Source organism: Uloborus diversus, chromosome 6 (assembly GCF_026930045.1).
Source record: "Uloborus diversus isolate 005 chromosome 6, Udiv.v.3.1, whole genome shotgun sequence".
NCBI lineage: Eukaryota > Metazoa > Arthropoda > Arachnida > Araneae > Uloboridae > Uloborus > Uloborus diversus.
The window spans coordinates 12,636,782-12,780,960 of NC_072736.1; the positions used below are offsets into that span (position 1 = coordinate 12,636,782).

Sequence of the window (144,179 nt, forward strand, 5' to 3'; positions counted from 1 at the left end):
CGCACCCTACTTCCCTATGTGAACCTCAGTCAGGTCATAATTTAAGCTCTCATTCATTTGTGTGTGCCCAAACTGATGCACATAATGAAATATCTATTAAAACCTTTTTACGTGAGCAACTTAATGATCCGTACATTAAAGAAGCTGTTTCCTTTTTGCTAAAGCCTAATCTGCATCATGCTCACAAGCTTAAGGATTTTTTCATTTGTCCAACTACAAACCTATTAATGCACGTTCGCAACAAAACTTGTTTACCTACTATTGTTGTTCCCGACACATTGAAAGCTAAAGTTTTGCAGATTTGTCACATTTCTCACACCGGAATAAAGAAAACGTATGAGGTAGTTGTTAGTAAATATTTTTGGTTAGGAATGTATCGGGATGTGTCGAATTTTGTTTTATCATGTGATTTTTGTATTCGACTGAAGCCCTATTCCATTAAACCCGCCCCATTGCAAAATATTTGGATTCCGAGGAGACCTGGTGAGTTCTGTTCAATCGACCTGGTAGGTCCAATTCGCCAATATGGATATATTTTGACGGTTACTGATCATTTTTCTCGTCACGTTGTCCTTTATCCTTGTAAAAATATTACTGCCAACACAATAGTTAAGCACATGTTGAATTACATTTCTCTATATGGTAGAATGTCGTATCTTCTGTCAGATTTAGGCCGTCAGTTTGACAGTGATGTATTTCACTCTCTGAACAAGGCCTTAGGTGTTACAATTCAGCATTCTTCTCGTGCTCATCCCCAGTCCAATTCGATTTCTGAGAGAATTAATAGTCAAATCAAGTCTAGTTTACTGTCTTTACTCGAGCAGAATGTGTCTTTAGAAGTTGCTGTTATGGTTCACATGTCTATATATAATGGGACAACTCATTCATCTACTGGTTTCACTCCTAACATGTTGCACTTGGGAAGGGAACTATCCTTGTTTTTTGAAACTTTTGATAATGACGTGCAACCTCGATTTCTTAACACCTCACATTATATACAAAATGTTATGCAGGATCTTCGCCTAATCTATGAGGAGGCGTACTCTTCTTTACAACTCAAACAGATCAATCAAAACAATAGGCAATTGCCTGCTTCTCACAGTCGAAATTTTAAACAAAATGATATTGTATACATGAAGTCGGCTGACACTTTTAAACCTAGATTTGATGGTCCCTATACTGTAGTAAGCAAAGTAGGGGATGTAAATTGTAAAATTAAACTCTTAGGCGATGACTCAGCGCAACCTTTTGTAATTCATGTCAATCGTTTACGTTTAGCCCCGCCTCGCAAAAGCAATTTAATGTCTGTTAACACAGATAACAATGTGTCCCACCAACCTCTGCATGCCAGTCAACAAACCCGTTACTTTCTCCGTAGTCGTAAGTAATTTAGTCATAGGGCGTGCCACTTGCTGTTATGTACGGGCAGTCGTGCTGGTCGTGATTGTAATTCCGGAATCCGTATCATTTTGCTTGTGACTCTCTCTATGTCTTTTATGATAGTAATTTTTTTCTCCCCTATGTTTGTTTTCATTGAGGGGCACAGTGATGAGAATTTATTGTTAATACACGGCAAGTCGATCTCATTTTTTATATTTTTGGAAATGTATTTTTATGTGTTTTTTTTATTTTTACGTATGACAGGAAGCTGTCATATTTTTGCTGTTGGTACCAACATATGTATGTCAACATGTGCATAACAATTTTTCCTCCACAAGATAATGTCAATCTCTCGATTATATCCTAATATCTACAACCGGTTTTCCTTATTATGTCTTACTCTTCATGCTTATGAATTTGTCCGTCTCAATCTTAGTGTGTCTTCAACATTCAATTTTTTTTCAAATACAAATTTAGTACTCAGTGTGCTCCTGGTAATTTGGTGCACTACGCTGTTGAACTCTTTAACAATATGAACTGTTTACAAAAAAAAAAAAAATTTCTACTTGAAATTTTTACTTATGTTACCCTAATGTGTAACACTTGACGTAGATAGTCAAGATAATGATTCTAATGTTTTTTTTGCATTAATGTGTTTCTGTATAATTTAATGCATATTGTGAATGGTCATATTTGAGGGTTATTGCATTTTTTTGTATTCATACCTTCTACATGTGTTGGGTAGTTGTGAACTTTTTTTGAATGTTTATATTTTTAACTCTTGGTATGCTATGTGTTGTTCACGTAATTACAACTGTGTGTATTTTTTTGTCCTTTTGGTTGGTCGTGTTTGGCAAATTGTTTTGTGAGCAGGGTGCAATCATGACATGCAAAAAGAAAATGCAGCAGTTCATTTTCTTTGACTTACCCATTTTCTACCTTGACGATAGTATAAAACTGTATCCCATGTTTTTTTTTGGATGTTACAACTCTTTATGCATTTGAATATATATGATGTATGAATTTGTTGTGTAAAGTTTTGGTAAATTACAGCTGGACTTAAAATTTTCTTTTTTTTCTCTTTTTTTTTCTTTTGCTTTGCCAGTGTATGTGATAATGCATATCACATTTTTTACCCATTTACATTTTTCCCATGTTTTCGGTCATTTTAATCGTTTTCTTCCCCCATTTTGTTGTTTTTTTATTTTCTTGTGCATTCCACGTTTTCCCCGCGTTCCCCCGTTAAATTTCGCACACTTTATGATATCAAATATGTGACTTATTCACTTTTCCCATCGTTTAGCTTTTTGTCAATTTTTCAAGCGTTGATCCATTTTTTGCATCTTCTTGTCGGCCATTAAAATGGCGTAGCGTCCCCTTCCCTTCGTTGTTTGGGCGCCAAGCGCACTCATTGGTTCCCGCGCATCACCGCGTACCCGGATCTGATCGCTCATTTGCCGATTCATTTTTCCACCCCATTTCACTCTACTTGCTGCTCTCTGTCCGCTCGGTCGCATTTTCTGCGGCTCCGGTTTTTGTTCTACGATGGCCATAATGATGCATCGGTGCACGGCGTCTGGGGACGGCCGTTGCTCGCCGCGAAATTGTTAAGACCTCAACATGAGGTGAACGTTTTATTTTTTCATATATGTTTACAATATAATAATCAAGACCGTTACTTCGTCGCAGCCGATGATGAGAGCGTAGGTGATCCATCACCTGTCTGAATGATGGCGTCCGATGGCGGCACGCAGAGTGCACCTGAATCGTCCCCTTAAGTAACTACTTTTTCGATGATCTACATACCATGAGGTGACGGCATGGATCCGCAATTACCTTGAAAGTATCCTGATTCCTTTTTAAGCGTGTGACGAGCTCAACATTGTCACCATGGAGATTACAGCCAGCGCCATTTTTTTGTCTCAACGTACATTGGCCTTCAACGGAAATCGTCAACAATAAGTCATCCCTGAATTACACCCCACCATAATGAACTGTCCGTCCTCCGTACATTACAATTAAATACTTCACCACCCTCCGCGTGAACTCTACGTTTTTTTTTTTGACCGTTAACGAACTTTGCAACCCCTCCCAGCTCACCCTTTTCTTTTTGAACTCTTAAGTCTGGATTCCTCGCATTTGTTTTTTTACTATGTGTGAAATGTTCTGGTGATCACCATGCCTAGTGCCTGTCTTCATGTCTGCTTGGAAGTAACGTAGAATAAAGAATGTGTGGTAATTAATCTTGTGTTTTCTATCGTCAACAAACACCACCCCCGGGTAAGTCTCTTTTAAATTTTCGTTCTTGGGCATTCAAGGCAGTCGTTGGTCTGAGGTTATGTGCGGCAGCGATGCTTCCACTTCCACGGCCTAAAATCGTTATCTTTTTGGTTTTCGTGTAATTTGACAAAATTAATCGCGCGCATCACGACAGATAGTAGTCTCCACACACTGAGTTATGTACCTGTAACTTAATAATTAAAATGACAGCAGGCCAAAGTTCAAGGTCAAATGTAAAATTTTTACTCATTTCAAAGGGTCATAACTTGTTTAGGGGATAAAAACACAAAGTGAAATATGGTAAAAACTAATCATTGGAGTCACACTAATGAGAAAATATAGCTGTAATTGTGTGTTTGTTTACAAATTACAGCCCCTCAAAATAAAAAAGAGAAAAATGAAATTTTTGACCCCTGTAAACCAAAAGGGGATGAAATTAAAAATAAAATTTTTCAGCCAATTGAATATTCCATTCTAGTACTATGTGATAGACATCGGTAAGCGATATTTTACCGCGTTCTCATTCCTAATGTAATGTAATATTCCGATTCCGAGTCATAACTGACTACAACTGTATTATGTCGAGGGATCTGCATACTAAGTGCCTTGCCTCCATTATTTTTTATACCGATAGATGGCAGCACCACCACCGGATCCAACAGTTAATGAGAATTTTGAACTAATCCAGGAGCTAATAGCTACCTGAAATTAGCACCCCCAGAGGTATCGTTTCACTTGGAGGACATTGAGACCACGAGCATATTTAACGTCGCCCAGTCCCCTTTAATGACGACGATGGGTCTTCGACCATCGAGGTTCGAACTCAGGACCCTCCGGCCCCAAATCCGACACTCTACCGATCGGGCTGCCATGGCCCTGTAATGTAATATAAAATTTACTTTATTCAAATTAGATTAACTTCTCAACTCTTTCGACACGTGTAAAGTTTCAGTTTTAGGTTGGCATCCTTTGATGCCCAATCATATGCAAATGAGGCAAGTATAAATAGTGAACGATTCCAATCGTTCTCTCTCTTTCGTGTTCGTCAGCCTCTTGTGTGTTAGGTCTGGTAGGTGTTGGGGAGTTGTGACCTCCACTAATGGCCAGGGTTTATTCTTATAAACTTATTTTGTTAGTTTATTTATTTTAGTTTCTATGGACCAATAAATTTTTGGTAAGATTTTTAAACAAGTTTCCAATGTTCATTTCTTCACATTAACATTTGATTCTGCATCTTCCACTGTGTGGTATTATCTCTGCTTGTATAAGCAAGTAATATTGTTGATTGACTTACGGAATTTAGCCTTTCGGCTTTTCGTTTAAACATCGTAAGTTATCACTATGCATATTATGTGTATTGTTTTGTGTATTTGGTTTTTAAAAAAGATACAGCTGTTCGAAATTGTGTTATTTATCCAATTAACTCATTTTGAAAGAGAGCACTAAATCATTGAATTAGTTAATTGCGGCGTGTTTTTTATCTATAAATGTGCTCTAAAGTATTGCAAGACTACTTTAATTTTAAAAACATTTTTCGCTTAAAAAATATTCAAATCATTTTTCAATTAAAATATTTAATTAAAATGAAAATTACTGACCATTTTTTAGCTTTATTTATACAAAACAATGGAACATTTTTTTTACAACACGTAGCATAGGGTCGAGCACCTCGAAGCGATTTTTTGAAAATTCAATTTTTTTCTTTTTCTATTCCAATTTTAAGAACATTTTATCGAGAAAATTATCGCAACATGTACGATAAAATTACTATAACGTGGACAAGTAAATTACCATAACATAGATGAGCAACTACCATACGCGACTATGGGTGAGCAAATCAACATGGCATATTGGCGAGAAATTCATCATCCATTATGTGTAAATATACTGACGAACCAAATGACCTTTTGATTTTCTACTACGGGCAAAGTCATGCGGGTACCGCTAGTATAAAATAAAAAGGAATTTTATATTACTTTGTTATATTAATGATGTATAAACGCCATAAAAATATAGTACACAACTTTTTATTGTTAATAATATTAAATAAAAAATATTACTATGATTAATTATTTTTATATTGATATTGTCGTAGTTGAAAAAATAAATATCAAAAATATCATGATATTTTCAAAATAAATATCAGATATATATCAGCGAACCCTGCTGGTCTCAGTTAAAAAGTAAACAAAAAACTTCAACAGATCGAACTCAAGTGCTGTAACATATAATACACCCTAAGTGCATACCCAGGTGCATACCCCAAGTACATACCCTGTTCTGCTGACCTACCCTCTAGCTGGATCCACACTTGGTTCCATATTTCTACCTATATTCTTGGAAAATATTTTTGATGCAAAGGTGGTTCTCACCCAGGTATAATTTACTAAATGACAAAAAAAAAAGCCATTCTTTTTACAGTTTATTATACAGTTCAGGAATAAATTCTTTCAAAAATATAGCTACTATTGGAGGAAATTTAGATTCTTTAAAAGTTAAAGTCAATAACAGTTTTAGTTCTGTGTTGTCAGACACTTCAGAACACAGAATCTGAAAATCAAAAAGCATTTGCCTTCGAGTCTCCATTTTGCTTTTTGATAATTCTACCGATATTAAGTGATGCAATTCTAAAAAGTCAACAGCTTCGTGCTTGTACTTTTGAAGCCACAGATCACGCCCTTGCCAGGTATTATAGTAACTTTTGCAATGCAATTTCATGATAGGTTTTGAAATGACATTGTTGACCAAAACTTCCTCATTTTCAGTGTTAAAGCTGCTACAGTTAAATAAAAGTCCATGCTCCAATATTTTCAGTAAAATATCTTTAGCTTGTAATTTGTATGGTAGTTCTATTTTGTGAACTAAGTTTTTCTTCCAGTCATCATACACTTTATTCTCAGCTTTTGGCAAGTGGAACAAAGAGCAGAGACCCCACATTTTCGCTTGAGGTATCCATAATGATTGATCTTGATAAGCACTGCATGTGTTAATGAGAGAACTTAGAAATCTCTTGCAGTTCTTATAGTTGGCACTAGAAGTGGTATTGAAGCTGGGCCGGAACGGATCCAAGACACAGACTGAGCCAAACTGTAATGAAAGAGGAATTCTCTTAGCAAGAATTTTACAAATCCAGTAAAAGCTCTACTTTCCAGAGTGCAGAAAAGGAATATAGTGAACTTTCCAGAGATGCAATAAATTCGAGTATATTCCAAAATATTGAGTGCAATAAGGCTACGAGAAATTAAAAAGAAAAATTTAATGTTGTTCCAAAATTGAAGCAATAATTTTAAAAAATTTGCAATAGCTAAATAAAGTGTTTTCATATAAAAGTACGAAATTCTAATTTTTACTGAAACTTGTTCATTATATTTTATTTTTACTCAAAAAGATTTTTATTTTCCCCCACTTTTTAAAATGGCACAATTTTACAAGTAAAAACAAAAATGTCTGATTTGAAATTAATGAATTGCAAAAAAGTTTAAGATGAAAAGTTTCTGAACCAAACGTATGAGATTTATACAGCATTCAATAGCTCAACAAACGTCTTGCTTTATATAATGTTATCCTTCTTCCATTGTTCAATTCTTTCTTTTTGAAGAGATAAACCAGATTAAAACCAGAACTATTTGTCTCATTTAGAGAATTTGTCTCCCCCCCCCCTTAATTTTCATTTTCATTTTCATTTTTTTTTTTTTTTTTTTTTTTTTTTGAGAGAGAGAGAGAGAAAGAAGGGGGAGGGGGGGACAAAAGAAGGAATACAATCAGTAGAAATTCCTGCTCAATGAACCCTCCAGTAACTTGAATGCCGAATAGATGTGTGATATCAAAAATTACCAGGATCCATTCATTATAAATGTAGTTCAATTACGAGCTTTTTGTATATGCTTTCAAAAAATCATGATTTTCAATTGTTTTAAAAAAAAATATTTTTAAAGAAGGAAAAGGAAATTGACTTACCTCAAACTCGTCGTTCACATGATGACTATTCAAAAAGTCGCTCTTTGGTATTGAAGTACTTTTTAGGGGCAGAATCACTCTTGAAAAGTCGAAATTTAGGTAGTAAAAGAAGAATTCCTTTAGCAAGCATTCTACAAGTAAATCATTTGTGCTCTGTTATCAACTACTTTTACATTTAAAAAAAAAATTTTTACAATAGTTACAAGAGAGTTTACAATATTAAACATACAGAGTGTTAGCAAGGTCTTTCACTGATAAAGAAAATTTATTTTAAAGAAACAATTAGGATATATACAAAGCTCTTTTTGATTTTGATCTTAAGTTTTTTTTCCCCATTAGTACAATCTCAGCTAAAGGTAGCGTAAACATTGAAAACCAAAAAAAGGGCATCTAAGAAAAAAAAAGTTGGCAAAGCAAGAGACAGCTCTTCCTCAGCCCAAACAACCAAGCAATCTCCACTCTGCTAAGACTCACATAACATCAGCAGTTCAAAGATAGAACTGTGAGAGGCTCATTGGGAGAGCCTCCCCTCGATCAATCTACTTTTGCGGTTGGCGTGGCAGCTTTCAGGATGAAGACAGGGCATGATTATCTTGCCCCCCCCCCCCCCCCCACTGTATTGGTGTACTGACATCAACAGAGTGCCGCCAATGTGGCCATGGAAATATGAATGTGGAACAGCTGAAGGCTTGCTCTGCTCTGGACCAAAGTAAAAAATTCCTGCACAACCTTTTCAGAGAGGCCCATTTATACCGGCCAGCATGTCACCTACTGGCTCAACAGCCAAGGGTGGAAGTTGGCTAGGAAGAAGTTTTATAAGGAACTAGAGGACCCAACGGACGTTGTTCTGTTCAAACTTTGTAAATTGAAAAGGTAAAAAATTTCAATAAATTATCAAGTGTTTGATTCGTTCTGTTAAAAAAAATAAGTAAAAAAAAATATTTTAAGCAGCTATGGTGTCAGAATGCGTATATTTATTACAATTTGATTTATCTAATGCCCACTCAGCAGTTGTTTTATTAACTATTTTTTTTCCCCGTTTTTAATGGTTTGCTCCTTCAGCCATACTCAAAGGATAAAAAACATCCTCAGATATTAAGTGTAAAAAACTAACTACCCATCCAGAAAAAACGGGAAATCCCGCTGCAGCATCCCCCATATGAAAAATAATATAACAATCGAAAGGATATCGTTTAAAAAATGATAAAGGTAAAAACCTCTCTGAATAAGCGAAAATCACTCATCCCTCCCCCTTCCCACTCGATGTAAAATAAACACATTCTTCAACTAAAATGACTAAAAACTCCTTAAAAACAATTATTTGCAATTTGAATCGCAAAATAAACAAAAAATACAATAAATTACATTAACAGTAGCTTTAAAATATAAACAAATGATCACGCAACTCTATTGTTTATAGCCAAAGTCGCCAAGCCATCACGTTACTGTAATCCAGCCGATCAGTGAGCGAAGCCAACTCCGACCGATTAGCGGTCCGACCTTTTGAACGAAAACTTTTTAAACTTCATATATTGTCTAATTTATTCTTTCTACCAAAGATAAAGATCTTTCACTGCACTGATCTTTTGTGTACAGAACTACCCTGTTGTAATATATCTGGATGAAAATAAAATTTGTTTCGTCTTTAAATTCCATCATCTTTTCCTTTAATAATGTACTGATTGGTTAGATAATCCTTAAAGTATTCTCGACATTGGTGCCCAAACTCAGATGGATTTCATCCGAGAAACAAATGTTGCTACATATGGTACTTTCTGATCATTTGGTTAGGAAAATCTAAAGCACCGATCCGGTCACATGGCTCAACTACGACGACAGAATACACATCTTGCATGAACCTTGCAGTTGCAGTACTTTAATTTAAAATATATCACAGGAGTTAAAATCATTGCTTTCAAGAAATGAAGGCTTCTCTCCCTCTACGTTTTATCTATTCTCAATTGACATATCTCAGTAGGAAATTTCATTACAAAAAGCAAAGCTGGCTTTCTTATTGACCTTTGGCAATGGGTTAAATATTTATTTCAGTTCTCACTCAACAATAGGTTAAAATAAATATTAATCATTTGGGAGATATAATCATCCAATCTTTAAATTAATTAATTAATTAACAAAAATGTTTCCCGATTCTATCCCTTGCGCTTCGAAACCATGCTTGCCACAACTTAGTTACACACAAAAAATTTGATCAAAATCGGTCCAGCCGTTTAAAAGCCTTATGGTGACAAACGTCCGCACAGAAGATTTTTATGTATTAAGATTTTCAGTGAAACAATTGAATACAAGATAACAAATAATGAATTTTCAAGTGAGACATTCATCTTCATTAATTCATCATTCATTGTTAAGGTTTTGTTTGGTTAGTTTTAATGTTCGTACTTGATCTGGATATGAATTTAGAACTGGATTCAAGCTTTTGATTTTTTTAACTACTACATGTAAGAAGCCTGGGGGGGGGGGGGTGGAAATCCGGACCAGATAATCATAACGTCCATTCTCGATAATTTAATCTCAACAAAATTAACTTTATAATTGCTATTATTTATTTTTGCTTTTTGGCAACAGTTAAAAAGTGGAATCGGGAGCTGAATTATAGTCTGACTAGCAGTATACGCTCCAGTTGGTTTAAGAAATCGAGTCATAGCATCATGAAAACCACTATTTTACTAGATAAACAATAAAACTTTTTGAAAAATTTTAATCTACAAATTATTTCTATAAGTGTGGTTTGCACTAAAAAGTAAAATAAAATAAGTACATTATTTCACTTAAAAATTACAATTAACCTTAATATTTTTATATTTAAGTTAATTCTAAAGTAGCCAATTAAATTGAAGTTAAAAATTGAAAGATTAACTGCAATTTTTGAGTGAAATCATAGTTATTTTATTTCATACTTTTAGTGCATACCAAGCATATAGAAATACGTCTTTACATTTAAAAAACATTTTTATGCTCTTTGTGTTTTATAATTTATTTTTGATTTTTTACTTTTCTCTCGATTACATTGTCAAAAGGAAAATCCCTTAAAGTAGCAAGTAGCAGATAAAGCTGAATGGCCGAAGAATTAAGATATTTGAAGGCGCAAAAATGTCATTTCTATTAAATTTAGTATTTCCGCTAGCAGAGTGTCTACTGTACTGTTATAAGAAATCAGAAAGCCGCAATGAAAGTATTGAAACTTATAGAAAACATGAAACCAAACAATACAGTAGATATTTTAGAAACTATGTATGTGCTCAGTAAATATTTAACATTAATTTATTTTTTAATTAGTAACTTTCATTTAATCTGATTCTCATATAAATTAGACACTAAATTTCAGAAAGAAAAATTAGCTTTGATTTTAATGCTTTAAGAGCAATTAATGATAAACTGAGATATCTTCTATGTATCCAAATTTCTAAAAATCGATTTTTCCCCCCAACAATTTGCTACTTTGATGTATGAATGTCCAACTGTGGTCTTTGAAAAAGGACAAGGACTTTATATCTGATTTAGGTGCAAAGTCAGATTTTGTTTACTTTAATTATAAAAATTAAAATTATAACAATAATAATAAAACATTGAATCAGCCAAAGAAATGAATACCATAACAAGAAGAAATTCTTTTAGTAAAAAGATGTTTCTTACCTAAATTTTGGCTGTTTTTTGAGGGTGGTATTTTCTTTACTTCTCTGAAGAGAAGATCATCGTCATTTACATTTCCACGATGGAGATATTCTGAAAGATGAAATAATTAAATTTTCACTAAAGAATAAGAGGAAATAAACTATTAAAAAACATTACAATGTATCTACATTTGGTAAATGATAAATGCAGTAAGTAATTTATTATGGTTCTAATGTAGTGAGTGCCAACAATAGATTGTTTATTGAATTTAATGTAGACCATCAAATATTGTTTTACAGTGTGCTTTTCATCTAGCTGTAGTAAAGAAAGCACATTTTAAAACTTTTTTTACATAGATTCAATATAATGTAGGATGATATAGTACAGATTATTTTAAATACAGAGCAAGCCTAGGCTCTAAATACCTACTGACTGTTATATATCTGTGCGTGGGGATGGTAAAAAGAAAATGAAAAATAAAGTAACAAAACCAAAATGATAACAAAAAAAAAACTAGTTGAAAAAATGTTAGAGAACTTGCTTGTTTTTGGCCTTTTTTGTTTTAAGAAATCCTGTTTTCTAGCACCTTATTAGATTAGGTTTTTTATCAGTTTGGTTTTGTTACTTAACTTTTTATTTTTAGTCATTAAAAATTATAATCATTTAGAAAAAAAAACTAAACTGAAGCAGTGTTCTTGAATCTGAAAGGAATTAAGAAAAACAGGGGATAACATGCATAATGTTACAAATCCTGTAAATAGTAATTATTGTAGTAACGTAACCTGTAAATAGTTTCCCGTAATGAATATACAACCCCTTAACATATGGCTAAAGTATACAACCCCCTATTCTTTTTTTTCTTATTTCATTCACTGATTTTATCAATGGAAGTGTAGTTGTAGAACGTTGTAGCATTTTCTGGAATATTTGAGAGATTTCTTTTCGGTGTATTTAAGCCGTTAGCGATGGATAAACAGTTTAGTTTCGATTGAGGATTTCGAACTGAGAGTGTGTATTTGCTCTGTTTATAGCGAGGCATTTCGCTGTGTTGTTTTCGTATTTGGAAGTAAATACGTGTGTAAACGTTGAGTTTACGGTGTTGTGTGATAATTGCTTAATTGCTGATGAATAATTTAGCAGTTGTTGACGCTCTTTCCTGTACATAGTGTAAATGAATTTCCTGTGTTTTTATCAAGAACTGTGTTTTCATTTCAAGAAAGTGGAAGTCGCACCGAATCCGTTACAATAAATATTTCATCCAAATATTTTCATTGAAGGGATGGATTACGCACTATGGCAGTGCTCATGCTGGTTAGTACTTGTCTACAAGAATATCATTTCTCTAAGAATAGCTACGTGAATGTTAAACATTACCTGAATCGTCAATTGTTGTCAGAGGAGGCAGAATCGGGGGATCCCTTGTTTGGAGAAAATGAACAACAAGAAGAGAAAATGCATAGCTGTTGAACATGTCAATGTCTCCAACAAATCCACCATATTTGCCCCAGTAACGAACAAGCTTGGCAAGAGGTGCAAATCGTTCATCATAATGGCACAGAAGTCTTAAGACTTTTGTGTTACGCAAAGAAAACCTGGAATAAATATACGTTTAAAATTTTACAATAAAAACTTAATGGATATTACATATGCAAAGTTTAATGATATCACTTTAATAAATATTTTCAAACTAAGAAATTTGACTTAAATTTAAAACTACAGATTAAAGATGTGATTGTATACAGATGATAGCCTAGTCTTTTCTAGAAGACTTTTGACATCAGGTCGATAAGGAATAACTCCAATGCCTTGAAAAATTGGTCATTGACGGAGTTAATCACTCATAGAAGTTTCACCATTTTTAGTACATACCAGTGTTGGTGTACCAAACTTTTCTTACCGGAACAGAAGACCAGAAAAATTTGATTGATGTGTGTTGAGGGGGGGGGGATTTTTTAGAAAAAGGATTAACACCGATTTCATGTAACATTAATCTTGCACTGAGACTGACTTGTCCATTTTAAAGCAATGTTATGGTTTAATGAGAATTTTGAAAATGTCCATTTCAGCAAGGCGAACTGAATCAACTTAGACTGCTTTGGGGAGAAATTGGAATTTGAAATAATCTTCCGCGACAGCATTTCGCCTCAGGGAAAAGTAAAGGAGCACCGTACCGGTGCTCTTTGGCCTTGCTAAACACTAGTGCAAGGAAATTCTGCTGCAGGAAGGGAAAGGGCAGTATCTACAAATTATTCATTATTTTACATTTTTGTAATCTAATGTTCTTTAGTTTTATTGTAATCGCAAAAAATTTAGCTTCGTGAATCCCCCCCCCCCCCCCCCAACTTTTGGTTCTGTTCATATAAAACTCATGGAACTTTCAGAATGCAAAATCAACAATACCTAAATTTTACCATAAATAATTCCTTTTGCAGTATTTGGTTCATGTTAAATAAAGCATGAGAAAAGTGTCAAATTCTAACATATCCTTATCATTGTTAGTACGCAAAAACGCATTTCTTCAAATATATCTCAAAAACTCATTTGTGTAGACACTGGCCTCTACCTTCTCACGGCAGAATTGTTCTTCTGGTGTGGTATTTTTTGGTCATAAAGCACTTACATGTATGCATTTTAACACACCAGAATTAACAACACAAATTAAACTAATAGCACAGAAATAAGTTGAACATTAATGTTTCAAATGACTGAATGAAAAGGTCATGCTTCTTACAATAAGGCAAATGTTTACTAAAAACCATGCTCAAACATTAACAATATATTATTTCATTCACCAAAAATAATGAAAGTAATTGCAGAAATCTGTCCCTCATAATTTCAACTTTTTTGTTCCTTCTTTCCAATCTACATTTTAAATGATGAAGTTTGTAAAGGTAACAAATACTCAGGGTTGCCACTCCTTTCTGGGAAAAAAATTTCCCGTGTTTTTCCTGAATGAATATGCAGCATTATAAATGAGCGAACATTGATATTTAAAAAAGAACGTTGATATACTGATAGTTTCATCACAGAGGGAAAAAAGAGTAAATAAAGAGATTAAAATAAAGAAGAATTTGTTATAACTGAAACAATAGCTTGGCAATTAAACTTATTTCATGCTCTTTAAATTAAATTAGCAAAATTCAATAACCATCTTTACTAATAATAAAGCTGAAAGTCTCTCTGTCTGGATGTCAGGAGGATGTCTGGATCTCTGTGACGCGCATAGCACTTAGACTGTTCGGCCGATTTTCATGAAATTTGGCACAAAGTTATTTTGTAGCATGGGGGTGTGCACCTTGAAGCGATTTTCCGAAAAACTCGATGTGGTTCTTTTTCTATTCCAATTTTAAGAACAAAACTATCAAAAGATGGACGAATAAATTATGAAATTATCATAACGTGGAACTGTAACATGGGCACAAGCCAATTGGCGAGAAAATTCACCATACATTATTTGTAAATATACAGCCGAACCAAAAGACCTTTTGATTTTCCTATTACGGGCAAAGCCGTGCGTCAAATAAAACAATAAATAATATTTGCTTTCACACACATGATAGACATTTTAATATTTCCTTCCTTCCTTCCTCAGTGGTACGACAGCCTTGGGTGGGCCCTGGCCTTCTCTACAATTTTCTTCTACACCTCTCTTTTTGTTCATGCCTTGCCAATTTTTCACTTTTATGGTAGAAAAATCCTTATCAAGGCAATCAAGTCATCTGAGGTTAGGTCGACCCCTTGTTCTAACTCCTTTAGGTATAGCCAAAAAATTTTGTTTTTTGATTGTTCTTTATTCAATCTATAACAAAGCCTGCCCAGTTGAATCTTTGAATTTTTATGAATTTCACCACATCAAGTTCTTTAAAAGCATGTGATACAGTTTTAAATTAGAGCGCCGGTGCCAAATACCATCAACCTCCTTTCCTCCAAACATCACCCTTAAAATCTGGCATTCAAAGACACCAAGGGCATTTTCATTGTTTTTTGTCAATGTTCAGGTTTCTGAGGAGTATGTGAGTACAGGTCTGATAAAAGATTTATAGATTAAAAGTTTAGTTTTCCTTTTGAGTACATTTGATTTTAAGTACTTTTTCAACCCGTAGAAGCATCTAATGGCAGCATCAATTCTCCTTTATATTTCAGAAGTAATATTGTTGTATTTTAATATTTACTTACAAAAAAAAGTAAAATCACCAATTTGTATTTTATTTATAACTTTTTAAAAAATTATTATTATTTGGTAGCTTATATATTTGGGCATTGAATTTTGCAACTTTAATCAAAAATTTTTATTAAATTCCTTGCATTTTCCAGATTTTTAAAGAATTTTTCAAAATTCCCAGGATTTTCCCTGTTTTTCTCTTGATTTTTGAATTTCTTGTATTTCCCTGTTTTTTCAGGTTTCCCTGTGGCGTTGCAACACTGAGCTAAATATTTGTTGATAAGAGGAAAATTATTATTAAAAAAATCTTATACATTAGCTATTAGAAATAACTATTACAAACAGTAATTGTTCATAAATGATGTCACTTTTTTTCAATATTTTTGTCTCCCCTCCTTTTCTTAAGGTGTCACACATCACCTTAATGCCCCCCTTATAACTTACAATTTCATGCCCCCCCCCCCAAAGGGTGACATTATTTGTACACAGCCTGTAAAGATGGAAACTACAAATGACTTTGAAAACAGCATTTGCAAAAGCAAAATCTCAAAAAGAAATTTATAAATACTTCAAATCTAAAAAAAAAAATTAATTACTTACTCATTTTCACAAGAAAAATCACAGAACACATCATATTTAGAGTGATAAAATCTAAGTATTGGACAACGAGCTTTTATAAGTAGTATGGGTTCCCTAATATCGGGGCAATGCCTACGAAGAATTCTTCTCACAAAGCGAAGGAGATATTGAGGGGTCATACGAGCCACAGTTTCATCTGACACTTCTCCGTTGATGACAGAGTCTAAGGTTGGTACTTCTTTTAACATCACATGTGGCTGAAAACGAAAATTAAAACGCTTTAGTAATTTGTTTTATGAAAAACATAAAATTATAATTTCATCTAACTAGTGGCTATAGAATTGGTTCCCAAAAGTATGAGCTGATGTAGTGCATAATCAAAATCCTTAAAGACCCTTTTAAAAAGTTTTTTTTTAAAGACAAAGCTATTTTTGATAGGATAGGTTTAACATCTAACAAAGGAGATGGAATCAATTAAAGAGAAAACATATTTAAAAAAGAAAAACAAGAAAAATGTAGCTGAGGTTTTCTTTTCTTTTTTTACTTCCTTTTACAAAAAAGGAAGTATTGTATTCGCGAAAAAAATTTCACCCAAAAATCGACCTTAATTTCCATGTTGCTCATCCCCAAATGAATGTTGAGTTTTTTTCTCAACCCGACCACACGTGGATATGTGCCTAGGAACGTACAGACACTCGAAATATCCATTTTGACATTCCCGAGTTAATTGTATCAAGTTTTATCGTGATGTCTGTATGTACGTACGTATGTGTGTATGTATGTCGCATAACTCAAGAACGGAATGTCCTAGAAAGTTGAAATTTGGTATTTAGACTCCTAGTGGGGTCTAGTTGTGCACCTCCCTTTTTGGTTGCATTCGAATGCTCCAAAGGGGGTCTTTTGCCCCTTTTGGGGGGAAAACCTTTGTAAATATGGATGTAAACTCAAATGGTGTTATAATTTGGCGAACACTTGGCAAAATATCGCCAGTCTTTTGATCGCCAAGTTTTGTCGCCAACTTGGCGACAAATTTGGCGATTTCTTTTTTTATTTTTTAAATCTGGTTTCAATTTGGCCACTGATGGTGATATTTAGGGAGTAAACTATTGAATCACATTAAAACTGCCAATAATGAGAAAATGACATTAAATTGGAGTAAAAGGAAGTCATGTGATGCACACATCAGCTCGTTTTCTTTTTCAACCTTTGATTGCACACTCTGAATGCCAGGCAGGTAGCTGGTGTAAATATAGACGGCAGCACATCTCCCCTTCTACACCTTGTCACTGCTGGGTCCAACCCTCCATTTCACCTCTCCCCCAAGTAAATAAATACTTAAATATATCTTTAAGACTGTAATTGAACATTGAAAAGGAAACCTTGTTGTAGAAGTTTAATACCTCACATTGAAAATAAACTTTTTGTGTTGGTTCAAGATGCATATGCATTTTCTGCATACATATGCATTTGACGCATCCTCCACATAAATGTCAAAATATTTGCCAACTACATCAGTATCAGGGTTTATACTCAATTTAAAAAAAAAAATAAATACAAGTTTTCCTAGAGCATTCACAATATTATATAAATGCTAGAGAATATTTGACTACTGACTGTCGAATTTAACCGTTTAACCGCCGAACTATTGACGGATGATCAAATTTGAGTAATTTTTTGAAATTATGTCTATTTATGTCTAGTAAATACAGAAATAAAATAAAATTTCCAGAAAAAATTTTTTTACTATGATTTTCAGTGTGTTCCATTTTTGGAACATTGGCGTTTTGCATGAAGTTTTTTTTTTTCAGAGAATTTTTTTAAACTAAGAGGTTTTGAATGCGGTTTTTATCTTAGCATACTTTATTACGGAAAAAATAATATTAGAAATTGCATTTGTGTACATATCCAATACAGAAAATCCAATACAGAAATATCTAATGCCCATCATATGAAAGGAAGCGTTGCTGGTGAAGTCGTTTGTCGCAATGGAAACATTTCTTAGCCGTATTTTTTTTGCACACCGCGCAACGTCCTTGGGATGCAGATACAATATAATGTCCGTCAGACATTCTTGACCGTTTATGTAAATGACAACGAGGCCCTGGAGGACTTTCCACTCGTACTTTTCTTCTTAGGAGGCGAGTTGTTATTTCTCTTCGGAACTCTAAATGCTTCATCTTGACTTCGTGTAAAGCACAATGAAGTAACCAACTAGCTACAACTGAAATATTCAGCGCATTACTAAAAAGATTCCACCACCATTTTTTACTCCTCAAATGAGGTCTGTAGCTCCCTAAAAGTTTATCCAAGACGTCCACACCCCCCATTTCTTCATTGTATCTCTTGATAAGATGAGGTTGTGGCACATCTATCTTGCATTTCTGCGCATTTGAGTAACATTTTACAGATGCAAGTGGCTCATGTGTATAACAATTAGATGCTACTGTAACCACTGCATTATCTTTCCAGCTGCACATGTACACTGATCCATCAGATCGATAGTCAAAATTTCCGCGATCTTCTTTAGAAAGGGCTTTTTTGGATTTCCGTGGACAATGGCCAGTTCGGTTTTCACGAATTGTTCCTGTTGCTCGTACACTTTTTTTTTTTTATAGCTGAGAAATTAAGCCATATGATGTAAAAAAGTTATCAAAGTATACTTCATGCTTAGACATGTCAGTCAAAACTGATAATAGATCATTTACAACTCTGGATCCTAATTGCACATCAGGGGATTCTTCTTTTTTGCCTGAATAAATCTCCATGGAATATGGGTATCCACTTGAACAGCACAGCATCCAAATTTTGAAGCCGAATCTTATTGGTTTTCATCTAATAAACATTTTACATGAATGCCGACCGTAGTAGGGAACCATAGATTCATCTATGCTTAATTTTTCATGAAATACACCAAATTGTTGAGGGTTTTTACACAATTCTTCGTAAATAAGGAAAACTTTTCTTAGTTTGTCATTTTGTTTTAATTCATGGTTGTCCATCAAATGAAAGTTGTTTTTTATTTTTCGAAAACGATTTTGAGGCATAATTGTTAGTACAATTGGCACAGATGTATCTTCTGCACTGCTCCAATACATATCTTCAGAAGGAACAGAATGGTACCCACTCAATAGCAACAAACCAAAAAATTGTAGGATTTCATCTCTGTCAACATCTATTCTTCCTCAGTGATATTGCCTAGTTCATCAGGGGGTAATTGGCATATATCTACATCTGACAAATCCGAATCTGACAATGTCTCTAAATAAGCCACAGCTTGTTCTACAGTAAGAAATCTTGTAGACATTTTTTAACATTTATGAACAGTTGGTATACGTCAAACAGAATTTCCTTTCGCCCGAAAACAAAGCTAGCGAATTATTGAACTGCATTTAAAATATGAAGAATAAAACTCTCACTAATATTATTTTTTATTATTACGTGACAATGCAGCTGTCCGAGCAGGTGTGGATTCGGAGCCATATAGTCCGTCAAACAGAAGACTGTTATTATTTTCTTTGCTAACGAAACGTCATATCCTTTCAAAATATAAACTTACTTGGTTTTGCCAACATCTACATCAGAGTACATTCAAAATGAGAAAAAAAAAGAAACATATATTACGAAAAATAAAATTTCCCCTTGGAAGTCGAACGACTTACTTCTTGGAAATTTGACTCCCTAAAAGCGCCAATGTTCCAAAATTGGAACATGCTATTTTGAAGGGGTACACCTTTCGGAAATATCATTGTACATTTCTACAAGCATTTTAAAATCATATATTGAAGTATTTTTCACAACTATAATAAATATCATCACATTTTCTGGAAAAACCAATTTTTGGTAAATTTTATAAGAAAAAGTTGCAAAAAGCTAAAAAAACACTCATCTTTGAAAAATCGCAATAAATAATTGAAAACATATAAACAATCAAGCAGGAAATCAAAAAATACTTTGAAATAAGACTAAACTGTGTTAAAAAAAACTTGTTTATTTTAACGTTATTTCTTGGGAAAATTTTCACTTAAATATGATGTTCCATTTTTGGAACATTGGCGGGTAAACGGTTAACAAAATTAGACCTCATGAAATTTAAAGCTTGAAGACATATGCTGCTGAGCCAACAAGTTGCCAAACATGGGGTTGTGTTGTAATTGTGCTGACGAATGAGATTGAGTAAGAAGAGTTACAATTAATGTATCAAGAAGACCATTAGAGTTTTTACAAAATATATTCATGCAATAGAAAAAAAAATATATTCATGAATTTTGATTGTGATACGAAAGAACCAAGTTATTTAGGTTATTAGCAGTCTTTTCACATTTTTTGTAAAAGCAGAGTTTCCCTCTGAACTTTAAGGAAATTTTCAAATTCCCCGAGTATTCAAAATTTTCCGAGTTGTGCAATGTTGATGATATGTGAGGCATAACCTTGGTCCTTGCCCACATAATATCTTTACTAATAATAAAGCTGAAAGTCTCTCTGTCTGTCAGGATCTCTCTCTGTGCGGATCTCTGTCTGTCTGTCAGGATCTCTGACGCGCATAGCACCTAGACCGTTCGGCCCGATTTTCATGAAATTTTTCACAAAGTTAGTTTGTAGCATGGGGGTGTGCACCTCAAAGCGATTTTTCAAAAATTCGATGTTGTTCTTTTTCTATTCCAATTTTAAGAACAAAATTATCATAAGATGGATGAGTAAATTATGAAATTATCATAACGTGGAACCGTAACATGGGTACAAGCCAATTGGCGAGAAAATTCACCATACATTATTTGTAAATATACAGGCAAACCAAAAGACCTTTTAATTTTTCTATTACGAGCAAAGCCGTGCGGGTGCCACTAGTAAGAGAATAAAACTTCAAAATTGAATGACAAAACCTGATAAGGAAAAATACTTTTATTAGCCTCTTCAGCACCAAAATGTATATGGTACATCATGCCTTTGTTAGTTTCAATATTGAAAATATTTCAGTACTTTGAGCTCACAATAAGTTGATTTGGAGTCTGGTGTAAAATTACAGACATAAAATTGCACATGTGTCGATAAGAGAAAAACTGGTTTCAAAGCTTGAGTGATTTTTTTTTTATTTCACATATTTCCTGCACAGCTGGTATTAGTAAAATATAGATGCTGAAACGTTTTCTTAGTCTTTGTTCTTTAATGTATATTTGGATTGAAAAATACCCTATGATAATGTTTTTTCTTTTTGGACAAAAGTAAGTAACATAGGCAATTTGTGATCTAAAACAACAAAAATCATAACATATACAGTAAAACCCCTCCTAATGGACACCCTCCAAATGCAGACAAAAAATTTTTGTCCCATTAGTGTCTCCATTAGAGGGTTTTTACTGTACATAAAAACAAAGCATTATAAAAAAAATCATGAGATACAGCACAGACAAAAATCTTGCCGAGACGCAAATTTAAAGTTATATTACAATGAAATTATTTAAATAATCATAAGAATTTTTTTAAAAAATCGCAGAATATTTCATTATGTTTAAAGAGGGCCATATGGAGGGGTTGGGTTTTTAGGGTTCGAACCCCTTCCATAATTTTTAAATATAATTACATAAAAAGCCATTCATTATACTTTTTAGGAAAAAAAATATGATTATTAATATTAATATTTCTTTTTTCACATTTCATCTGAAAAATGAAATTCGCGTTATTGAAAGATAGTAAACTAGGCGCTGTATTTGCAGAGCTAATTTTTACTGCAGTTATTGCGAACGCCACTTCTTGCAGAACAATGCAGCATTTCCTTTCTGATTTTAAAAACAAGTATAGATTTCTCAATAAATCTTTTTGGGAATCTCCTCCTGAAATAAAAGTCTGGTTATGGCCTTAAGTTTAAACATTATTATTTTTATTATTATCGTTATTTTGGATCAAAAGAATCTTTATAAAAAGGTAATCAAATTGTACTATATTTCTTTAGCTACTTTATTGTATACTTTAAAAATGCATAAATTTTTAAAATGTTAAGTTAACATTAAGATTTTGATTTTTGAAAATGTTGGGAAAAGAGCACATTGACTTTAATGTAATACGTTGTACATGCGTTAGCAGATTAAGTTCAAATAACATGTTTCTTAATATGATCAATAAAAATCACTATTTTCAGATTGCTTAAATGCAGTAGGAAATTTAAATGAAATAGCTTTAGAAAATGACTCAACAACAGACGTCACTTTATATCAATACAAATAATTATTAACAAAAAAATAAAATCTCGTACATGACAGAAGAAAAGTTGGTTCTCCCAAAATTCGTTCTTTGGTATTTTTTAAGAGCAACAGCTAGAACTGCTAAATAAAAAACTTTTATAAAATAAAACTATGCACAAATGAATGCAATTCTTATAGTATTAAATACAGGCACGGATCCAGGGGAGAGGTAATGATCCCCTGGCGATAATACGCGACCAAATATTGCTTAAAGCTTCATTTTGGAGACATATTTTAAAACGTTTACCTCAGAACCTCTATTTGAGCCCCAAATTTGCATATTAACTAAATTTGTATATTAATATTACTTAAAGCTTCATTTTGGAGACATATTTTAAAACGTTTACCTCAGAACCTCTATTTGAGCCCCAAATTTGCATATTAACTAAATTTGCATATGAATATTGCTTAAAGCTTCATTTTGGAGACACATTTTTAAAAGTTTACCTCAGAACCTCTATTTGAGCCCCATATTTGCATATTGACTCTCCGGTTTTTCTCGTAAGGACTCTCTTACTGGATCTGCCCTTGATTACACATGAAAACTGTTAAGAAGTTGCTTAATATAAGACTACAATTTCTATGCCTTCTGACTGACTAAGTTTTATTGGGTTACTTTAGCCTGTACATTTCCTTACTTCATCATTGAAGATTGTCTGAATTGAGACATCCACATCACATCCCTTGAATCCCAAGCCATTGACACTGGAGCCGAACTGATTAAGTTTGAACTGAGGAAAGTACAGCTGAAACGTGTCTGAAAGTGATTGACAAAACTTCTTCCTGTTTTCAATGTCTTCCTGCGTTATACTTAGTAACGAACAAAATGTCTCGATCTGAGAAGACACCTGAAAGTTTTAAAATAATGAAATAAGTTACAAAATTAAGACTTCAATTAAATATACTAGCTGATGAAGGATTTGTAAATACTGCAGGATTATACAAAACAATTTGCACATCTAGTACAACACTGAAAAATCTGCAAAAACTACTTTTCGAGAAAAATCGATTTAAATGTAATGCGTAGTAGCTAAAATTCTTACAGTAACACACATAGGCATCTCAAAAATAAGGTTAAAAAAAATTTTCTCATTTGTGGCTGTCTTGCATTTTAATAGAACTAATAAAAATGCGCCAGGACATGTATGTAACTCAAAATCGACAATTTCTGACTTGTGGCGGTATTGTATTAGGTGTGCAAATTATGTCTTTCAAAAGTTGAGTAAAATATGCCTAAGGACAACTTGCTTCCTACCCTGGCTATAATTAGCATGTTTTATGATTACTTACATGTGGGCTCCCATGGGAGGTCATGGAAGGCTACTGTGACCTCCCAAAAATATCCTTATTCACCAAATTTTATCTGATGATTTGGCAAATTTGGTACTGTAATATTGCATTTTTTTAAATGATGCCAAATGTGTATTCTCCTTAGATGCAGGCATGTGCACATACTTGTATTTTATCATTCGATAATTTGGAATTTCATTTTGCAAATTGAGAATTGCACCCCCCCCCCCCTTTTCATAAGTTATTTTTTAATTTGCAATATTTCAATTTTGTTTCCAAATCTGCTGAACTGTCAGACAAAATTTGAGGGATAAGAGGTGCCCCTGCTTGTCGCCTCAAAAACTAGTTTTTGACGTTAAAAAGGCATCTAGGAAAATATATTATACAAGCAATATACTGGCATCCAGAGACTGCAGTTTCATCTTTATTATGTACTCTGTAAAGGATGTTGGTCTATATCAAATTGTATATGTTAAGTGGTGCATTGTGATGTTAAGTTCTGGCATATTTGAAATGAAAAAAAAAAACTCATGAAAATCATGAGAGGATAAAATTACTTCTGAACTAGAATGCCTTGTGAAGAAGCCATGCAAGATTGAAACAATAAGAAAATATCAATGATATTACCATAGGCGTCGGAACGGGGGGAGCAGAGGGAGCTTGAGCTCCCCCTAAAATATTTCAGACCGGCTTAGCTCCCCCGGAAAATTCTTGCACTGCTGCTTTTTGCCGTACATTGTTTAACTCAAACCTGATTTCAAAAATGTGATCTGCCTTTTTTGGGAATTTCGGAATTTCTACCCAATACAAAAGCAGTGAGTAGACGGAGTGGTCAGTGCACTTGAATTCACCTTCACCTTTTTTTTCACTGTTTAAACACTCTTGATTGCCGAAACGCGGGAAAGTGGACTCTACTCCGCGGCCTGCGAAAATCAGTACGAGTCAGAGGCGTAGCATAACCAAACATTTTTTTTTTGGGAGGGGGGGGGGGGGCACCAGAGCCATCACCAAGAAGGGTTTTGCTATCCCCCCCCCCCTCCCCGCCCAGTTTTCCAGAAATGGCGTCACCAATTTCATATTAATAATGAAAAAAAAAAGGCAGAAAGGAAACCTTTACGATTTTAAGAACATGTAATAGAAATGATAAGTGAACAAATTGAATAAAAGTGTCGAAAAGAGTTTTCTCTGCAAAATTTGAAAGCAAATGCAATCTCTGAATATTATTTAGGAACATCCAAGCAAGGTTATGCATTATGATTTACCTCTGAGGAGCGCTGAAACGAACGTTTCGAACATTTTTTAACGAAAAGAAAGTATTCAGTGTTTAGTACAAATCTATGACAAGCGTCAGTCAAGTAAAAAATGCATACGTAAATAAACATAACTTCATAATGGCTCCCGGCATTTTTAAATTTCTTTTTTTTCTTTTTCTTTTCTTTTTTATTGTAAAAATATCATCATGAAAATAGTGATTAAGTAGAGAAAAATATATGTGCCACAAAAATACAGTTTAATTAGAGAAAAAGTTGAAACAGAGTAAGGCGAGATTTAAAAAATGTCATGACTAGTCACACCACTGCTAGTGTGCTAGTTCTAAGTGTTTAAATACAAATGAATTAAACGAAAATTTTATCGCGATGTTCTGGAACATGACATCTAAAACAAAAGAAAGTGTAAAAACTGTCTGAACTACCAAAAAATTCAAAATGTTTTTTTTTTTTTAATTGACGGGGGCCGCAAACGCTTGTATTTCAAACAAATAAAAATATAAGGCTAGAAATTGAAAATTTCATTATGGAAAAACCAAACCACTCAAATAATTTTGGAAATGAATAGCACCTGAGAGCGAAGACACATTGGCTTGGTTGGATAAAGCAGCGTGCTAATGAGGGAAAGGGTGGGAGTTCAAATCTGGGTCGAAGAATATCGTTTTAATGGGTTTTTGTTTTTCAGCAGAATTTTAATCCAAGTTTCCACTAATATGCAAAATTCTAAGCTGTATATCTGTTGTTGTTAAAATCATGAAACAAAACATTGATTTTAAGAGGGTAAATCGAAGTTTGACTTTGCAAAAGGATAAATTTCAATTTATTTTGCTGCTTTACTACGCATTGCTTTGGTCTATAGTATCTCGAGGTTGCATTGAAATCAGAAAATTCTTCCTTTGAACTCGAATGCTTCGCGTGGGTCAACTAGTCATCTAAAATTGGGTATCAGGAATTTCACTATCGGAAAATTGCTGAAGACGGATCTCGAACCTCTCCTCCCAATAACATAGCCAACTATCATCTAAAACTGCGTTTTGACAATTAACTTCGAAAATTTTATAAATGAGCTTCAGCCCCTCCATTTCCGCCAATATAATTTAAAATAATCTTAAATTTCGTTTAAGGTCTTACCTTTCAAATAATTACTGGGGTAAAGCACCCAAAAACTCACCCCTAACATCATTAAAAGTGAAATAAAATTGTTTTTGGAGCTCCAATTTGGAAAAATTTCCAGTCTTCATAACAATAACAAAGATGGCACACAGCTGCGTTTCTTAGATTGTTCATTTTCGACAAATTTCTGGGAGGGGGGCCCCGGATTTCTCCTCTAATTAACATCTCCGAATAATGTCTAAAACTGCGTTTTCAAAACAATAATTTTGAAAAATTTCCAGGAAGAACCCTAAAATACCAACCTCCTTAACGTAATTAGAGAAAAAATATAAAATTTTTCAAGTTTCAATTTCGAAAAATGCTGAGGAAAACACTCCCAGGCCACTTTTCTACCCTAGCATTAACAGAGATCATCTAGAATACATTTTTAAGACCACACAAATTAGAAAAAACATCCTATTTTTGATTTTTGGGCTAATTTCTTTATAATTCTGGAACAAAAGATTAAGTGTCTAGCAAGCTGGGGGTGATGAGTCAGTTTGGCATTTAAATATGAATAGCATGGGTGCTCCATCAGACATAACTAAAAAAGATTGCTAAGGTTGTTTGTACTTGTTCAAATAATTTCAACTTTCCAAAAACTTCTCATTTTAAGTTATCTGACCCCTCAGATTATACTTTACGAAGTTACAATCATTCTTGTTTTTTTGCTTTCTAAATTATGGTTTTTTCGTCACTTACAGATATATTTTCATGACAAAATTGTTACTTTTCATCTACTATTGCAGAAAAAAACCCCAACAATATTATTATATTAATATTTTATAGTTTCTAACAAAGACTTTTACAAAAACTTATCTGAACAATATAATATATAACGAAAACTTCATTTTAACACATTTCCAACGTTCTGTTTCTCCGCCCTCCTGTTTCACCTATTCGCCTTTTTCTAGTTCTCAGAAAATAAGAAATTCTTCTAAATGCTACACTGTCCCTTTCCTCCAAAATTATTACAGAGCACCTCAAATTTTATTTTCAAGGCTCCGATTCCCTGAAAATTACTGGAAGAGAGTCCCTGGATAACTTGCCATCCAACAACATGGGAGATTATGTAATGTTCCGTTTTTGGGACTTCAAGTAAAAAAAAATTGCTGGGCCCCTAACGCCAACAAATATGATCCACAGTCGCGTGTTTTAGCAATTACAATTTCGAAAAAATTAACGAGAAGGAACCTCTGAACTTTTTCTGATAACACCATTGAAAAACGCTCTCTAGTAGGTAAGTTTAAAAGTTTCCACAGTAGAGCCCTAGTGCAGTCTTTTCCTCTGACATCATTGAAGGTTGTCTACAATTACGTTTAAGACTTCAAAATCGAAATATTGGGCGGGAGATGTAAATCGATTCGAAAAATCGATCGAGGACAATCCTTCGAGTCATATTTTCACTAAAGTCAACAAATATGGTATACAATAGCGTTTTTAAGACATTAATTTCGAAAAATTTTCAGGGAAGGTATTCAAAACTTTTCTCCCCTTAACATTACCAAAGATCGCCTAAAAATTCGTTTTTAGAACAAGAATTCTGAAAATTTTCCGGGGGAGGATCCCCGAAACTCCTCTATTTCTACGTGCTCATCATCGAGTACTGACTGACCTTATTTCAAAACCAGAAGTTTTATCACCTCATTCTCTCCACAAACAATTGATACAAGATAAAAAAGAGATGGAAGCTTCGAAGCTAATTTCATATGTAGAAAAAAAAATTAAAGTCCCCCCCCCCTCACCAATTATTTTAAGGGGCCACTGCTTCTGCCCCTTACAAACCAGACACTTCTCATAATGTGTCCCAGCTCCCCCTACTTCTACAAAGTTCCTACGCCTCTGGATATTACAAATGATTTACCAATCTATGTTAATATAGACATAAAAAGTCCTAATTATCTATAGATTCAGAAGGTGTGCACGCCAGTGACGCTAATATTTAAAAGGATACATATTATCACATCATAACAGAATGAAGTACTTAAAGCCTGAAAAGTTCACGCAAATATTATTTAACCATGCCTGGTTCCTTGGCCGACATTTGCTTGCAATTACTAAGTGTGATTCATGATAAAAACAAATTATTTGCGAACGATCCCTCACGTTTCATCACCTGACCAAGAACTGTTGAAATTCTGCTCATTAGATCGCTGATAACTTTCTGAATTTTTAAGATATTGATCTGGATTTTTTTTGCGAGTTGCAGAATATAGTTGGGTTTTACATTATAAAAATTATAAATTGCTATCTTTTGTGCATGCACAGTGAAAAATTAAATGCTTTAAATATCCATATTTTATCAAATTTTCAACATTTTAATTTAAAATGCTAGTATTATACTTCTTTTGCATGCTGTCAATTTTTCTGAAAATTTGGTAAGCTTTGATGGAAAACTTTTGGTGTTATGAGCCAAAAAGCTTCAAATAAAATTCGTAGTTTTAAAAGAAATGCTCAAATCTTCGTGAATATTGGGTGATACTTTCTCGAAAATATGTAAAATAATTGTACTTAATAAGTTAACTATGTTATGAAATTTACAGCTTATCTCAGCTATTCGGGATGAATGATCATCTAAAAGCTGTTTTGTTTTCCTCATTTTGTTACTGTTCATCGAAACCAGGGCCAGCTCTAGTAGTTCTGCCACGCTAGACGATATTGACAAGTGCCTCCTTCCCCTCCAATTGAATCTATATAAATAAAACAAAGAAAATATATCTATATGTGGGTATATGTTCCCTATACAAATCCACAGGCAACAAAATCCACAAAAAGGCAGTAAAATCACCGGGGAAAAATTTAAAAGCATTATTAAGCCTAATGGAACTCTATTTTCATATAGGAAAATTATCCTTTGTGCAATCTGGTTGTACAGTTTCAGGAAAGGTAAATCTTGTGCAACTAATTTATTACATTTCTATGACAAAGTTACCATGGCTTTGGACAATAAGAACCCTGTAGATGTTGTTTACATTGATTTTCAAAAAGCTTTCGATAAGGTACCGCTTGTTGCTCTACTTAGCAAATTAGCTGATATAGGAATAGGAGGGAAAACTTTCATTTGGGTAAAAAACTGGCTGACCGGAAGGAAACAAAGAGTAGATGTAAGGGGAAATTATTCTAATTGGAGTGAGGTCTTAAGCGGGGTTCCTCAAGGATCAGTGTTAGGGCCTCTTTTGTTCATTGTCTTTATGAACGATATTCACAAAAATATTTCTGGGAATATGAATTGTTTTGCTGATGATGTCAAAGTTATGGGGACTGTAGAAAATGAAGAACAAGCAAATCAGCTGCAAGAGAATCTAGATCATATTACGAAATGGGCTGATAAATGGGGTATGGCTGTTAATGTTGGGAAATGTCAAGTGCTACATTTAGGGCATGGAAATAAGTGTACAAGTTATTATTTGCAAGGTTCAGTCATTAATCAGGCAGACAAAGTTACTGACCTGGGGGTCTTAATAAGTCAGGATTTAAAGTTTAGCCAACAGTGCAGCATTGCTAGCAACAAAGCCAATAAGATGCTTGGGTTTATCAATAGATCTATTTCAAACAAATCTAAAGAAGTTCTTCTGCCCTTATATAGAAGTTTGGTAAGGCCTCATTTGGAGTATGCTGTTCAGTTTTGGTCTCCTTATCTTAAGAAAGACATTAATGCATTGGAAAGGGTTCAAAGGCGGGCTACAAGGCTTATAAGTGGACTTTCCCACTTAGATTATGATTCCAGGCTTAGAAGGTTAAAAATGTACAGTCTTGAGCAAAGAAGAGACCGAGGGGACATGATTCAGCTGTTTAAATTTATTAAAACAAAAGATGTTAAGGGGCTAAAGTTTAGCACTGAAAACAGGACAAGGGGTCATTGTTTTCAGCTAATTAAATCTCAGGCTAACATGGATATTTGGAAACATTATTATTTTAGCAGGGTAGTGGAACCTTGGAACAGCTTACCGGAAGAGGTGGTAATGAGCAAAGGAGTAGACAGTTTTAAGAGGGCCATTGATCTTTACTGGGGATTGCAAATTGACTAGGACCAGTCTAGCTGGGCCCAGAGGCTGTTGCTGGTCGTCACTTTTGTATTTGTATTTGTATTTGTATCTCATTTTAAATTAGCATGAATAAAACCACTCAGAAGGTTTTCATTTTTTTCTTGACAATGACTAGATAAAATTTTGTTATGTTTTGAGTTAAAAATTTCCCATTTTGGCTATTATTTGGTGAATTATCTTCTTCCTTTTTTTATTTTTTATCTTTTTAAAGATTTTAGTTGTGTTAATAGAGTGTTTCATTAATTTATTCAGGAATTTTTGATTTGATGTTTTCTTTTTTCTTGAAAATGATTGTTTGGACAGGAAATTTTAGTTTTTTTTTCTCTCTAATCAAAGCCTGATTGTTGAACATGCGTCACTTGACTTAACTTTTATTTTTGAAGTATACCGTGCAAAGCTGGGGAATGCAGCTAGCAATAATATATAAAATAATAATATATGAGTAAAATAAAAATAATAGTAAAGTGCTTAATATTAAAGTGAGTTTCTAGTTAAATTCCAAACTGGGTTTTGCATATCCAAGCACTGGTACACACTTAATTATTTTTTTTAACATAAAAGTAGTGCATGATTTGGCACTGAAACAGATTTAATATTTTCCAAAGACTTTGAAATCACTCAATTTGCTCCCTCTAAAATTAAATTGAATTTCTTGAAAAATTATAAACTATGTTTTGCATGTCCAAGCACTGGTACACACTCTAGATTATTATACAGTAGAAGACCGTTATAATGCACACCTTGGGACCACAGCTTTTGCGTTATACAGGATTTTGCGTAATATAGATCATTTTACAAATTTTGAAACTAACATTCAAATATACCTATATATTAGCACTTCAGAATGAGTTTTATCTGCAATGAATATTAAAGCACCAATACGACAATTAATTATTCCCAAATAAATATGTTTCACAATCAAAAGAAAGTGCATTATCCTGCACTTCTGCTAGCTTCATGGTTTGCATAACAGCTGCATTTTCAAGAGCCATCTGGTATTTTCTGTTTATTATGATTACTAATTCTAAATTTAAAAGCTTTAAATTAAGATCGAGAGATGAAAAATTTTCCACATTTAATTTGCCTAACAATTTTTTATTTTGCAAAGCAAAACAGAGGGATTTTTTTAGCCTCAAAACCTATTTTTTACTTCTGAAAAGTTGTGTGGTTTATAGAGAATTGCGTTATATAGGTTGGCGTTATAACGGTCTTCTACTGTAATTATTTCTTTTTTAGCATTGAAGCAGTGAATCTTGTTGTGCTGAAGCAGTGAATCTTTGACATTGAAACAGATATTCATACTTTTAAAAAAAATTTCAATTTTGAAATTTGCCGCCCCCGGCGGCCTACCCCAGGAGCCAGGCCTGCTAAAAACACGAGGCTGATACAACTTCTATTAGAAAATGACAGCTGGATTACACCTTTTATGTGACAAAAGTTACAAAGCAATTGATTTTTTATTTCCAGAGAAATCCATAAAAATGTGACTTTTTGAAAGTGTCCCAATACTTTTGGTCATATGGTGTACTTAAGGAAATGAAAGTTTTTAATACTTACTGAAGAACATTTCTCTAATTCATTTATTAAGACATTATGAGGCACTGCACTCTTCCCATCTTCACAGCTCACTGTTTCTTTAAGAACGCTTCTGTCGGGTTTTTCTCCAGTCACGGCTATTGTTTTCCATCCTTTGGTGGTATGAACAGCTTGCATCCATGGACGGTTTGTAAAAGACAGAGCATGCTGAATGTAAAAAGAAAAAAAAAACAGCTTTGGTTTTATGTTAAAGTATCCAGTAAAACACTTTCTTTACAAAAATATTTGCCAAAAAAACTCCATTTGTAATGAACATTTCATACTTTACAAAGATAAAATTTTTCTATGTGCTTTTAATTTGCAGTGCTTTTCCCAGATCGAAATAGAGGCTGTGTGCTTCCAGGTAGAAGTACAATTTCAAAAGGATTTTATAGTAGAAAAAGGTGCTTTTATTTTAGCGCCAAGGCATTGCTGTTTTCGAAGGTTAGAATTTAGGATGTGAAAGTCAGGTATCATTGCCACCTACCTGTTTCTTTTAGTTGCCAAAATACCCTGCTAATGCGTAAGTTAAAAGTAATTCAATTTGTTGAAACAAAGATTTAAACTGCGGTATTGTTGAAAAGTTTCTTTCCGATTGAGGAAAAATATGTTTATATATATATATATATATATATATATATATATATATTGTATATTCCTGCGTATTATCCATGGATTATCTATTTAAAAAGTGTAAAGTTATGCACGAACAGAAAATAAGTACATTATATGTTTTACCTGTAAACATGGTAAACATCGCACAAGAAATATATGTTCATGATACGTCACAGAAGGCCGTAGGAAGAGTTGACGGAAAGACGTTTTTAGTAATTTCGACATTTTAATAGGTTATTTTATATGCGATTCAACACAGATGAATATCATCCGCTTTTGAAAACAGAAAAAGCAGGCACTTCATTTTGTAAATAAACATAACGATGGGAGCAGCCATATTAAAAAATAAGTTGAATTGTTTGCTTGCTGCTTTGAGCCGATGTTCCCGTATGAAATCTGAAAATGAAAAGACTATATAATTCCAAAAAATTAAGGTTTAGATCTTTAAACTCTCACCCTAGTATCACGACAGAATACCGCTTAAAAACTTCATTTTTTAGGACTTCAATTTTGAAATGTTTTTTGGGAAGAGTCCCAGAGCCTCCTTCCTCTTAATCAAAGTCTGTTGGTAACTGTGTTTTGGAACTTCAGTTTCGAAAAATTGGGATGAGTGTGATCGATTTCACTATTTTCAAATAAAAAAAAAGCGATCGAAGACAGCGCCGAAGAGTCCCTTCCCTTACTCTAACGTCAACACATATCGCCTATAAAATCGCGTTTTAAGACTTCAGTTTCTTAAAATTTGCAAGACAGCGGCGAAATAACTGCTTTCAATCATCGCCTTCTCCCCTAGCAGCTCCAACCAGGGGTGGCAGGTGGAAGAAGATTAATAAAAAACGTTAAAAAATTCCGCCAGGCATCGAATTACTTTTTTTTTTTTTTTGATGAATGAACAAGACACGGTTTTTTTTTTTTTTTTTTTTCAAATGCTCTGACTTTACGGCAGTTGATGCAATTGTTGATTTTTTTTTCACTAGCAAATAAAACAAATGCTTAAAATTCCTTAATCTCTTTATAGTAAACTAGTGGTACCCGCACGGCTTTGCCCGTAGTAAAAAATTAAAAGATCACTTAGTTCGCCTGTATATTTACAAATAATGGATGATGAATTTCTCGCCAATTTGCTATGCTTGCCCATCTTACGGTTCTACGATATGATAATTTCGTAATTTACTTTTCCACGTTCTGATAATTTTGCTCAGGAATATGTTCTTAAAATTGGAATAGAAAAAGAACAAATCGAATTTTCGAAAAATCGCTTGGAGGTGCACACCCCCATGCTACAAACTAACTTTGTGTCAAATTTCATGAAAATCGGCCGAACGGTCTAGGCGCGTCACAGACATCCAGACAGAGAGACCTTCAGCTTTATTATTAGTAAAAGATAAAGATAAAGAAAGAAGATATCTCACCAATTGGCTTGTGCCCATGTTACGGTTCCACGTTATGATAATTTCGTATCTCGCCAACTGGCTTGTGCCCATGTTACGGTTCCACGTTATGATAATTTCATAATTTATTCGTCTGTCTTATGATAATTTTGTTCTTAAAATTGGAATAGAAAAAGAACCACGTCGAATTTTCGGAAAATCACTTCGAGGTGCACACCCCCATGCTACAAACTAACGATGTGCCAAATTTAATGAAAATAGGCCGAACGGTCTAGACGCTATGCGCGTCACAGAGATCGTGACAGATTGGCGATTCCAGCGGTCCAAGACGCCCTCTTCTGGCGTCTCGATTAACCAAAATAGCCCTTTAACCGCTGTTCCTCTGAATAGCAATCGCATGTTAATCGAAGTCATTTGTTTTCGTATTTCTTAATCTCAAAAAAAGATTTTGGCGAAATTAACGAATTGTTTGTGTCTTAGATGGAATAAAGTTTCAATTAAAATAGCTCGGTTGTGGATTTTACGCTTGGTGATTTGTCTAGAGCCGTCTGTATAATGTGCTTGTTTACATTTGCACAGTGTTAAGTGATGGACATTTACTTCGCTAGTTATGCCTCATTTATGTGAAATGTCATCTTTGTTTCGGTCGCTATTATTGTGAAACATATTCCTGAATATAATGTTTAGTTTTGCTAATCGATATGTTGTGAAATAGCTTTTGTTATTGTGATCTTGAGTTTCATATGTTTTGGAGTGAAGATGATGCATTTTGAGCTTGAGAATTTTATTCAAGTGATTTGTTCCTGTCAACTCTATATGAATGATATGGATTTATACTTCGTTTTAACTAGTTGGATCGTTGCACAGTCAGAAGTGTTTTATAAATTTGTTCTGCCTTGCAAACGATCTTACTGGCATGTTGACATTTTAAATGCTGAATTTCCATGAGAGAATGAAGCTACAATTACTGAAAATTCGTATACATAACTTCAAAACAGTTTCAGAAGAAAAATATTTCAATGAATGTTTCAGCAGAAAAGTATTACCTTTCGAAAGGTAAACACATCTGATAAAGGCTTGTGTTGTAAATTAAATCTGATTAAAGTGCTTCGCTGCAAATATTGATGTTGTAAAGGCCTATTCAAGAATAAAGCTCCTTAAGAATTTGCTACAAGAAAATTTTAATTAGTGTGTGACATAAACCCAAAATTACATTGTTCTGAAATCTGTAAGAAATGAGTAAAATATTAAAAATTCTGAAGTTATAAATAGACTCCTCAGCCCCATCTTTTGATGAATATCCATCTTTTTTTGTTGTTTTCCTCTACCTTGATCTTTTAATTTTAATACTCTAAACTTGACGAATTTTGTTCGGAATTAAAGTGTTTGGCCCTGTTTCTCGACAACCTCTCTATACTGAAATTTAAATTTTCTTGGCATTTACAGCATTAATTCAGTGTTGTCCATTTTACAAAAACCTCTATCTCAAATTTAGTTTGCTGTTTTTTGAATTCAATCCCCAGCAATCTTTATCAACGGTAAAACTTAGTGACAGAAAACATTTCCACCTGGTATTAAAAATCATATAATTCTCCAAGTTTTGTGAAACATGTAGCTCAAGGAAAACTATATGTACAAAGATCGTGTTTTCCATCAATTTCATCCACTCGGAGACTGGGGGAAAGAGGGCATTTTTGAGGAGTGAAAATGAATCTAGAGTCTTACTTTCGAGTCCACCGGTAACAGTTTTTTTTTTTTTTTTTTTGTTCTATTTCTTCAAATGTTTAAATTGCTTTGATTATTGAAAAAGTAAAAAATATCGACATTTTTGAATGAAAATCATTGAAAGATAATTTTTATCCTTGAATGATGCATGAACTTGCTGTCGATACTATCTCTTAAATTTAAAACGTGTAATCAAAGCATCATACTATAGAATATTGAATGATATCAATAAAAAAGAATGTCAACCCTTCGACTTGCTTATTTTCATAACTTTTATCAAAACTCTCTCGAATTTTCTTCTGTCCCGTGGAATCTCAATATGTAATGGTTGTTAATTATAATAAATTTAGCATTTTTTGTTGAAAATGCTAAATGTTGTAAATGTTTAAGAGTTATTTTTAAAATGTTCAACTCGATCTCCCTACCTTAATTATTAAATGCTGTTAAAAGTAATGTTTTTGGATGCAGCACAAATTCATTAGGTTTTTATTTATTGCTTGTAAAAATCAATCATTTTTTCATTGCCAGGCACAATATGCTGTCCAGCAACAGTACCAGGCTTTAAGAAACACTCGTTCAGTGACAGTAAAAAGCATACCATTACATGATTAATGATTTACTTTAAAGTGCACATGTCGGAAATGCATAGCATTAGTTGGTTATTAAATTTACATTGATTCTATAACTCGGCATACATTATATCCTTTAAAATTATGATAGTTGTTGCAAATACTAAGGCATTTTCCTTATCTTGGCTCTCAACATAAATGCTGGATTGGATTCATGGCGATAGCGATTGAAGAAAAATAGTCAAAACTTCATTCTTATATTAAATAGAAAAAATTTTGTTCCATGAAGTATCTAATCAATTACTCGACAAAATGATTCAGTTAAAAGCAGCTGTTAGTATCTAGTAATCATATTGCTGTTGGAAGAGATGAATTGAATACCAAATATTCGATAAAAATTTGAACAGAATATCTAATGTCGAGTTATTTTTTTAAAATCTGTATGTTATTTTTTTTAATACCAATTTAAAATAGTTTATCTATTTTGTGTCTAATGTGAAATTTCAATCTAGTTCCATTTAAAATCCTAATAGCATAATCATTAATAAAAAATAAATAAAGAAAATCATTCCAAAAGCAAATTAATATAGCTCCTGATTAAGGAACTAAGTTAGGTTCATCAAAATTCTGCTAAGAAAGTATTTTCTTTCCAGTACATGGATTCATCTGATAATCATGATCTAACTAGGTCAGTGGTCGGAAGTAGCGGCGCTACTCTGTCATAGCTACAGTCGGACACCGATTTAACGAAATCATCGGGATTGAAACTTTTATACGTTAAATTGGGGTTATTCGTAATATCTGGGTGATAAAAAAATTTAAAAAATAATACACTCAATCTGTCACAAAGTTACTAGAGCCAAACTCAATTTTCTTTTGAAATTGAAAAAAAAAATCAATTCATCAAAATTTAAATTTTTAAATCTATTCTGATTCAAATACTTTTATTATTTTATAACTAGTGGTACCGCAGGCTTTGCCCGTAATAGAAAAATTAAAAGGTCTTTTGGTTCGCCAGTGTATTTACAATGTTATCAATATGTGGTGAATTTTCTCGCCAGTTGGCTTGTGCCCATGTTACGGTTCTACGTTATGATAACTTCGTAATTTACTCATCCATCTTATGATAGTTGTGTTCATAAAATTGGAATAGAAAAAGAACCACGTCGAATTTACGAAAAATCGCTTCGAGGTGCACAAACCCATACTACAACCTAACTTTATGCCGAATTTCATGAAAATCGACCAAACGGTCTAGGCGCTATGCTCGTTACAGAGAGATTTTAAGATTTATTATTAGTCAAGAAGACAGGCAGCGGCTCTTCCTACCCGCCTACTTCCTCTAGATATGTCTGTGGGCATTAACTGAAACATAAAACGAGAAATATGAATACAGTCAACTCTAGACAACTTGAAGTCCTAGCAACCAGCTAAAACCTTTGAGTTATGGGAAGTTCCCATAGCCTTGTCAAGGGTTTGAGGCCTATTGTAAACTTCAAGATGAAGGAATATTAGACTTATGAGGTTTCAAGTTATCTCAAGTTAACTGTAAAATTTTCTTTTCTCTATAAAATCTTCTTTTCCCGAAAAATAAAATTATATTGACATTTACACTTTACAAACCTGACTCCCCCCCCCCCAGTTTTAGCTTTGATATTTTAATATTTCTTCTTGGAAAAAATAAAACTGGTTTTTGCCAACCGTAGTTCAAACTGAAATAAGTTAGTGAATGTATGAGAAATACTTTATTTGAGTTACATTTTATGTACACTTAAAAAGTGACAGCACAGCATTTAAACATAATAAAATTGTAGCAGATATATCAATATGTAGATCAACTCACTATCAGTGCCACTCGGTAAACTAAAAAAATAGATTACCTCTATTAAGAACAAGGCTTGCAAACTTGTTAAACGGTGATTCTTCTAGAAGAAAGCTTGTTTTGACAATGATTGATTTGATTAGCCAGGATTAATTTCATTTTTAATCACTTTTTAAGTAGATTTACCCACAGAAAAATTCCAACAATTGTGACATGGACTGTACTAAGAATTATATTTTCACAGGTTTCAAAAAATGGGATGTTTTGTTTCCAGTTTTCAGGTTCTTCCAGCCAATAAATCCTAAATCAAATTCTCTCTGAAGCAATAGCAAAGAACATTTTCTAATTTCTACTCCAATTTTATCCATAGCACTGTGATGCTGAAATAATTGATTAGCAAGTTACCAATATGACAGATAATTTTGTTTATTAAATCTGCCAATATTGATAAACCAGCTAGTTTTGAAAGGAACAAGCGTGATACTTGAATTAAATCTTCTGCAAAAATGACAAGAACAGGGTCAACGAAATGCTTTTTGTCCACATAGTTCTGCATTTGCTTGCCAATGCACCAGGGTCCTTTAACTTGAATACAATAACTATAAACTTTCTTGTTGTTACATCACTCTCCGAGGGTTCCCTCTTTCTATCACTGAAGTGATTTCCCGATGTATGGGGCCCACGGATCTTGTTGTTACAGTGGCCGCAGCTTATATGAATCAACTTTCTTCTAAACAGCTTCAATAAAGCTGAATTTTGTTATTTTTGACAATTTGATATTATCAATGAAGTTTATTCAATTAACCGGTATACACTGTATTAGCCTTACTTTAGTCATCTTTTGAATCACAGAAAAAAACCACAACATGAAAATTTTACTATGATTAAAATATAAAGTATGTAATAATAAATATACTCTTTTGAGCTCATTTGCAACTTATAGATATCAAAAGTCTCCAACTAAGAGTACTTTTAAACCCTACAAATCTATGTACACTGAAATCTCCCTACCACAAACTTCAAGGAGCCTCACATTTTGTACATTGCACCGGGAATTTTGTTGCAATGGAATTTAAGCAATGCATTGAAACTCAGACCAGGAATCAAATTTTTTTTTACGTTGAAACGAATATTTCATTGAAAGTTCGTCACAACGGGATTTCATTCCCTGTATTCTTTTCAATCAAACCACTTGAGACTTTTGTAAAAAGTTTTCAATACATCACAAACTGAATACAAGGATGTAGCAAAGGAGTAGAGAACATACCCCTCCCCAAAACTCAGAAATTCCCCCTTTTTTTGACTAAAAACAAACCATCTATCTTTCTGTGTTTGTTTATCCAACTAAACATGCATATATGTATGGAAGTTTTTTAGAATTCAATTTTTATATCTCAAGACCATTTTTAAAACATTATTATTTCTCATAAGATATTTGGACATTGGATAATTTTTAACGTTCGATATATAAGGGGAGAGAAAATTTATCTATCATGTGTAGTATTTTCAAAGTTTTTGTTTTTACCTATGCATTATCAAATGCTAAAATTAGTCTGAGACTGTTAGATGTTTCCACTTTAGTTTTACATTACAAATACCACTCATTGAGTATAAACAAAGCCACTATCGCAATGTGTACTTCTGATAAAATTTTTAAAGAAAGTGCATGGAAATGAAGAGAAATTAACTTGAAATAAGTAAAAATGAGCAGTGAACAAAAGCGTATTGCAGTATCATTTGATTTTCAAAACATTCCGCTGTAACGAATCTCTTCTGCCAGAAAATGTTTAAAATAATAAAAGCACAGGGGGTACAATTATCTTTTTGCAATTACGAGATAAAAAACACTCGAAACATATAATGCGGAGTCAAACGCTATGTCAGTAACATTATAAATTCACACCGATAACGTAAACATAACAAGGAAGCTATGTTAGTACTACTTGACATTGACAGTTGTACAGATATTATACTACAACACTGGACGAAACTAAACATAATACCCCCCTAACACTGAAATATATAAAAATACTGCACAAATAAGAGATTATTATGTAAAAATAAATGCGAAATAGGCTAGAGCTCGCAACAAATGGGAAAATCAACAAAACTTGCTTGTAAAATGCGATTACGGCCACGGTTAGTTACAGGTTTCGGTCCGACATTGATCATCCGGGCAACGCCCACTTTTTCTCGTTGGAATCGCCAATAGAGATCCCGACAGAGAGACTTTCTGCATTATTATTAGTCAAGATAACGAAGATAAAGATTATTTATTCGGCTTATTTTAGACACAAATTATTCACGCTCAATTCATCAGCAATGAAATTACGGTTCCATGTTATGATAATTTCGTATCTCACCAATTGGCTTGTGCCCATGTTACGGTTCCACATTATGATAATCGTATCTCGCCAATTGGCTTGTACCCATGTTACAGTTCCACATTATGATAATTTCGTAATTTACTCGTCCCTCTTATGATAATTTTGTTCTTAAAATTGGAATAGAGAAAGAACCACATCGAGTTTTCGAAAAATCGCTTCAAGGTGCACACCCCCATGCTACAAACCAACTTTGTGCCAAATTTCATGAGAATCGGCTGAACGGTCTAGGCGCTATGCGCGTCACAGAGATCCAGACATCCTCTCCCGACAGAGAGACTTTCAGCTTTATTATTAGTAAAGATAAAGATAAAAGTAAGGTTTCAAAGAAATTCTGGAAGGAAGTCTATGGCGGACCTGCACCTAGGAAACCCCGTAGCACCTACAGCCTTGAAATTTTGTGCAAAATTACTTCGAGCCCTGGGGGTGTGCACCTGGGGTTTTATTTTTTTAAATTCAAATTAGTTTTTTTGTAATTAACTTTTTAAGCTCAAATTTCGCGTAAATTGGATATTATTGCCTATTAAAGGGGTGAAAAATTACTTGCACATATTAATATTATACATCATTGGAAAAGGTAGAATTTTCTGCATTCTACGCAATTTGTTTCAATGCTTTAACTTAAATACGGTGGGAGTCATTTGCGTTTTTAGCTCTAAATTTTTTAGGCTTAGCTAAAATTTAGCCACTACTTTCTTCATTAAATCTATCAGTAAAAAGCGAAGGAATTGTCCCACAGTTTTCTTTTTGACACCACTGGAAAGAGTGGCTTTTTTTTACTCTAGATCTAACTCGACTTATGGTCGAAAAATCAAGTTTCTATCTCCAAAGGAAAAAAAAGTTACAAGCCAATGAAAAATAAAGTTCAAATAATATCATCTCCACTAAAATTATTGATGTTTTATTTGGCGTTGCCACAACTACGTCTTTTCGATTCGCATGTTTCTTCTTTCTTATTCACAAACTTTAAGGTTTCGATTTTAGCGGAAAATCTTAGGCTCAACTAAATTCAAGCCCCCAGCTAAAGAGCAAAATATATTACTAGAGACCACGAACATGAAAACGACTTTTCAAACGTACAAAACTGCAGTTTTGCAATGCTCAGGAGCCCCTTAGCTCTTACGGTTCTTCAAGTTGGTACAAGATATTTTGAAACCCGAGGGAGGGGTACTTTTTGATCCAAAGCTCATAATGCATTTTTAATCTGTTTCTTTCTAATTGACGATTTAAACCTTTGCGAATCAAATAAGATTGTGAAGCAATCTTCAGGGGTTGATAGGCATTAACGAGCAGGGGGCAGAGCCCCCTAGTAGCTTAAAAAACAGTTAGTTACCTAATATTCTTTTTTTCTGCTTCTTCTTTTTCTTATATGACATCAATTTTACATCACGTGGTCGGATATAACGTGCTTTTTTGAACTGGGCTGCATGCTTTAAATTCGTTTTAAATTAATATTCAAGTAGAAGTTAACAGGGTAACTCATAATAGATGACTCTATTTTTCTCCGCTCCAAAAAACATTTTAAAATTAGACTTTGGTGTAAGCATTTCAAACAATACAAGTACCAAGTTGCAGTGCTTGTTCTTCTGTGGCAGAAACCGGCTCCAGAGTTCTCTTTGTGGGGCAATAAACACCTTATGCTCCAGGCGGAAACCATCCCAAAAATGCATATGAAAAGGCTTTTTAATTTTAAATAAAGCTGTATTTTTTAATATATATATATATATATATATATATATATATAAACCATTTTTTTAAAGAAACCATGCACCCTTGGGTTGCTGGTCCACCACCCTTTTAGGGGCTGGCAACTGCGCAATATTAATATGTGCCCAGTCCGTCCTTGCTCATACTAATCCAGGGTGGCGACAGGAACTGTGGAAAAAAGTTCCCTGACTTTTCCCTGATTTTCCTGATTAAGTTCATCAAATTTCCCTGATTTACGTTGCCAATGATAATGGTTTTCTTTCTCTGCTCTACTTGAAATCCATTGTATGTTTGTATAAAATGTAGTACTTTAAATGTTTTAAGTTGTGTAAAGTTGTTGAACTAAAGATATATTTTAAAAAGATGCTACTTTTTTAATAAAATAGTTTAAAAAATACATAAAAAGTAATTTTTTTTGGGGGGGGGGGGGGAACTACAAAACAGTATATTAAATTTTTCTACAATGGAAAGATTATAGAAAATTAAAAAAAAAAAAAAATACTTTACTTCCAGAAACCATTTAGCATAAGAATTTTAAGAAACTATTAAAATTACTCTTAAAAACATATGTGTATTTATGATAGAACTAAAAAGTAATTGAAATTATTTTGAACTAAGTTTTCAAACAGTATAATAATTGTTGCACGAATTACAAGTAATAGTGAAAGAATAGAAGTAATGTAGTTATTCTTATGTAACTAATTGACATATTTATGCAAAACAGATGAAACCTTTTGACATCCATTCATAGGGAGCTTTTCTCTAGTCAAGAACATAGGTTTTAATGAATGAATACAGCATTTTAACAATAAAAAAATAAAGATATTTACTTAAGTACACAAGTTAACTCTATTTCAAATGATTTCAGTATGTAACGAAAAAAATCTTAGATTGCTTTTGTAACAAACAACTTTGAAATGCAAGGGAAAAAAAGTAATTAGTTAATTTCAAAATATATAAAAGAAGAATACAACTTGGTTATAACATTAAAGAATCACTTAAGTCTGAAGAAAAGAAAACCTTTATAATCTGCAACAAATAGTATAGCGGCATTATATCAACAAATAGTATAACGGCAAAAAACAAAGTTTTTTTTATTGAAAGTTCAACTATAGCAATTAAATTAAAAACGCGAAGAAGTAATAACATTTAAGCTTTTATAGTATTAATTCAAAAACCAAAGATTTCTTCCTGAAATCGTGATTACAGTACGCTAATTACTTCGAGACAATGGAATAAAGGCAAAGGAGCTAAGGCCTTAATGAAGGCTTCCTCTTTGCCTGTATGATTGTTTATTTTACGTAGCATTGAAAGCGTAAAAGGAAATTTCAAGCAAGGTAAAATGAACAACCTAACAGACACAGAAGCAATCTTAGGAAGTTCATCCTGTGGTCAATAAGTAAGATTCAATACTTTGACGTTGAGGAAAAAAGTCGCACAAATATGCGGCAGTGTATAATCGCACTTCATTAATTTCACTTTTTTTTTTGAACAGATAATTGGCGGAAAATGCATAGGGAATTAGACTACTTATTTTTGTAAAGTAAAAAAATTTTTTTTCTTCATAAAATCAATTTTCCCTGATTTTTTGTTATTTTTTCAAAGTTCCCTGATATTTCCCTGACTTTTCCCTGATTAATAAAGTTCCCTGACTTTTCCCTGATCTCCCTGATTTCCCTGATCTGTCGCCACCCTGTAATCATTATCATCCTACTCATCCAAGTGTAACAATATGAGATACGAAAATATTTTGCAACATAATTGGCTTGGGGAAACGGACTCTGAGTAGTATATATTGCAAAATTACGACGATCTGCTATGATACAAGTATGTTCTAGTTAAATTTTTAAAGGAAACTTTTGGCATTTATCGGCACGAATACAATATTAGATTACTCAGTGCAAATAATAATATGTAATATTCCTGTGTAGAAATAAACAGTAACATTGACAAAGGGAAGATAGTAAATAGATCAAAGTAATAATTAGAAATGGAAAACAATATGAAATGATTGTAAACAGTAAACAGCAAACTGTTCGTTGGCAAATTCTGTTCCACATTATAGACTTGGATGCTTGGAGAGTTCGATTTGCGAGAGTGTATCGAAAATGCTCACTCATCGAGGACAATTTTCAGAGAATTTTGTTTGCAAGACTTACGACCTAATCCGTGCGTAAAATTTTGCTCAAATCGAAGAGGTCTTTGGCCAATCACAATAATGATGATGAAATGCAACAAACTGATAAAAGTGAAAGGCTGTGATGAAAAAAAAATAACGATCAACAATTGAGTTTTGAGTTTCATTCATAAAAACACATTTCTGGTGAAATACGGACCCTACTAGCAAAATTTCTTGCATCAACCTTGACATCTTGATGTAATGTTAATATGTAGTTGACAGCAATAAAATAATATAACTTATCAGTTGAAAAAAATATTTGATGCACGTCAAACTGGAAGTTTTAATGCAACTGATCCTTTTCTAAAAACCTTTTAATATTTTTAAAAACGAAATGAAATCTTACGTAAGAATAGGAGGGAGGGGTTTGAAAAATCTTACAAACCCTTACATGGGAGTAGGGTAGGGTCCGAAATTACAACAATCATCCTAATGAATGGCCCCTTATTACAATCCGGCCAGGGTAGTTGAATACCATCCGATCCTCTTCTATAACATTTACTTTATTTTGTGAATACTGTAAAAGCACTTACGTTCTCGAGACTTAAGTTTTCGCATGCCCGTCGCAATTGGGAAAATTTAAGCCTTGGGAAACATTTTTTGCTTTCAGTCTTTTCATATTAAATTCACGAAATTTTCAATGTACGAAATCACTGTTATCTTCATTTTGGAGGAACAAAAAATGCTTTTACAGTATTTGAACAAAAATTTCTTTGTAACAGGGTTGGCTTTCTGCCGGTAGAAACTGGTTTTTGCCCTGTCAGTGACAGAAACTGGTTATACCCGGAAAAAACTAAAAAGTATCTTTATAATTCATGTAATTACTAAAGGATATTTGTTTAAGTAAACTACAAAATGTACTTCAATTTCATCATTTCAAGAATTAAAACCCATTGCCATTGCCTTTAATTTTGTTCAGAAAGATGACTGTTTAATTGCAGATGCTCGTATCATTTGGATTAATACAACAAAGGAGGAGAATCTTAAGGGCGCTTAGGAAAAAGAATTAACATACAGATTTAAGCTGGCAGTTACTGATTGTCATTTGCTAGCTTATATGCTTCATCTGAAATGCTTGGGATTGAAATTATCATGCGGTCATGGAGAAAATGCCAGAATTTTACTTTGCCAATATTAACCTGCATATAATACTACATGACCCAAAATCACAGCTTTGAAAAACAAATTGACCCCATTCCACAAAACCTTTTTTCCAGTCAAGTGTTTAAAGTTACTAGATCACATGGTGGACCAGTCTAAAAAAATATATACAATGGATGAAAGTTTCCTGAATCTTGCTTGTTCCTTGATGGCAGTGCCGTCTAGTTCTTCTGCTGCAAGAGTATCTTAAATCTCTGCTCTATGCATATTAAATTAAGAAACCATTTATATTTTCAAACCACCTTTTCTTAGAGACAGCTGCAGAGTACAAATAATGTAATATTTGATTTTGAATGCTATTGCAATTAAATTGTGCTTTGGTTAACATTTCATTATTTTCTCATGCTAAGTTTCTGTTGTGAATCAATGATTACTTTTATGCAATTTTCTGAGTTTTGGCCATGCCGGTTTTAACCGGTTTCTAAAAGTGGTTTTAGCCACCTCGGCAGAAGCTTAAAATGGTATTTCATCTAAATAGTTGTCTGATTGATGCAATTTTGTGTTTTGAAAAATGCCCCCCTTTTTTTTTTTTTGTACATGCATGTTGAGTAAAAATAGATGAAAACAAAGTGATAAACATAGTCCTAGAAATTTATTTCAAACTTTCAGAGAAAATATATGTGATTAGAAAAAAAACGGCTACACAATAATATGATATAAGGATTGCTAAACGACAGCCATAGTAAAAACGACACAAGGTATATAAAACAGTTAGTATAAATATATCAGGGAAATGGAATGTTTATGAAATACAATGTAATGCACTTGGGATTTAAATTGTGTTCATTAGTGTAAAAGTAAAAGTAAAAATAAATCTAGAAAAAAATAGCTGCTTAAAAAACTCATAATCTGAATCACTTTAAAATTAAGTGCATACAACAACTGATTTGACATTTATCAGTCATGAAAATACCCAAAACAATATTTATCACATCCTTTTTTAAAAAGCTGAAACAACAGAAAAATGGCCAAGCAAAAGTAAAAATGTCTAAAATACAGAAATAAAAACTAAAAATATTTTTAAAATATCAATATATCTTTAAATGAAATAAAATCCTTTACCACCACCTACAAAGAAAAATAATGCATATGAGATTCTCAAAACCTAAAATAATCATTAAAATATAACAAAGGATTCACTCCTACCATTAAACGTAACAAATATTTTAAATAAATATAATTTGTTGCACCTCAAGCAAATACTTGAGTTATAAACTCAACCAATAATGCAATACAAAGCTTGATTTTAACTGCGAGCACCAATACATTATTTAAAATGACCGCAGCATCAATTCACCAGGTTTTTTACATTTCAAGAATCAATAATACAAAACAATGCAGAGCTTAAGACAATTTAAAAGCATACAACTTAATCCTGTGAGGACGATTTTTTGTTTGCAATTTAGCAAGCATCACTATTAACAAGCGCAGATCCAGAAGGGGTACCATACCCCTCCCACCCTCTAGTCAATAAGTAATGAAATTTAGCCTAAAGCAGCATTTTCGGGATGCATATTTCAAAAAATTCATCTCAGATCCGCTATTTATGTCTGAAAATTGCACTTTAAGTCCCCCCCCCCCCCCTTTTAGCCAATCCGCCTTCAAAAGCAAAAACAGGATCCACCCTTAATTACTCATCTGAATGCATACCAACAGTCAGCAGCCCATCCCATAGAATTCCAATTGGAAAATGAGTGCCCGTCTTTTGTCCACTGCATAAGACTTAGCGCTCTTAACTAATGTTGACGACAAATTTTCCCCAATTACACAATTAGGAGGATACTCATGCATCTGTGTCCTGGTCCATTTTGGACCAGATCCATTTTCTTGGGCCAGGTCCATTTTCTCAATAATCTTTTGACATTTTTACAATGCAATAAAAATAAAAGTGAATTTGGAGATAATTCATTTTTTTTCTCAACTGAATAGTGTAAGAAATTAACCCTAACAATTCCCCCTAGCAAATTACAATAAATTTATAATAACATTATCCTTTGGCACACCATGATGTATAGATGTCTTTCATTTCATGTTCCATCATAGGCTTAAACAGTTTCAAATGTCAGTTGTAGCAGGTGTGGATCCAGAAGGGGTTGGGGGGGGGGGGGTCACGATCTCCCTGTAAGTGATCCAAGATAGCATGAAGCAGAAATTTTGGGACTTATGTTTTTAAAAAGACCACAAGGGGACTTAGGGGGAAAGATCACCGCCAAAGATCACAAGAGTCATTTTTGACAATAAATAGGGGGGTATTTATTGTCAAAAATGACCCTTGTGCATTTTCAAAACTAAAAGCTGGATCCGTCCTTGCACTGTAGATACATGCCTCCGAGATCCTATCATATTTCAAGGGGTTAAATTGAAAGCTGAAATACAATACATGAGACATTCAGATTATTTTAAACCATTTTAAGTTGTTACCGACACATGGTTAGATGAAATGAGTAGATAAATGCTTTCCAGAAAACAAAGGTAAGTAATTGACAATACAAGACAAATATGACAAACTATATTATGAACTGTGAATTTACATTGAGCATTTTTCATTTTTTAATAGTCTCTGTCAACATGACGTATCTCAGATTAAACTCTCACACACATACATAAGGTGACCATTTATTGTTTTCCCTCAAAGTGAAACAGTTAACAAAATTAGGCAACTGCTGGTCAGGCCCATCATTTCAATTTTTTCCAGAAGGGATCAAAGGGTATATACTTAATGCATCTTACACTGAAAAAATAAATGAATAAATAAAATTACGCCAACATATATGGATTTACTTATTTTTCAAAGCGGGGGGGGGGGGGGGGGGGGGGTCAATTGCCACCTCCTGATCCCTCTAAATAACGAGCCTGCTGCTAGTACATTTAAAAAAGAAATTGCATATTTTTTACTTAATGCTTATTAAAAAAATTAACACTTAAATAATCAGAGTTGATGTAGCATTGCATTTTTAATGCATAAAATTGCCTGAGCACATTTGGTGAAAATTTTAATCAAGAATGAAATCTATGGCAGGATTTTATATTATTTACTCTTGTAATCAACATTACTTCAAGAATTATAATTTGCAAATGTGTTTTTCCACTAGAAACCAAAATTATTCATAAGTGCAAACTCCTTTTATGCTGGTGCATTGAGGTCTGGAAGATATAAAACAATCAATAAATATGCAAAAGTTTGCATGATTTACATTGGTAAGAAAATGCTAACACAATGCCACCCAGCGACTTTTGTCTAAAACATTCTGCCTCCCTTTCTGTCACTTAAAAAATATTGCAGCGTTCGAAAACTTGATGGGACAACAAGCAGGCTGCCTGAAAAGGCATTATCTTGTTCAAAATTAAACGTATGGTCACCTTATACATACATAAAGATTCAACAACTGTCATAAAATCAGAGCTTTTAGTTCAAAACTAATTTTTTTTTATCACACATTGTTATAAAATATGTTGAAGTATGAACAATCTTGCTGGACCTCAATAAACCCAAGATATAGGCACCCACTGTGGTTGTGTAGTCAATGCATCAATCGCAGCTTTCAGTTCTTCAAAGGTTTTATTAAAATTTGCATTTAGAAGAACTAAATCAAAGTATCTTTCATATGCACGCTGCAGCCTGGCACTTTCTTCAACTGTGGTTTGAAGATCTTCTTCCTGTTGCAATTAATGTGACAATGTAGTGTTATGTCAAAAATTCGTAAGAGAGAATATTGTTCAAAACTAGATAAAAATCCAAAAAGTTAGAGCAATAGCCTAATAAGAACTGTGACAATTAGATAAATATTCCTAAAACAGAAGTGGTCCACATTAAGAAAAAGAAAAAAGAAGTACAGTAGACCCTCGTTTTACTCGGCTTCGATTATATGACACATTTATTTTATTTTACGAGGATGAGTTTCAGTTTTACGCAGATATAGCAATGCAAACATAAAATTTTCCCCTCTTTCAAAATCCAAACTCCTAAAGATTGCAGATTACACGCAATAAAAAGCATTTTGGTGTGCTATTAATCGAGCTTGGGAAAATGGGGACATTTTATGTGATTGGTTCCAGAGTTCTTTCCAGAAGTTAAGTTATTAAACTCACACAGTTCAGAACTCACTGGAAGAAGAGCTTTTAGGAGTGACAAAGGAGGTCGAAACCAATGAGGATACCGACGTCTGTGACACACAACAAAAATTTCTCACATTGAAAATCTTGAGCCATTCCTAGACAATAGAAATGATCTTTCCGATTTGTTAGTGAAGGAAGATTCTATCACGGAAATGATGCAAGTGATCATGGATGTGTTAATGTTCTGCAAAGAATTACAGAGAAAAATTCTTAATGACTGCCAAAAGACTATCATAGCCAGCTCCTCTTTATATAAAGAACCCAATATTAATTTGTTTTCTTTATGCATGTTGTGCATAAAAGTCAATATAAGTACACATTAAACTTATTATACAATTAGTCATCAATAGAATGAAATATCTTATTATCTACGGAACCAAACCCATCTTTTAACGCTAGTATTAGGTCTCAATTAAGCGGCATTTCCATTAAACGTAACCCCCACGTAAAATGAGGGTCTACTCTACTTTAACAATGAATTTCAACAATTGAATTTCATACTAACATTCTAAACCGAAATATTAGGAAATTATAAAATATCCACTATGTAACACACTTTCAAAGCACAAATTGAATTAAATGGACAGTTCATTCGTTTTGATTAAAAAATAATCCGGGTCAAAATATGAACTTTTATGAAATTCAAAGGCTTTATCCTTTTTTATTTGCAGATTTTTCAAAGGTAATCAGAAAGTAAATATTTTCAGACATATTACATGTTAGTTGTTTCATAACATGAAACAAAAAGAGGAAATTCATACAAAACAGAAAACTGGAAATATTTAAAAGTGCATACAAAATTACAACAGTTTCCGTCTTAAATCTGTTTTGCATTTTTTGTACAGAAAAACAAATCTACAATAGAATCTCAACTGTTTTTGAAACAAAGAACTTTTAGTTGGGGGGACTAACACTGCTGAACAAAACGCTAATTGTTTCCTATAATTATAATATATCTTCTAATTTCTTCAATATATATTTATCAAACCTAATACTGGATATTATATAGAAATATTAGTAAAATATATTGATGAGATTTTTAGGAAACATTGCTTTTGCACGTAGTTGGAGAAAAAATAGAATTTTTACTGGGTTATCAGGTTGAATCAAAGATTTGAATTTAACACATTGTGGCAGATTATCCTCTGAATAATTTTTAAACCTACTAAAATAATACAAACATTCTAAATTTTTGTACCATATCTAACTTTTTTTTTTGAGAGGTATTGATTTTTCCCTGTAAAGAAAAATACTTTAAATGCCGTTTTTAGGCATTTGTTTGCCTTTGTGCATTTGTTGCTTCCACACAGATGAATAAAAATTTTAATTAAATGAAAATATTAAAACACATTAATATACATTTTGAAGACAACTTTTAAAGCTCTGAAAGCAAAAAATTTCAAATCTTGATAAGGATTTAAAAAAGAAGAAACAATAATTAAAAAAAAAAAAAAACTCTGCTCATTTCATCACACAGATGCTGGAAATGGAAGAGGAAGCAGAAAGAAAAACTCAAAATGGGATATCTGATAGTTACAAATAGTGGGAAAAAAGAAAATTTAAAAATCGAGATTAAAAGAGACTAAAAGCAATGTGTTTTGAGGTCATCTCCAGATCGCATAAGTTTTGTACTTCAGGTTTTCTGTCTCAAAATTATTTGTTGCAAAGTCTTTCAAGATCAATTCAGCAATAAGAAAGAATTAGCAACTTCACACCAAAAAAAAAAAATAATAATAATAATAATAATTTGAACTTTGACATCTTAAATTCAAATTATGTTTTTTTGCAATCGCAAGTGTGTGTGTGTAAGTAGGCATGTGTGTTTGTGTGTGTGGGGGGTATGTGTGTTTGTGTGGGGGGGGGGGTATATGTATGTAGGTGTATGTGTGTGTATGTGTTTGTGTCTGAATGTATGCATGCGCGTGTGTATGTGTTTGTGTCTGTATGTATGCTCGTGTGTATGTGTTTGTGTGTGTATGTGTAAGTGTAGGCAAGTAAGTGACGCAACCTACAGCTTTTCACTAGAGGAGCGGCATCGTGAGGCGCCCGGCCAACGGTGGTGCTGCAGAGAGAGGTGGGGAGGGGGGGGGGGGAAATAAAATCAAAGGAACATCAAAACAGTCAAGTGAGAACAATAAGCAATCGTGATTGCTAAAAAAAATAAAATAAATAATAATAACAGTAATAATAAATAAATAAAATAAAATAATAATATAAACAATAAAAAAAGAAATCCATCCACAAACACAAATCACAGGGGAAAACGAGAAAAATAGCAAAAATTGGAAAAGGACAAACTATGGAAAATTGAAGATCACGAAAGAATCTCGGGTCTGAGAAAAATACTTCTTTTTACATAGTAAGATTTTTGTGTTATTTTTAAAGATCATTGCATATATTTTTGTCATACCTCATATAATGAAGCCAAACTTTCCATGGTCCTTGCACGTCTTGATCCATGTCTGCCCAGAGCACGGTCAAACTGTAAAGAATTAAAGAAAATAAGGCATTAAGTACATAAATAAATTTTTTGCATAGTATATTAATAAACTACTCATTAAGAAAATAATAGTAGATGATTTGCAAATTATACAGCAGGGATCACGCTAAGGATTTCGAATTGTTCGCCAGTAGATTAGCCAAATTTTTAAAGTGTTAGCCAAATTTCAAGTCTTAGTCAAGGACTAACTTTTACTCATTTTAATGTATTTTTGTCTGCAGAAATATTTAATCAGAAAGTGAAGTATAACTTAATTTTTGCCAATTTTTTGAGGATAAGGGCAGGGGTATATCCAGGAATATTTGTCCGTTTTTAGGAATTTGATGAGAAAAAAATGGAAATTAAGTAGTTTTTCAAAAATCATATGTAATTTTTCAAAGGAAATAATTTTTCAAAGGGAAAAATGGCTAAAAACAACTTCAAGCGATATTTACCATTCTTTAATAAATTTGAGAGTAGAAATAAAAGCTTTTAAGGAAGTCAAGACTGCATTCCTATCTTACTGCGATGTTTCAGTAAAAGTAATAAACAAAAAGTAATAAACAAAAAACATACGTTTTTTTCACAAAGCAAAATTTTGACTTTCGCGAGGGATCTTTCGCATAAGTCTAGATTCGACAGTATAAAAAAAGGATTACATGGCATTTTATATACTATTGTTTAAAACAATAATTCTTACAGAGGATTTAAATACATTTTATCTAAAATTGGGAACTTACAGTAAGATTTCTGCTGCTATAATTATAACTTCTTCCAGAATCAAACTGCATGTGCCTTAGTTGATCCATTGGAGGGGCAGCAATGAAAACAACGTAGGGCATAAACTCGGATGTCTTTAGGTATTTTAGAACCTGTACAAGAAATTTTAAACAGTTTTGGTTACACACACACACACACAAAAAAAAAAAATTGCAATAAAAAGAAGAAGAAACTAAAAAATATTTATGAGAATTTGGGATTAATTATATTTAACATCAAAGCTTAATACAAATTTCACAAAATTATCCGTTTTTATAACTTTTGTTGGACATTCTTTTCAAAATTAAATTTTCACTTTTGTGCAAAACTTTTATATTATTCAGATGACCCCAATTAAGTTTAACATCAAAATCTCTTCAAGTTCTTTTGCTTTGAAGTTTCTGAAGGCACAAGTTTTTCCCTTTGAAGGAAAAAAATCAGCGATAAAAGTTTGAGTGTTTTCAAAATTAGCTTTATTCAAGCTTTGAACCTATATTCAAATTCATTTTTACAATTCTTTTTCTGTATACAATTATTCTTAAAGTGCTTATTTTCAGTAAGTAAGACTGGATTGCTTTCAACAATTTAAGATTTTTCATAGAGTTTAAAATAAGATTAAAAAAAATATTAAGCACCAAATTTCAGGAACGGTAGAACTCAATTATACCTGGACTCCCTATACTGCATAGTTTTTTATGCCCAGTGCTATAGTTAGGGTAAATGCTGTAAATCAAAACAAAAGTGTTCATTGTAAAAATACTTCAAATGTAATGTAAATTGGTTTCAAACCATCTTTTCTTTTTGGGAACCCCCCAACTCAAAGGAGAGTTCTCCAAAACTTTTTTCTTCCAATTACAGCACTGGTTTGATCACAGAGGTCATCATGTCTTTTGATATTTAAAAATATAGAAAAGTCCTATTTTCTTTCACTTGCCAAGTCTCAGTAGTCACACACATCTAATATTTTTAATGTTCGGTATCTACATTGCCACATATAATCCAGAAATATTTTATTATTGCACTGGATGAGAGTGTGAGACAAAGAAAACAAAGATTTTTCATTTACGAATCCTACTAAGAGTATTAAATTTTGCTTTTTCAACACAGTCACCAAAATGCACAAACAAACATAAAGCTGCAAAATTTCTGGAAATTTTAAGGCAGTAGAAAAAAGTTTTTTCTGAATTTTTTTTTAAAAATTGAAAAAAAAAAGGAAAAGTGAGCCAGAAGTAATTTAATTGTTCCAACGTAGAAATACTCTCACTTATACGCAACCAAAGGGGACAACAAATTTTTCGCACACAAGTGAGATTCTCGCATAAGCAAAAAACCCCAAAATAAGCTTAAAAGCGAAAAGTTAACATTGGTAAACCAATCAATGTAACTTCAATTTATGTACAGTAGAACATCGATTATCCGAGTTAATTGGGACCGCTAGTGCCTCGGATGTCGGAAATCTCGGTGAATAGAAACTTTGTATAAAAACTTGTCAGGAGATCGCAAATTAATAAAAATGTATGAATTAAAAATACAATAGAATATTTTAAAAAGATGAACACATAAAAAGTAATGTTTTACAGTTAAAAAACTCTAAAATGGAAAATAATTTTTAGTAAGTTTTAATTTTTTTTTTAAATACTACAAAGTTAAACATTAAATTATGCATTTAAAAAACACAAATTTTCAGAAATTATTTTTATTTTCAAATTGAAATTTCATCATTTTATTAAATGTACAATATATTTTTTTAAAAATAGACTTCATTATCGGCTTGGTTAACAGAAACCTCGTTTAATCGAAGCTCGGTTAATCGAGGTTCTACTGTACTGTAATTTAAAAAGAATGTAGAAATTCCAGGTTATACGTTTCGTCCCTTTTAATACCATACAGACATAAGCGAAGTTCCAAAAGCAATAAAGCATGTTCCGCGATCAGCACTGTAGTCTACGAGAATGCACAGACCCTCGTGGGCTTCGTCATTGCTTACAGCTTGGCCATGACTTTTTATTAATCGATTCCTGATTCCTGTATCCCGTTTTCCCATCCTCGATGTCAATCATCCACGAGACTAATCCCACCCCAATCGAAAATTGCTGCGAAAATGAATGTGTTCTTGAAAGAATTTGAAACAATGAGTGAAGGGCTTTTGAATGCATTAAAAGAGACAAAAAAAGAAGGGTACATTCTTATGATAAGCTAAGAGTGAATCGGCGATTTTCCTAAAACTTGGCAGAATTTTATCTTGCATAAGGGTCATTCTCCAGAAAATATAACTTTCGAACACAAATATTTTTCAATTTCGAAACCTTTTGTTTTCTTTCTTTTTCATTCTTACATGAAAATGATACCTACTAGAAGTAACCATAAACAATGGCCCAGCTAAGTTCCAATTATTTACTCATAAATTAAAAAGAAAAAGAAATTTTTACTTTTAATATTTAAAAATCGAGGCCAATTAATAACATAGTAGTAATTTTGTTAATTGTGCAAACAATCAGCTGTTTTTATGATTAGTGGGAATATAATATTAAGCTCTCTTAATTAAAGCACGGCTTAGTAGTTTCAAATGAATGTTAAAAAACAGTTGTGGATATACCGGCAATTTATAATTTTGGTAGAATGCCTCCTAGTATTGATGTATTTTCCCTCCATCATTTTTTTTTTTAACCTGAGAAATAATGACATTGATAAGGTCTGTCATGGAGGTGAGATTCACTTCTTTTTTTTTTTTTAATCTTAATTTACATCCCTGAAATTCAAGTTCACGGAGGTGAGAAGTCAGAATAACCATACTAAGTTTTTAAAGCAAAATCTATCTTTTAGTTTTCCGACAAATATCTCACAACTTCAACTATGGCTGAAAATAAACAAGGGGCTTCCCTTGTATTATGGAAAATAAAATGTAATGTCATTACTGCCACGTGTTAATGAGGAATGGCATTTCGTGTTTAGGTAACAGAGGTGAGAATTTATTGTATGACATGATTTCTTGTCCTACTAAAAAGAACTAAAACACAATATTAAAAAATTAAGTATACTTAAACAATTAGTATTTGAGACACTTGTGAAAGGAATAATAAATAAGTACATACTTTTAATTAAACGAGTTATTAAGGAACATAAACAGTCACACAGAGGTGAGAATTCGCATATGAACCAAAAAGTATACTAAAATAAAAATTATTATTAAAAAACTGTTGGCAGGTTTCAATAGATATATTTTTGATGAAATTAAAAATCATTATTAAATAAATTGTTCCTTAAAATTTTTACATAAAAGGCATGTGACAGAAAAGTTACTTTTTGAAGAATGACCCATAATTTCATCTTACATGAAACAGAATTCAATTCAGAATTTAATACAAAAAAAAAAAAAATCAAATACAGTTGATGCTCAATTTTACGAATTCCTTGGGACTACGGAAAACATTCGAAAGGTGCATTTTAGGTTTCACTTATAAATGAATAAGAGTTAACATTGGTATTCCTATATTGCTGGGGGGCCCACGAGAAAAACACACATAAGTGAAAAACGCATATAAAAGAGGTCGGGCATAAGTGAGAAATCACTGTAAACTCCTTTGGACTGCAGAAAGTGTCCCCCACCCCACCTCCCCAAGTTCAGTTTTTCTTCCGACCATTTCCATCTTTAACAATAAGATAAATGTAAAACACAAATTGAATTTGATCCTCTGAGTGACTTTTCACTATACAGTAGGAGCCAAAGGTGTGGTACCATTCGGAAATATTTTCATTTTGTATGCTAACAGAAAATATTACATTTTACAAAATGCAAACTCTTACATGAAACAGAATTCAATTCAGAATTTAATACAAAAAAAAAAAAAAATCAAATACAGTTGATGCTCAATTTTACGAATTCCTTGGGACTAGGGAAAACATTCGTAAAAACGAGTTTGTAAAATCGAAGCTCATCAAAAACTATATACAGTACAACCTTGATATCTCAAATCTCTCGGGACAGGAAAAAAATTCGAGATATCGAGTTTTTGAGTTATCAAGGTTTTGAAAAAATTACACTAGAAATTCTCACAATTACATACACGTACGCTATATGCATTTATATATGTAATATGAGACCACTTTGAATTACGATCAATAAAGTAGTCTTCAATATTTTACTAGATTTGAAATTTTATAATTGTCGAAAGTGCACAGGAAGAGATTTTGAAATGAACAACAACTTCAACTTGGTTTTTCACCTAAAAATTTAAAAATCCTTATCTTCAACTAGTAGCTCCCCACATTCAAAAAAGTTTTCAGTAGCCATTTTGTAGGAGTTAAAAAAGCAGACTGATGAAAATGAGGAACGCAATTTCCGTTTTCACTTGAAATCTGACTGGCGAAAAATCAACCCCCTTTCCTCAAAGTGGACAACATGTTCGAGAGAATTGCACAAAGATTCTAAACTCTGGGGAAAACACAGCACCCCTTTCATACCAACACTTCCCTATTATCTTGCTTCAATCCCCTAATCAAAGTTTCCAAGAAGAGAGATGAAAACTGGTCCCTGGAACTGGTTTTACTATAAAAATTGTCTAAGAAAAACAACAACTGAAACTTGCTTTCGTGCAAAAATTTCGACATATCAAGGGTTTCGAAAAATAAATTTGGAGATAACTATGGGAAATACATTGGGGTTTTTATAGAAAATGCAGGGGAAATTTTTTTTTCCGTGACATTAAGGGTTTCGAGATAAGGAGGTTCTAGATATCAAGGTTCGACTGTACTACGTATGGTACAAAACTTTCCATGGAAAGTTTTATCAATACTGATAGTTGCTTAATTTTTTTTTGTACTAAATTTAAAAAAACTTTCCAAACACAGACATCTAGAAATTCAGATTATATGATCGTATCTAATTTATTTCTTTATAAAAGTAAAAGCAAGATGGAAGAAAATGAAAATACATTTTAAATGAAAAGGATTATCTTCTTCCCTGAGATTTCTTGTTCCTGATTTGGAATTGTTTTGATAGTGCTACTTTCATCTTTTGTTGAGTGCATGAAAAAAGAGATCTTTACCATTTCCAGTTATCAACAAAGGATGAAAAATTACATTGCTTAGAAGGAAGATTTTTTTTGTGGCTAACAAATAGTAAAATCGAGAGTATTCGTAAATTAGAGGCTTGTAAAATCTTTGCAATTCAAAGAAAGTTATGCAGCAATAATAGTAATTTGATTGCATAAGAAAGTCTTTCTTCTACGAAACAAAGAACAACTATGAATTGCTTCAACTGTAAACATGATGTTAGCCATGCTGGCGGTCATTAACATTTTTTCAGTTTGGACGACAAAAACAATAATGAGATGCTACAGAGCCCTTAATTTCTGTGTTTGTTTTTAAGATTAAAGTACTTATAACTCTGTATTTTGCATTGCAAACACTTGAATTTTGTTTTTCGTATTGGTTTCGATATTAAATCCTCTTCAAAATGATATTGATGAGATTCATGGGTGCCCGTATGCAAAATTCTAAGGGGAGGGGGTTCAGATATTTTCACCATGGTTTTGTAGATTATTTTTCCCATGGAAACCGATTTCAGTACATATTAGAGTTATTAAAATTTGATATTTTTAATAACTTTCTGGAGAAGAAATGTTTATACATTTTTACAAAGAAAAAAGTACAAAATGCAGGGAAGTTCTAATTTCTAGGGGGGGGGGGGCTTGAGCCTCCACTTCTCTCCTATATGGGCACCCATGTAGAGATTCCTTTTTAAGAAGTACAGTAGAATACCTTTATAACGCTGACCTATATAACCTATATAACGCAATTCTCTTTAAACCACACAACTTTTCAGAAGTAAACAATAGCTTTTGTAGTTTAAAAAATCCCTCTGTTTTTCTTTGCAAACATAAAAATTGTTAGGCAAATTGAATTCTGAGACAGTTTTTCATCTTTCCCTATGAATTCAAAGCTTTTAAATGAAAATTAGAACTCAAAGTAAACAGAATATACCAAATGGCTCTTACCAATGCAGGTGTTATGCAAACCATGAAGCTTGCAGAAGTGCAGAATAATTCACTTTCTTTTGATTGTGAAACATATTTACTTGTGGATGGCTAATTGCAATATTAGAGCTTTAATACACATTGCAGACAAAACTCATTCTGAAGTGCTAAAATATAGATATATGCTGAATATTAGCTTCAAAATTTGTGAAATCATCTATATAACGCAAAAACCTGTATAACGCAAAAGCTCTGGTCTCAAGTTTGGCGTTATAATGGCCTTCTACTGTATAACAATTTCTATAAACACAGAAAATAAAGACAAAAATTTTCCAAAAGTGTCCACAATTTTAGCTACCACGGTAAGAACATTAAAAAAGTGATAGAAAATAGCAAGTACTTGTGGGTTGCAGTCTAGTATGCACATTTTCCCAGAACGGATTATAGCTCTAACAGATTCCAGTTTAGTGCCATACAGATGTCCATTAAGCTCCCCGAATTCAAGGTATTTATTTTCGGCAATATCCACCTCCATAGCTTCACGAGTTACAAAACAATAGTGCTTTCCATCCTCTTCATTTTCTCTAATTGGTCTTGAAGTATCTAGAGTAGAAAGGAAATGCATCAATTCATTGCTAAATTATTTTAAAACATGGAAAATAAAAACTTAAATCTATTTATTTTCAAAAACTTAGTTAATAGGAAGAAGTTATACATCTAAATATATAAAACTGAAAGGTGACTGAATGACTGACATAGTGATCTATCAACACACAGCCCAAACCACTGGACGGATCGTGCTGAAATTTGGCATGCAAGTAGATGTTATGACGTAGTCATCCGCTAAGAAAGGATTTTGATAAATTCTACCCCCAAGGGGATAAAATAGGGGATGAAAGTTTGTATGAAACTTTGTCAATTTTAAACCGATCGGGAGGAGACTTTGCATGCATATTCTTTGTTGAGTCATAATAATCCGTTAATTAGGGTTTAAGGTTATTTGCCCTACCTCCAAGTGATCCAAGAGAAAGTCCATGTTTCGGTAATTTTCCAATTACCGAAACACAAATGCAAAAACAGAGTCAAAGGGCAAATTGAAAATCAGCGTGAAAGCCTTGCTTGAATTAGTTACTCCAGTTTTATTTATTCGCGAATTGAAAATGGCAACAGATAAAATTTTAACTCATTAAAACTTTTCAGGTATATTTAGGATTGCGTTTGCTTTGCTTTGGTTGAGTAGTTTTGTTTGTAGACTCTGCTTTGTATTTGGCATTTGTTTTGTTTTGGTTTGGTTTAAGTATAGGTTTTGACCGTTCGACTTTTTTAAAATAGCTAAAGGAAATCTGAGAGTTGATGGAGAAGTTGAAGAATGTACTGTCGTCCCTATTGTTGGTGACGGTGCATGTTTGTTTCGTGCTCTCTCTTAATGTATGGAACACAAGATAGAGCAATAGAGGTGCGTTCAGAAATTGTCAGATATGTGGTTAATGACTGGAGCAAGTTTTCAATTATGACCCACAACAGGAATTGTGATAACTACTTAACACCTGACGAATATTTGCTGATATGATGAAAAATGCTACTTACGCTATATATTACTTCATTATATACAAAGAAGTTTTGTAAGCCTAATTTTTTACACACGCTAAACAAAAGTAAAGTCGCAAAAACTACACCTAATTAATAATAACACTTCTTATTGCGAGCGAAGCCGCGGGAAAAAGCCAGTCTTATTATATGTTCTAACATCAAACTTTATCATTAAGGGGGGGGGGGGACTACTTAAAAAGCAAACTATTTTTTAAAGTTAGGCAGTGTGCTACCTTATCTTGATTTCAAATACAGTGTGACACAAATTTTAAGATCTTAAAATCTGCAACATTTTTCTTTATACATAAAAAAAGAATTTTGAAAAAATAAAATTAAATATTCAAAACCTTTAACATTAGTCTACTACTTTTAGAAAACACAGTACTTGCAGCCTATATTTATGTTTTTTTGATGACAACTATAACGCATAGTATTAGCAAATAGTTGCAATTAGGCAGCAACCTTTTAGCATCCGTTTTTGGCTTATGATATTTTTTTTTAAAAAATTCACTTTAGTTTTTAATATAAAGCACATTGAGCAAAAATACAAAGCTATTTTTCAGTATTTAATTCAGGATTCAATACAAAAGAACAAATTTCAAATACAGTTGATGCTTGATTTTTGGTACTCTTTGAGACCACTAAAAACGATCAATTTATTGTATTGATGAATAATGCAAAGAAATAGTTGAAGTTAGATTCATAAATCTGAAGATTACTTTTAAGAAACAAAAATGACTTACGAGCTACAGGAGTACCAAATCTGGATGGATCATCCCGTATGAGCTTATTCTTCATTATTTGGCAACCAACGCCTTGGGCTCCAAGCAGTACTAAAGTTTTTCTTTCCCATTCACACGGCGGCATTTTGGCACATTCTTCATACAGAAGCAACTCAGCTTTGTCGAACTCTTAAAGGAAAAGTTATTTATTCATAAATAATATAAGTAACAGCAACAAAGCAAAGTATATGTATGAAGAAAAAAAAATAGCTCAGTGTCTCATATAATCAAATTGTTTTTATATAAATTTTTCTTTTATATATAAAACTAGATTTATTTCCAAAGAGGAGAATTGTTCCGCATAATCAAACATCTCAAACTCTATTTGATTGAATACTGGGTGAAAAACTTGATTTGTAGGATAGGTAAATGAAATATAATTGTTTATCATTAAAACAATATCAAGCCTGCTTATTTCTGAAAGCTACGAAACTAGACTTTAAATAATATGTTAGACATTTTTGCCTTTCTAGGACAGGCAGTGATGGTTGAACTATCAGCTGAAATGATTTTTAGACATTTTTCAATCTGTTGAAAAACATACTAACATGATGAATGTCCATTTATATCTTTTTGATACTAATCAAAGTCAATTAAATAACAAGCTTAAAGTAAACAAAATAACCTCAGATTGAGTTGGCAAAACTTTAGGGAAAAGATTGAGGTCACAGAACAAAGAAAGCACAAAAAGTTTTAAGTTTTACACTTCAATATGTGAGACAGCTTATAAAACAGCAAGAACTTTTGAGATGGGAAAATAAAAATTTCTGGCCATGAAATTATCAATCAATGCAACATGTAATAAACATTTGTAGTAAATAAGAGACCAACACTGTTTACTTGCAGTTAATGTCTGCTCAAATATAAACTTCAAACAATTGACTATTTTAAGCTTTCAAATCAAAACAAGTTAAATATAATAGTTACAGTATATTCTTCTCTTTTTTTTACATGTTAAATTGAAATCTATTATCTTTCCTTTTTGTTATTCTGACCAAAAACTACTACAGTAAAATAGGGAAGTCAAAATTAAACTTTACTTTACAATTTACATACTGACTTTGTTCAAATGTTTACAAACATTTATCTAAAGTTCTGGTAAATTAATGGTATTTTCAGCCACTTTTACTTATTACAAATAATACTCAACATATCAAACCATAGGAAATAACTAGAAAAGCAATAATTACCTGCATTAGCTCTGCTCTGATACATTGTCTTACGTTTCTTTTTAGTGATTTTTGTCCCACACATCGCTACAAAAAAGGCAGATAGTATAATTATCAAACTACATATAACACTAAATTCTGTTATATTTTCTGTAAACAAAAAAACTACCAATGAGCTCCAAAGTATTTCACTTTTGATATTGTCACGAAAAAAAGTTTTTGTCTCATTCGTATGCTTTATTTACCTGATTTTATAAATTAATGTATTGTCGACATTCAGGCAAAAGTCATAAAGTTCAAAATACCAGCCTTGAGACACAGCCAATTTGATATTTTGACTTACAGTAGAGTCTTGAAAATCTGAGGTAATTGGGGCTCTCGCCACCACGGATTACTAAAAACTCGGATTATCCGGAAAATTCTTCCAGATTAAAATTTTACAGTTTCAACAGACACAAAGTGGAGTACTTTTTACTTCCTTGTACAAAGAAAAGGAAGTATTGTCAACACAAAAAATTCCTCACTGAAATATAAACATATAAATTTTGCTTTTAATTATCTCTAAACAAATTTCAACTTTTTTTTTCATGACATCTGTACATATTTAAGTGTGCAAACTTAAAGGCAACCAACAATGCATTTTGACAGTGGCCGAATCCATTTTGATAAGCTACGTCATAATCTCTATATCTAGATGCTTGCGAGTGTATACATGCATTTCGCATAAAACACAAAAACAGTAAGAAGTTTTAAATTTCATTTTGCGACTCAGGTGGCAGCGGCATGATCCTTCTTTTTTTGTCTGCGATCGATGCCAAAAGGCATGATTTCAGGTTCTTTGTTTCCAATCAATGTTAGCTTTACGTATCAAGTTTTTATCAACAGGGTTTTTATCTTAATTCATATTTTGAAGTCGAAGAATATTTCGTGCCCGTGCCACTTATAGAGTGTTGTTGACAACAACCTCTCAGTGTATTTTTATTGTTTACTGTATGTAATTAAATAAGTTTAACAACAGCAAAAGATTTTTATTTTCAGTTTTTAATAAAAATCATTTTCTGGGGACTAAAAAATTTAACTGAGAATGTGAAGTAAGCACTTCGAATTAAGTAAAACCTCGAACTTTTGACATTCCACTGTATTATGAAAAGTTGTTAAAACTACCCTAAACTCCTACAGTAGGTTTGCTGATGTAACTTTAAAACTGTACAGTTGCTAAAAATAAATAAAATACATAACTATTTGGCTAAACATTTTTATTTGCAGAAAACACTATTTCACTCACTAAAGAGTTTTAAAGCCACAGTAAATCTTATTTAATCTTTTGGCAAAAAAATTTTCAATTCCAAAAAAACTTTAATAGGCTTTTTTTGAAAAGGTGTGTACGCATTTTAGTTAAATAAAATTGATCCTTTCCTATCAGAGGAGGGGGGGTGGGGCATCCATTTTTTTTTTAATTCAACGGACTTCCTTCAAATTTTTAGTACAGGCATCACTGTGCAGGTACTGCTAGTTAAAAAATACAACAATATATATTTTTACATGTGGAAGGAATACATAAATTAAATAAAACTTTCATTCATTCAGAATATCACTGTTCATCAACAGTATTTTCTGGAATTTTTTCCCTGTTTACAGTTTCATACTTTCACACAGCATTTCTCTTTTAAGCTAAAAGCACAACCTAATTTTCACCTGACACAATGTAAACTGACAAATCAGATACTTTAGTCGTACTCACTACTTTTAGTAGCATGATCATACTGTGGGCGAACAAAAGCCCGACGACGCTCTTCAAGCTCTTGAGAAGGAATTAATCCAGCGTGGCCGTCAGTTTCAAGTCGTCGAGCCTGAAATATAACAGAATTAAGAACAAAACTCTACATTTTCCCAAGAAAAATAGAAATAATTATCAGAAATATAAAAAAGATAAAAATTGCAGGAAATAAGTATCTATGAAAATATTAAGGATATTTTTTTTCACTAACTGTTTTAGTTTTTGAAATGTAATGGCGTGGCTGCAATTGATAGACCCCTTCTAACAAGTTGTTTGGAGACAAAATTATGACTCAGAAAGTTGTAAAAAGCGTAATGAAGGGATGGGAATTTGTTTTAGTAAAGAACAAAAAAGAAAAAAAAAGTTCAAAATTTTGCCACCAGAGGACATTTTTAATCAAAATGTCTAAAGATACAACAAAATAAAAAAAAAATTAAAAAACCACTAAATTAAAAACACCTCATCATAAGACTACAGTTTGAAACATTCTATGATAAGACACACTAAACATAAAAAGTTAAGATAATTGATGATTTCTATGTACATGTGCGTGACATTGTATAGATGGTTTGAAAAAAAAAATGCTTGTGGAGCAGATTACATATGAGAAATATGCAGAATTTTTCTTTTACGTATTGAACTTCTCAAATAACATTAATTTATAAGAACAGAAGCATGTTATCAAAATAGTAATGGTTTTAAAAATTGAAGTGTTACTTTTAAAAAAAGATGTAAACTAAAGAGTAGTGTGTAGTTTTATAAATGTGTATTAATCTAAAAATCAAACATATCCTTCCAACAGATTTACCATAATGTAAAATTACCTGCCACCAGTTAGGGTCATCTTGATTCAAAATTTGTAATATATCTCCTTGTTTAAATGCAAGGCCAATTTCTTTACATGGTAGTAATGAGTCTTTTGATGGATCATATGCATATAGTGCTTTCACGTATGTCTAAAACAAAGAAAAACTTAGATAACACAAATCAGAAAAAAAAAATATCACAGCCGTCACCCTTTAACCCGGGAAAACTCGCATCGGGCCTCTCAGGCCCGGTCATAACAAAAGTATGCTGCCAAAAATCACCTCTTCAACGTAAATGAATGAGGTTCACAGTAGCTACGTTCGAGGTGACCTACATACTGACCACATGCTTTTCAGGAATGTACTGTACATTCCCCGTTTTCCCCAGAAAAATCCGCTTCGGGCCTCAGAGGCCCGGAGCGAGCGCTCACGCTTTTCATTCCAGATTGTGAATGTAAAGGAATAGGTTGTGAAATGCATCGCTATTTAAGCTACAAAGATGAAATGAAGAGGTTGCAGACCTTGTTGGTTGAGGTCTAAACTGATGAGAACTTCCTTAATGAAGATAATGAAGAAGTTGACACAGAACAGCAAAGCGATCGTCAGTAATGCTTAGAAGATTTAGATTCATGTATCATAAAACTTTCTTTAACCTTACTTTTTAAAACATATTTTAGAGGCTGTTTATCTATTTATAATTCAGTGTTGAAAACACTTTTTTTTTCTATTTTGCAAACTTAATTTACTGAAATAACCACTCCGGGCCTACGGAGCCCCCCCCCCCCCCCCCGCAAGCGTTCGTGTGACGAAAAGTACCGCGAGTTCTTCCGGGTTAAAAATATAAATCAAGATTAAAACTTAGTAACACTACAGCAGAATTATCAAAAATCCAAACACATTCCCAGGAAGTTTTGATAAATTTTTCTTTACGTTTATTAGGCAAAGAAAGTTAATTTTTGTTGAATTTTTCTTCAAGAAAAGTAATTACACATTGTACTATTATGTGCTGTATTTTATGTAATATACCATATTTTATAACCACTTTATTTGATTATATAGCATATTATTTTCTTAAAAGGTATTTTATTTGTTTTTTCGAAAATCCAAGCCTTTAAGGTCTCAATTAGTTTGGATTTTTGCTGTTCTAATGTATAGAAGAAATATCATAAAAATATGTACCACTTATTTTCGTGTTTGAAAAAAAATTAAAGCGAAACACTACAAATAGTTTTATAACAAAAATATTAATTATAGATACTAAACAGTAAATTACCACCCTTAAGCCAGGGCTACATGCAATATACGGACAGCCCGGCTATCACATACAGAGACTGCAGCTTCGTCCTTGTTATGGACTTACCAGCAGGCCCGGATCTGTGTACCAGCAGATCCTGCAGTGCAGGGGGCCAGCATCCTTAACAGGCTCGACAGTCCAAGAAATTTTTAAAAGATTGAAGGAAAGAAAAAAAAACAGCACTGAGAGTTACTAAAGTTGCACAGCAGTGTACATTTGCAACTTTACCCAGACCACGAGGACCCCCTTACAGATTTTGTGGCAGGGGGCCCAAATTTTATAGATCTGGGCCTGCTCACCAGTCTGGAATAGCAAATAATCCATCTGGAGGCAGAAGTCACCTCATTGAAGCCAAGAGTGATATCTGCTTCCAATTCCTTTATTCACTTTCCAGACTGATGAGCTCACAGCAAGCGTGAAACTGCAGTCTCTGGATTAAAAAATCAGGCTGTTGATACATTGCTTGTAGTACTTATGGGCTTGCAGCTGCTTTGCAATTGCAATATGCGATGTTCTTCTGATATCTTGCTAAATGTGGCACAAATCCAGATGTTCCCAAACAAGATTTGTATACTTTTAAGAAATTTACTTTTTTTGGCCAATTTTTGTAAAAACTGGAATACGTACCAATTTTGCTTTAACCACACATTTTTTTAAAAAAATGTGTAGTTAAAGCAAAAATTGTGTAGCTGAAAAGTTTGCTGCCTTAGGCAGCTGCAAACTCTGCCTATTGAGAAATTTGGCCCTGTTTACACCCTCAGTTGTTTAGGTATAATAATGTACAGTATATAAGTACAAATATATATACAGTGGATGCCAGTTATTTGAATCAGTGGTTAATTGAATCAGCCGCTATAATGAATCAAATCGTCAACAACAGAACAAAATCCAGCTTTATTGAATTAGCCATTTTATTGAATCAGCCACTTTATGGAATCAAAACTGTTTGGAACAAACCTGATTCATATAAGCAGCGGCCACTGTACATGACAAATCTTTGAGTGATAAGGGGAAAATTAAGGTTACTTCTGGATTCAGTACTAAAAAATACTAAAGAACCATAAACTTGTGAAACATTAAAAAGCATTATGTAATCCAAGTTTTGCAAGTTAAAGAAGTCATACCTGGGCTGGAGGAATAGTATCTGAATTTGAAGGGCGAATTTTAAATGTCACACTTCCCGATGATTTTGAAAGCTGCTGCTGCAACTCTGCAGGAGAATCCAATTCAACCCCATTTATTTCAAGTATTGTATCACCGACATTCAGCAAGCCTAGGATAATTCAATTTGAAAAAAATTTCAAGCTCTTCAACAGAAAATATTGACAAGAAACACAAATTTAAAAAACTCACAATATGTTACATGTTACACTAGTTTAATGTGACCAGACGTCCCGCTTTTTGTCTTACTGTCCCGCTTTGTCAAAAAAATCCCGCTTTTTTTTGTTTAAATTCCATCACACAAGAAATATAACATACAATCTAGATTTTTTAAACGCTTTTTTGATTTTTTGCTGTTAGTAAATGTAAGAACGCCATGTAAAATGTTATTCTTTAATGTTTAATACACTGAACTACCTCCACCATGATTTGGATTGAAGAGGAGGAGCTGTTAAGCGTCAGGTGTTGGCTGCGAATGGGGGAAAATAAATTCTTTTCATTTACTGTGATTGTAACTGTTACACGTTGTATGATTATCATAATTTTACAAGATGGGTAAATGTAAATGCGTTTTGAATGACAACTTGAAAAATAAATTTCCATTTCTCAAAAAGGGCGACAAAGAAGGTGAAATCTTTTGTGAAAAATGTCAAGAGCATTCATTCAGTATATCCCACGGAGGACTGTCGGATATAACAAAACATATTAATACAAAAAAACACAAGGATGCCAAGTTTTCTGCCGTCTCTTCCAGCAAAGTTAGTAATTTTTTCATGTCAGCTAATCCTTCTACAACCGATCTTGAAGTCGCGGCTGCTGAAGGCAACATTATCATGCTGAAGGCTTCTTTACATCAATACTATTAAATTATTTTCAACTTGAGTTCTTCATTGGTACATTTGAGCTATTTCTTGGCATTTTTCTGTTACGTAAAATATTAAGCCTGTGGAAAAAAAAACTACTCTACCCCCGCCCCCCCATTATGTGTCCTGATTTTTAGCTTGAAAAATTTGGTCACATTACACAAGTTTCAATGAAGCTTTTTCAGATTTTTGCTATTCTGAATGAAGTATGTAAACATACCTTGACGGTCAATTATGCCACCAGCAAGAATCCTGGCTATAACAAGATGACCATCATCATTCTGAACAGTTATACCCTACAAAAAATTTTAAAAACCTTAATGAAGATTTTAAGATCTGCAGCAAAAATGAAATTTTAAGATTCAACAGTTTAGTACAGAACAATAACAGGAAACTAAAAATCAATGAAAATAAAACCTTTTCTGGTTTCAAGTGCAAAAAGTTTACAAGAAGCTTTTGAAAATCAAAAATTAATATATTCACATAGAATGCTGATGTTTTTTAGCTTCCTATTTTCTGGCAACACCTGTAGGAGACACTAAAAACAATACTAAAAAAAAAATAATAATAATTTGAGTTTTGACATCTTGAATTCAAATTATGTTTTTCTCAATCACGATTGTGTGTGTGTATGTAGGCGTGTGTGCTTGTGTGTGGGGGTCTGTGTGTAGGGGGTATGTGTATGTGTGTGCAGGGGCGGATTTGGATGTGTGGAGGCCCTGGGGCAACGAAGAAGTGGAGGGCCCTAATCAGGGTTCGAAAAGATCATCATATTTTCGAAAATATTCGATGCTTTGATACATATCCGAATATTTTGATATTTATGTATATATCCGATATTTTCGACCCGTCAAAGTTAGGATATTTTGTAAAAATTTTATTGCGGGGGCCCCTTTGCTGTGGAGGCCCCCGGGGCAGTAGCTCCGCCTGCCCTCCCCTAAATCTGGTCGTGTATGTGTGTGTAGGCATGTGTGTTTGTGTCTGTGTGCAGGCATGAGTGTGTGGGTAGTTGTGTGTATGAGTTTTTGTGTGCGTAGGGGTGGGGTATGTGTAGGTGTCTATGTATGCGTGTGTGTATGTGTTTGTGTGTGTTTGTGTAGGTGTCTGTATGTATGCGTGTGTGTATGTGTTTGTGTTTGTGCATGTGTGTGTATGTGTTTGTGCATGTGTGTAGGTGTAAGTATGTGTTTGTGTGTATGTATGCATGTGTGTGTAGGATATGAATGCAACCTGGTGACGGTTTTCGCTATAGGAGCAGCATCGTGAGGAGCCAGTCGACGGTGATGCTGCAAAGGGTGCTTGCGGGAAAATAAAATCATAGCACATCAAAACAGTCAAGTAGGAACAATAAGCAATCGTGATTGCTCAAAAAAAAAAAAAGAGGCCAAGGTAAATAAGATGTGTTGATGCTGCACGATATTAGTTAATTTTTCTGTTAGTAAGTGACAGTATTGAAAAAAGGATATTTCATTGACAGATTTTCATTCATAGCTTGTTTACAGTCAAATGGCAATTTCTGAAAATGCAGGAAAATTTGGGGGGGGGGGGCACATTTTAAATTATCTTTGTATGGAAGATGATTAAACATGCTGCTGAATTCTTTAGTGCGTGTTTTCATGAAATATTGTCAGCTTTCCACTCAAATCTTAATTCTTCTGATTTAGAACTCTATTATTTTAATGCAGTTCCTCCAAGAGACTAATTTTCTCAAAAACAAAAATCAAGAGATTGTTTTAAACATATTTTTTCTGTACTTCCCTATGTGACTAGAACTAGTTACATAGAAAAGAATAGAAATTCAACATTCAAAGTTGGTCTTGAATCTAAGGAGGTTACGAGTATATTATAAAGAAATGTAAAATGAGTGACTATACATATGATAACAAATGTAATTTTATCTGGAAGCATTAATAGCAATACATGTCTATAACAAAAAAGAATATTTAGATGCATTAAGTATAATACGTTATAAAATAATTTTTTCTTGACATAGTAACTTGTGATATAGAGCATTCACATAGAATATTACCAGGGGTCTGTCTAGGATTTTTCACAGGGTCCGTTTTTTGTGAAAAATCAAATAATTTTGTGAAAAATGAATTAATTTTGTGAAAAATCAAATAATTTTGCAAAAAAAAATTTTTTTTAAACGAAATTTTAGAATGTAGAGATGGCACAAACTGCATCAATTAAACTTAAAGTTAGGTGTTTTCCTCTTCTATGTCGAGAAAATCATTCTGGAGTGGTCTAATATTTGGCGGGGGGGGGGGGGGGGGGGGGGGACATCGCTCTCTCAAGTATCAATATTTATCTACCATTCTACATTATGTTAAATTATACTAGAAATATTTCGGTACAGTATTTAAAATAATTGTAACAAAAAAATAAATTAATAAAATAAAATTCAGAATAAGGTTCAGCATTTAACTTTTTGACTCAAGACACTCTTAAAAAGCACAGAATTTCGTTTAAAACTTATAAATTCCGTGATTTTAACAAAAATAAAAAGATATTTTAATTGTTTACCTCTTAACAAAGCGTAACAATCATCAAAAATTCTAAAAATCGGATTCCCGTAGCGGATGCAAAGAGATCGCAATTCTCAAAGTGAAGGCATCAAAAGTATAAAAACAGCTTGTGAAAGAAATATTTTTGATAAAATTATTTTAAAATTGCATTTTAGAGTCCTATGCTAAACATTTCATTAATATCTGTGGACACAGTTGAAGCAAAAAAAAAATAAATAAATAAAATAAAATAAACCATCTATTCAGCATTTTAATTTTTGATTTAATAACAGAAAACGGAATTTTGCTTTAAAAACTTGAAATGAGAGTTCTAACAGAAATAAAAAGACTTTTCATTTATTTGCATCCTAATAAAGCGAGGTTAGCTTGAAAAAAGAACAAAATATGATTCTCATATCGGATGTTAAAAGATTACATATTTCAAAATGTATACATCTAAAGAAAAAAGAAACGGTAATTAAAAGAGTTTATTTAAAGTTAATCATCCTTATTAGCATCGAAAAATCAAAACCCATATAATTTTCTCCCAAAATAACAATTAAACATCGCACCACACCCACCGTAAAAATACAAATATTGACAAGCTGGTAAAATGATGGGAATATTTTCTAATCAAGTCATTATAAAGGTTCAACGCCAGATGCTAAGTGGTGATAATTTTGAAGTTGGTAACTCTATCTGAAGCGATCATATTTTTTCCCCCACCCTTACTATCCCTTTGCAGTTCTAAGTTCATTTCGCAGATACATATTATTATTGTTTATTAAATCATGAGAGGGGAGAAAAGTGCTTACCAATGCCTTTTCAGAAAAGCTTACAACAGAACCACTGCTAATTAGCTGTGATAAAACAAAGAACCATTATTTTTATTTGGCAGTTAGAATTATTTATCGCTGGAAGGCTTGAAAGAGCATCAAAAGAGTGCCGATTTTTTTTTTTTCTTTTTTCAAAATTAGCCGATTTTGAAAAAAATATCAATACATATTATATTAAACATTATATTAAATATATTATATTAAATATCAATTATATATTATAATCTGATCCCTCTAATTTGACTTAAAAAAAGGTTCAAAAAATTATCGGTTTATACACAGAAATATGCGTTATTTTACTTTCAGATTTGCTCTTTCAATAAACAATTTGTGAAAGATCCGATCTTGTTTATTAGAATTTTGTGAAATGTCCGTTTTGTTTGATCGGGATTTTGTGAAAGGTCCGTTTTGGTTGATCGGATTTTTGTGAAGGGTCCGTTTTGGTTGATCGGATTTTTGTGAAGGGTCCGTTAACGGACCCAAATATCCTCTGGCCAGACCCCTGATTACAGCAGAGTACACCTACATAATACTCCTCAAACAGAAAAGACAATAAACAATTCTGCAGCTACACCATCTGCCTGACTTTAACATTTATGTAATGACACTGAAAAGACTGAAGCCAGAATTGAAAGGTATAGACAAGGATGGATCCAGAAAGTTTTCAAAGAAGGGGCGGTTGAGTTTTTCATTAACCTCTTACTGCGTACCTGGTTTATACGTGCTACCAGGAGGGAGGAGGGCACATGATTTTATATGAAACAACTAAAACATAGAGATTTAAACAAGGAGGTTCCCGAAAGTGCTTCCTTTATTTTCTGTTGAAATAGATATTCTAAAATTGAAAATTCCATTTCAGAACTTCAATTTCGTAATAATTCAAGGGAAATGTCCCCCCTCCCTACCCCAATACCATCGAAGGTCATCTAAAAATTAGAAAGGTTTTGAAATTGAAAAATTACCAGGGGATGGTAACTGAACCCATTCTTTCCCCTGACATTACCCGCAATGCCTAAAATTGCATCTTTATTACTTGCATTTTGCAAAATGCCCATTAGGTTTCCAAACTTCTCCTAACATCGGCAAAGACCTTTTAATATGCCTTTTGAAACTTCAATCTCCGAAAAGTTTCTGGAGGGCAGATTTGAACTCTATTCCTTTAACATCATCAAGTCAGAAAAATTGCCAGTGTAGATACCCTCATGCGAGGAGCGATTTCGCCAATCGCCCCTTCCTTGTATCCGTCCTTGGGTATGGATATGCAACAAACTTTAACATTGAAATGTAAAAAATGTATGCGCAACATAGAAATATAATAATGAAAGAGTGAAGTAGTAAAATAAATAATTCAGAAAGAAGACAAACCAATGGTTCTTCATCTGTTTTGCGAACTCCAACCATTCTAATAGCTTCTGCGGTTTGGGCCCGCATTTTGAAAAAATGGCGGAGTCGAAACTCGAGGAGACTCTCTCTGGCGAGGCGAATCGTATTTCTTACCAGCAACAATGTCATGAGCTTCGACCATAGCCTAAAATTAATAGACTAACATTAAAAAATGAGAACATTAAATGAAATAGTCAAACCCCGCTATAAGTAATCAACAAATTATAGAAATGCATCTTTTTATTGATCCATTCTATCGGAAGACAAATTTTTATTTTTGGGTGTTGCAAACTTTTATGTACATTTTGTTGCTTTTTCAGTCAACTGTTTATAAAATAAATCTACAACTGGTTTATCTAGTTTCCGTCATACAGCAATTACTCAAAACACTGACATCCAGTGGTGCAGCGAAGGGGGGGGGGGGTGAAAACACCCCTCAGAGGCATTGGTTTTAACATAAATGCAAATTCTAATACAGCAGTTTATGCATATGAAAGAATTGTTTTGATTAAAAAAAAAAAAAAAACTTTCAGAGGGAACTTTTGATTGAAAAAAAAATCCTCCAGAAAGTATTTTTGCTCAGAACCCCCCTCCCCCCAGAAGGTATTTTTGATCAAAAAACTCCCTCCAGAAGGTATTTCTGGCTGTGCTAGTGCTGACATCTGCTTTAATATTACAATTCTGCCAGCTGTTTCAATCATTTTTGTTTTTTTTAGCAACTTATACAAAATTATATAATTCAGAAATAAAAATATATGCATTTCTCAGTGTATAGTAGGGTGGCCCTTAGCTATAGGGCATTTTTTGAAAGTTAAAACTTTATTGCTCCCAACGTTTTATCTTGTTCCAATGAATAAAAGAACAGGCTGCACAAAATTTCCCTTCATTTGGACAGTTTCTAGGGGCACCTCAAATGCCTTAAAGTTTAACCAGTTTAAGAAATTTAATAAAATTTTTTACAAAATTATATTTTTCATTAATAATGCAACAATTTCTAGATAATAAATACACATTATTGTGTCAAATAATTTTTATAGAATCAAAACAAAGTGTGAACAAGGGAATGTTGAACATTATTTTTTCATAAGTGAGGATTTAGTAAAAGTAGAGCAGATTTCACAGGCTTCAGCAACAATGTGTAAAACAAAATTTTTCTCACTTTCATCTTTTGTGAAAATATTATTGTGTTCCTGCATTAATTTTACACCTTTCTGCAGTATCAATCACAACATTTTTTTTTTCACATTTTCCGATTCCTCTTATGTAACCAGAGTCATCTTTCCAAGTTGAAGGACAAGGGGTGCCCATATAGGAGGCAAAGGGGGGGGGGGGGCTCAAGCCCCTCCTTAGAAATTAGAACTTTCTTGTTTTTAGTATTTCTTTCTTTTCAAAAATGTAAATATATTTCTTCTCCAGCCATTAATGAATAAGTAATTAAAAATGTCCAATTTTAATGACTCTAATCTGTCCTGAAATTGGTTTTCATGGGTAAAACATTGGTATCATGCTAAACTATGGTTAAAATATCTGAGCCCCCCTTTACAATTTTGGCATATGGGCGCCCATGTTGAAGGGTCTTTGTCACCTATGTTTCTTGCTGTTGTATCTGGCCCAACTGCTCTAACTTTACCAGTTAAGCCCTGTTTTCCAACTAATAGATAAGCAGCCATGACTTTTTTTTTTCTCCTGATGAAGTTGGGATTTCAGGAACTCCCAACAATTGCTCCATGCCTTGAAAATTTATTATAATTTCCAAGCTATTGATCCTCATAGCTGCTGTGAATGCTGCATGCAATTTTCCATCCCAGTGTAACACTAACTATTGGCAATCGTTTAGGTTAAATTTTGTAGAACTTTTTCACATATCTCTTCTCTAAATATTTTTGAAGGCACTGAAGACAAGTTCGATTTATGATTAGATCCTCAATATCATGTCCAAAGCTTTTGCAGCAGCGATCAATAAGTAAATTTCATGTCTATTGGTGACACTTCAGAAAAACGAGGAGTAAAAACTGCAATATGCCTCATGTTTCTGCTCGAGTCGTAATTCCCATGCTTGTAATGTCACTGCTGTGTTAGTTTCCGGTGTTCGCATGGGTTACTTGAAACTAAATCATAAGTTCTTCACACGACAAATCGTCATTTCATTTCTTCACAAGTTCTTTTCTTTCGAATAACTTCTTTTCTCTCGAATAATTTCTTTCTTTTCCATCGATTTCTTTCTTCTCCTTTTGCGCTATTTTTTTCAGCGACAATCATGGAGTCCAGGAGTCCTTTTTGCTCTGAAGAACTAAGAATTTTCTAACCTCTTCATTTTTGATCTCTTTCAAAGCATTACATGCACAATGTCGAAGAAATTGTCAATAATTTCAGGTCTCACCCCTCAAAAAGATACTTTCTCCCTATTTTTAGATAGAGCTCCAGAAAAAAATCTACAACTGTTTTTATGCATCATGGAGACCAGGGGCACAGGGCCCGTGCCCCTCCCCCCCAGAACGCTAATTTGAACAATTTTCAAAATTACTCTTCTTTTTTTTTATGGGAACAAAGATAAACGCGCTTTGAGAAAATGAAGTGATTCAAAAGTAAGCAGAGACGACGAGAGGTCATTTAAAACTTCCCCCTCTCTCCTTTTCGGCAGTTATTTTTTCTGTAGTTAGGAACTAATCGTTCATAACACTGCCTATTTCTTCTGCTACTGCGGAACGATCAATTTCAACATTGCGCCATCTCAAGTCCTATTTGAGAAGCACAATGATGCAAGAACGCCTAAATGGATTAGCACAGCTTTGTATCAACAAAGATATAGTTGTACAACCAGATGAAGTATTGAAGAACTAACCAAGAAACAATGACAGTTAAACTTTGTATTGTAGACAATAAGACAATTAATTTTATAAGTGTACATATGCAATGTGGATATTTAGGACTCATCAAGTGTAAGTGATTTTATTGATTATTTTGCTGTATTTAAGTGATTTCATGCCATTTTAACGTGTTCCTTTTTTTTTCTTTCCTTGAATGATCTTAAAAATATGAATAGTTTAGAACTTTTGGTGATAAAAATTCGTGTGCATTTTGATTTATTTCATTAATATACTAAACGAAGTAATAACAAGTATTGATTTCCATTTATTAATTTGAACATCTTACCGCCATACTGTTGTTTCAAGTACTTTAAAGTTTATTCTTAACGTGATTTCAATTCTGGCATAAGAACAATTAATGTTTTTGCAACAGTTTTTGAATAAATTGCGAAACTTATACAATTTTAAGGAATTTTACTAAATAATATTAATAATAATAATAAATATATATTGATGTAAAGAAGAGAGAGAGAACGCTGCTAGAGTGTTGTGAAAAAAAATTGTGCCTCCCCCCTAAAAATATTTTCTGGTTGCGCCACGAGGGAGACTAATTTATCAAGTTAGTGGTCTGTTCTCCTACAGTTTGAATCAGTTGTTAATTGAATCAGCTGCTTTAATGAATCAAATTGTCAAAAACAGAATAAAATCCAACTTTATTGAATTTGCTGCTTTATCGAATCAAAACTGCTTAGAACAAATGTGATTCATATAAGCGGCAGCCACTGTAGTAGGGATTCGTGCATTTTGCCAGAAAACAGAAATTTCTTGAATCTCTAACGCTGCACTATTTTTTGTCATACTTACAACTTTAGATTGTAAAAAAAGTTGCTTAAAGCTTGCTTGTTGGACGGTAACTTCCCTCTAATAGTGTGTTTGGAAATATATATCCCAGATGATCAATATAAAAATCACTTTTTAATTTGCGTGAAGAGACGTTGATGCAATTTTTCAAGTCCAGGTTGATCGTCTTAAAAGTCAGGCAAAAATAACCAGCAGCACAAACCACTCGTCAGTAAAAATTATCAATAAAAGACAATGTTTTGATTAAGAAACAAGTGAAAGATGCACATTTTGTAAAAATAGTTACCGCACTGTGAAATAAAAATTAATGATACAGGCAATGTTATACTTGGTTAGGAAGTAAAAATACGTTTCATAAAAATAGATTTACAAATTAAGTTCATCTAATCATATGAAAATAATTATAGATTTGTTTCGTAAAAAATATATATATTACCTTTCATAGTACAAATGGGAAATATCAAGTGTTTTCTCACGTTCCATTAAAAAAAGCAAATTCGATGTTATGAAAACACTGCATGCTAACAAAGTTAATAGAACTTAAATTATAATTCTATTCAATTCTAAAATCACTCAACAATTTATGTTTTCTTCTCGTAAAAATAACTCAACTAAAAACTAACAGGGAAACATTCACGACATTGTTTCAGAAATGCTTGCAGCACCATGAAATGTCGTGTTGCTTCGTTGCCTGAAAAGAAGCCTGGTCAGGAATCGGAATGATAAATTAGGTCACAAGAGAAGGCAGTTTGAGTAAAATATCACTTGTAATAGGAAATAAGGCCATCAAAAATGCAAATCTGATAAGTTTGGTTACCAAAATTGAATTGAAAAATGATGAAAAAATCATTTTTTCGGCAAAAATGCAATAATTTCATGCTTTTTGAGGCACCCCTTAAACATTTCTGATTGAGCTAATATTTTTCACACATCATTTTTTTTTGTTTGGGGGTTGGGAGCTAACTTTTTATAAAGTTGAAAAAATAAGGGCCACCCTAGTGTATAGCCACAAGACATTTTCTTTTCTTCTGACCAACTTTTAATTTTCGAGTAGAGTATTTTTAAATCTATATTCAAATGGTTAAAGTAATAACACTTTTATAATTATAAAATAAAAAAGAAATATGTTATAGCATTACATTAATGATATGTATCATATACATATTACATTTTGATAATTTTTAATAATAAATTAATATTAATATGATTAATGCAGATACGTTTTGTACTGCAAATATCATAGTTCAAAAAATAAATATCAAACATATCAAAATATATTTTTAGAATGAATATCGGATATATATCAGGATAGAAATTGGTAAACCCTGGGACTAGTAACAAAAAATTCAAAAATATTTGGAAAATATCAGCTCACCAATGACAAACAAGATCCGAAATATTATTGCCTAAGCATTTTTTATAATTAATTAGTGTTCCCGCTAGGCCGTTTTTGAAGGGCGCAGCGCCCTGCCCTTTTCCATATCAGCAGAATGTGCCCTGCCCTTCTTTGAGATCGCGAAATGCACCCCGCCCTTTTCAAAAATAAGAAATTGCACCCTGTGTTTTTAAAAAGATGCCTCAACCATCTTTTCGACCTGCCGCGATATCGGGGCAATTTTATTTGTCCAGCGATCGTCCTGCAATAACGCTCATGCAGGGTTCATACCCTTTAGGCAGAAAAAAATTCAAGCACTTTTCAAGTACTTTTCAAGGTAAAAAATTTTGTTTTCAAGGCAATATCATAAATTTGTACTAAAAAATATTGTATGCAGATTTCATTTACTACAAACATATGGAAATAAGGCAATAATACAAAAAAGTATAGGAAAACAAAATTGCTTTTTCTACAACGAGAGACGCTTTGATGAAAGATCTACTGCGTTGAAAGTTTTTCTGAGAATGTTTGAAAAGTTTGGTCATAAAAAGAAGCAGATATCAAGAGGTTTAATTTTGAGGTTTTTCAAAGCTTGCAGCAGTCAGAGGTTTTTTATGTTAAGGGCTTTTTTATGTAACAGGTTTTGTATATTTTCTAGAATCAGCAAATTAAAAAAAACCTTTCATAACTGCTTTTAGCTTTTATGGGAAGAAACTAAAATACCCAAGTTCAATGGCATTGCCAGAGAGGAGTTTTTTGAAGTCACTCCCCCCCCCCCCCCCCGGTTTCAACATTTATTTCCAATATCTATACAGTGGTTTATTACAACATAAGGGCGTTTAGGACAAAAACACTACCCAGAAAGTTACTTCAGTTTGCGCTATTAAGTTCTAAAAATATTAGGTTTGCAAATCAATTATTCATATGTATTTATTAGCTGTTCAGCCAATAAGGCATTTCAACTGTCCTCGAGTAAATTTAAAAATTAGGAAGTAAGAAAAGTTTATGAAGTCCACAGTCCAGTCTCTACAACTCAAAATATACAAAAGCAGCTTAAGCAGTGATAAATACTCTGAATGCAAACTTGAGCCTATTCAGCTTTCATTGACTAACTTGCAATAGAGAATAAATGTGCAAGTTCAGATTTATAGAGCCATATTTTGAAATTGAAAAGATTCACAAGAAGTTGACATATATTATGACAAAAGTAGTTTTATTTTGGGAAAAAAATAGGTAATTGTTGAAATTAGAATTTAAATTTAGAAAGGGCAATAATATTCAGGTGTAATTGTGATTTGTGAGTTCATAAAAAATTACTGAAAGTTTCAAAGAGCAAAATGGGGCGAGGGGGGGGGGGAATAATTTTTGAATAATTTTTAAAACTAAGACCCCTATTACTTGAATATACATATGTACAACAATAACTTTTGCTATGCATACAATTCATAAAATAGTTTATTAAGTCAAAATATTCTGCATCGAAATACCATGCCCAGTGCCTGTTGATAACCAGCAACAGGCACTGGGCCTAGCTAGGCTGGTACTGGTCAATTTATTAGATCCAAATGAAGATGAATGACCCTCCTTAAGCTATCTACCCCTTTGCTGATTAAAGCCTCTTTCAGTAAGCTCAAGTACCCACAACCTTAATAAAGTAGTAATTTTCGAACATTTGAGGAAAAGGGGAAAATTGGAGATATAGGGAGGTAAAAGCATTAAAAACGAACACTACTGGATTTCAAGTAAATAATCATAACACAACCACCCCTGTTATACACCTTATTTATTTTAGCAGACATAAAAAAATGATGTACCTATAAATAAAATTATATAAATCAACTTTATATTTAAAATACAAACTTTAAGTTAATTTGTTAGGTGCTCAACTGCTGAAATTTAAATTTTTTTTAAAAAAATCTGTTATGAACAAAAAATTAGGTAAAGATAATCATTCAAAATTGCAAAAATAAATAAGCAAATAATTAAACAAGACCAAGGTAATAAATTCTTTAACTCTTTAGTTTATTAAAATAAAAAATAAAATAAGCTAATCTGATGTAGCAGTGTCAAAAATAACAACTAATTGCCAAAAATATAAAAATATTTACAAAATGCAAAAGGATTGAAATCTCAAACAAGGGAAGCAAATTTTCGCGAATTAAGTTTAATGTTGTCATGTTTCCCATAAAATAAACTTATATTTTACCGAAATTAAACGTAAAATATGCTAATCTACGGTAGCAAATATGAAAATAACATCCCATTAGTGAATATATATGCAAGATGCAAAAAGATTGAAATTTCAAACACGAGAAGCAATTTTTTTGCAAAGTCTGAGTTCGTTCGACGTGGCATGTTTCCCATGAAAATAAATTTATTTGTTTTTTTATTAAAATGAAACAAAAAAATATACTAATCTAAGGTAGCATATGCGAAACTAACATTTGATTAGCCAAAATATTTAAATATTTTCAGGATGCAAAAAGATTGAAATTTCAAACACAAGAGCAATTTTCCGCGAAACCGAGTAAGTTCAATGTTGTCATGGTTTCCAAATTAATTTCTTTGTTAATTAATGAAATCAAACAAAAATAAACTAATCTAAGGTACCATATGCCAAAATATCTTTCGGTTGTAAAAAACATCAAAATATTTACAAGATGCAAAAGGATTGAAATCCCAAACACGGAAGCAATTTTTCGCGATGTTGCATACTGAACACATGTTCAGAAAAATTGCATTGGTGAAATACTTTTTTAAAACTTCTAAGCACAATTCGTTGATTTTTGAGAGAATTTAAGCACTAAGAAACTTTTTCAAGGTTTTAAAACTTTTTCAAGGTTTTCAAGCACTTGAAAATGAACTTTTTTTTTCAAGGTTTTCAAGGGCGTACGAACCCTGTCATGTCTTATCCTTGTTCCCAGAATTTCACCCTGAAAACGGCCCCATAAACAAAAGGGGAAGCAAATACCTAGGCAAAGAGGGGATGAGATTCTCAGAATTCAAACAGGCTTATCAGTAGGAAACAAAGGCATGTTCTTCCTTCTACTGAGCAGTGGCGGCGCGAGAGCAAAAGTAAACGTCGGCGATGCAGTTTTGCGAGGCCCTTTTAATCATAAAATATTGTGAGGACAAATAATTGAATTCATAGAATTAGTTTTTGTACTAACTTTTGGCACTTAGGGTTCCCAATTCACTTAATTGCTGAGACAAAAACATTTCGTGATTAGTAGCACAGTCAAAAAGAAGTTTTTTTCGTGGTGGGGGAGGAGCCGGCACTTTTGACTGTGGAAAAAATTACCTGATAGAAAGGGGGTCTGGGTGTTCTCCCCCGAAAGATTTCGAAATTTGTAATTTAAAAACGCCATTTTGAGCTTTCTTTGCTGATGTTAAGGTAAAAAAGGTACAGGGGGTCTCGGTGGAAATTTCTAGAAATTGGAGCCTTAAAAATGCAATTATAGGCCATATTTATTGACTTTAGGGTCAGAGACTGTCCCAGATCAATTCTTAAAAAAAAAAAAAAAAAAAAAAAAAAAAGTCAAATCAATTTCTTGCAAATTCTCGAAATTTAAGTTTCAAAAACGGAATTTTAGACAAACTTTGAAGATTTTACCGGAAGGAAGGGAGATCCCTTGAAATTTTTTGAAAATTATGGTCCTAAAAACTTAGGAATATTTTATATTCAGGAGCCATTCCACTTGAACTTTCTGTTAATGAAATTTAAAAAGCCTAATTGCTTATGATATAAAAGAAAGGCGATATGGGGACCCTTGCCCGAATATTTTCTGAAATTCAATCCTTAAAAATGCGATTGTATTGCCATATTTTGTAATATTACGCTCGGTAATTTTTGAAATTCAAGCTAAAAAAACGCAATTTTAAGCGATTTTCGATGTTGTTGAGCATTTGGGAGCTTTAAGCTGGAAATATCGCGAAGTTTAAGATTTGGAAACAAAATTTCAGTTGCTGCATAATGCTTTCGGCAGGGAGGCTGAGCTTTCGGTGTGTGTGTGTGGAGGGGGAAGAGTTCGAGGAGCAGCATTTTGGATATTTTCTTACTTTTAGATGAACTTAGGAAACAAAAGAAAAAGAAAAGAACTGAAAAGAAGAGAAAAAAGAAAGGGGGGGGGGGATAGAGTTAGCTGATCAATTAGCTGTTGTCAATGAATATTTTTAATTCAGGCCCCGACAGAATTGGGCCAAACATTTGCTAAGGCTGACTCTGTGCAGTCTCTCCTGCACGTACTATTTTGATTACTTTTGCGTCTGTTATATTTAATGACAGCTTCAATCGAAAACATGGAAATATCTTAAAACTTCTGAGAATTTTGCGAGGCCCTATCTGCGCGAGGCCGTCGGCAGTTGCCGACGTCGCCGACGCCTAGCGCCGCCACTGCTACTGAGGGTGGGTATTTGAAAGGTTGTGGGAAGGAGTAGGGTCCTCTGGGAAGGGAGAGATCTTTGTTTCATTCCTTCCCATCCTTGATCTTCTGAGAATCAACAATGAGAGGGAATAGGACATTTTCCTAACATTTCAGCTCTTTGTGTCCGTTTTTCGTTTGCACGTGGAAATTAGGCCTAGCTAATTTTAGCGCATTGCTAGTGATTGGATAGCAATCTTTTCACATCTGTTTCTTGAAAGTTAACTTTCTGATTGTTTCCTAAGAAGAACATAGTACAAAGCTTACTGGGCTAAAATGCAAGGGTATTTTTTTAATATCTTAGATTTTCAACCCCCATCCCCAGCCTCCGTGTCCGTTTTTCGTTTGCAAGTGGAAATTAGGCCTTGCTAATTTTAGCGCATTGCTAGTGATTGTGTAGCAATCTTTTCACATCTGTTTCTCGAAAGTTAACTTTCTGATTGTTTTCTAAGAAGAACATAGTACAAAGCTTACTGGGCTAAAATGCAAGGTATTTTTTTAATATCTTAGATTTTTAACCCCCATCCCCAGCCCCCCCCTAAAAACCGTTTGAAATGGAAAAATATCGCATTGACTGGGCGTTCATTCAATTCTTTCCTTTTTGCTAAGAATTTTTATTATCTTTTTATATGTGTGTGTGATTCATATAACAGATTATTTAAAACACTTATTGACCCAATAAAAACCATACTTTTGACATACTTGTGCTTTTTTCTAACTAAAATGATCTTGCACTGTTTTTTTTTCCTTCATAAATATTATACAATTGATTTTTAAAAAAATCACAAAATTAAAATGTCGATATATTACATTTTCATAAAAATTGTCTGAGATAAAAATCTTAGCTTGGCCCAAGTTGCTTATGTATTGCATTTAGGAGCACATACATCTGCCAACACATTTGTGTTATGAATTTGAACAACTCCAAGACTAGGAATAGAGCTCAAATAAAGTCTTTTTAGTTTTGCAACTTGCTACCACTGCATTTTGAAGCACTGCACACAGTATTTTAAGTTAATTATTCTATTTGAAGTGTAGTATATTTAAAAAAGGAGAATTTACACTCATCACGATTTTGATGTCTACTAAAATACTCAATTGCACAATGCACATTACTATGCACTTTCTTTGGTAGAAAGGGGAGATCAGTAATTAAACAGTGTTCTCCTTAAATTGAAATTCAAAGGGTTTTGAAATGCCTAGAATTTTTTTTTTACTCTTATAGGTAGTTAAAATTATGGCCTGAAAAGTGTTGAAAAACACCTAGTGATGTGGATCGGGTAAATACCCAGCGGGGTAGGTAACTATTTTTTGGGTATTTACCCGGGTATTTACCCAATTTTGTAAAATACCCAAAAACTGGTATTTTACAAAAAAAAATGCAAAAAGTGAATGGGAATTTTTTTAAAATCTAAATATGAAATAACTGGTAAAACTGATACATACATATGTATTACACAGTTTATAATATTTTTTGTTGAAAGACTTGATGAAATTATGAAAGAAACATATCGTGAACCAAAGAATCTTTCTTTCAAAGTCATAATTGGAGATGATGTTTGCTTTTTTTTTGTAACCAATTAAGCTTTTTACTTTTTGTAGAATGGCTTTTTATACTGAAATTTGGCTATCAACATTGATTAGGCGTATCCAACACATTTAATGTGAATATCATATTAGATTGCTAAGTTGTTTTACACAATAATTCTTTAAATATGTGATCAAAATACAATTTTTAGACAAAAATTTATTGCTTTGTATATGGTTTGTTATACAAAGTGTATTCCAAAAGTATTGCAATGGTTTTTTCCAGGCCGCTTTTATTGGTCGGAGTATAATCGTACTACTTGGTTTAGGTGAGGGAGACCCTAAGGCTTTCCGGAAAATCAGGTCTCAGGGTTATCCAAGCTGTGGAAGTGGCCGGGCGTAAGTTAAATGTTAACCTCTGAGCATCTATATCGTGTCACGGGAGAAATGGTACGCGATTAAGTTTTGTTGCTTAGCTAGCAAAATTTCTTGAGGAGACTAACAAAATGATTCGTGAAGCTTACGGGGCTCTTCTCTGTCGCATTCACAAGTTTTGAGGTGGTTAAAGACCTCTAAAGAGGGACAGGAAAAAGTTTCAAGATGAAGAACGCTCTGGGCGGCCGTTAACCAGCAAAACCGACAATAATGCGGCTTGTGTTCCTCAATTATTGGACTTTGACCCTCGATTGAATAACAAGATGGTTGCAAATGAGCTGAACACATTGTCTACTGCTGTGTTCCACATTGCTCAAGATTTAGCGATGAGAAAAGTGAGAGGCAAGTTCGTGCCAAAGCACCTTGCCATAACGTGCTGCCAATCTGCTGATTCCTAGCAGAAAACACCAGTGGAAACGTTGTTCCCAGCCCCCTTATAGTCCTGACATCCCCCCCCCCCCCCGGCAGACTTCTTTTTGTTCCTTCGAATTAAGGCAAGCCTGAGATAAAACCATTTTTCATCCCTAGAAGAAATCCAATCAGCCGTGATGAAGACCTTAGAGCAGGTCCCCAAAAACGTCTTTCAGGGCACTTACCATTCATGCCAGAGACGATGGATGAAATGAAGCAGGCCCAAGAAGCCCAAGGACATTACTTTGAAGAATTTTAACTGTTTGTGCAAATCTGTTCTATAAATTACCTTAAAAAAAGTAATTGCATTACTTTTGGAATAGACCGTATATATACACAGTGCAATGCATACAGAAAAGTATTTTAGTTGAATATAAATTTTTGAAATAAATACCCGGGTAAATACCCATTTTGGGTATTTACCCGGGTATATACCCTGGGTATTTACCCCTAAAAATAAATACCCGGGTATTTTACATCACTAAAAACACCCAAAGCCAAGTTTTAGCATTAGCTAAATGTTCCTATGGAGTGTGGAAAATGTGCTTAGCTTAGTTGGCATTTGTGTGTGTGGGGGGGGGGGGGGGTGAGCTAACCCTATTCTGCAGACAAGTGCGTTTTCTGGATGAAATCATATTTAATACTATAGTCAGTGGTGACGGCGATCAAGGAGGGGGGGGGGGGAGTGATCATGGTGCAGACTAGACTGTTTGAATTTTTGCAAGGTGTTTTAAGTGTTATTTCTCCTCTTAATTTTTTTTTTTTTTGGGGGGGGGGGGGGAGGGCGCTCAGTACTCTTTGAGTGGTGCATCATTGGTCTTGGGTGGGGGGAGGGGGGACACCACATTGAAATAGTGCTCTTTTTAAAAAAGTGCCCCTTTCAAAGGCCAGCACCCTGCCCTTTTTTTTCCTTGAGTGAACACTAAATTAATAACGAAAGGAAACTCAAAAATCTAACTTAACCCTAACTACTATAGTTGAAAATTGTTAAAACGAACTCAAAGGGACCTTTTAAAGTCAATTGTCCTAAACCCCAGTTTGTCTTACCTGTAAAACAATAAATAGCGTTATTTGTAATAAAGAAGTTAAGGATGTGGATTGGTGGCAAATGAAGTTCATCTCAGCAGTATTTTGTTTCAAGCGTGTTCCAATTAATGAGATTTGACTGCATTAAGGAAGACTCTGATCTTGATAAAGAAAAAAAAAAGAGTGGAAGGGACATCATATCCTCAGAAAATATTTCAAAAACATAATTATTGATCAGATAACATAACTAACTAGTAGAAACTGATTTTTGATGCTATGCAAATTTTAAGAAAATTTCAGTTATGAAAACTCGGTTCGAACACTAACTTTCTCTGCCACAAATTTTTAGAAACAAATAGAATTACAAATGATAAAAACATATTTTGAAAACAGAAATAAATAGCAACTTACTTCTATATGAGGATTATCTAACAACTTTGCTAATTCCATATTTTCTTTATTTTTAGTACTATAACACAACTTTCTGACCTCTTTTAGCAACTTAGAACCAATACCAACAGGTAGTTCAGACTGACAATTTTCTTCCAATTGATCTTGCACCTAACATTAAAGAAGAAAAAAAAAAGACTCAAACAATATTTCACAAAATACTTCAATGAAGCCACATCTTTCCAACCAAAGAGACTGCTATGGTGTCAGATCTATTTTGAAAAAAAAAATGAATAATCAGGGGGGAGGGGCGAGTAAGTTGACATATTTTTTTTACACCTTTTAACAATTTCTTTCTTACCCCCCCCCCCTTTTTTGGCAAAAAGTATATTTTTAATAAATTTCAATACTTTTTTTTTTACAAATGAATAATTTCTTTCAATTTCTTAGTTTTAAGAAATTTTTTTCTCGAATGTGGAATTTAATAAGCATTCAATTTTAACAAATATGATTTTGATATCTACATCACCTGTAAGGAATATTAAAAACTTTAAGTTCCCTTTGAACTGACAACTAACATTTCATTTTGTCTACTTTAACATTTTTACTAACCCAATTGATGGAATTTCTAGAAAACTGTTTCTTGTCCAGTTTTTCCGAGGCTACGTATTCTACCCGACTTGAGGGACTATAAGACTGCTGAAATTAGAACGAATGTTTTATCTCCAAGTTCTGCTGTTGATAAAGATCTCTGGAGATTGAATTTAAAAATGACACTGTAGCCGGAATTTGAGATAAATGTAGAGGTTTTCAAGAAAATTTATACGGGATATACATAGGAAAAAAATTATGCTATAAAATATAGAGAAATTAAAAATTTTTGATATAAGGAAGTTTTCAAGACATACAGGTTCGAGATAAACAGGTTCCACTGTACTATACAGTGAACCACACAAATAACACAGGGGTGCTCACCTGAGGTGGGGGGGGGGGGTTATGGCGTGGACTGTGCCTCTGAAATTTTTAGGAAGGGGGAGGGATATTTTGAGGACTTCTTTTCTTTGGGGGGCTCTCGCTCTGAGGGAAGGTCTTTCTGGTGTGTGGTATGTGGGGGGGGAGGGGGGTACATCCATGCTCTTTGGGAGGATGGGCACCTTTGAATAAATAATAAGCATATATCAAAGTGGTTACTTCAGTTAATTATAAATGTAGGGGGAGGGTGGGGTACGTTGGACCAGTCTCAATTATTTTAATACTATTAATAAAAAAAATTTTCATTTTATGACCAACACATAGCACCTATGGTCCTACAAATCCTATAATGAAATCACATAGTACAGTTATATTGAACAAATTTTCCTCCAGAAAGTGTTATTTCAGTAGTCCTGAGTAATTTTCAGAAAACTAACTTTATTTTTTTAATGATTTTCATCAAGATTGCGGAAAAAAAAAATATTGAACTCTTTTCTTAAGTAAGTTCTTTTAGTTCACAATAATAGGCAATTTTTTCATTTTTTGTCAATAAGAAAAAAATTATGACATCACTTTTTCAGACCAAGAAGGTGGGGGTAGGTTGGTTCACCTCTTTGTGGAGCACGTTAACTGCACCAAACTACCCTACATAATTTAAAAACTTTTTAACAAAAATTATACTAAATTAACTTTACCAAAAGATTCATTTCATATCTGCACATTTTTACAATTTATATTTTCAAATATACTTCTAAATTTTCCCAAACAATTGTTTTCTAAGAGTAAACTATGCAATACATGCTACAATGAAGTTCCAGTATTGAACAAAATGTTTTTACTAAACAAGCATTCTACGAAGAAAGAAAATAAAACAAATAATTGTTAAAGGAATAAAAAAGTATACATTTTCTTAAGATTATAGAATTTTACTTTTCACATTTGATTTTAAAACACAAAGAAATGCTAACTTAAAGCTGTCAATTTTATAGTACTTTTTCTTTGAAATATATGGGTATTAGTATAACAGGATTCCTTTTTTTTTTTTTTTTTTTTTTTTTTTGGAGTTGTTTTATGCAATACAATGAAGAAAAAAAGACACCCCCTAGCAAATATTGATGCAACTTTGCAGGAAAGTAACATATGACTTATTCTTCAGAAACCCAGTCCAATAAAAGTACTACTTCCAAAGCTCTGAAAGTAGCACTTTTATATTAACCAGATATCACTTAACACATCTCTAGTCAACTTCAATATTGTCTCATGAATATTCACTAATTGATTTTTTTTTTTTGATTTTTAAAAAATAATTGTGTACTAATGGTGAATGCTTATTACTGTTTTCAAATGATTTAAGATGATTTATCAATTAAAATCAATTTAATATATTACATTGATCTTTAAACTTTATATTTTTCACTCTACACACAAAAGAGAATAAGGTAGTTACAACATTTGATATTATATATCACTAAAATTATAGCAAATGTTGTTTAAGTTATGCAATCCAACATGCTCCACCTAGTGGACCAACGTACCTCACCTGTAGGGCACGTTGGTCCAATTTATAAGGTTCCATTAAAATTTAATATAAAAAAAGTGTATCAATTCGACATTTCCAAAAAAAATCTGTGGTGTTGAGAAGTGTTTAGTTAAACTTATTGTAGAAAATCGAACTGCTAATTAAATTTTTTGATGAAATAAAAAATGATAAGTAAAAAAGCAGACCAACCTGCTCCACTTCCTCTTAATCGAAATTTTACTTACCTTTATTAGAGAGCAAACAACAGGTGACTCCATCAAACCCTTCAAAAAACTGATGTCAGTTTCTCTAGCACCAACTCGATCATTGAGATCTTCAATATTATCACGAACATGCTGGAAAGCAGCTAAAAATATCAAAGCACATTTTTAGATAAAAACGGAAGATGTGTTTCGTAACAACATATTTTGTTTTATCAAAAGCTTAAACAAAAATGAGAAGAGTATAAAACCTGTTTCAGTAAAAAAAAAAAAAATATATAGTAAGAGCATGACAATAGATAACTTTTTTTAAGTGTAAATTCTTAGCCCCAAAGTTTACTTAAAAGGTAGACACATACATGCGTACCGTACATTGCTGGGCAATGAATCAACACTTTGTACAGGGCGTAAATTTGTATGACAGGTTAAAAGCATTTTTTTTTTCCGGCAATGCAAAATGTTTTGCTTAAATTATAAAAAAAAAATAAGACCAATGAAATGAAAACAAATTTTTCACTAAATACAGAAACACAAGTCAAGTTTTATTTACAATCCTTACAGGTGTTCTACACAGGTGAAATACCTTCTGGAGGGTTTTTTTTTTTTTTTTTTTTTTGTTCAAAAACAGCTTCTAGAGGGTTTTTTTTTTAAGTCAAAAATACCTTCCGAAGGTTTTTTTAAAAATCAAAACAGCCTTTTCATATGTGTAAACTACTGCATTAGAATTTGTGCATAGATTAAAACCAATGGCTTTGGCGGTATTTTCACCCCTCTCCCTCGCTGCTCCATTGTTACTTACAAATACAAACCCAGAGGTTCTAAAAATATCATTACAAACTACAATTTATTCAAATAATTTTTTGCTATCTTAATTATTCTCTTCAGTAACTGGTACATAATTTTATTAAAATTGAAATTAAGGAATCTAAATTAAACATTAGTAAATCATTTTTGTGCTGTCTGTCTGTCAAAGGGTAAGACTTAAAAATTATATAATAAGATAATATTTAGCAAATAACAATTAGAATCAATTTTGTACTGGGATATTATACTAGAATGTTTATCCATTATATAAAAAAATATGCTTGTGTTTATCTATTGTCAAATATTTTAATTTGTTTCTCATTCAGATACTGAATATTTAACTATTCGTCCAAACCAAATATAAGTAGTAACCTCTTAAGGACCTCTGAATATGGGTCATCTCTATTTAAGGGTTACTTTTTCTAATTTCAGTCAGGGTTTGTGATTTTTTATATATTTTTTTAAAAAATCAGAAAAGTAGGATTTTTTTCAAAATTTAAATCAGATTTCTTTGAAATCTTCAATAATTTGTAGATATATTATTACTTTACATTTTTAAGCATAACATATTTCATGCAATAGATAAAAATACAATGATTAGCTATTTTCATTTCATGGCAATAGCTATTTTTTAATACTAGGCATAAGTAGACCAGTTTTAATATACAAATGGATTATTCAAATTAAACATTTCTCAAATTCATTTTGGTGCTCAGATGCAATTGTGACATAGTTATGATAATTTTTCAAAAAGTTAGAAATGCGCTCTTTGTGAGAATTTCAACGACTATTGTTTAGGCAATTGGGGCATCAAACAATCATAATCTTTGAGCAGGAGGTTGATGATGATTAAGGAAATATTTTTGAACCTCAATAACTTGGTTCAAAATGCTTGGTAGGTGAAATTTCTTTTGCCACTAAGTTCTGTCTGAACTTCAGTCTAACTGGTTCTGGATCTAATTTATTTTACATTACTGCTTTAAAAATGAGTTTTATTATTATTCTAACTACAAAAATAAAAACTTTATTTATTATGGCTACTAAAATATATTCTAGACATTCAAAAGTAATAAGAAATTAATTTAACTTTACAAATCATTTAATACTAATAACAGGAAAAATTGAATAATTGATATTATTAATTAGTAACATTGATATTGGGGTAATTTCACAGTAATTTAGACATTTATATAAAATCCGTAATGTGACCTTGTTTTGCCAAAAAAAATTAATTTACTGTTTAATTAGTCATTATTTTATTTTTGCTTTTTTTACTAACTCAAATTGAGATAATTTGCAAACAAAACAGTAAATTAAAAAATTATGGCAAAAAAAGGACATGTTACGGATTTTACGAAAATGTCAGAAATAATATGAAATGACCCATTGATCAAATATGATTCAGAAATTTAACTTAATAAATATATTTTTATATTAATGAATGTATTATATAAGAATAACTGTGCCATACAGAAATAAAACAAACCCAAAAAAACCCAGAAAAGCCCACAAACCCCCGCAATAACCCAGAAAAACTGGGTAGGTTGGGTTTTTGTAGAAAAACCCAGGTTTTTGCCAACCCTGCTTACTGTGCCTTTTTGAGAGCTATTACTTCATTGGTTTGTCTGCCGAATACCAACGGAATATTAGGTGTATCATTAATTGAGACTGTTTGACTTCTTGTGGAGTGAAATAAAACAACGTTATTATTTCACCTTTTGCCATATGATTCAGCAGAATTAAATGAAAAGAACCCATCTGCTGGTAATAGTACTTTGTTGAATGGGCCCTGGTCGGAACTGGACATTGATGAATAGCTTCACGGATAAAATGTCTGGAAAAGTTGTAAGTAGTGATTGCAATACCTGTATGAAAAAAAACGGTATTTCGAGCAATTTTTCAATTACATAATACTGGTATTTGCTGAGTTAAAATATCAGTATTTTAGGTATTAGCTGAAAATAATAAATAGTTTCAATTGAAGAATTTTCAATTTAACTTATTAAATATCTACTTATACCTTAAATGTACATTTCTTTTTCCATGATACAAAACCAAAATCAGTCTATTGATGTAAATTTTGGCTTCAATTAAAAGCACAAACTAATAGAATTTTTATGAAACAAAAGTAGCGGAAAGATTGCAAAATGATATTTTCATTACTAGATGATGAGATGAATTGCGTTTTCGTACGCTTTTGTGCACCATGTTTTTATTTTCTCCATTTCCCTGATCTCTTGCTTTCATTTTTGTGAAAGTTAAATTTTGAGGGTAATTTTGAATGCATTCGTCATATGAACAATTTTATTATAACAATCAATTTCAGTAATACTTTATGATTTTTAAAAAAAATATTTGTCTCAACTGTACTAGATTTTGACAAAAACTATTTCCTTTTAGGATAATAAACAGTATTTTTTTTGTCACAAGTATTGGTTTGTTGTTCTGTCTCGCTATTTGGCTTTATACTTGGCAAGATAATATTTAGAAATTATCTAGTGCCTTGAACATTTGCGTAGATGTAAAGCATAATCAATTGAAACATATTTTCAGATATTTACATAGTTATAATTGTAAAGAATTTTGAGAGGAAGTGAAAACAAATAATAGAAACTAACAAGATCATATTTAGTCAGTCTTCTTGCATAGAACAATGTTGTAAAACTTTACAATCTACTAAACTGTCAGAGACTGGAAAGTACAAAGTAAAAACGAAGTGCCTTAAATAATTTTAATTCTTCTAGAGTGTTTGAAAATAATTAAGCTGAAAATCCTAAGCAAAGTGTGATTGAATTTAATTTCTTATCAAGTGCATAAATTATGCATTGTACAAATGGACAGTATGTTACTCCCTTGTTATACCTATTTTCTAATTCTGTACACCATTTCTTTTGAAGCATTTTTTACAATTGATCATTTTATATTTAATTCATTGCTGTATTTGTACGGTGGGTTGGAAGGGTGATTAAAAACTTTACTGTAACAAAAGTTGATGGGAGCAAGTAATAATGTATTGTCTTTTCTCTTCCCTCCCTCTTTATCCCTGTCGACTGCTGTCATTGATTTGTCAAACCAAAAACTATTTTTCTGTGTATTTGCTTAATTTTCATTCTTTTGAAAGATTTTGAGGAATATAACTTTAAAAAAGTTTTGTTTACCTTCAAAATTGCCTGTTTTTGTCCTGATATTTATGCAGTTCCAATTAAAGCTTGACTATGGAGAGATGGCAGATGATCTTGAAGCAGAAACATCATTTTTATCATTTGTAATCTTGGTGGAATCAACCAGAAAGTGCCAAAAAGTGAGCGACGGGCTCTCTCTGATACAATCTATTACAAGGTAATAACCAACACATCTCAAGGTCATCCACCATCTCTCTGTGACCAAGCTTTACTTCTTATAAGGCTTCAAAATGCAGATTCTTCTATCTATTTTTCAAAATTTCCTCCTGTAGGACACCCCCGGACCCCCTACAATTGGGTATGTTCTACACTCTACTCAAAGGGGAGCTCTGCATCACTCTCAATACCATTCTCCCTCTTAAGCTGAAGCCAAATGGACAGCAAAGAAAACATTAAAAAATAAACAAAAAAAGTAACAGATGTATGAATCTGAGGAAAGAGACAAGCACAGAAAAGAAAAAAAGATGAAATTGCCTCTTCCTCCAATGACAGAAAAGTTTTTCCGACTACAAAAGGGGCCCCATACTGTGAATAGCTTAGGGGCCTGTTAAGTCTAAATCCGGCCCTGAATATGAATTAAAATCCTCTTTTTTGGAGCAGTTCATGTAGGTGTGCCTAACCCCCCTTCCCCCATTATGACGGCAACCCTCCCTTTCAATTCTGCAGTCTGCGCCATGATCTCCCTTGAAAACTCACCTGGTTTTAGAGGTTTTTTTTGTAACTTAAGTAGAAAGACATAAAAGAATGTTTTAAACCAAGAAGAGGAAACAAAATTTAATCGCTATGCACTCCTTTAAACCAATAATTCACAATTAAACCTTCATTAGTCAACTAGAAAAAGTAGCGAAACATGAATGTTTCGCTTATTAGAAAGTTCTAATATTTCCCTTACTACTGTTTAAGATTAATAAAACATTTATTTCAATTTTATATTATTTTAGTCAATTAGTCAAGCAGATGTTAGGCAAGGTTTTGAAAGAAAATGTTCAAAATTTGCTCACGATAGTTAGTCCAACGGTATTTTTTCTAAGCAAAAAGATGTTTCATAATCCATAACCCAGTTAACTTCTGCTTATGGGCGTGGTGAAAAGTGCAAACTTGAAATTTTTACAAAAACAAAACAAAGAAAATCAAAACACGCAAAAGCAAAAATGCAAGTAGACAAGCCTGTCATTTAGGGGCAAGCACCTTCCTCCCCTTGCTTTGAAACATTGCTTTAACAAATAAATGGGCGTGGTTCTTGTTGCTTTCGGATAAACTTGCATTTGGTATACACCCTTTGCCCCCTCCTCCAAAAAGATTCAAAAATGTCGTGCCAGCATATGAAGAGAAAACAATAAGAAAAAAATTTTAACAATCACAACATATAACAAACATACAGTAAATTCATGAAAAGATTTCAAATCGACTACCTGAGAAAAAAATACCTTCCATGACAAGCAATTTTAATCAATAATAGCACACAATTTAGATATAACTTTTTTTTTGTCAAGCACTTCCTTGTTGATTTAAAAACTTACTCCCATGTTTCTGTTCTTTAAAGTTTTCGTTTGCTCTTTACTCGCTCATGTAAACACAAACATAGCGAAGGGAGTCGCCATGTTAAAAAAAAAAGTTGAATTGTTAACTTGCTGCGTGATTCCTACAGGTCGTAGCCTACGAGGATGCACCGCTGCTCTGTTTGAGGAGCCTGTCATTTCGACCGATTTCCGAAGCTGAAAGGGGAGCAGAAATATAGTTCAGTTTGAGCCGATAGATGGAGCTTTTACCGTTGCCAACAAACCGCACGATTGCATATGTTTGCGTGCTAAAATGCGGTTTTGCTTTCGCTTTGAATAACAAATAATTGACAAAATTGAAGCTGAAAGGAAATATTGTTGGATACTTTAAAGTTCAGCTTCTAAGGTACTTCAATGAAAGAATGTCCCTCCAAATAATGTTCATAATAAGTTTTAAATAAAAACATACTTTAAATCGAATTGCATTATTAAAATGGGCGTATCTAGAGGGCGGCAAGGGAAGGCAGCCGCACCTTTAAATTGGAAAACATATTTTAAAATAAAGCATGAAATTTCAAAAAATTGATAATTGACATTTATTTCAATTTCCCAATTTATTGATAATTTGGCTCTAGTGACCTGACTTTTAAAGTATAAATTTTTCTTTGGGAACTAAAGCGAATATAGGTAATTTCAACTGCGTATTTCAGTCAAATTAATTGTAATTAGCATTCGGAGGGGGGGGGGGATTTTTTGATTATTTTTTTATTTATTTATTACTCGATTTTATTTTTTTTAATTATTTTATGGTTTACATTTTATTTCATTTAATTTTTTAGTTTGCGTGTGTGTACGGGTATATGGGGTATGTCATTGGCACAGAACTTTTCGAATAAAGTAATAATTATAATTATAACTAGAGGACCCGACAGACGTTGTTCTGTTCAAACTTTGTAAATTGAAAAGTTAAAAGATTTCAACAAACCATCAAGTGTTTGAACCTTTTTGTTGAAAAAAATTAATAAAGAAAATGTTTTAAGCTGTCACGCAGCGGTTAGCAACCGGTTACTCAGTGGTCGACCGGTTAGGATCGCCGAACAAAACCAATTACTGTACATTGGCGAAATGAGAAATAAAAACGAGCGCGTTCTATTAAACAGCATGGTGACCTGGATACATTAAAGCAACCCCGAGTAAAATGTAAACAGAGCCGCCCCTTTAAATTGTGAGGTAGAAATTGCAATGCGAAATATTGCTGTTTAAAGTTTTAGTTCGTTTTATTTCACATTTACTGTTTTTTGTGTTGTGAAATATTTCCGTTTTCGTAGGGTTTCATCTGAATCTTAATTTACGTCTGTATTGTTGTTATGTTTGGAACCCTTTCCCCCAACTACCAATCACTTCTGAAGTGCTCTAAATTCAGAGTTAATTACAATAGAATATGAATAGCAACCCCTTCTGCAAGTTTTCCGGATTTTTCGCATGTCATGAATGTAAGAGAAAAAAGCGGAAACAAACAAGTTCAAAGGGTGCAAGAATGCACTAGCCAAGGGCACTCACTTTGGCTCCCTTCCCCCCCTCTAACTTAACTATCACAGGTGCTATGAATTCAAAGTCAATTATACAATATTTGCTGTAAACTTCTTTGATAGGGAACATTTTAATATAATTAAGATTTTGGTGCAATCTGCAAATTGTTATCAATTATCTGTTCATTCAGGCGAAATTAACAAGGCCAAAAAAAATTTTTTTTAGAGCTCTGAATATATTATTATCATTAGCATATAAATGAACTCACACCTATTAGACTATAAAGATTTAGTACAGTTAAGGAGTGACACAAGCTCGGAGCATAAAACAATCGAAATGGAAAAGCTTACAGTTCCTGGGGCCAATGACTATACTGATTGCGAGTAGTTGGTGGTAGCCAAACGTGTCATTTTAATTTTTTCTAGGAAATGGGGGGGGGGAGTGTGCAATGGCTGACACTGGTCGCTCAAATTCTCACGAGCCCCACAGAGCATAGGAGCAGTGACTCAACATCTTCCCACCCATCCTTTCCCCCTTTTTATTTTTTTTTTTTATAAAACTAAAAACTGAGACAGATGAAGGTGAAATTAAATTAAATGAAAAGGATTATATTCTTTCCTGAGATAAAATGTATTTCTTAGATCATTAAATGGTAGTATTTTTTACAGATTTTCTCACGACATTTTTATTGTTAAAAAACTTTATGAAATAACCAAAATCTTCAACATATTGTTCACAGAAAACCAATAAATTAAAACATCAACAACATAAGAGAAGCTCACTCAGATTGTATTTCAGTTACTATTCTCAAGAATATAAAAAAAAAATCAACAGTCAAAGAAACTCATTTTGAAACAGCATGTATTATCTACCATGTTAAAATCTGTTCTGCGTCTCTTTCAATGTGAGTTTATTGCGAATGTTTACAGCAAGCAGAATTTTCCAAACATAACAACAATACAGACGTAAATTAAGATTCAGAAGAAACCCTACGAAAACGGAAATATTTCACAACACAAAAAACAGTAAATCGTGAAATTAAAACGAACTAAAACTTTAAACAGCAATATTTCGCATTGCAATTTCTACCTCACAATTTAAAGGGGAGGGCCGTGGTAGCCTGATCGGTAAGGCATTGGACTCGGGGCCGGAGGGTCTCGGGTTCGATCCTCGCTGGTCGAAGACCCACCGTCGTCATTAAAGGGGACTGGGCGACATTAAATATGCTCGTGGTCTCAATGTCCTCCAAGTGAAACGATACCTCTGGGGGTGCTAGCACCAGGTAGCTATTAGCTCTTGGACTAGTTCTAAATTCTCATTAACTGTTCGATCCGGTGATGGTGCTGCCATCTATCAGTATATAAAATAATGGAGGCAAGGCACTTAGTATGCAGTCCTCGACATAAATACAGTTGTAGTCAGTTGTGACTCTGAATAGGAATAGGAATTTAAAGGGGCGGCTCTGTTTACATTTTACTCGGGGTTGCTTTAATGTATCCAGGTTACCATGCTGTTTAATAGAACGCGCTCGTTTTTATTTCTCATTTCGCCAATGTACTGTAATTGGTTTTGTTTGGCGATCCTAACCGGTCGACCACTAAGTAACCGGTTGCTAACCGCTGCGTTCTATCATCAACCGGTTACCGTATTAATATGAAGCACGTGATCATTAGATGTCACGTGATCGACTAACCGGTAGCTACCAGTTGAGCTCGGCTAACGCAAGCATTCCTTGCGTTTGACGAACCTCACCGATCGACCGGTTACTAACCCCAGCGTTCTATGATCAACCGGTTACCATTCTAAGCAGTTGATTGGAGCACATGATCATTAGCTGTCACGTGGTTAACTAACCGGTAGCTACCGTAACGTAAGCATTGAGAGCGTTTCAAAATTCGCCGCCGGGAACATTGGGCGCCGAGCATTTTAGGCACCGGGAATACTGGGCACAATATGCTCGGCGCCCAAAATGCTCGGCGCCCAAAGTTCCCGGCGCCCAAAGTGCTCGGCGCCCAAAGTTCCTGGCGCCCAAAATGCTCGGCGCCCAAAGTACCCGGCGCCCAATCTGCGGCGCCCAATCTTCCTAGACCGGATCCTAGCAGGTGTGCAGCGTGTGCACCGCACAAGGGTGGCCAAAGCAAGGGGCGGCCGCAGGCCGCATCATATAGTTCTTTTAATCAAGCAAAATTCCTCAAGAATTTCTCACAAGAAAACTTATAATAAGTCAAATAAATATGCTAAATTTTAAATGCTCAATTATCAAAGTAAGTGCCAATTTCCCACAGCACAACATAGTTTAAGAAAAATAGATTGTTAGGGAACGTGTTGGTTCATTGTCCATTAATATCTACTCTTTACAAACATGCTTCATTTGGTTGCAAAATTTGTGACAGAACCGGTCAGGCATGGATATAGTGGAGGGGAGATGAGAGAAATGGCCCCCTCCTGCAGCATGAAATTGTGCCTTCTAAAAGGAGCACTCACGGCCCAGGGCGGCCACTAATGTTTACCCCCAAGCTTTTACAGACCTAAACAATGAAGACATATTTTATATATTATATTAAAGAGGAGGGACAGGCTTGTGGGGACAGGAGCCGTTTTTGAAACAATAACTCCAATGAGTAGTGTCCTGTCGCAGCTCGTAATTGCGAAAAATATAATTTAAATTCAAAATTTCAGAAGTCAAATTATTATGTTTTGTTTTAAATCCAGGATATGATCGATTAGGCACAAAGTAGTACCTTTACAGAACGAACTGCGAGAGAATTCAAATTGACTTGGAAATAACTCCTACTAAACATCATGTTTTAAAAAACTCCTTATGAAAACGTTGTTCCTTTTGAAGCTAATGCATGTTGGAGACACGGATGTTGTAGCCAAAGTTCACTAACAATAATTCTAGTAACCAGTTATATACAAGCAGCGTCTCCTTAATACTTATACCAAGTATTAAGGAATACTATATACTCATACTTAGTATTAAAGGGGCGTTGATACAAGCAACATGTTACATTAGTGCTGCCAGATACCTAAAAAACTAATCTCAGAAGCGTCGGTGTTGTCAATTTTCATAGTTTTATGATAAAACTCTCGTTCTGTCTTTGTTTTCATTTTAAACTTTTTGTGCTTACTAGTGCTGAAAAATTTACAGCAGTTTCAAATATTTGAAGTGTAATCAATTGTAGCCCGATTTCTACACGTGCCACCGTCCATAATTTCAAATGCTTTTCGTGATTAGTTTGTAGAGTTTTGTTTCTGGACTACAAACTTTTAAACTCTGATTTTTCGCTGTGATAAATTTATTTTAAATAGATGATTGATTTTGTTGTTGGTGACTAAAATGCCTATAGAGCGACCAGAAGGAAGCAAAATGCGCGAACGTCGTCTAACCATTAAAGATCTCCCTAATATAGCTAATGTGGAAGAAGTGACAGAGGCTTTAAACAGGCACTTGCATTGCAGTTTAGTGAAAGACAGAAATATAGCAAGTACTTACGATTACTACGTGGCTTTATCACATACGGTGAAAGATCGCTTAGTTGGACCTTGGATTCGCACTCAGCAAGCTTATTATGAGAAAGACCCCAAAAGAATATGCTACTTATCCATGGAATTCTATATGGGAAGATTCCTGACAAACTTAATTATAAACAGTAGGATGAAAACAGCGGTCGAAGAAGCACTGTATAGCTTAGGTCTTGATTTGGAAGAATTAGCAGATGTCGAAGAAGATGCCGGCTTAGGAAACGGAGGCCTCGGAAGATTAGCAGCTTGTTTTCTGGATTCCATGACTACGCTAGGAATACCCGCTATTGGATACGGACTACGGTATGAATTTGGAACTTTCACTCAAAAGATCATAGATTGTGAACAAGAAGAATACCTTGACGACTGGTTGGCAATTGGGAATCCTTGGGGAATAGCTAGACCTGAGTCTATGGTATCTGTCCAGTTTTATGGTAAAGTCCAACACGATGAAGATGGCTACCGATGGATAAATACTTTTGACGTTCCTGCTTTGCCCTTTGATTACCCGATTCCAGGATTTGAAAATAACATCGTGAACACACTGCGTCTGTGGTCGGCGAAACCCTACAAAAGTTTTCTGCTGCGATACTTCAACGAAGATTACACCGCTGAAATGCTGTGTAAAAGGAATTTCGAGAACATCACACGAGTTCTGTATCCGGAGGACAATTACTACAGGGGCAAGCAGCTGCGCATAAAGCAAGAATATTTTTTAGTTTCCGCAACGCTTCAGGACATCATCAGGCGGTATAAATGCCCCTATTTTATAGAGACGAAAGTGGCGCGAACGTCTTTCGAAGATTTCCCGAAGAAGATTGTCGTCCAACTCAATGATACGCACTTGACCTTAGCCATTCCAGAGTTGATGAGGATATTTATAGACGTCGAAAAAGTTCCTTGGAATGACGCATGGGCCATCGTCAAAAAAACGTTCGCTTTTACGAATCATACAGTTCTGCCGGAGGCTCTAGAAAGATGGCCTGTGCGAATGCTGACTGAGCTATTGCCTCGACACATGCAAATTATTTTCGAAATAAATAGAAGATTTCTGGAATTGGTCGCTGAAATGTTTCCTGGAGACGACAGCAAGAAACGCAAATTGTCCGTGATCGAAGAAGGAAATGAGAGATACGTCAACATGGCTTATTTAGCAATTGTAGGATGTTTTGCTGTCAATGGAGTTTCCGAGGTTCATACAGAAATACTGAAACGCGATATATTCAAGCAGTTTTATGATATATTTCCCGAAAAGTTTCACAACGTTACTAACGGCGTCACGCCACGTCGTTGGATCCTGCTATGCAACCCGTGCTTAGCTGAAACAATTAGCGAGAAAATTGGGGATACATGGATCACTCGTTTGAGTGAACTTGAGAAACTGAAAGCTCACGTGGACGACTCCGATTTCTTACACATCATGATGGAAATTAAGCGAAACAATAAAAAAAGATTGGCAGAGTATATTAAGAAACATAACGGAATTGAAGTAGATGTCGACTCCTTGTTTGACGTGCACGTAAAGAGGTTCCACGAATACAAAAGGCAACTGCTGAACTGTTTGCACATCCTCACTTTGTATAACAGAATGAAGAAAGATCCTTCAAGCTGCGTTCCTAGGACGGTTATTATTGGTGGCAAAGCTGCTCCTGGGTATGGCATGGCAAAAGACATAATAAGTTTGATATGCTGCATTGCTGATGTCATCAACAATGACAGCGATATCGATGGTATGCTAAAAGTCGTTTTCTTAGAAAATTATCGAGTATCTTTAGCCGAGCTCGTTATTCCAGCGACCGATCTCGCCCAGCAGATCTCTACAGCAGGAACAGAAGCTTCCGGAACAGGGAACATGAAGTTCATGATGAATGGTGCGTTGACGATTGCAACATTTGACGGAGCCAACATAGAAATAATGGAGGAAGTGGGAGAAGAGAACATTTTCACCTTCGGCCTGAAAGTTGACCAAGTTGAGGAGTTGATGCTTAAAGGATATAACGCCTGGGATTACTACAGTAAAATAGAAAGCTTACAGGAAGTTGTTGATCAGATTAACAGAGGTGACTTCAGCGCAGGAAACCTTAACAGGTTCAGTAATGTTGTGAATGTGTTGTTGAACTATGACCGGTACTGCGTGTTTGCCGATTACAAAGAATATATAGAGTGTCAGAAAAAAATAGAACAGAAATTTTTGAATAAAGAGGAATGGGCTAAAATGGCGCTGTTGAATATAGCTTCGTCAGGAAAGTTTAGCAGTGACAGAAGCATCGAGGAATACGCAAAAACAATATGGAATGTCGAACCAACACATGAAAAGCTGCCAGATCCTCAACCTTGTCAATCCAAGTCTTCTTCCGAAGAAGAAGTTTAACATAATCATAGACTAAATGAATACTTTTTGGAAGCATAAAATTTGAAATGTAAATTATAGCTTTTAAAACGAGATTATAGCTTCTACATAAAACTTTAAGCACTTGGAAAAGTAAATGTAAAAAATCGTCGAATGTCTAATCACGCAACTCCGTATAAGCAAGTGCAAAATTCTGTACTTTGAATTTCAGTAAATAAAATTATTGAATTTCGTTCAATTTCACATTTCAATAATTTATAGCGGTGTTTCTTACACTTGCCAAAGAACATTTTTGTAAAAGGAAAGATTTTTTTCTTTGAGCTAGAGAATTAATTATCTATGTGGGGGGGGGGCGAAGGTGATTTTTTTTTGAGTAATTGCAATTGTTTATTGTGTTTACTTGACCTGGTTGACGTCATCCGATTTTACTTTTCTATGCTTGTCATGCAAACTCTTCTGGTGCACAGGCCTTCACAAGTGCTACTTGACAAAATGATAAGTTCTGTAACGCATCCCATGTTTTTCGCCAAATATGCTAAGATTCAGTTTGCGAGGTGGGCGCCCTCGAAAGTAAACATTAAAGTAAAAAAGCGACAACCTCGCGCGCCTCTCCTTTTTTTCACGGTTTTGACGTCTTCAATAATGGATTTGCTTCGTACAACCGAATTATATTTTTTGCTGTAAAAATAGCCGATTTTGATGGTCCTGATCAAGAATCCGTTTTCATTCAGTGTAATTTTGCTGAAAATTATATGAATATCCATAGTTTAAAGTTTAATAATTTTCTTCCGATACTTCCAAATCGTTTTAAATCTTCTTCTTTTATTTATTCACTAGCAGTACCCGCACAGCGATGCCAGTGCTAAAAATTTAATGGAAATTCGTTGAATAAAAAAAATTGACGCCCCCTCTCCCCCTCTGATGTGAAATGATCATTTTTCTTTGTATAAAATGCGTACACACCTTTTCAAAAAAAAAAAAAAAACTATTTAAGTTTCTTTGGAATTTAAAACTTTTCGTCAAATGATTAAATTCGATTTACAGTTGCTTTAAAACTCTATTTTAGCTAGTGAAGCGGTTTTTACTGCAATTTAAAGTATTTCACCAAGTAAACAAACAAACAAAAAAAAAGACATCAAATAACATCTTTCAAATCTAAAAAAAATTCCGCAACTCTATTATTTATCGCCAAACTCGCCCAGCAACCACGCTATCATAATCCATCCGTCTAATGAAAAAAAAAAAAAAAACACCCAGCGGAACATTCAAAAATCATCGTCAGAAAAAAAAAGGAAATGTTGTACATTTCACTCGGATAAAAACAAAGCAAAAGTTTCTTTTCTTTCAAAACAAATCGCAAAAACAATGAACTACATTTACGGTTGCTTTAAAACAGCGCCTAACGCGCCAAGTGACCACGCTACCGGAACCCACCCCTTTTGCTAGTGAAGCCGTTATCGTCGCCACAGAAATCCCAAGAACTGAATTGGTTGCTAAGGTGTATGTCACCAAATCTTGGAAACTTTATTTTCACTAACATGCACATTCCAGCTTATTTTATGGTGAAGTTCGATAGCATATGCCGAAGTAAGTTATTTCCGAAGGATTTGGAGTATATTTAAAACATAAAAGGTAAGTTGTGATTTTTTTTTGTCATATAACATTCTCTCATAATCATGAAAGTAACTTTTCTTAAGCACTAACTAAGAATCCATGTAGTTGCCGGATTAGTTGACTATGAAACATAGCGATAATGCTTTGACAGCACTACAGGTTGAAATTTACTGGATACAATTCAGATTTTCTTAGTGGAGTTAAAATATTTATACACGAACAATGCTCGTCTAATTGAAAATTTCTTTTCTTGTAGGTAAAAGATGCACTTTATTTTAAAATGTAACTAGCTGGTTCGAAAGTTAAGTCAAGAAGCTAGCTAAACTCAACCATTTTCCATAAACCGTATTCGAAATTTTCGCTATGAGATGTACGTCCGTTGCCTTCGAATCAAGACTTAGCAAAAAGAAAATTAGAAAAAATGACCAATGGATTGAATTTAAAGAACTTGTACGTAAAATATGATGAAACATTAGAAAAGTGGTATAAACTGAGTATAATTGAAGAAATGCTTCTAGAAGTAACCGTAGTTCAAAGTCATTCCTTGCCACACAGACCTGTGGTGAAACAGTATGGAACAACGAAAATTCGTCCTGTCTTCGATGCTTCCGCAAGAAAGAAATCAATGCTCTCTTTAAATCAATGTTTGAATTCTGGTCCGAATCTCTTAGAACTTATTCTTAATCTTCTGTTGAAATTCAGAGAAAGAAAATATGGGATCACTTCCGACATTGAGAGAGCTTTTCTGCAAATAAGTGTTCGTAAAGAAGATAAATTTTTTACGTTTTCTATGGTGGACAAAAGACGGTAAATTAAAAATATTTCGTCGCACCAAAGTTGTTTTTGGTTTGATCAGCAGCCCCTTACCTCTTATCAGCTGTTCCACTAGAGATTTCCACTTGAGAAAAAATGCTGAAAATTCGACCTGGGATGAAGAAGTAATTCATAAACTGAGAAATAGCTTTTACTTTGATAACGTGGTAGCAAGTGTTGATCATAAAGATGAACGGGTTAAATTCACAGAAGATGGGAAAACTGTAATGGCGGAAGGAAAATTCAATTTAAGAGATTGGCACTATAGTGGAGAAAAGGATACACTACCATGTACAGTGTTAGGAATATCTTGGAATCGAAAAGATGATACATTGTTCCTGAAATTAGGTTGGCTAAAAGAGTTTCAACTGAGTGATGTTACTAAAAGAACAATTTTGTCAATCTATATATATAAAAATGAAGTTTGGTAAATTTGTTCCCTAAGATCTCAGAAACTACCCGGCAGATTTGGCTGAAACTTTCACCGTTTGTTCATTTTGGTACTGGGAAGGTTTATAGACCAGTTCGAAAAAAGTTCGATTGATAGTTCCTTTTTTATTCCAAATTTAGTCCTAATTTCGCATAAATGCCCCAATATGGGAGTGAAAAAAAGGGGCACATATTAACATTATGTGTTCATCGAAAGCGCTAATTTTTCTGCTGAAGATAGCATCTGTTCGAAGTTTCTAAGTTGTATAAAAAACGAGTTATGAGCTTTTTTTGTTCCCTGTTCGAAGGCTTTCATCAATCCAATTCATTATTTAGTGCATCATCTCAACTCCCAGTCGATAGCTAGAATTGTTGTATTGTTGATTACTGTTGCGTTTCGTCTGACTTTTTGAGGCTTCTCTCAAGTCAAATCGCAAAGTAACGTTTTTCCACAAGATTGGCTAAAAATAAATGGATTTGACTGATCATTTTCCATTTAAACGGAACTTAAATGTAATTAACGGCTTTCTTATTATTATTTATGCGGATTGGACACTTACTCACTATCCAATCAACCAGCAGAAATATCGCCAAAATTTTTGCAGAAATATTTCAGTAGCTGATGCATTTGGTAGGTTTTTCAACTGTCGCTGTTTTTGAAGCCAAAGGTTACGTAATAATGTTTCTCAGCTTACACCATGTAAACAAAATATCGCCAATCAAAGAATCTTAAAAAAAATTTTTTTACTGTGTAAAATAATCCAGCAACTAAATTAGGCAAATCCATAAAGAGCAAAAAAAACTTTCATAAATTTTTAGCTTTGCACAATTTCAAACAATCGCCAAATTTTACTACTTATTTTGGAAACATTTCGGATGAAACCGTTTAGCGCCATTTTATTTTGACCAAAAGTATCTCACCAGGAAACATCACGAGTTCAGTAATCATGAAAAATGTTAAAAATGGTTGCATTCGAAAGAGTATTTTTAGAAAAAAATTTGACCCAAATATTGTGTGCCCTCGTCCTTTTGTTTTTGAGATATGGGGGGTCAAAGTCTGTCGAAATCTTACGAAAAATCGCCAAATTTAAAGATTTGGCAAGAAATGGAAAATACCACGTGATTTCATCGCCTGCGTCTAGCAAGACTCTCATTTCCATTTCTGGTCATCTGCAAAGCGCGTAAACGATGTTTCGAATTAACCCTTTACTTGTGTGGGTAAAATTAAAAAGTAACTATGAAGCCTGTGAAGCGGAAACTAGTGAGCTTTATCCAGAGGAGCTACAACTTTACAACGAAATTGAACGTAGGATTTAACTTTGTAATCGTGAAAATAATGCATTTCAGAATTTAAGTGCATTTCAAGTGTGTTTTACTTAACTAATTTAAGTTTGTACTCTTGTAATGAAATGTGTCGTAAGTAATTAATAATTATGTACGAGAATTACTATGAATAAGTAAAAAAAAACATGCTTATTAAAGCTTATATATTGAAAATAAAATGGATAGTTTTTGATGTTGAAAGAACATGATCATGGATTGTAGTATCCCAGCTCTTATTTATTTTTTCAAAAGTTATTATCATTCATGAAGTTTTCTTGTCTGACCACTGCTAGCGAAAATGTTTAATTTAAAATCGAAAAAAATAATAATTAAAAAAAAAGAAAACAACGGATAGTAAATGTCAAAAATTTGCACAGCAAAACTAACGATGTCGGAAATTACTTCATAACAGATTCTTATCAAAAATTTTACAGTCGACGTTCATTACAACAACCCCTGTAGTTCGAAAAAGTCTGTCACTGCAACTGAAAGTCGCTATAACGTAAATGCACATCATATTGCATGTTATTTAGTCATTTTTAAAAATACTGAAGTCAGTTTTACCAATTATGTTTCACGTTAAAAGGGAATTCAAATACGAGCAAAATAAAAATTAATACAGTTTTTTTTTTATTTGACTTGTTAAAGGGTTTACACATAGCTTGAAAACGATACACATAACGAAAAACACACTGGAAATAACTGACAGAAATCGTTTTTTTTTTTAATTTGAGAACATGGTTTGAAATCTTTAAAAATGTCGTTTTCTTCGTATTTAGATACTGTTGAAGACTTCAGATTTACGACTTTTCAAAAAAAAAAAAAAAAAAGACTTTAAAATGTGTTTACCGTTTCTCTACGGTTATCATATTTTTTTCAAAACAGTTTCATCATCGAATAAACTCTTTCAGTGGAAATATTTCACCCGCAGAAGCATAAAAGTTTTAAACATCAGTTTTTTAACAGACAGTCTTAAGAATAACAAAAAATTCCATTGTTTTTACAATAAAATAAAACAAATATTTCGGGCTGTGGCGTTTTCCCCTATACAGTTGCACGTTAATATCCTGGAACACAAGCCCCTAAAAATTTCAATGCCGCAGTCTGTGCCACGACACCCCGCGCCATGGTATCCCCGCCCCGAGTAAAGAATTAATGCGATATTTCTCACGCGCTTTGGTGGTGACCAAAGATGGAAGTGAAATGTCTTGTCAGATGCAGATGTTGAATTCGCGCCGTACCTTCCATTTCTGAACAAAACTCGCTAAATTTGGCGACTTTACTAAAAATTTCGGCAATTTTTAAGACATCATATTTCGATAACGTGGTCACGAGGGCACGTAGTTTCAGTGCCATAAACATGTTTTCCAATGCTCTTTCGAATGCCACCAATTTGGAATTTTTTTGAATTTCCTTGATCGTGATGTTTCCTGGTCAGCATCTGGCGACAATATTTCTATAATAAAAATTAGTAAAAAGGGGGAGTATTATCGAAATTGTCCCAAAATGATTCTCGCAAATTTGGTAACATTTTAAACCGCATCAAGTGCCCACAATAATTGAAATTTCCCAAAATAACTAAAGCAAGTGTAAGGGGAACACGAGCGGCTACATTTTTTAAAACAGTTCGTACATCAATAGCCATACAGAGAAGGTTTTAGATGTTAAAAAAAAGTACTAACTAATGAATCTTTTTAAACATGTCAAGTTTAATTTCATATTTCGGAAATTCTTCAAATTTGTGTATGCTTAAATGTCGTGCTTTCGTTTCTAAATGAGTACTATTTTGTTCTTTATACTTATTGCTATTTTAGTTTTATGAGCAAGGAAGAAGCTCGATTTTTAATCACGTCAAAAAGATTTGTTTTGAATTCGTTCGCTTAAAACAGAAAGCAAGGGCAAGTAACGATTGTTTCTCATAACTATTACTGACCCGGGCAACGCCGGGTATTTTTGCTAGTAATGTATAAAGTATTTGATCCTATAGGATACGCCTGTCCTGTTATGTTATTCCCGAAGTTACTTCTCCAAAGATTATGCAAACTGAAAACATCTTGGGACTCGAAGGTTGATCCTGAATCTGGAAGGGGGTTTCTAAGTTGGTTTAATGAACTGCATGAATTAGATGAAATCACTATACCACGTTGGATCGACATTTCTGATGGAAACCAAGTCATTAGTATTCACACCTTCTCTGATGCTAGTCAACATGCTTATGCTGCTGTTTTCATAAGAGTTGAAAGGGGTCACACAGTAACAGTTCATCTCTTGACTGCAAAATCTCGAGTTGCTCCACCAAAGACTATCACCATACCTCGCTTGGAGTTGATTGCAGCACTTATTGGAGCAAGACTCTGTACTTCTGTATTGGAAGGACTAAACTACGTTGATCGAAAGGAAATAAAACTTAATTTCTGGACAGTTTCAACAACAGTTTTGGCGTGGATAAAAATGAAGAAATAGGGTCGGTGTTCGTAAGTAATCGTGACAAAAATATTAGAAAGCTGACGGCACCTGAATGTGAATGTTGGAAATGGGTCCCTGGGGAATTAAATCCAGCTGATCTCCCCTCCAGAGGTCGTACTTCTCAAGATTTGATAGTATCTAGTGGTAGGGGCCTTCATGGATAAAAGATCCAACGAAATGGCCTTCTTCTGAGCAAGATTATGACTTGAAGGCTATATCACAAGAAAAAAGCGAAGTTAAAAAGTACTTCTGCTTGTTTTTCCAATGAAAATATTGAAGATTAACAAGGTAGGCATGATTTTAAAGAATGGTACTACCATTATTTTTCAAGCTTTGACAAAATACTACGCATGGTAGCTTTGTGTAAGACGCTTCATTTTTAACTGCAAAAATCCGGCAACAAGGATGAACGGTGAGTTATCATATCAAGAAGTCGCTGGAAGCTGAAAAGATACTTTTGAAGACTATCCAGATGGAATATTTTGATGATGAGAATATAAGCAGTGGCGTAGCTAGGGAGGGGTGGAGGGAGCGGTCCGCCCCGGGCGGCACTTTTTGGGGGTCGGCAACTTTACACTTTTGATGCGAAAAAATTTAACGCGTTTTCCCAATAAGGAAATCATGCTTTTGATCTACTACTGGAGGCGAAAAAGAAAAAAAGTCTTCGAATTGTAAGGTTTTAGTACGACTACTATGATAATAAAATCACTCTAATACAAAATATGTGTTTTTCTTGTGGACATCTCAGCACTATTGTTTTTTTTCTTTTCCTTCGTCTGAAGCTACAGATTGAGGGAGGTGGTTGTGTAAAGTCAAAGGCACCATGTTTTTTTTTCTTTTGTTTTTGCTGTTAAGGTTAACTATTACGGAGGAAACAATAATTTTCATTACCTTTCGTTATATGATGAAGCTACCACTTGATTTTAAGTAAGTTCCTAGAAAACCACCGTATTTATAAAAAAAAAAAAAACTTTTTTGAAAGGAGTGACAACAAGAGTAAAAGGAGAGAGGTCTCCAATGGTGGGCGATTTCTTGCTCACTTTCAGGATAGCATTATCTGTTTCAACAATTGCTTCTATTGGTCATTGACTTCAAAGTTTTCACTGAGACAGAATGAATTTTAGGTTAATTTTATAAAAAAATATTATTCACAACTCGAATAATAATTGCTTGTACTACTGTATTATATCAACTAATTCCTTTATACAATGAGTTTCACATTTAGTCATTCAATAGGGAAGTTGCAACCTATTAAATGTTCATATTTTGGCTATTGGATATTGTTAATTGACCCTCAAAACTAAAAAATTCACCATCGCTGAATTTTAAAACACTGTGGTTGATTTTTAATGAATTTTTAAAAATCCACGCGCAAAAGTGCATTCTTCTGAAACGTCACGAGCTTACGTCACAGGGCACTAATGGACAGCTTTCCGCCGAAGATCCCTTGTTTTCGCTAGGGACATTTTGAGCGCGTTGATATTTTTATTTTTTAGAAATTCAATAATCCTTTTGAACACACTATGGAGGCCGGATTCGTTAAAGCACTATCTGAATAATCTTCCTCAAGTAACATCGATGATGATATTCGGATATTTCCGGGAGGATAAGAGGTTTAATGTTCCAGAAACGCGAGGAGTTAAATGCGAGTAGATAAGTCTTTTACGTTTCGTCTTCGAAGTCGAATGCACGTCCTTCGGCTTCTCCCCTATCGGAAGAGCGCATGACGTCACTTCCTATGCCATTTGACGTCACAAGTGCTTGAACTTTAAAAATTAATTAAAAAAAACTACTTATCATATCGCAAAAATTTTTTCATCTATGATGTTCATACATGTTACTCTATCATATAAAAATAAAATTGAAAAATCGAAAACTTCCCTATTTAAGGAAAAGTTTTTTTAATTAGTGAAATGATTTCTAGGCAAGGCCTTTCACATTTCGACCTTTATTAGTGAAAAAGAATCATCCAACTTTGGTAATATAGTAGTACCTGATCTAAGGAAGGGGAGGGGGTGAGTCTTGCTTGTACCCTCGGTGGCAACTTCTGGGTTTGTCAACATTAAGTGAGTCGCTCGCGCACGGATCCAAAAGAGAGTTATAACTCCCTTTGAAAAATCAAATTGATTCTAAATTTGCAAATTATTTCTGAACTTTTGGACTTCCTCTCAAATTTTGAACTTTATAACTTTTGATAGTTAAGTTGTCTCTCGCCAACTTAAGGTGGGAGGATGAAGCCTTGCAAATAGTTTATATAAAGTTATACTTGAGTCGGCGTCCCTGTTGTCAAGGCAACAGTAGCTTTGGTTTAAATTGGCTGTTCGGATGATTTTCGAGAGCAGAGTTTGCAATGTTGAAAGAGCAAATAAAATTATTATCCTGTTATCCTTATAACTATGGAGTCTAGTCTTTTGCGAGTATTTTAAAGATAGCTTCAAATTTTTTTAGTATAATTTTAAATAAGGCATGAGAATGCAACAGTACTATTAGGCTTAGTGTTAATGCATAGAGTCGACAACCTAAATTCGATATTACCAAACAATTAGTGGTGAGTCAAAGAAACTTAGATCCAAAAATCTAGTACCAATTGCACTTTTGTAAAACTTTCAGGCATGAGTAAAACCTTACTTATTAGAAAAAATTAAGTTTAAATAACTCTCTCTAAAAATAATTATGAGTATCCATATATTAAAATATATAGAAAACTTAAATGTATTTTCTTGCAGTCTTTGTGATCTGTGACGGATCATGGATGCTGACCATCTCGTCATTTGCCCTTCTTTTTCCAAACGCTCTCTTACGTACCGATGCTGGGAGGTCAGGGGCCTTTTGGATTCATAGACTTTTGCTACAAATGCTTTTTTATTATTTTATTTTTTTGTATCTTTGTCCACTTGTTTATATCCTTAATCCAAATGTACTTTTGTGTCTGTAGTTGTCATAAAATCTTGCCATTAGAAATAAAAAATAATAAATGATACTGCATTTTCAATCATTTATCTTTTTTTTTTTAAATTTCAATAAAATCAACTTATTTCTCAACAATGAAAAGTTTAATCAAAATGTGCCAATATTAAGCACCAACATAATCCGGTTGCCTAGATTGAGTGACGTCATATTTCAGCGCTTAGACCTAGAGCCGTTATAGGGGCCTTACTTAGATCTAAGGCCCCTATATATACGAGCCGGCGCATCAGCTTAAGGTCAGCCATTTTGGATCGGAGCGCGTGTTTGAGTGGTTGTCTTTTCTGGCAAGTTATCGCCATTGGTGATTGTTCACTGTGAGCGATTATTAACGGCACGTGAATTGTATAAAATTTACGATATCTTTACTAATATTATAAAGAGAGAGGGTGGATTTTTGTGTGTTTATATGTTCGAGGTAATCTCCAGAACCACTGCACCTATTTGAAAAATTCTTTCACTATATAAAAGGTGCTTTCTTACTGAGTAACATAGGCTATATTTCGAAAAAAATCCGATAATTTGTTCTTTTTTTATTCAAATTTAGGACCAAATTTCACGTAAATTGCCTATTATTGGCTATTAAAGGGGTGAAAAATCACTTGCACATATTAATATTATATATCGTTGAAAAGGGTAGAATTTTCCGCGTTCTAGGCAATTTGTTCCAATGCTCTAACGTCATTACAACGGGAGCAATTTGCTTTTTTATCTCGAACTTTTTTAGGCTTAGCTGAAATTTTAGCAATACTTTCTACATTAAATCTATCAATAAAAAGTGAAGGAATCGTCTCACAGTTTTCTTTTTGACACCGTTGGAAAAAGTGACATCGTTTACTCCAGAAATATCTCGACCTATGGTCGTAAAAATAACCTTCCATCTCCAAAGGAAAAAAAGTTACAAGCCGCTAAAAATAAAGTTCGAATAAATCTAGTCTCCATTGAAATTACTGATGTTTTGTTTCGCATTGCCATGGTTACGTCTTTTAGCTTCGCTTCATTTTAATTCCTTAAAGGTCCACAAACTTGGCGCCGCGGAATTATAAGCAATGGGGAAATGTTTTCGCCAATTCTGCATATTTTACGATCTACGTTATGATAATTCCCCCAAACAATGTAGAAATTGCGGGAAGAGTTTGAAAACTAGGAGTCTTAGCAATTTCCCAATTGTCGCCAAATTTGTGGATGCCAAAGACCAAGGGCTAATGTACTTCGACCATGGCCTTGCTGATAGTGACAAAAGCAAACAATTATAGCCCATAATTGATGATAGCGCCAAACCCCCAGTTAATAACCATGGAAGGATTGAGGGCCATTGCCTCGAGATTTTGGACATTTTTATTTATTCACACATAAGACAACGTGAGAAAGATTTTCAGAGTAAAGAAAGGAAATACACCACTCAGAGCATCCGAGATTATCGAACCCACGTTTACCGGCATTTGAAGCGAAGTTTCTACCACAAAGCCATGAAGGCCCCCAACGCATAATGAATGAGGCATAATGAGTGATATAGTTTACATTTTTCTTTGCCAAAGAAAAAACATCCGCTTCACTTGCAAAAGGTCTGGGTTCCGGTAGCGTGGTCGCTTGGCGAGTTAGGCGCTGAGCAGTTCAGTCTAGGATTATTGCTTTAAATCAACCGTAAATGTAATTCATTGTTTTGGCGATTTGTTTTGGGAGAAAATAAACTTTTGATTTGTTTTTATCCGAGTGAAATGTACGACATTTTCTTCTTTTTTTTCTGACGATGATTTTTAAATGTTCCACTGAGTGTTTTTTTTTTTTTTTTTTTCGTTAGACGGATGGATTATGAGAGCGTGGTTGCTGGGTGAGTTTGGCGATTAACAATAGAGTTGCGGAGCTATTTTTACATTTGAAAAATATTATTTGATGTCTTTTTTGTTTATTTGGCGAAATATTTTAAATTGCAGTTAAAACCGCTTCACTCGCTAAATACAGTTTTAAAGTAACTGTAAATATAATTTAATGATTTGACGAAAAGTTTTAAATTCCAAAGAAACTTTAATAGGTTTTTTGCGTTTGAAATGGTGTGTACGCATTTTATACAAAGAAAAATTATCATTTTACATCAGAGGGGGAGGGGGCGACAATTTTTTTTATTCGACGGACTTCCATTAAATTTCTAGCACGGGCATCGCTGTGCGGGTACTGCTAGTGTAATCTATAAAGCGAAGCGAAAAAGTGTTCCTTGTAACACCGAAACACGTGTCTGTAGTTTTTTGCAATTTTTGATTAATTTAACAATCAAAGATTTATTGCCAAGTTGGTAATTAGAAAGGCGTGTTGCATTATCTGTATATATAAGTAGCTTGTCCTGACTGACAATGAATGCACAGCCAAACCTACTGAGGCTAGAAAGCTGAAATTAGGAACATAGGTCAATTTTATGAAGTAAGCGCGTGCTAAGAAAAGATTTTTCGAAATTTCGATTTTAAGGGGGTGAAACTGGATGGGGAATGTTCTGCACTCATATGCAAAATTCTCAAGAACGGGCTTGAGTTCAGGGTCGAACCAGGTATTAAAAAATTCGAAATTTTACGAGGGTTACGAATATTTCATACTCGTCCACGTAGGATGCTAATTAAAGGATATATTAATCAAAAACTCAATTTTATGTCTACTTGAACATACGTCTATGCCAAAAAATGGTCCGATTTTTTCGGTTTTGGTACCTTTGGAAAGCCCGTAAAAAATAATCATTTCGAAAATATCCGCAAGGACTAGAACCGCGGACATCGAAAAATGACTACAAAAAAAGTTATAAGAGTTAAAAGTAAAAATTAATTGATTTCAAAAAGAAATTTCTTCCTCCATTTTTGCGCGAGATTAATTTTAGCTTGTAGAAAAGCTGAACAATATTATTTGTTGCCATTTCTTGCTAGAGTATATAGCAAAGTAAAATTTCTTGCAATTGGTTTTTAACGCATTTGGGCTTTGTCTATATCAGGGCATTCAAAATATATTCCCTTTTGATTATAGGTTTTTGCTAGGCGATGTTTTTATGTAGGATTTTAATGGATGCGCAGTCTTTACAAAAATCCGACTGTTACTGGTTTTGTTTACGTTATTTTAAAGGTTGAATGATATATTTTGTTTTAATGACGATACTTAGGAATATTTATTTCCCTTATTTGAAAGGTGTTTTGTATGCTCTTAGACCCATTCTGATGAATATTTTCGAAACTATTCCAGACGAGGATTTTAAAGAGCCTTCGACTCTCTTTGAACACTGTTACCTTTATTATATCGGACACACGTGTTTTTTCGTTATAGGTACTTGCAAATAATTGTTTTCAGCTATTTAAAGGCTCTTTACGCATTTTAGTAAAATAAATTGATTATTTTACATCAGAGAGGGGAGGGGGATTCCTTTTAATCATGGAACTTTTTTTCTTTGATCATGTTGCTAATCGATCGGAGTTTGCATCACTCGCTAATCGGTAGGGTTACGGCAGCGGGGTCACTTGGCGAGTTAACATAAATTTGCGGAATTTTTTACTTTTGAAAGCTACTGTTAATGTAATTTTCGTTTATTTGGCGAAACTTTTTTAATTGCAAAAAAAAATAAATAAATAAATAAATAAATAAAAAATAAATATCCGCTTCATTCGCAAAAATGCTGGGTTCCGGTATCGCGGTCGTTTGGCGAGTTAGGCGATAACAATAGTTGTGAAATTATTGTAAATTTTAAAGCAACTGTAAATGTGATTCAATGTTTTGGCGAATTGTTTTGAATTCCAAAGAAACCTTTGTTCGTTTTTAACCGAATGAATTACGACTTTTTTTCTTTTTTTTTTTCCCTGACGACGATTTTCGAATGTCCCACGGGATTTTTTTTTCTTTTTTCGTTTTACAGATGGGATAGCTAATCAATCGGAGTTTGCTTCGCTCACTAATAGCTGGGCTGGGTTACGATAGCGTGGTCGCTTGCCGAGTTTGGCAACAAAAAATAGAGTTGCGGAATTAGTTTACATTTGAAAGATACTATTTGATGTCTTTTTTGGTTGTTTGTTGAAACACTTCAAATTGCAGATAAAATGCGCTTCATTCGCTAAAGAGCAGGGTTATGTTAGCGTGGAACCTTGGCGCGTTAAGCGATGAACTGTACAGTTGGATGATTATTTTGAGTTTTAAAGCTTCTGTAAATCTTTTAATATGTTTTGGCAAATTGTTTTAAATTCCAAAAAGACTTTAAAATGTTTTTTTGAAAAATGATTATTTTACAAAGGGGGGGGGGGATTTTTTTTTTTTTTTTACTCAACGGAATTCCTTTAAATTCTTAGCACGGGCATCGCCGGGTGGGTACTGCTAGTATTTTCATATATCTCTAGTAAATAATCCTAAAAACAACTTCAAGGCGGTAACTTACTGAAAAAAAAAAACTTCAACTGTTTTTAAATCATTAATCAAAGAGAAGATTAACATTTCTCGTGGCAAAACAATTTTATTTTGCAGAACGATCCTTGAAATATGTTTTCCAAATTAAGTGATTTCAAATTATCATTCATTTCGTTAAAGCAATATTGAAAAAGTAATGCAGGTATTTCTCTCTGGAGTAAATATTTTCATCAGTAAATCTCCGAACAAGTTTGCTTTTAAATTATTTGTGGTGTAAGTAAGGCAAAATGGCATATACATGGCAAAAACTGGAGGACGGCGAGAGAAAGGCACGCCAGCGCTTAATTAGTATTCGAGGGATTACTTCAATGAGTGATGTGGAAGAGGTAACGAAATCTTTTAACAGACACATTCACTATACTTTGGTGAAGGATAGGAACATGGCCAAACCTCATGACTACTACACATCATTGTCCAAGACTGTGAGAGACCGATTATCCGGAATGTGGATACGTACGCAGCAATCCTATTACGAGAAGGACCCGAAAAGAGTCTATTACTTGTCGCTGGAATTTTACATGGGGAGGTTTCTGACGAACACCATGATTAATATTGGAATGAAGTCAGTAGTCGACGAAGTTTTGTACAAGTTAGGCCTGGACCTAGAAGAGTTGGAAAATATGGAGCAAGATGCCGGATTAGGTAATGGAGGACTTGGAAGACTGGCTGCATGCTTTTTAGATTCCATGGCCACCTTAGGCATAGCTGCTCACGGGTACGGCCTACGTTACGAATTTGGAATATTCACTCAAAAAATCGAAAACAAGGAACAGGTCGAATATCCTGACGATTGGCTCGCCCTTGGAAATCCCTGGGAGTGCACCAAACAGGAATCCATGGTAACTGTCAATTTCTACGGACGTATCGTGCCGGATGAAGATGGATTTCGCTGGGTCGATGCTGTTGAAGTTCTTGCACTGCCTTACGACTATCCTATTCCAGGCTTCGAAAATAATGTTGTAAATACGCTGCGCCTGTGGGCTGCAAAGTCACCTGAAAGTTTTTCGTTGCGTTTTTTCAACGATGGCGATTACATTAATGCTGTTTTGGACAGAAACAACGCAGAAAATATCACCAGGGTTTTATATCCAAACGACAACTTTTTTAGAGGAAAGGAATTGCGATTGAAGCAGGAATTCTTTTTAGTGTCTGCGACTCTGCAGGATATCATTCATCGTTACAAAATGCCTGAATATGGTGAAGTAAGAGATGGACAAAAGTCTTTTAAAGATTTTCCCAATAAGGTAGCTATTCAACTGAATGATACGCATCCCTCTTTAGCCATACCAGAACTAATGAGGATACTGATGGACGATGAGAAACTGTCATGGGAGGACGCTTGGAAGATATCAGAGCAAACCTTTGCCTACACTAATCACACGGTTTTGCCCGAAGCTTTGGAAAGATGGCCAGTTTGCATGATGGGTAACCTTTTGCCGCGGCACTTGCAGATAATTTTTGAAATTAACAGAAGATTCCTTGAAGAAGTTGCCAGAAAATTTCCGAACGATGATGACAGACTTCGAAGAATGTCTTTGATCGAAGAAGGGGGTGAGAAGCGAGTGAACATGGCTCACTTGTCCATTGTTGGCTCTCATGCTGTTAATGGCGTAGCTGCAATTCATTCAGAAATTATAAAGAGAGATCTATTTAAGGACTTTTTTGACATGATGCCCGATAAATTCCAAAACAAAACTAACGGTGTAACTCCGCGACGTTGGTTATTAATGTGTAACCCTCTTTTAGCTGATGCTATTACAGAGAAAATTGGACGAAATTGGATAACGCACTTGGATAATTTAGCAGAACTCAAGCCTTTGGCAAATGATATAGACTTTCTGCGACTTCTTATGCAAATAAAGCGCAATAATAAGAGAAAGCTAGCGGACTACATAAAAGATAATTTTGGAATTAATGTCAGCGTTGACTCTATGTTTGATATCCAAGTCAAACGAATTCACGAATACAAAAGACAACTTCTGAATTGCTTGCATATTATCACACTATACAATAGAATCAAGAAAAATCCGCATGAGAATATTGTCCCGAGGACTATTATGATTGGTGGAAAATCCGCTCCGGGATATGCCAGGGCAAAAGACATAATTCGTCTGATCTGTGGGATTGCTGATGTCGTGAATAAGGATTCGGAAATCCGTGATAAGTTAAAAGTTGTATTCCTGGAAAATTACCGAGTGACGTTTGCTGAATTGGTCATCCCTGCTGCAGACCTCAGTGAACAAATATCCACAGCTGGAACTGAAGCATCTGGGACAGGCAACATGAAATTCATGATGAATGGTGCTTTAACTATCGGGACATTGGACGGCGCCAACATTGAAATGATGGAAGAAGCAGGAGAAGAAAATATGTTCATATTTGGCATGACAGTTGAAGAAGTTGAAGGATTGAAACGAAAAGGATACAACGCCTGGGATTACTACAATCGAATCGGATCTTTGCGTGAAGCTATTGACCAAATTAAAAATGGATATTTCAGTCCGGGAGACCCACATAGATTCGGGGAGGTTGTGAATGTCTTGATGAACTATGACCAGTATCTCGTCTTTGCTGATTATGAAGCTTACATGCATTGCCAAGAACGAGTCAGTCAAGTGTATTCGAAGCCAGAAGAATGGGCGAAAATGTCTTTGATGAATATAGCTTCGTCTGGGAAATTTTCGAGCGACAGAACGATAGAACAATACGCAGCTGAAATATGGGGTGTCAAAACTACTCACGAAAAGTTGCCCGACCCACAATTTCCAAACAGCATCCAACATTTTTGAGTAAAAATAACTCAACTTTTAATTTGTGCGGAAAACTGTATGAGTTGGAAGATTTGTTATAAATTCTACACACAACTGCTAATTTATTTTGAAAAAAAAAAAAAAAATTGCTAGTTTTTGAGCAAAAATTTTTATGACATATATGTTTATTTTATCTGACAGGAAAAATAATAAAAAATGTTGTAACTTTTTGCCTGAGAATAATAAAAATTAGCGGAGTTGACGCTTATATTTTTTAAAACAGGGCTGAGTTGTGGCAATGTAGTCGCTTGGCCAGATTGGCGATAGATAATAGAGCCTTTAATATTGTTTAATCGGTTCGGCGATTTATTTTAAATTTTGATGAAACTTTAAATGGTTTTTGCTCTCAAATTTTATTTATTTGGCGCAATTTTTATATTTAAATGGATCTTTTATAATGGCTGTATCGTGTGGCGCTAATTTTGTCACGACCATGCTACTGAAACTTTGTCCTAAATAAATATAGAGAATTGAAGGGGAAGAGGCTGACGTAAAATTCTTTCTTTTCTTATTATTATGGTTCACACTGTTTGAATGGCTCCAAGATTATCGCCAAGCTTGAATTACTTAGTCAAAGGGGAAAACACCGTTTCCCCCCCCCCCAAGTTTACCATACACTGTTAAAACTACAGGTTGCATTCGGCACCTTTCAGGGGTGAAAAGCTTGTTCACCAGCGGCACCCAATACGGAGCCAAAATGGCACCTCTAACTAGGGTGTGAAACAGGCACCTTTTAAAAAATAGGCAGCCGGGGTGAAAAGATCTAACCTTCGGAGAGAGAAATGGCACCCTTACTGTAGATCCTCCCCCCCTCCCGCGTATTGTGTGCGTTTTTAAATACACTTGTGTACTTTTTTTTTTTTTTAATAGTTTTGTTTCATGACATTTTTTACATTACATGAATTCAGTACTGGAAATGATTAAAACTTGTAATTACAGCATTTGATCATATTTCAGAGTTTTCAACATAGTTAAGACTAGCTGCGTTGCCCGGCTTTGCCCGGTCTATTTTGAAAACAAAAATTGTATCAAGTGAAGTATATTCAACAATCAGGCATAAATAAAGGAAAAAAAAAATCAGCATGCAAAATTTCCCCTCCAAACAATGACGACAGATAATAAAATACTTTTAAGAAATTAAAATAAGAAAGATGGATTTAAAAAGCGTAACCATGGAAACACAAAATAAAATAAGTTTCAGAATTGAAAATGAGAAAGATGGAAATAATGGATTCAAAAAGCGTTACCGTGGAAACGCAAAATAAAATGGTTAAAAACTTGAATAGAGAACACATTTTTTGAACTTCATTTAATTCGCTCGTAACTTTTTTTCTAATGGAGATAGAGGGTTAAACTATCGACCATGGGTCGAGTTAGATCTGGAGTAAAAAAAGGAGCTTTTTTCAGCGATGTCAAAAAGAAAACTGTAGGTCAATTCCTTCACTTTTTACGTTGCAGCTGGCTGTTCCAGTAGAAAAACATGCTAAACTTGACTCTCTGGAAACAGCGACAAAAAAAATCTAATCGCCAGATTGTAATGAAACTTTTTACTCTATCAGATGAATGTGTAAAGAACAACGTGCATCAAGTAAATTTGTGCTGAGTTACCTACATTTATCACAAAATGATATTAAAAAGTACTTTTTGTCAAATATGAAATATTTCTCTTACACACATTCATGAAAAATCAGCTAAACACAGAGATTCGAGATTTTTTTCCCCTGAACCATAGAAACAATGTACACGCATTGCAATTGAAATATTTTGTAAATATCATTTAAAAAAAATTTAATGCTCACGTGTTCTGAAACTTACTCGATTCTGCCCACTAATCTTATAGTTGCTTGAAGTGCTAATAGATGGCGTCAAAAACTCGAATAAGTAAGGATACGTGAAATTAAGGTCTATTTTATTAATAGTTCGGCTTTTTTTCTCATTTTTATGCTAATAAATGATTCCATATGGACCATAAACTTTCTGTAACAAGTTTCATTCCTTCGTATTCATCATAAAGCAGTCTAGATTTTTTTCCCCTTTAAAACCAATTGTTCGTGATCACCGTGAGGATCCCGCCGGACAAATATCACTATCAGTTAGTTTTGCACAGGGAGGTAGAAGGGATTAGATTTTCGCGAAAAATTGAGGCTTTCCATGTGTGTGCCTGAAGTGATGGCCAGTGGTTTCGGATGTCAGTGCTTGTAAAAGAGAAAGGGGGAGAGAGATTAGAGGGAGGACGTCCCCGTGTGTATTATTCGTGTTGTTAGAAATGGGTGGGTGAACAAGGAGTGGAGGGTTGGCCAACAAGTGCTCGCCGGAAAATCTTTCCTAATCCGCAATGAATATCTTTCTAAACTGACGCAACAAAGATCATTAAAATTTCGTGATATTTTATTTCAACAACAATTTTAACTATTTATCAAGAAGTAATTAATAGTTCCTAATGTTAACGAAAGACAAAGATGATCTGAAAATAGTTCTTATTTAATAAAAAAACTTGCTCAATCCATTTGCGCAGGTGTGACATTTTTGTGCATATATTTGCTCGTTGTAACAAAGAGCAAATGTATTATGTATGATAATATGATATGAACTTTCTAAAAAAATTTTTGAACTTGGAAAATAATGATTTTTACATGTTGTGTGCGTACGCGTAATACGCTCAAATCATTACCTTTTAGAAACGAAACTTTTTTAGAAAGTAGGTACTTCGTATATTATGTAACGTTTAATGGTTTCTATATTTGAATGTATCGAAATTTTAAGACAAAGCTTAAAATTCTGGAAATGAATTGCACATACAAACGTAAAAATGTCAAATTTGTGCAAATGGATTAAGTAAATCTGCATCTCAATTTTATACTTTAAAGTTTTAGACTTGGAAAAGTAACAGATTAAGTAAACATTAGATTCATAAGCGCTTATTTAAATTGCACAAGAAGTATTATAGTGTGATCCGCGAGTTACTGACCATCAGCCAGTGACTGGAACTAACTTGTAACAAAGGTTTTGATTGGACATTATGAAGGTTACGAACGGTATACTTACAGAGACATCTAGAAATTTTCAAGGAAATTCACTTTTCTTAATGGTGCAAATTGTTATCAGATAAAATGTTGAATCGCATTTTTCTAGGTTAAATTTTATTTTACAGGTTCATTTAACTGAGATATGCAGATCATCCATGCTTATTCTAAGTGAAGAAAAAAATACATTTAATAACTATCCATTTATGCTGTTTGTTATTAAAGGTTGGTCAGTTACATGCATTGATCTAAAATTCTCTCAATGCCAGTAATTGACAAAAACGATCTACCTGTAGCAATGAACATACGTTAAATGTTAGTTTTAAAGCTTTTTTCTTTATGCCAAAGTAATTACAAACATTTTGATGCTAAAGATATAAATGTGTATACTACAACTTTTATTGAGAAAAAAATATTTTAACCATTAATTGACTAGCTTGGTTAATTACTAATGCTCTAGATCAGCGGTTCTCAACTTGTATGTTGCGACCTCCAAGGGAGTCGCGAAGAATTTCTTATAAGGGACATTCAAAAACATATCCTTGCACAGTTTAAAAACTAAAATATGTAGAGAAAAATTGAATCATTTTACAGAAGCATCAATACTTGAGCGTAGAGAAGGGCTACATGGGATTGTAGTAACTACCCGCCCCCTCATAACAGGGTACCTGATCCCTCAGCATTATTACATTTTGGTTTACGGACTTGCATCCCTACAAATTTCCGCGAAAGAGTCTCGAAAAAACCTCCCTATAATTTTATTTAAAATTGTCTAAAAGTTCGTTTTTGGAACTTCAATATCGAATATTTTTTGTGAGAGTCTCTTAACCCCAACCCTCATCCTGAATGATGTCATGTAATTGCGTTTTCAGGACTTAATTTTGGAAATATTCCGAGAAGTGCCTAGAACCGTAAGCCCATTCCCTAAAAATAGCAAAGAAATATATTTTTAAGCTTTCAATTTCGGAAATATTTCACAGGAGTGCCTTCTGTTCCTTTCGCATAATTAAAGACCGTATAAACATTCCTTTTCAGGACTTGAATTTAAAAAAAATTCCGGGTGAGGGTCCCCGATCGTTTCGCCTTGCCATCAAAGATAATCTGCTATTCTATTTTTGAAATTTAAAGTTCCAAAGTTTCCTTCATTTTACCCCCAATCATTTCTCCCCCCCCCCCCCCAAATCACTAATTCCGGGGAAGAGGCTACCTATCCAAACATTTGCCTAATATTTACGAAGATGGTTTAGCATTTTTAGGACCTCAAATTCAAAAAACTCAACGGGGAAACGTTATCCGAACCCAGGGGCACATTCAGAATTGTTTTCTGAAAGGGGATAGAAGTTACGTGAGAAATTTTCGATAAGTGAAAAGAAGTGTAAGATCATTTAAGTTACTAAAGCTCCCCCCCCCCTTACGAAAAAAAGTACAAGTCTACAATATATTACCTGCACTTCATCGTTAACATTTAAAATATGAAAAACAAAACAGAAAAAAATGATATCATTCCTTTTTTTTCCTCAATGCACCGGTGGGAATCGAACCCACGACCTCCGGCAAAAGGAAGCGAAATTTCTACCACAGAGCCACGAGGGCACTGAAAAAGGTCTAATGAGTGAAACATCATTCCTTATTGCGGTCACGTTGCTCAATGTCTTACGTAAATCAAAATCTACATTCTTTGCGATTGGTGAATAGCAAGAACGATTCTTTGCTGCATTCAAAACTCATTCGTTGGGCCGTGGTAGCCCGATCGGTAGAGTGTCGGATTCGGGGCCGGAGGGTCCTGGGTTCGAACCTCGATGGTCGAAGACCCACCGTCGTCATTAAAGGGGACTGGGCGACGTTAAATATGCTCGTGGTCTCAATGTCCTCCAAGTGAAACGATACCTCTGGGGGTGCTAGCACCAGGTAGCTATTAGCTCCTGGACTAGTTCTAAATTCTCATAAACTGTTCGATCCAGTGATGGTGTTGCCATCTATCGGTATATAAAATAATGGAGGCAAGGCACTTAGTATGCAGTCCTCGACATAATTACAGTTGTAGTCAGTTGTGACTCTGGATAGGGGTAGGAACTCATTCGTTCGAATTATTTACACGCACAAATATGGGGTTTATTTTTGTTAATTATTTTTACTGTGTTTATTAACATATTTTTAGACGATAAATCTAAATAGATCTAAATTTAGTCTTTTTTTTTTTTTTTTTTTTATAGGCAGTTTTTTTCAGATTGAAGAGTTACAAGTTATTATCATGATTTTTAACTTTCAATGCTTTTCTACGGTGATTTTGAATGATTCTAAGCGTATTTAAACTATGCTATTTTCTTTGAAACAGTAGTCATTATGTCAGGATTTTTTAAAAATTACTTTATGGAATATGCTTGGAACTTAGACAAAACTACGTGTGCACATTTTAGTTAACGAAATAGAATCTTTCTTCTTATTTCGGAGTGGGAATGGAAATTTACATTGGCTCTAAGAGCTTTTTAATAAATTTTATAGCCCGAGCAGAGCCGTGCGGGTACAGCTAGTAAAGCAATAAATGAGCACTCAACACACAATTCTTCATGTTGTGTAGCAAAATGTATAGAGAATCAAAAGTGATAACATTTGACTGTCATATTGATATAGATCTCTTTTCATATAGGAAATTTTTCAGTCAATGAAATAACCTTTAACGTCAGAAACTAGACAACCAGTAACTACAGATAAGACAAAATGGATGAAAATATAATCCTATTCCCGCCCCCATTTTCATTTTCTAAAAAATAAATAAATAAATAAATAAATAAATAAAATAAGTAGGTGTTTGGGTTTTAAATCGAAGGTTTATACATGCACCCGATTTTGTGACCATTTTTTGTAGGCCACAGAATTGTACGCAATGGGAACGGTGCTTCTCCAAAACATATTAAATACAAAATAAAATACATACTAAATTTCATTTGCTATCTTAATTATCTTTCTGAATGTAACGTGAATAAATGTTAGTAATACGGAAAGTTCCTTTACTGAAGATCTGCAATGCAACATGAGATGCTTCCAAGAGTTTTTCAGCTTTTTTTTTAACAACGTGATTTTTTTTTCTCCAGATATTGGCCGTATAGGAGTGTAATTTTTACATCGAAAAATTAGACAACAAGCTTAGGCCTGTTATTTCAAAATTTCCCTGGGGAGGGGGAAGGGAGGGCAGTGTTTTTTGTTCACCACATTTTATAGGGAACAAACAACAAAATAAGAACAAAAAGACTATTTTTTTTATATTTCTAAAATCCAGGGGGTCCCAATAACCCTCCCCTCCCTCTGATTTCCCAAATGACGGACCTGAAATCAACTCGAAACGAAATCCAGGATGGATAGATCGGTTTATTCCTTTTTAAAATATTTTTGGGGAGTTTGAATTTTGCAACTAAGCATTAATTTGTCACGTCGGCGAGAGCTAAGACCCAGCACACATGACACTTTTCCTAATCGATTCCCAGCACGCCCCTTCCCCCCCAGTTTCCGGCTAGGCAGACCAGGGCTCTCGTCGGCCCTGCACGTTACCAAGAGAGAAAAGTTTCTCAGTTTCTGCAGCCCAATATTGTCATAAATTGTGACCTGCCCATTCACTACATTTGCAATAAAGAAAAACTCTATCATCGATAGGCAACCGAAACGAAATACTGATCCACTTTACAAGTTAGGCGAAAACTAAGATCGATCTCGGGGGGGGGGGGGGGCTGATCCTCCCCCTCTTTGCACGACTGGGCCCTGTTAAATGCCGTAAAAAACTATGTTTTCTTCTTCAAAATTTTAAAAGATTCGTACCAAGCAAGGGCGCCCATATAGGGGGCAAGAGGGGGGGGGCTCGAGCCCCCCTTGGATATTAGAATTTCGTTGCTTTTAGTACTTTTTTCTTTGCAAAAATATAAAAATATTTCTTCTGCAGCCATTACTGAATAAATAATTAAAAATGTCAAATTTTAATAACTCTAATCTGTCCTGAAATCTGCCTCTATGAGGAAAATATCCTGCTAAACCATGGTTCAAATTTCTAAGCTCCCCCTTACAATTTTGCATATGGGCGCCCATGGCACCAAGTTTTCTCTGTAAATCCATGGTAATTTTTGTGGACTTTTGTCAAGAACAAAAGGTAAAATTCCTCGTAAAGATTAAAAACATGTAACCTTTCACAGACAATTTTCTTTTAAACTGTCCAAGCCTGATTTAACAAACTTTCCAGTCTTTTCTATTATTATTTAGCAATTTCTATAAATGCAGCATGAAGGAAACAAAACTTCTAAAGATTAATATTTAAAAAAAAAAAAAAAACTACATTAGATTGACAACTTTTATTAGTAGATTTAATAGTCAAAAAGAAGACATTTCTAACTTATGTTGCGATAAATTTACCGAAGTTTCCGCGGTTAAAAAGGTGAACCCTTGGTATAATGAAATCATTTCTGATCAAAACTTCAAATCGAAGTAAAAATGCTCTCATCTCATTTCTCTGCAGCGGTTTTGTTTGCTTTTTCCGATTCCTTCGCGCTGTCAATGCCTGAAGGCACTTGAGGGGTGTGTTTCTAACAATGAAAGACATTCCTCACTGACTCCTTTGCTTCCACACAAATTCCGGTTTCATAGGTCCCCTTTTCTGGATGTCGCGTAAATCCTGCCAGTTGTAAAACTAGTTTGCGGCTAAGTGTACAACGAGCATGATGCTTTCGTCACAACCAGGGTGCAACATTTTGCGCCATCTATTGAGTAAAGGGAGTTTTTTTCCTAAACAGGGACACTCTTAAAGTGGCTGAACTGAACTTATACCGGAGCGCACAGCGCATGTGCGAGTGAGGCACCTTTTCGGAGGAAAAGATTCAGCTATTGGGCAACTGCATGGGCTGATGACCCTTCATTACCTTCTTTCATCCATTGAGGTGCTAAAAGATATCGGAACAATATTTGATAACTTACGATGTTTAAACGAAAAGCCGAAGGCTAAATTCCGTAAGTCAGTCAACAATGTTACATGCTTATACAAGCAGAGATAATACCACACAGTGGAAGATGCAGAATCAAATGTTAATGTGAAGAAATGAACATTGGAAACTTGTTTAAAAATCTTACCAAAAATTTATTGGTCCATAGAAACTAAAATAAATAAACTAACAAAATAAGTTTATAAGAATAAACCCTGGCCATAAGCGGAGGTGGAGTTTGCAACTCCCCAACACCTACCGGAACTAACTCACAAGAGGCTGACGAACACAAAAGAAAAGAGAGAGAGAGAACGATTGGAATCGTTCACTATTTATACTTGCCTCATTTGCATATGATTGGGCATCAAAGGATGCCAACCTAAAACTGAAACTTTACACGTGCCGAAAGAGTTGAGAAGCTAATCTAATTTGAATAAAGTAAATTTTATATTACATTACATTAGGAATGAGAACGCGGATAAATATCGTTTACCGATGCCTATCATATCCCCCCTTCTCATTCAGTAATGTTATTAAACTTTAAATTTTATACAATTTTAACAGATTCAAAACTAACCCAAAAAAAATCCACAAAGGACCAGGCTTAATCTCTTACAAAAAATTTAACAATTCAACAATAAACAAATATGGATATATATCCATCATAATACATCATCCATCAGCAGCTGCAGTTCAAAGCATCACTGCTTAATTCACTCGAAGTCCTTTATCAAAAAAAGTCCTTCTTGCCTATAGATGATTCAAAGCCCAAGGAACTAGTAGTAAGTCCAAGATGAACATTTCCACTTCAAATTATCTTGTCAAACTGTAATTGACAAAAATATTCGAAACAGTATCTTTGAAAAAAATGGGCACAATGATTTGACAATTTTTTTTTTTTTTTTTTTTTTTTTTTTTTTTTTTTTTTCCACAATGACAAAATTATTTAAAACGCTAAGTTTCCAAAAATAAATTCTTGTCATTGAATCAAATTCCTCCATCTCAAAGATTAAACCAATGAGAAATTTGAAAAAGAATTTCAGTTGTTACAAAAATATTTATACTTTAATACTCAATATATTATACTAAACAATTTAATACTATTAAAAATTAACAAAATATTTGTTCACAAAAACGATTCAGTTCAACACAAGTCTGCGGCTTCGTAAAAATATCGGCCCAGTTGGATTTACTACCTACATGTTTTACGGTAAAAATGTCCCGTTGAATCAAATCACGAACAAAAAATAATTTTACATCAATATGTTTTGTACGGTGATTTTCAATCGGGGATTTAACAAAGTCAATGGCCGATTGATTATCAACGTACATTACAGATTTAATTTTACTTTTTCTAACAATTCCCCAGCGTAAAAATTCGTTTAATACACGGTCAAACCACATAAGCTCTTTAGACACTTCACAAAGGGCCACAAACTCACTTTCCATTAGTGATGGGCATAATCGAGTTCTCATAATCGAATCACTCGATTATTCAAGATCATTCGAGAACTCGATTACCACGAGTTCTCGATTATCGTATCTCAAGTTCTCGATTATCACTTCTCGAGTTCTCGAGCGATGAACTTCTCGAGATGTTGAGTTCTCGAGATACTGAGTTCTCGAGATCTTGAGTTCTCGAGATGTCAATCACTCGAGCAGTGTATTCTTCGATCGATTTGATAATCGAATGAACCTCTCAATATAGTTGACTTCTGACAAGGGTGCTCACCTATGGAGGGGGGGGGGGAGGGTCATGGCGCAGGACTGCTATTGACATTTTGGGGGGGGGGTTTAAGGGGTATTTTTCTCATTTGCTGGGGGGAGGTCTCTGCGATATTGAGAGTGGGGGGGGGGGGGGGCTTGACCTCAGGGCGGGTGGGCACCCTTGCTTCTGAAGTGTTTTAGTTGCAGGGGCGGATCCGTCATTTAGGCGGTCAAAGGGCTGACTTTGAAAAGTTAATGATTTTACTTATGAATGAGCATGGTTTTTTCTGTCTTCCGAAAAAATTTGCATTGAAACCTTTTAACCCTTCCCCCAGAGAGACGGGCTGCGCTGAGGAGCCCACAGGGGAGGTGGGCCATCGCGCAGACTGCGCCATTGAAATTCCTAATGGACGTTAGACGTTTTTAGGGAGTGTCCTTCTTGAGGGGGAGAGAGGATCCCTAATTTTAAAAAGTGTGCCAGCACACTTGAGGAATAGATACCCTTGCGATCTAAATGGTTTTACAATCGAATGTTTCATTCGAATAGTGTTATAATTGAATGTATACTGTTGAATGCTTGATTATCAAATGATTCTTTGGGGATGCTTGGTAGTCTAATGGTATGTTTTGAGCGAAAGGTGAACACATGGACGGGTCTGGGGGAGACATGTGTTGTGTGTCCCGGTGGTGGAAGTAAAGGTTGGAGGCGCTTATAAGGTTCTAACTTGAGAGGCATTAAAATTATAGTTCAGGTAAAAAGGGGGAATACTTAAGTTGAAACCCTGAGGGGTCGTCTTCCCCCTTACGTTCACCTTCGACTATACGATTGGGTAATGATACAAGTGTAATAGGCAATAACAAACGTTTAAGAGCCCAAATATACAGATCACTGCGGACACGTGTTTCGTGGTTTCAAGGAACCCTTTTTTCAACGCAAAATAGTGAGATTGTGGATGTAAGGACATTACTGGATGTCTTTACGGACCATTCATTAATTACGTTAGGGTCCCGAGGGGGTGGGGTTGGAAAAATGTCAACATACTTTGTGGGGGGGGGGGGGGGGGGTTCAAACGCATTCTTGCACAGTATTTTCCAAGCCGATGTTTCATTTGCGTCTGGAAAATAAAAACGTATTAGGATGACTGTTTTTTATTTGTTTTACGAAGAATTAATAATGTAAAACATAATAAAAGAATTGCACTATGTATGGCATGTTTTATTTTTAACTACTATCGCATCATATACAAAAAAATGTCGAAAACACATTCAGTCTCGATTTCCAACTTTTTAGTAAATATTTCTTCACACAAAAAGGTTATTTTTAATAATAGTGAATTAAATTTCGATTCCAGTGATATTAGATTACTTATTTCATTATTTCGAAAAACGAAATGGAATCTTACGTAAGAATAGGGGGAGGGGTTTGAAAAACCTTACGTACCTTACATGGGGGGAAGGGGTCAAAAATAGACAAAATCATCCATACGTAACAAAAGAATGGCCCCTTATATGTAAAAGCTTACTATTTTGTTGAAAAAAGGGTACCTTAAAACTCCAAAACACGTTTCTGCAGTACTCTGTATATTTGTTATACAAAAACGTTTGTTATTTCATGTTACTTCTCGGCACAAAGGTTATTATTTCTTCATAAAACAAGTGGTTAACTTCTCGTGTAATGCATTCCTATGGGTGCAAATAAGAGGGGAGGAGGGGGGGGGGGGGAATTTTTGACGTAAACACTGCGTTATTGAAATTTTTAGGGGATTTTGTCTCTTTTGGGGGTATTGCTCTTGGGGGAAGAGCTTCATAGGTTGGTGCCCTTTGCTCTTGGAATGGATAGATTTGGAATGATTTTTAAAATCGAATGATTGCTTTTCTCTTGCTTTAATCGAATGTGGGGGTAATAGTTGAATGTTTGGCTTCGAATTTTCGATAATTGAGAGATTCCTTAATAATCGAACGATATTTTTAGAACGAAAATTGTTAATTATCATATGAGCGGATTTATGGAGAGGCATGTGTTGTGTGAGTGGCGGATACAATAGAGGGTCGTGGGGGTCCATGACCCCCCCCCCCCTCCTCTGAACTCTCGAGAATAGTATCCGTACACATTGTGTTCAAATAATTTATGCATAAAATGCAAACGATGACAGTATCTTATCTTTTCAATACATCAGTTATTACTTCCTTTTACAAAAAAGGAAGTATTGTATTCGCGAAAAAAATTTCACTTCAAAAATCGCCCCTTAATTTCCATTTTGCTCACCCCCAAATGAATGTTGAGTTTTTTTTTCGATTCGACCACATGCGGAAAAGTGCCTAAGAATGTATAGACAAGCGAAATATCCATTTTGACCCATCACCGAGGTAATTACAACGACTTTTCTCGTGACGTCTGTATGTATGTGCGTATGTGTGTATGTGCGTATGTGCGTATGTGCGTATGTGCGTATGTATCTCGCATAACTCAAAAATGGTATGTCCCTACGAAAGTTGAAATTTGGTACATAGACTCGTAGTGGGGTCTAGTTGTGCACCTCCCCTTTTGGTTGCTTTCGGATGTTCCTAAGGGGGTCTTTTGCACCTTTTTGGGGGGAAATCATTGTTAATTTCGATGTAAACTCAAGTGGCGTTATAATTTGTCGGACACTTGGCGATATATCGCCAGTCTTTTGGTCGCCAAGTTTTGTCGCCAACTTGGCGACAAATTTGGCGGAGTTTTTTTTTTTGGTTTCAATTTGGCCATTGTTGGTGATATTTAGAGAATAAATATTGAATCACATTAAAATAAGCGAATAATGGGGAAATGACATTAAATTGGAGTAAAAGGAAGTCATGTGATGCACACATCAGCTCGTTTTTCAAAGAAAATATTTGAACGATTATTTTGTTTTATTGCTTATGAAATTAATTTGCAACGTTTATCCTCAATTATGTGCCTTATTCCTGACCGATTTGGGGCTTTTTATTGACCCCCAAAGAAGTTTCAGAATTTTTTCGTACTTAAAACGAAAATTTCGTTCATGCGGGAGGGCTTTCTTCAGCATGACCCCCACCACCCCCTTCAAATGGTTTTCTGTATCCGCCCCTGGTGTGATCCGGTGGTGAAATCTTGAAACAAAGGATAGAGAAACGCTTTCCATACTGTTTTGAACTTGACAGTTATTAAGATTAAATACGTACGTATGTACAATTTTTTATTAAAAAGTGAGGGCTAATGATAATATGGGCAAGTCGTTGGGCGGACACTAGCAGGTTTAAAAATTGAGAGTTGTTAAACTTAAAAATATATTTAAACCGGTATCAAGGGCTTCCATATAGGGGGGGAAGCAAGTGGGGGCTCAAGCCCCTCCCCCTTCTTTGAAATTAGGACATCCTTGCTTTTAGTACATTTTTTTTGCAAAAATGTAAAATCATTTCTTCTCCAGCAATTAATCAATAAGTTATTAAAAATGTCAAATTTTAATAACTCTAATCTGTGCTTAAATCGGTTTCTATGGGGAAAATATCCTATTAAAACCATGGGGAAAATATCTGAGCCCCCCCCCCCCCTTAAAATTTTGCATATGGGCGCCCTTGACCGGTATGGTACAAACCGTGTAATTGAAAATTTAATGTAGTCTTAGCCCTTTTTCGGATTATCGTTTCTTGGGGGAGGGGGGATTGTCATAAAAAGCGCGCCATTGCTCACAGGGACGGACGGACACCCCTGTTATTCTATAAGATTTTAGAATCAAATAATTGCTTCTCAAATGTGTCACCCCTGTCATTCTATAAGGTTATTGAATCAAATAATTGCTTCTGCTTTTTTTTTGAATGGGGTTACTCAGAGAGCACACTTCGTTGATTAAACATTTTAAAGCGATTGTTAACGCTGTGGCAGCCATGTTAAAACATTTATGAAATGTTTAAACGCAAGGTGTTTATAATGCAGTGGTGCCCCCCCCCCCCCCCATGGCAATGACACTCATCCCTCAAATGCGGCGTTGAACCCCCTAAAATAAATTAAAGCCCGCTTAAGTTACCCTCTCCTCTTCAAAACTTCAATGGCGCGGTCTGCGCCATTTACCCCCTCCCCTGCGCGCTCTCTTGATAATATATTGTTTGTTGTGGGAATGCTCGGTTATCGAGCATCTCGGATGATTTGAAAACCGAATACGTAATCTGCTTTTCAGAGAAACTTGTACAATCAATTTTAACCTTTTTGAGGACCAGCGCACGGAAAATGAAACGTAGCTACGGAACCTTAAGTTCCGAAATGGACCGCTGCGAGCCTAAGCATTTTCAGCAGTTTTGCCTCAACTTTACAAAAAAAAAAAAAAAAAAAAAAAATAAACATAAAATCAGCACATTAATTGACTGAAAATTATTATAGTTGAGTAAATAATATACTAATCAACATTTACGAAACTATAAGGAATATGACATAAACAGAAGCGAGTAAAACAAGCAAAATACTTAAATTTAACTACCCACGCGAAAATAAATGCTACGCACACAAGAAGTCACAAATATCTTGCGTATGGAATTTCAAAAAAAAAAAAAAAAACAATCTGTATAAAATGTAATTTTTATTTAAAAATTGGGCCAAAGAGTGGAAGCTAAAATTAATCCCACACGACAAACTTCAATATTTCTTTTTAATGCACTCAGAAACATTTCAACTTCACTCCCAACACTTTTACTGTTATTGCATATTCCTAAAGTCGACGAATGAAAAAGAAAAATAAAAAAAAAGAGCGGATCAAGAAAGAAAAAAAATAATCATGAACTTCAATGCACTTCAAGCCACACTTGTACACTTTTCAATGCGTCGGGAATCCCAATCCTCTGGAAAACGCAATCAGAAATATTTTACCCTCCCTCCTCATTAAAAAAAAAAAAGCAAAGCTATAAACTAGGAAAGAAAGTACTTTTGCTCAGAGCAACTAATCCCCTACTTATTTACATTATTAACTTCCTGTTTGAGAGCCTGAAACCATTCGAAATAATCACGGTGATAACTGAAAATCATTAGTTTAAATGCATAACCGTTCGAATAAATCACTCAGTCGCCCAAATGCCGAGCTCCTAGTTTCTGACAAGCTAACATGGCATCTAGTTGAACCTGCATCCCCCAAGGATTGCGACCCCCAAAATGAAGACTAAAATCTATCGAATCGACCCACTAAAACAAGCTTGCATTTCGAACTTTACCGGAGGGTAAGGGGACAAAAGGTGTATCTGCTCATTTTATCGGAAAACAACAAAAAAACTAGACCCACTTAAATGTAAAAACTAGAATTTTTCATGGAATTTGGGGGGAGTGGTATTGATCCCCCTTCTAAAAGGGGGGTCAATCCCCCCCCCCCCAACTTAACCTAAAACTTCTAAAATCCAGGAGGGTTCACACCTTATTATAACCCCTAAATGGTAGGCTAAATGTCACATTCCTATCTCGAGCGCAACCCCCAAGCCAAAACAACTCGGGAATTCAACTGAAGTCAAGGGAGTCCACCTCCCCCCTTTCGCAGGGGCGATGGCGCACCCTCTCAAATGTTACGGAGCATCCGTCTAGAAAGAGTTCTCCCCCCCCCCCCTCCCAAAATGAGATTAAAAAAAAAAAAACTCAAAAAAAACCGCTTCTAAAAATTTTGGTTTCGCAGGCTGCGCCATGGACCCCCCTCCCCCCTTCCGAAAATGAGATTAAAAAAAACCTTCTCAAAAAACCGGTTCTAAAAAATTTTAGTTGCACAGGCTACGCCATGCCCCACCCCCTTTTAGTGGGCACCCCCCGTAGCAGTCAACTCAATTTTGGAAAAGCTCACAAAATGAACTACTCGAGTACTCGATTTAAACGTCTCGAGATCTCGATTTAAAACATCTCGAGATCTCGATTTAAAACATCTCGAGATTTCGATTCAAAAGATCTCGAGAAGTCAATCGCTCGAGTACTCGATTCAAAAGATCTCGAGAAGTCAATCGCTCGAGTACTCGATTCAAAAGATCTCGAGAAGTCAATCGCTCGAGTACTCGATTCAAAAGATCTCGAGAAGTCAATCGCTCGAGTACTCGATTCGGAAGATCTCGAGAAGTCAATCGCTCGAGTTCTCGATTTCAAAAGATCTCGGTTATCAATCACTCGAGTGATCGACTTAAAAAGATCTCGATTATCAATCACTCGATTATCAGAAGTACTCGATTCCCGAGATCTCGATTATCAAAAGATCTCGATTATTCCCATCACTACTTTCCATAGTGGAAAGGCTAATACAACGTTCCTTGAAGGTTCGCCATACAATCGGCGCATTATCCAACAAAATTAACTGCCCCCTAAGCGAAGTTCGATCATCTCGATTAGCTGCGTAATCTGCGTCAGAAAAAGCTATTAATTGGGTTCTATTACAATTTAATCTAAGTTTTAAATCTTTTGTTTGGAAAACATAACCCAGAAGTTTTAAAAGACCGTTCCAATGAATGACACCAGGATTGCTTTGAAATTGACTGAAGATATTGACCGCATAACAAATGTCCGGTCTCGTTCTGCTCGCAATGAAAGAAAGACAACCCAACAAATTACGATAAGGAATCTCTTGACATTTCAAATTTCTCATTTTCTGTATTAGGACAATTCGATTTCGAAAAAACAGTACCTTTACGAATCGGCAATGATGAAACCGGAAAAAATGTTTGAACTTTTCAAAAACTTCAATGATATATTTAGTTTGAAACAAATTCAAACAATTTTCAGTTCTTTCAAATTCAACACCTAACAGTTTTTTTTCGTTTTTCCGAGAACTTTTAAGTCAAAATTTTTCCTAAGTAAATTTAAAACATGATTTAAATTCTTTTCTTTCCTTGCGAGAAAAACAATATCGTCAACATACAACAATAAAATGACACATGAATTATAAATATAAACACAATTACATTCTTCAAATTTCTGAAAACCAATTTTCAATAAAACACTGCTTATCTCAAAAAAACCACATACGGCCACTCTGGTGCAAACCGTAAATTGCTTTATTAAGCTTACAAACTAGATTTTCTTTCCCTTCTATTGCAAAACCCGGTGGTAGTCTCATAAAGATGCATTCTTTTAGAGGTGCATATAAATAAGCATTTTTTACATCGCACTGCAAATCGAACCAACCTTCTGATATCTTCAAGGAAAAGAAAAATCGAACCAATGAAGAATGAATCGTCGGACTAAAAGTCTGATCGTACGATTCAGGGGATTGTGCATATCCCTGAGCAACAAGTCTCCCACGATACCTAACGATTTTTCCCGATTCATCTCTTTTAACATTGAAAACCCATCTTGATCCGATTGCTTTTTCATTTGCAGGCAAAGGTGTTAAATCCCACACTTTTCTAGAATGCATAACCTCTAATTCATCCCTCATTGAATCTAACCACTGGTCCTTTTGCTTAGATTTAAGAACCTGTTTATAATTCTTAGGAATTACAATCTCATCATCTAGTCATAAGTTACATAAATTTAAATGAACAGTTTGATCAGAAATTTCACCTTGATATAGATTTTTTACCATTAAAATCAAATAAATGTGGCTTAAACAATATAGTATTTTTAGAACAATATTTTTCAACATCATTTAAAGAACGCAATCGTTTAGAAGAATGTTTCTCATAAAAATAAATATCAGTACGAGATTTATCTGACCTTGGGATTGCTTTCCTCACCCATTCAGTTTCACGCAGCTGGGCGCGTGGTTGGTTTTCCCCATTTTCACTCAAGTCAGAATTCGAATCTGATTCATCCCCGCTCGTCTCGCTTTCACAACTCTCATCAGAAGATAAGAATTTAGACGGCGTACTCGGGCTTTCACTTCCGTTATCCGATTCGGAATTCGATTCATTTTCTGAATTTTCAGAATCTGATTGAATATTTGACCATTTAAGACAGGGACCCCAGCACAGCTCCACTAGAATCACTCTGACATATTTTTAAAAGCTTCTTTATAATAAACATTTTCATTAAAATTTACATTTATACTTTCAAAAATTTTTCCGCTTTCGGGAATTCAGATACGAAAACCCTTAGTGTTAAATGCATAGCCCAAAAATATACCTTTTTTGGCTTTAACATCAAGTTTATATCTCTGCTGACGAGGTGTTCCAAGATAACACAAAACACCGAAAGGTTTGACGTGCCTAGCACTTGGCTTACGTCCACCATATAACTCAAAAGGTGTTTTAGTTTGTCCTGAGCGACAAATCCTATTCCAAGTATAATTGAAATAAAGCATAGCATCCGGCCAAAATCTTTTACTTAGCCCGCTTTCTTCCAATAATACTGTTGCAGCATTAGCGGCTGAGCGATTGTACACTTCGGCCAAACCATTCATCTCTGGACTGAAAATATTGGTTAACTCATGTTTTATACCGTTATTCAAACAATAATTGTCAAAAACTTTATTTACGAATTCTCCCCCGTTGTCAGTTCTAACAGCTTTTACTTTGAGACTTAAAAACCTTTCAGCACGCTTTATGTGCCTTATGAAAATTTCTGGTACTTTGCTCTTTTCACTAATTGGATACAAAGCAGATTTACGTGAAAAATCATCAATGATTGATAAATAAAAACGTTCCCCCTTATTTCCCTTAATATTACATGGACCCCACACATCAGCATGAAGTAATTCAAGGGGACACTTGAACCGTATTTTACCTATTGGTTTAAATGAAACACGTTTAAATTTACCAATTTTACAATTGTCAATCTATTTTTACATTTTTGAATTTGGGCAGGCCATGGACACACTCAAATTCACCGCTCTTTCTGATACTATCGGTGTTAATATGTGCCAGCCTTCTATGCCACAATTCTAATTTCTCTACATTAGAGCATTCAATTTTCTCATTTTCAAAATGATCATTACTTTTATACTTTCTTGATACGATTTATTATACAAAATTTGAGGTTTTACAAAGTAAATGCCATTTCTTAAAATTGCTCTAAATATAAATCCATTTCGACCAGATATCGCCACGGAGCCGTTTCCCCCCCTTCAAACTTAGCACCCCCTTATCGAATTTAGTACCCGATAACAAATTTTGACGCAGAATAGGAGAGTACACTACATCTTTTAAAACAATGATAGTATCATCAAACTTTAATTTCACAGTTCCCATCCCCAAAATGGGGAAAGTTTCATTTCTAACGGCTACAGCCATTTCTTTGTTTCGCAATGGTTTAAAGTCCTCAAAAGCACTACGAATGTTGACGAAATGATGGGTGGAACCAGTGTCAAAAATAAATTCATCTGGGTCTTCTGATACTTCATTTAGATGTACTTCGGAAATGAAAAAGTTCTGGTACTTACACGCTCCCTTTTCCACTGATGGGGAACTGCACCTCGCAGTATTCTTTCCCGCCTTCCTCTTATTACGGATTGGTGATCTTGACTTTCTGTTTCGTTGTTCGAGGTCCTTGTCAACACTTTGATTTTTACACATATACCTCTTATGGCCTGGTTTATTACAATTAAAACAAACTAGTTTCCCTTTTACTCCTTTCTTGTCAAAATTACCCGGTTTCTTTACAAAGTTAGCCCTGCCGATAATTTTATCATCCTCATCTTTTAGTCGAATTCGCGATTCCTCAGCAATAAGTTCGCTGACTATTTTATTGAATGTGAATTCCTGTGCAGTAGTTCTAACCAGGAAACATCACGATCAAGGAAATTACAAAAAATTCCAAATTGGTGGCATTCGAAAGAGCATTGGAAAACATGTTTATGGCACTGAAACTACGTGCCCTTGTGACCACGTTATCGAAATATGATGTCTTAAAAATTGCCGAAATTTTTAGTAAAGTCGCCAAATTTAGCGAGTTTTGTTCAGAAATGGAAGGTACAGCGCGAATTCAACATCTGCATCTGAAGGGACATTTCGCTTCCATATTTGGTCACCACCAAAGCGCGTGAGAAACTTCGCATTAATTCTTTACTCGGGGTGACTACCATGGCGCGGGGTGTCGTGGCACAGACTGCGACATTGAAATTTTTAGCGGCTTGTGTTCCGGAATATTAACGTGCAACTGTATAGGGGAAAACGCCACAGCCCGAAATATTTGTTTTATTTTACTGTAGAAACAATGGAATTTTTTGTTATTCTTAAGACTGTCTGTTAAAAAACTGATGTTTAAAACTTTTATGCTTCTGCGGGTGAAATATTTCAACTGAAAGAGTTTATTCGATGATGAAACTGTTTTGAAAAAAATATGATAACCGTAGAGAAACGGTAAACACATTTTAAAGTCTTTTTTTTTTTTTTTTTTGAAAAGTCGTAAATCTGAAGTCTTCAACAGTATCTAAATACGAAGAAAACGACATTTTTAAAGATTTCAAACCATGTTCTCAAATTAAAAAAAAAAACGATTTCTGTCAGTTATTTCCAGTGTGTTTTTCGTTATGTGTATCGTTTTCAAGCTATGTGTAAACCCTTTAACAAGTCAAATAAAAAAAAAACTGTATTAATTTTTATTTTGCTCGTATTTGAATTCCCTTTTAACGTGAAACATAATTGGTAAAACTGACTTCAGTATTTTTAAAAATGACTAAATAACATGCAATATGATGTGCATTTACGTTATAGCGACTTTCAGTTGCAGTGACAGACTTTTTCGAACTACAGGGGTTGTTGTAATGAACGTCGACTATAAAATTTTTGATGATAAGAATCTGTTATGAAGTAATTTCCGACATCGTTAGTTTTGCTGTGCAAATTTTTGACATTTACTATCCGTTGTTTTCTTTTTTTTTTAATTATTATTTTTTTTCGATTTTAAATTAAACATTTTCGCTAGCAGTGGTCAGACAAGAAAACTTCATGAATGATAATAACTTTTGAAAAAATAAATAAGAGCTGGGATACTACAATCCATGATCATGTTCTTTCAACATCAAAAACTATCCATTTTATTTTCAATATATAAGCTTTAATAAGCATGTTTTTTTTTTTACTTATTCATAGTAATTCTCGTACATAATTATTAATTACTTACGACACATTTCATTACAAGAGTACAAACTTAAATTAGTTAAGTAAAACACATTTGAAATGCACTTAAATTCTGAAATGCATTATTATCACGATTACAAAGTTAATCCTACGTTCAATTTCGTTATAAAGTTGTAGCTCCTCTGGATAAAGCTCTCTAGTTTCCATTTCACAGGCTTCATAGTTACTTTTTAATTTTACCCACACAAGTAAAGGGTTAATTCGAAACATCGTTTACGCGCTTTGCAGATGACCAGAAATGGAAATGAGAGTCTTGCTAGACGCAGGCGATGAAATCACGTGGTATTTTCCATTTCTTGCCAAGTCTTTAAATTTGGCGAATTTTCGTAAGATTTTGACAGACTTTGACCCCCCATATCTCAAAAACAAAAGGACGAGGGCACACAATATTTGGGTCAAATTTTTTTCTAAAGATACTCTTTCGAATGCGACCATTTTTAACTTTTTTCATGGTTACTGAACTCGTGATGTTTCCTGTAAGAATAACTTGACAAATATTGTCAAATTCAGAGGGCAAATGACGCAAAACTTGAAAAATCAAATAATTTTCAGAGAAATTCGCGTCTATAGCCTTAATTCTTTCGAAAATTTGCCGAGTACGGGCAGCGAAAAGATTTATCGACTCTTCCTCTTTTATACGACATTGAGATAACACTGAAAACAATGTCATATGCTGACAACGATTGTCAGGAAAGAAGTGATCTTTCAAAGCCTTCCAGGCATCGGCCGCGTTGACCTGATTTTCGATTATCTTTTTGAAAATTTTCTCCAAATTTAAATGAATTATGGATAGGGCCACATCCTGTCGATTTTGAAAATTACGAATCTCTTGCTCAGTAGCCTTTTTTCCATTATTAGAAAAAGGTTCTTTTTCAATGCCATTAACAATATTCCACAGACCTCGTTCCATTAGGACAAATTTAATATCCGATGACCAACTCACAAAGTTTTCAGAACTTAATTTTTCGATAGGAACCCTCTGGGATGCCATGATTGGTAAGAACACGAAAAACGCCAAAAATATAAAAAAAACCTAATTTCCAAAAAAAAAACAACCAACAAAATCTCAAAATATCCCCGAAAAAAAAAACCTAAATACTGCAACTGTTACAGCTTCCCCCCTGGAACATGTCCAGGTCTTCCGCTGAATTTAGCAGCCACTATTCTGCCTAACACCAAACCAACTATATCCCCCCATAAAATGCAAACGAAACGTCTGAGAAAAGTTTACACTACACATGGCTTAAAGATTCGATACAAATTTCCAAAAAGTAAAAGAAAAGCTTCTATTTTCACAGTTTTCATTCTACGCCGATGCGGGGAAAACAATTTGAAAAGATTTCCAAACACTTCTCATCTACCGATTCAGCAAAAAGACAAGTTAATTACAACATTCCATTTCATCACAAAAACACGAAGTCTAATACTCTACTCTGCTGACAATTCGAAAACATCTTAATACATTTCTATTACTTATGATACCGAACACGTAATTATTATGATACAATTGGGTAGGGCTGGGCCCATAACCCTTATGATAACTTACGATGTTTAAACGAAAAGCCTAAGGCTAAATTCCGTAAGTCAGTCAACAATGTTACATGCTTATACAAGCAGAGATAATACCACACAGTGGAAGATGCAGAATCAAATGTTAATGTGAAGAAATGAACATTGGAAACTTGTTTAAAATCTTACCAAAAATTTATTGGTCCATAGAAACTAAAATAAATAAACTAACAAAATAAGTTTATAAGAATAAACCCTGGCCATAAGCGGAGGTGGAGTTCGCAACTCCCCAACACCTACCGGACCTAACTCACAAGAGGCTGACGAACACAAAAGAAAAGAGAGAGAGAGAGAACGATTGGAATCGTTCACTATTTATACTTGCCTCATTTGCATATGATTGGGCATCAAAGAATGCCAACCTAAAACTGAAACTTTACACGTGCCGAAAGAGTTGAGAAGCTAATCTAATTTGAATAAAGTAAATTTTATATTACATTACATTAGGAATGAGAACGCGGATAAATATCGTTTACCGATGTCTATCAATATTTCCTAGCCTTCATGGCACCCTGTGGCTCCGTCTTTGCACCCCAAGGCGGAAAATCGCACCCATCTGGCACCTCTGGTTATAACAGTGTAGGTTACAGAGGACAATTTAAGTGTTCCTGTAGTTTTCAATTATTCCAAGAAAAAGACTTCATAAAAGAAGAAAAGTTCGGCTCAAGTTATGTAGAGAATTTCTTATCATTATCTAACTTTCAATCACAAATTTGAGTGTTGAAACAATGCGTATTTTTCTTAATGGGAAATTTTGTTTTGAAATGACTTCAGCGCACTTTTCTTCGTTTGTGAAGTCTTTTTCTTAGAATAATTGAAAACAACAGGAATACTTAAATTGTCCTTTCTGACCAGAGAAGTTATTCTGTCCTTTTGAGTGCATAACGAAAATGCTTAGTATTTTTTTAAAAAATCAGTTATTTTAAAGTTTTTTGTTTTCAAACAAAATTTTATTTTAGAATTTAATTTTTTAGAGTTAAGTTGTATACCTTAAGATTGACCAAATCATTTAGTGAAATTCCAAAGTCTCCAAGTAGTCTAGGGGCTGGGATATACGCAAAAGGAATGGTTCACAACATACAAGTTACTTGTGGTACAGATCCTAATACACTGCTCGACATTGAAAATGCAACACCAAGAAGGAGTGTTCAGAAATTTATGCAAATTTTAGAGTAGACGTACATCGCCGAGTTCTGTAAATGATGTGAAATGCGCAGCTCTCCGACGCACGTGAAGTAAGATACAAGGTGAGGAACTTGCCAGAATGTGCAATATTCGTGTCGTTATTTCTGACTGGAGAATTATCGAAGGAATTTTGTTTTTGTCTTGGAGGATACGTGTAACACGAGAGAATGCCAGGCCGACGTCCACGAAGGCACTTCCAGCAGATAGACGATTTTACGAGGGGTATGGTGATCTGACTGAGAAGGGGAGGTTGGTCCGTACTTCAAATCGCAGCTGATATTCACATGGATACGAGAAGGGTGCTTCGGCTGTGCCGAAGATGGTTGGAACAACGAAATGTGGCAAGATTGAGGGGTGCAAGGGCAGCCAGAGTGACGTCAGAACACGTGGATCGACGCATCCACCGACAAGTTGTAGCAGACCCACAAGTCACTTGTTCCTCGATTCTGCAGCAGGTGCAAGATAACCTGAATAATCCCATGTCAACCAGAACCATTTCCTGTCGTTTGGTCGCACGTGGTCTGCAATCACGGTGTCCGCTAAGAAGACTGCCATTGACCCCACAACATAGACAACAACGTTTAGTATGGTGGCGGACTAGAGCGACGTGGATGACAGAATGGCGAAATGTCGTGTTCTCAGATGAATCCCGCTTCTGTTTATCCAGTGATAGTCGCCGCATACGTGTGTGGCGTCGTCTTGGAGACAGATATCTAATCCAGCAGTACTGTGGAACGTCCCACCGCACGACAACGTAGCATAATGGTTTGGGGCGCAATTGCGTACAATTCCATATCACCTCTAGTTCGTATTCAGGACACTATGACGGCCCAACGATAGTTGGATAATGTGCTGCGCCAGGTGGCAATCCCTTACCTTCAAGGACTACCTTATGCAATTTTTCAGCAGGATAACGCCCGACCACACAGTGCTCGTATCTGCCAACAAGCTTTCCAAGGCACACAGATGCTTCCATGGCCACCATACTCTCCTGATCTGTCACCAATCGAACATGTGTGGGATGTAATTGGACGCCGTTTGAAGACTCTGTCCCTGCCTCGTTCAGAAGACGAACTGTGGCAAATGGTTGAAAGGGAATGGAGAGCCATCCCTCTGGACACCATTCGCACCCTTATTGACTGTACGCCTAGACGTGCTTCTTCACGTATCGCTGTCCGCGGTGGTCCTACCTCCTTACTGAGCCGACGCCGTTCTCGCTCTGTATTCTGCCTATCATTTTGAAATTGAGATCATTTATTATTCCTTGCTGTCTCTGTCTTTTTTCTAAATTTCATCACTTTGTGACCACTCCTTCTTTGGTGTTGCAGTTTCAATGTCGAGCAGTGTATATCTCTTTACTTAGCCCCGTTATCGATTAATAGCGTAGATGAGGATAAAAACACTAAGAAAGCAACGGACTGAATAAATTTCATTCTTGCTCCAGAGAAGCCTTGGTTCAAAATTTTCATTATGATTACTATTTACATTACTGTTGCAAGGCAACAAAATGTGTAACAACTGGTTTTATATTTCAACATTTAATGGGGAAATTACATGAAATTTGCTGTTTTCCATCCTAACCGAAAAAATAATTTTATTTTAGAATTTTGATTTTTCAGCGTTAAGTTGTAACTTATAAGATTAAGCAAATCATTTAGTGAAATCCCGAAGTCTCTAATTAGTCTAGTTGCTGAGATATAAGCAAAAGCAGGCCTCAGATTGTCTCCATGACAATCAGGCCAAGTATAATGAAAGTACTTAGTTAATAACAAGAAAAAAGATTTAATTACCGTGTTCCCCCGAATATAAGACCCAGTTTTTCCTAGTTTTCTTTTAAAAAATATTCCAGGGCTTATTTTTACGGGATAGTTTAATTTTTTTTATGCACAATAATTATTAATATTTGTTCATGGTCAAAAACACTTCTAGTTCATAAGAAATATGATAAAGATTAATGCGTTTCTGCTTGAGAACTCAGAAATTAATGCAATACTAGCTGCGTGCCCGGCGTTGCACGGGCTACCTAAAAAATGTAAGAGCAGTCCAGTTGATGCTTTTGTAGTACACTGACACTAGTTTCTAACGCGTTAAGGAATAAATAAATGCGCGTAAAGCAAGGTTTGCAAAACACCAGTAAAACATATTTTTGCGAAAACACCTCATCAACGTTAATAATCGTTATCAATGATACAAGTTATGAGTACATTTTCAGTCAGCACAAAAGGGGAAAATATATGCATTATCAACTATAATCTTTACTCACGTTAAACTGAATTACATCTGATAGACTATATCGGAAATATTTATGCACAATAACAATCCGCTTTTTACATAAAATAGTCTACTACCCGGCGTTGCCCGGGTGTTTATTAATGCAACATACTGCATTAATAAACACCTATCACGTG

The 144,179-nt window shown here is 34.1% G+C and overlaps 3 protein-coding genes across 4 annotated transcripts; 1 reads left to right on the forward strand and 2 right to left on the reverse strand.

Annotated features, from left to right (window-relative positions):
* Positions 1–6,071: 6,071 nt before the first annotated feature.
* Positions 6,072–32,497, reverse strand: LOC129224514 (speckle targeted PIP5K1A-regulated poly(A) polymerase-like). Of its 2 annotated transcripts, XM_054858978.1 has the most exons (8): positions 32,297–32,497; positions 31,541–31,726; positions 22,866–23,075; positions 16,013–16,248; positions 12,625–12,842; positions 11,272–11,361; positions 7,618–7,748; positions 6,072–6,747 (listed from the first exon to the last, which is right to left on the reverse strand). In XM_054858978.1, the coding sequence occupies exons 1-8, from the start codon at positions 32,396–32,398 to the stop codon at positions 6,076–6,078; spliced, it is 1,845 nt and encodes a 614-aa protein (XP_054714953.1). In that variant the 5' UTR covers positions 32,399–32,497; the 3' UTR covers positions 6,072–6,075. The 2 variants fall into 2 exon arrangements, with proteins under 2 accessions (XP_054714953.1, XP_054714954.1); XM_054858979.1 differs by lacking the exon at positions 7,618–7,748 and having other exon boundaries at positions 6,559–6,747.
* Positions 32,498–45,687: 13,190 nt separating this feature from the next.
* Positions 45,688–94,107, reverse strand: LOC129225150 (protein PALS2-like). The gene is given in 15 exon segments (XM_054859711.1): positions 45,688–48,768; positions 51,638–51,709; positions 52,447–52,578; positions 58,841–59,043; positions 60,774–60,941; positions 62,003–62,068; positions 63,723–63,831; positions 64,583–64,714; positions 66,983–67,131; positions 68,103–68,178; positions 72,591–72,656; positions 72,658–72,753; positions 85,883–86,032; positions 88,598–88,719; positions 93,972–94,107. Coding segments are annotated over 15 exon segments (1,740 nt in total). The 5' UTR covers positions 93,994–94,107; the 3' UTR covers positions 45,688–48,591.
* Positions 94,108–98,958: 4,851 nt separating this feature from the next.
* Positions 98,959–118,283, forward strand: LOC129224218 (glycogen phosphorylase-like). Its single transcript, XM_054858641.1, has 2 exons — positions 98,959–100,295; positions 116,159–118,283. Exons 1-2 carry the CDS (start codon positions 98,959–98,961, stop codon positions 118,281–118,283), a joined length of 3,462 nt encoding a protein of 1,153 aa, XP_054714616.1.
* Positions 118,284–144,179: the final 25,896 nt, after the last annotated feature.

Excerpts from the sequence above, each read along its gene's own strand:
- LOC129224218 (XM_054858641.1), top strand. The coding sequence starts at position 98,959 with ATGCGCGAACGTCGTCTAACCATTAAAGATCTCCCTAATATAGCTAAT. Across the intron at positions 100,296-116,158 it reads GGATGTTTTGCTGTCAATGG|GGCTGCATGCTTTTTAGATT; the intron begins AGTTTCCGAGGT and ends ACTTGGAAGACT.
- LOC129224514 (XM_054858978.1), bottom strand. The coding sequence starts at position 32,398 with ATGTCGAAATTACTAAAAACGTCTTTCCGTCAACTCTTCCTACGGCCT. Across the intron at positions 23,076-31,540 it reads AATTAGAGAAATGTTCTTCA|GTGTCTTCTCAGATCGAGAC; the intron begins GTAAGTATTAAA and ends TAAAACTTTCAG. Across the intron at positions 7,749-11,271 it reads AAAAAACAGCCAAAATTTAG|AATGCTTGCTAAAGGAATTC; the intron begins GTAAGAAACATC and ends ATTTACTTGTAG.